The sequence below is a fragment of the Armigeres subalbatus genome, chromosome 1 (assembly GCF_024139115.2).
Source record: "Armigeres subalbatus isolate Guangzhou_Male chromosome 1, GZ_Asu_2, whole genome shotgun sequence".
In the NCBI taxonomy this organism is placed as follows: domain Eukaryota; kingdom Metazoa; phylum Arthropoda; class Insecta; order Diptera; family Culicidae; genus Armigeres; species Armigeres subalbatus.
Window position 1 is genome coordinate 379695 of NC_085139.1, and position 144179 is coordinate 523873.

Genomic DNA, 144179 nt, shown 5'->3' on the forward strand with positions numbered 1-144179 from the left:
ATAGCTCACCCACGCAAACCAACATCATCAACACGTTGGTGAAGGTTTCTGCTACCTATTGATGGTGTTGGTTTGCGTGGGAGAGCTATTGTGTATCCGGAATAAATTTATACCGCTTTTTATAACGAAGTTGGATTTTTCTCCAGATACAGGCAACTTTCCCAACTTCGGAAGTAGTGCGCTGGATTCGCCTAAAGATGCGCTAAACAACGCATCAATTAGTTTGACAAATAAAACTTCGGAAGAAAGTTCGGTTCGGAAGTCCCGACTTCCGAATTCTAACTTGGTGCTACGCCGACAATATCAGGTTCGTCAAATCGACGTTTGAATCTTTATTTACAAAAGGAGATAAGTTGTTTTTACAATTTGGTATTGATTGCAGCTATTTCTCGCTCGATCATGAACCGGCTTTTTTTATAAATGTGTTCAAAAATACACCACATTTTACACAAAATTACACCACATTGTAATACACAATATTCCTACAGATGTTGCAGGTCCTTCAAATTATTCTGCAGTTCAGATCAATTAATCTACCTGGTCAACTACGTTCTGTAGTACTGTTCTTTTTCATAATTATTTGATAATTGTATGGACAAACTAAAACTTTAACTGTTTCCAACAACTTGTCTTCGAAAAATAAAGATTTTTAAATTGGTGGGCGAAAACTGCGATGGGGGCGATTTCTGGGTGTTTTACCTATAGTATAAGTTAGAATTTAGACTGATTATCAAATGATCTAATGATGCGTATCGCTTAGTACAGGCTCTTCTTCTTCTTCTTATTGGCATTACATCCCCACACTGGGACAGAGCCGCCTCGCAGTTTAGTGTTCATTGAGCACTTCCACAGTTATTAACTGCGAGGTTTCTAAGCCAGGTTACCATTTTGCATTCGTATATCATGAGGCTGGGGCCCTCCTTAGCCGTGCGGTAAGACGCGCGGCTACAAAGCAAGACCATGCTGAGGGTGGCTGGGTTCGATTCCCGGTGCCAGTCTAGGCAATTTTCGGATTGGAAATTGTCTCGACTTCCCTGGGCATAAAAGTATCATCGTGCTTGCCTCATGATATACGAATGCAAAAATGGTAACCTGGCTTAGAAACCTCGCAGTTAATAACTGTGGAAGTGCTTAGCGAACACTAAGCTGCGAGGCGGCTCTGTCCCAGTGTGGGGATGTAATGCCAATAAGAAGAGGAAAAATATCATGAGGCTAGCACGATGATCAGGTATCAGAACGTCGGCTCCAGGGGCACGTTCACCTCAATTCGGGAGATTTGTGCCATGATATATGAGGCGATATATCATGAGGCTAGCACGATGATACTTTTATGCCCAGGGAAGTCGAGACAATTTCCAATCCGAAAATTGCCTAGACCGGTACCGGAAATCGAACCCAGCCACCCTCAGCCTGGTCTTGCTTTGTAGCCGCGCGTCTTACCGCACGGCTAAGGAGGGCCCCTTAGCAGGCTCAGTACAGGCTCAGTACAGGCTCAGTACAGGAGTACAGGCTCAGCAGTCATAAATGGGCCAGACAAAGTAATCTAGAGGATTATAGTTAGAAAAGTTTGAAAGTCATTTCGGTTAAAACCTCTGAAAGAGTTTGTTATAAGCTTCCAGCATCCCTTTTGTTCCATGTGATGGCACCTGATCTTATTAGAGCGTCTATTCATTTTCACCACAACGTTTACTTGCTCAAGTACCTTCAAGGAGATTCTGATAGACTAATTGTTTGATTTTGGGGCTTTTCTTATGAACTTAGAGAGAAAAAAACACAGATAATTGTCCCCACCCTATACAAAAGTGCAAAAAATTCTTCCTTTATTATTCATGCGCAAATTTCCAGAGCAGTTGATTCAATTCCATACTGTTTTTATAATATAACACTGTCACAAAATCTTAAAAACTCAACCCCCCACTCCCACCCATAAAACTTGTGACATCATTATTGAACGACCCCTGATTCCACCCAGGTTTTTTACGCGGATGGAGTTCATAATTTCTTGATTAAGCCAAACTTTAACAGCTTTTTAAATACCACCTGAATTTTCTTTGATTCTTTGTGAATTTTCACGTGGGGTCAACTCATTAGGATTGGTTCATTGACGCTATAGGTCTTAAGCAAGTAAAACCAAATCGTGTAAAAAAAACCTGGGCGTTCCAAGAAAAAAATTATCAACAACAGAGGTGAGCCAGCCTAGGGCTGCAAGCCTCTTTAATAAAGAAATAAAAAAAAAAAAAATTATCAACAATTTACATGACCTTTGCCGTTCTTCCGAATAAAGTTTTTGTTTGAATAATGGCCAAAAGGTACGAAAAAAGAAAAATGAACAACAATTTACATGACCTTTACCGTTCTTCCGATGAATGAACTGGAACTGTTTGTTAGAATGGCCTAAAAGTAATAAAAATGTAGATTTTGACGCATAAGATTATGTGGGGGCCCGGGGCCATGATTACCGATTACCGATCGCGATTAAATGTTGACACAATATGTGTATGATTAATGATTAGTAATCGATATGATTAATGATTATGAATAATCAAACTGAATGATTTGCATATAGTGATCTATAATCACGTAATCTTTTTCTACGGTTACCTTATTTGATTAGAATAAATGCGCTGTATGCATATTGATTAAAATTGATGATTAATAAATAAACTCGAAACAATTATGAATATGATTAGTGATTAATGATTAAATGTAAGATTCTATGATAAAGGATTAGTAAATGGTTAAATTATATTTTTTGTATGATTATGATTCATGAATAATGATTAAATAACCCATTATTAATTAATCATAATTAAATGCTGATGCTCTGACAGATGTATATTCTGGGAATACAGCGAATCATTTCTTGTACAAATCCAAATGTGGTGAATCCTTTTCCCTGTTTTCCCGATCAAAAAGGAATTTCTTCTTACTCACCGGATTTGAATTGAATTAAGGGTAAGACTAAGGGTATGCGATAACACACTTTTTCCTAACGAAACGAAATTTAAAATGTCTATGTTGATTCGGAACGAAACGAAACGAAATATAGATTTACTTTCGAGACTTCGAAACGATACGAAATCAAGGTTCATCGATTTCGAAATTTTTCGAAACGAAACGAAATTTAATTTTTTTTCCGTGGAATTTTTATTAAATTGATTTTCCATTATTTACGCAATTCTGATTTCACTTTTTCGAAGTCAAATAACAGTTTTGCGACCAAAAGAGTTGTAATAATAGAAGAAGAGGCAGTCTGTGATAAATCGCCGCATGTGATAAATTGGCGACAAGGCAATACCCCAGCATTTGTGCCGCTTTCAAAGGAATTCATTGTGGAGCGTGTGCTCCAAAATCTGATCAATTTTATATCAGTAAGTATGTAAAAATATAAAAATTGTGGGATTTTTCATATACGGATTCAAATTTCGTTTAAAGCCTTAGTTCACTTAAGAATTATGTAATTATGCTGAAGCATGCTACATATTGTCTTGTCAGCGTGGTTTTATAGTATTGAGCTAAGTCAAATTAGAAAATGAATGCTTAGCTTTTTTTTGTATTTAGTGGGATACTCAATTATGTATCCACATCAGCCAGGCGTATACGCAGATAGACAACTGATATTACTAGACCAACATTTGAAAAGGGCGTAACAGCCAAAACTTATTCCTTCTTATTCGTCCACATATATAACATACTTTTGATCATTAGAAGAATCCTATGCATAAATGCATAAAATGCATAAAGATAAGTATTTCAGATTGAATTTCACAGACCCATAGTCTTATATACAATCAGCTCGATGAATTGAGCTATTGTCTGTGTGTCCTTGGCATATGAGAACAGCTGTTATGGTCAGTATGAGCTGTAAGCTTTCAGCTTTCAGCAATTTTAATGATCTTTCAACCTGTTCAGGATTTTTTTTTGCAATTTCCTTGCAAAGATCTAGATATGCCCACAAATCAGCAATGTTCCTTACATTTTGTGCAAATAGTCAAAGAAGAGCTTAGCTTGATTAACTGTACACATCGTAGTTGCCAATCATGATTGGCCGAAAAACAGCAAATATACACAGCTCACCAATTAAACAATATTCTTGGGAAATGAAATTATTAATTTATTAATTATCAATGAAAAAACTTATTCTTATTGTATACTTGCTACAGAGTTTCCAATTCATGACCAATACCTAACGATGCTCCTTACTGTCAATTTAGGATTAGGAACGGAAAATTAGTTAACACTCATTGTTATAAGAGAGCGAGGAATGCATCTCCGGGAACGCTACAGGAAAGGAATCGTTGGTTAGTTGAGAAGGTAATTTATGTGAAGCCCCTTGGTAAGCGACTAAATATTTATTGTAAACGAAGTTATTTTGAAAACAAGAAGACGAAAACTGTGTTTCAAATCAATCTAACGCAAGATCAATGTACTTCGTTTAATAAGCTTTTACAACACTATCGATTCCGCACTAAATAATGTTGTGCTCTTCGATGCAGACATTAGTTTTGTCACTTCACGTTCTCCAACACTAGCTGGCGTGATCAACATCAACACGATCGATTGCACACTGGTTAAACAAATTTCTGCTACGCGAGGTAGAATTTTTTTAATTTCGTGTTCTCCCGGACAAGCTGCTGTCCCACGATCGATTCCGCATTCATATTGTGCATTTGTAAAAAAATATTATCAAATTTAAATTTGAATCTTGGAAACACTGAAGACGTTTCATAGAAGAAAACTACATACGTATTTGTCGACTAAGAATGGGGTTATGTTGTAAGCTTTAATAGAAAAAAAAAATATAACCTAAAGTTTTGAAAACAACTTTACGATTTTGTTCAGCGGCGCAGCCAAAATTTTTGATAATATAAAATCTGGTTCAAGTTTAAATTTGCTTCGAAATTCCGCGGAATTCCGTTAAATTTCGTTTGAAGCTAGTTTTTTCTAGCGAAATTTTTGCAATTTTACGAAACGAAACGAAATCAAGAAATCAGATTTCGCCTTGCTCAAATTCCGCGAAATTCCGCGGAATTTCGTTTCGAACCACCTCAAACGAAATTTTTCGAAATACCGCATATGCTTAGGTAAGACGGTTCAATATGCCCTCTAAGGCAATACCCATAATAACTTTTTACTTTTCAACGCAACTTATGCAAACTTTGTATTATTTGGTAGTCAAACAAGTCGTAAATGCATTGCCCATGATTAGTAAGTGAGTAGTAAAAATATTACAGAGAACACATGACAAAACTATTTTGAAAAGTCGTGAAAAAATGGATTACAAAAAGTGCCTGGGCAATACGCCCCACCTTAACCAAATACGTTTCATAGCCCTTCATTAGTATTTTATCAATCCCATAATAAAAAGAATCACAAATCCTTATGTGCTTGACATTAAAAAAGCCAACATAAGTCCAGTTAAGCAGGTTTGAATTACATTTAAATAATTTCCATACAGTTTGGAAGCAACTGCTGCAAGCTCGCCGCGTTTGTGTCCAGTTAGTAAGGGCATATCGTCCTGCCGACACGGGGGCGTTTTGCCCAGTGCAACATATTTTCGAAAAGCGTTACATTTTTGAAGATGGAAGCAATTTTATATCATATTAACCACTGAGAAAAGTTATTTTGTTGCCAAACTGTGTGTTCCATTGCAAGTATTACGGGAAGTATGCAAGCATCCTTAATCAGGATATTTTGCCACAGTACTTGTAAACCGTGGAGAACCTTAAGGAGCTGCAGTTTATCGTGTATTCAGCTGCAGTGGCTGCTGTACGGACGTTGGGATAGCGAACGCGCTCGCAAGCTGAGAGTGATCGATGCGCACGCCCCAAAGTACAAAAACAAAAGATATTTTAGTTACCAGATAAAGATTGTCGCTGTCCGGAACATCTTTTGCTGGCGAGGATAGGGGAGCTAAATGTCAAAGAAGGAAAATCCATACGATTTGGCCGCTTGGTACCCAACATGTTCCAGACAGCAGAACAGAACAGGGAACAGAAGCGACAATCTTTATCTAGTAACTAAAATATCTTTTACAGAAACCCAAGTGAATGCGACATCTAGAGACCCGCATCGCCACACTGCGGTCAAAGATTGGTCGTCTAACACAGTACAAGCGGGGGAATCTATCAACGAGGCCAGTTTGGAATGTTGCTGAAATTGTGAAACCCACAGAACTCCGTGATCTCACCGAGACGAACATAATTGAGATCCTCGACACCCATGTTCAGCGGTTGGGTGCTCTTGCTAAACGATTGCGATGTTATGGAGAATGTTCGAAGAGGAAGGAGTAAAACCGAATGTTTTGATAATGGCCGAACATGCTGATAAGGTATGTTTTGTATATTGAGATATTGTTACGACAAAAACTATAAGTTTATTATTTATTCAAGTTTATGTCACAGATCCAATTTTGAGCTAAAGAAGGATTCAATCAATAATACATATACAACTTTGATGTTTCCATGTGTTTTACTTAAATGCACTTGTTTTTTTTTCGCAAAGAAATAAGTAAAAACTGTGAAAACCTCATTTTAGTTGAAGTCGTTTTTACGCGGATTTCGGGATAATTCATTTCTTTATTTAGTTAACATCTAAACAGATAACACTGAACCAACAATTTGACGCCACATACACGGTTCGAGGCCGCAACTCTCCATCCTCGAATGCGCCCCACGCTCGCCAAGTTGTTTTGCACCTGGTCTGCCCACCTTGCTCGCTGTGATCCACGCCGTCTCGAACCTGCCGGGTCGGAAGCGAACACCATCTTTGCAGGGTTGTTGTCCGACATTCTTGCAACATGTCCTGCCTATCGTACTCTTTCGGCTTTAGCTACCTTCTGGATACTGGGTTCGCCGTAGAGCTGGGCGAGCTCGTGGTTCATTCTTCGCTGCCACACACCACCAAAGATGGTCCTAAGCACCCGTCTCTCGAATACTCAGAGTGCTTGCCAGTCCTCCTCGAGCATTGTCTATGTTTCATGTCCGTAGAGGACTTCTTTGGTGCGGTGGTGAATCTTTTTTGACCGCATTTTCTTTTGGAGCCCGTAGTAGGCCCTACTTCCACAGATGATGCGCCTTCGTATTTCAAGACTAACATTGCTATCAGCCGTTAGCAAGGATCCAAGGTAGACGAATTCCTCCACTGCTTCCCAGGCGGGTCCTGTCGCGCTCGGTTCCGCTCACAAGCATATACTTTGTCTTCGATGCATTCACCACCAGTCCAACTTTTGTTGCTTCACGTTTCAGGCGGGTGTACAGCTCTGTCACCTTTGCAAATGTTCGGCCGACAATGTCCATGCCATCCGTGCAACAAATAAATTGACTGGATCTGTTGAAAATCGTACCCCGGCTGTTACACTCGGCTCTCCGCATGACACCATGACCTTGAACGGTGTCAGGCCATTTGGCCGAATGCCGTTTGGCCGAACGCCATTTGGCCGAATGCCGTTTGGCCGAACGGGTCGTTTGGCCGAATGCCGTTTGGCCGAATAGTTAAAAAAAATGACCTCATTTTACGAGTGGTCCTTCTTTACTTCCTTTTTCTTTCTTCTTGCTTCCTGCCTCCTTCTTGCTTGTTCCTTCTTCCTTCCTTTTTCTTACTTCTTTTTTCCACCCTCTATCTTTTTTCTACTTTCTTCCTTCTTTCTTCTTTCTCCCTTCTTCCTTCTTCCTTATTCCTTCATTCTTCTTTCTTCTTCCTTGTTCTTTCTTCTTCCTACTTCCTTCTTTCTTCTATCTTCCTTCTTCCTTAATCCTTCATTATTCTTTATTATTTCTTCTTCTTTCTTTTTTCTTCCTTCTTCTTTCTTCTTCCTTCTTCCTTTTTATTTCTTTCCTCTTCTTTCTTCCTTCTTCCTCTTCCTTCTTTTTTCTATCTTCTTCCTTCTACCTTCTTCCTTCTTCCTTCTTCCTCCTACCTTCTTCCTTCTTCTTTCTTCCTTCTTCCTTCTTCTTCCTTCTTCCTTCTCCCTTCTTCCTTCTCCCTTCTTCATTCTTCCTTCTTCCTTCTTCCTTCTTCTTTCTATCTTCTTCCTTTTTGCTTCGTCTTTCTTCCTTCTTCTTTCTTCCTTTTCCTTCTTCTTTCTTCCTTTTCCTTCTTCTTTCTTCCTTCTTCCCTTTTCCTTCTTCCTTCTTCCTTCTACCTTCTTCTTTCTTCCTTCTTCCTTCTTCCTTCTTCTTCCTTCTTCTTCCTTCTTTCTTTTACCTCCTTCCTTCTTCCTTTTTCCTTCTCCCTTCTTCCTTCTTCCTTGTTCTTTCTTCCTTCTTCCTTCTTCCCTCTTCCCTCTTCCCTATTCCTTCTTCCTTCTTCCTTCTCCCTTCTTCATTCTTCCTTCTTCCTTCTTCCTTCTTCCTTCTTCCTTCTTCCTCCTTCCTTCTTCCTTTTTCCTTTTTCTTTCTACCTTCTTCCTTTTTGCTTCTTCTTTCTTCGTTCTTCTTTCTTCCGTTTCCTTCTTCTTTCTTCCTTTTCCTTCTTCTTTCTTCCTTCTTCCTTCTTCCCTTTTCCTTCTTCCTTCTTCCTTCTCCCTTCTTCTTTCTTCCTTCTTCCTTCTTCTTCCTTCTTTCTTTTACCTCCTTCCTTCTTCCTTATTCCTTCTCCCTTCTTCCTTCTTCTTTCTTCCTTCTTCCTTCTTCTTTCTTCCTTCTTCCTTCTTCCTTCTTCCTTCTTCCCTCTTCCCTCTTCCTTCTTCCTTCTTCCTTCTCCCTTCTTCATTCTTCCTTCTTCCTTCTTCCTTCTTCCTTCTTCCTTCTTCCTTCTTCCTTCTTCCTTCTTCCTTCTTCCTTCTTCCTTCTTCCTTCTTTCTTCTTCTTTCTACCTTCTTCCTTTTTGCTTCTTCTTTCTTCCTTCTTTTTTCTTCCTTTTCCTTCTTCTTTCTTCCTTCTATCTTATTCCCTTTTCCTTCTTCCTTCTACCTTCTTCTTTTTTCCTTCTTCCTTCTTCCTTCTTCTTTCTTTCTTCTTCCTTCTTCCTTCTTCCTTCTTCTTTCTTCCTTCTTCCTTCTTCCTTCTTCCTTCTTTCTTCTCCCTTCTTCCTTCTTCTTATTCTTTATTCCTTCTTTCTTCTTTATTTTCCCTTCTTCCTTCTTCCCTCTTCTCTCGTCCTGCACAATTCTTCCTTCTTTCTTCTTCTTTCTTCCTTCTTCCCCTTTCCTTCTTCCTTTTACCTTCTTCCTTCTTCCTTTTTCCTTCTTCCTTCTTCCTTCTTCCTTCTTCTTTCTTCCTTCTTCCTTCTTCCTTCTTCCTTCTTCCTTCTTCCCTCTTCCTTCTTCCTTCTTCCTTCTTTCTTCTTCTTTCTTCCTTCTTCCTTCTTCCTTCTTCCTTCTCCTTTCTTCCTTCTGGTTATTCCTTATTCCTTCTTCCTTCTTTATTTTCCCTTCTTCCTTCTTCCCTCTTCCCTCTTTCTGCACAATTATTCCTTCTCTCTCCTTCTTTCTTCCTTCTTCCTTCTTCTTTCTTCCTTCTTCCTTCTTCCTTCTTCCTTCTTTCTTCTCCCTTCTTCCTTCTTCTTATTCTTTATTCCTTCTTTCTTCTTTATTTTCCCTTCTTCCTTCTTCCTTCTTCTCTCGTCCTGCACAATTCTTCCTTCTTCCTTCTTCCTTCTTCCTTCTTCCTTCTTCCTTCTTCCTTCTTCCTTCTTCCTTCTTCCTTCTTCCTTCTTCCTTCTTCCTTCTTCCTTCTTCCTTCTTCCTTCTTCCTTCTTCCCTCTTCCTTCTTCCTTCTTCCTTCTTCCTTCTTCTTTATTCCTTCTTCCTTCTTCCTTCTTCCTTCTCCCTTCTTCCTTCTTTTTATTCCTTATTCCTTCTTCCTTCTTTATTTTCCCTTCTTCCTTCTTCCCTCTTCCCTCTTTCTGCACAATTCTTCCTTCTCTCTTCTTCTTTCTTCCTTCTTCCTTCTTCCTTCATAAGGAAACGTATTTCAACTATTCGGCCAAACGGCATTCAGCCAAATGGCGTTCGGCCAAATGACCCTTTCGGCCAAATGGCATTCGGCCAAACGACATTCGGCCAAACGGCATTCGGCCAAATGACCCTAAACCCCTTGAACAAAAGACACGAAAGTCCATCACCTTGTCCCGGCGCGATTCGAACGGAGGGTTGGCCCGAAATCTTCACACAGTTTTGCACACCATCCACCGTTGCTTTAATCAGTCTTTTAAGCTTCCCAGGAAAGCTGTTCTTGTCCATAATTTCGGGATACTTAGAGATAGTATATTGTCTGGAAACAAATATAATTAAAAACTTTCAGCAAGAAATGACTCTCGAACAACATTTGAAAGCTATAAAGGTGACGAGTATAACGATACTATAACGATAATTAGTTTTTGAAATCGAATCGAAAGCCGTAATGCCAAACATGTTCAACTCGATAAAATTTCGAGATGTGCAATGCCAACCCTGAGCATGGCGTATAACGACTATAAAGAGGCATAAGAATCAGTACCTCACTCGTACCTTCTTAAGGTATTGCAGTTGTAAAAGATAGACAGTAACGTTATCAGGCTAATGCAGCACGCTATGGGGATGTGGAGCACAAGTTCCTGCAACTGAAGGGAATTCGCCATATGATGATCACTATGTGTTTCCCAGATCCAGCAGTTGCAAAGATATTTCATGGAAGGTCAGAACCGCCACGAAATCTATCCCACGGTGTGTGAAGCTGACCACGGATTCAGTGCCCTGCATCTGGCGCAGGAGGACTATCAGCTGAATTACGACATCAAAACTGTCGACAAGATGATCGCATCGGGAAAACAGAAGGAGCTGCATGGGATGCACCCCCATTAACTGGAGCTGAAATATATCGACAAAGTGGCATCGAATACGTAGCTTGTGTGGCGTGAAGTTTTCTCGGAAACAGAAGGATTCATGGTAGCCATCCAGGACTGGACGAAGAACTATCGGCACTATATTGCACGAAAACGTGGAGGACTGCTGCAGGAAGTGATATTCAGTAGGAGAGACAATCGAGCATATCGTGTCCGGGTGTTCAGCTTTAGCTGATTCAGCCTATCTCGCTCGCCATAACGAGGTAGCTAAGATTGTGCACCATCACAAGGACAAGTATCTCGGAATCCAAAACAAAATTCACTCGCGTTTTCAAGAGCACACCACTCAATATGAAAAAAATGCACAACTGTCATTTTCATCATTCCACGTATGCTGCGACGTAGCAAAGCTGAAATAATAAACACAAAATTTGTCCGCTGCATCGGTATTGAGTGTTGTGCCCTTGAAAACGTGAGTGTATTTAGTTTTGGATTCTGTGTTGCTTGTGCGTAAAGCACAACCTGGTTAACCAGCTAACCGCCTACTACAAATATGTGCCTAACCCTTCTTCTTCTTATGCCTATTGGCTTACATCCCCCACTGGGACACTGACGCCTCGCCGCTTAGTGTTCATTAAGCACTTCCACAGTTATTAACTGCCAGGTTTCTAAGTCAAGTTACCATTTTTGCATTCGTATATCATGAGACTAACACGATGATACTTTTATACCCAGGGAAGTCGAGACAATTTCTAAACCGAAAATTGCCTAGCCCGGCGCCGGGAGTCAAACCCAGCCTCCCTCAACATGGTCTTGCTTTGTAGCCGCTCGTCTTATTTCACGGTTAAGGAAGGCCTCACGACTAACCCGGTTCTGGAAAATAGTTTCATGTACTGGAATCGCGAGATCATAGTGGATGTACTCATGCCAATCGGCCCGATATTGTGGTCTACGACAAAAGGATGAAGCGGGTAACCCCTCATCGACATTGCTGTACCGCTAGACCATACCCAAGTAACATTCCAAGCTTTATTCCACTTTGAGAGTGGGTTTCGAGATCAAATTATAAGAACTATCAATAAAACCCTCTATTACATGACAATCTTTTGATCACCACTATAAGATTAAGATACAGTTAAGTGGCCCTCAATCGATAACTACTATGAAGCTATTATAAGAGTATTCAGAAACCCAGGGGCCCTCCTTAGCCGTGCGGTACGACGCGCGGCTACAAAGCAAGACCATGCTGAGGGTGGCTGGGTTCGATTCCCGGTGCCGGTCTAGACAATTTTCGGATTGGAAATTATCTCGACTTCCCTGGGCATACAAGTATCATCGTGCTAGCCTCATGATATACGAATGCAAAAAAATGGTAACCTGGCTTAGAAATCTCGCAGTTAATAACTGTGGAAGTGCTTAATGAACACTAAGCTGCGAGGCGGCTCTGTCCCAGTGTGGGGAGGTAATGCCAATAAGAAGAAGAAGAATAAACCCTTTTTAAACCGTCCGCAAAAAAAGAGAATTTGGCTGCAGCAGCTGTTGGTTTTTTAAAAAGAGAAAAAACTTTACAGAAAAAATATGTTGTCATTTTGTTGAGATTGTCAGATTGTTGATAAAAAACATGATGAGGATGACAAAATAATATTTTCAAGTTTGTATTTCACTGTACTTCCATCGAAATGCAGTGTGCCTTCGTTTTTATGGCGAAATCTAGTTAGAAAATCAGATTGAATACTACGCGCCGGAAGAACAATGTAGTTCTTGGCAATACGTTGAAAATAATTATAATAACAATGTCGTCAATCTCTTCTGAATGTGTCGAAACTCCGCCCCAATATATTTGCAATTTAAATCATATGAATAAAAAGGGTGTTTTACTAGATAGATATCAAGACAAAATTTTCAAAACGACTTATCTGCTTTTGTAAACAAAGATATTATCATCTAATCATGGAGTCCAGTGATAATTTTCGGTGACTTCTCCATTCTCAATATGGCCACTATCAATTTCGGTCTGAGAAATGTTGCTCTTGTTAAGCACCGTTATAATCTCTCTGCAATGCAAATATTCTTATTGGGGTAATTCATGTTACCGCATTGCGACCAAAAATTTGGCTTTGATCGGGCTTAAAAAAGGATTTATCACGCTCTTCGTCACAACCGTAAAGCTGCTCATAAGGTCAATAGGCGTTTGACGTTTGAAGCTTTTTCAGCATATTTATGAGAGGTTTATTGATAGCAATAAGAACGCCAATAAAACTTAGAAATTAGCTATGGTATGACCCTCCTTAGCCGTGCGGTAAGACGCGTGGCTACAAAGCAAGACCATGCTGAAGGTGGCTGGGTTCGACTCCCGGTGCCGGTCTATTTTCGGATTGTAAATTGTCTCGACTTCCCTGGGCATGAAAGTATCATCGTGTTAGCCTCATGATATACGAATGCAAAAATTGTAACGTGGCTTAGAAACCTCGCAGTTGATAATCGTGGAAGTGCTTAATGAACACTAAGCTGCGAGGCGGCTCTGTCCCAGTGTGGGGATGTAATGCCAATAAGAAGAAGAAGACGATTGTTCTCATAAATCTTGTATAATAATTAAATAAATCCAAGAGGCATGGGAATTGTTACTTGGGTAATGTCCAAACAATATTCTCCAGCATGGTAACGAAGTACCACGACTTGGCGGAGGAGTTGAAGCAGATGTGGCACTTGGAGCCAGTGGTGCGAATTCTCAGTCTCAGTGACTTTTCTCATCGCACACGCATCCCGCAGTGACAGTTCACTCGCTGGTGCGTGAAAGTGACGGCCCTATATAAATGCATGGGTGAATACTATCACTTGAAAGAAAAAGACAGGATATTTGTGCCCTATAATCATCAGCTTCAGTCCAGTGTTGGCAAATGGAGTTGGCTAAGCTACAGTGACTATAATAACAGTGTCGCCAAGTGTCAGAATTGGAACAGAATCTTCTGTCAGTTCCATACAAATGCGCGTTCCAAACGATCAGGAGACCTGTCAAACGTGGCACATGACGTTACTCTTCTTATAGGACTCTAGGCTAAGCTATTCCTGCTTTGTCTTTCTGACTGAAAGCCATCTTCATAGCATAGGCAAAGAGGAGTAGTGCAAACTTAGGTAATATGCACCCCCGGGGAAAAATGACCCCTTGAAATTTTTGAGTACATTTTCAGCAGGTTTTCCAGAGTATTCACTGCAGCGCATGTAGTTCGGATCTCGAACTACCAATACAGTAGTAAACAGTCTTGAAAATATTCCTGGAACACCGCAAAAAATGTCAAAAGGTCGTTTTGCCCCCGGGGGTGCAAATTACCCCAATTACCCCTAAACAAAAATACAAAAAAGAATTGCACTCAGCAGGCATTGCTGATAAATTGCACCACTGTCTGGAGGACGAGCCAAGGGGCAACTACCTTAAACTTGGCAATAGTATTACTCATTGTTCCGCAATAGTATTTCGTGATATTTCAAGTATCCATGATTTTTCTCAAACAAACATACGGTTGCTAGTTCGGTTGTTAAGGCGTTTGCCAGTTACTTGTTGAAACACAGTGCTCCCCCGTTTGTGAGATACCTGAAATTTTCAAACTGCATTTTACATTCCTTATGCCATCAAACCAAAACAGGAGTCCCAGAGATTGTCTAAACAGTATTAGTAACACAAATAGTTCTACAATGATTTTGTAGAATTTGAAGGAGACAGGAAATTTTCACCTACCCTGGGCTATCTGGTCGAAATACGTAACTGTCAAAGGTACAATAAAGTAGTGAAATCAAATGGAATAGTACAAACTCGTCTTATGCCAAGTGAATGCATTCCACTAAAAGCTTAACATAATTTTCGTTTCAACTGAATTTTTGGAACCATCCAAATGTAGATTAATTATTCACAGTATACTGTTCATTATTGCATCTGTAATAATTGAAAAAGATAATATGGAGGAAATTGATGAAAACTGTACTTCCATTCTTTTAAATTGAATCAGTTGAAATTGAAATCGTTTTTTTTTGTTTTGAATTGAAATACGTGCTAAAATTGAGTGTTAATTAGGGGAACTGTTCCTGCAATTCATCTCATGGCTCCAATATTTATCCCATCATAAACAAAGTAATGGGAAGCAATTTGATTTGTTTCTCATTTTTGTGATTTTTTTTCAGCAGTGAGCAAGCATGTTGATGCAAAGATGCGGCGAAATTGGTGCTGTATTACTTTGTTTCGCGATGAGATGAATATATGTTCAGTGAGATGGAGATCGGAACAGTTCCCTTATTTGTACGACTCATTGCCACTCATTTGTACGACTCACGGTATACTGATCTGACCTTCATCCAGCGAAGCTTAACAAGCTTGCAATAATGAAATCCTAGCTTAGACGCTGTTTAATTTTATTTACTAAAAATCCTCAAGGATGTACAAGTCAAACGATAGGGGACCTTGCTTGAAAATTTTCTATTTTGATAGTAGTTTGTGCAATTAGTTGCAAAAAAAAAAAGATTTTTGCGGCACGAATTGTACGTTTATCCAACGAGGCTTGCTGAGTTGGATTAATACTACGAGTGCTGAAAAAAACGAGTTTTGGAACGGAAAATGGGTATTAATATGATAAAACTGTATCAAAACTGATTTATTTTACATGATCATTCTTACCAATAAATCATGTTGCCACAGAGAACAATCATATTCCATGTTATCGTGCCACATTGCATAGCTTGACAAGCCTTGAAGCGATAAAATGAACTTGCTTATGGAAAATTATGATGTAATGTCCATCAAACTATTTTATTTATAACGAGACGCAGAGAATACACGATTTGAACACCGACCCAAGCTAATTGAGCAAAATTTAGTCATATAACTACTGTTCTGATATTGGTTCTTCATTATAGCACCCAAATGAGTGCAAAAACGGATTTTATGCAACTCATTTGAGTTGTATAATGGTGATTAAAGCACCCATTTTTTTTGGTACGCCAACAAAATGAGTAATTTAATGAACATTATACAACAAAAATGGGTTCTTAAAATCCATTTTAATCCAATCCTCATTTTGATTTTGATTAGCTTGGGATAGTGTTCAAATAGTATATTCTCTGCGTCGTGTAATAAATGAAATAATTTGATGGACATAACATCAGAATTTTCAAAGGCGAGTTCATCTATCGCTTCAATAACATAGAATCTGATTGTTCTCTGCAGCAACATTAATAATTGGCAAGAATAATCATGTGGAGTAAATCAGGCTTCATAATTTTGGTACAGATTTATCATATTAAAGCCCAATTTTCGTCATTGCAAAAAAAGCGTGTGCAACTCTTTGCACAAACTACTTTAAAGTAAACCATCTAAGACGAATTAAGTACTGTCCATTTAATTCCACCAGTTAATTTTCGTTATCTTTGCAGATACGTATTTCGACCACAACTGTGTGGTCGTCTTCAGTGTTTTGTACTTGACTCGACTTGTCGACTTGTCGAGTCAAGTACAAAACACTGAAGACGACCACACAGTTGTGGTCGAAATACGTATCTGCAAAGATAACGAAAATTAACTGGTGGAATTAAATGGACAGTACTTAATTCGTCTTAGACGGTTTAATACATTCCACTAAAAGAGCTTAATATATTTTTCTACTATAAAGTAACTATGCACAGTAGGAAATACTTAATCTGACCACTAAACTAAACTGATTAACGGAAATATTATCTTTGAAATTATGTGACTGTTGCTTTTCTTTTTGAGAATGCAAATGATTTTCATAATGAGAATTATACAACTTATTCGAGAGCTAAAATTGTTGGCTAACATATGAAAAAGTAGACTACTTTCCCACTCAAACAATACCAGGTATTATGATACAGAATAAAAAATATATATTACGATCGCCGATATGGTGATTTATTTTATCAATAAGCATCATTCACTAAAGTTAGTTGATTTCGAAGATTGGATTATCAGAGATTATTATTAAGATTTTTATATTATCATCTACTTTATTTATGTATGTCTGAACATTTGCATTATTTCTACACTGCCGCCAACCGTTAACTGCTGTACGTACATGGATGCCATCTACCTACATATGTGCTCGATTTGCGATTAGCGGCAGTACTGTTCTGCACGCTTCATTGATATTTTTGTAATGCTTTTTCGTATGTCTATGTATATATATAAATTAAAGCATTGAAACTGATATTGATTGTGCAAACATGTATAAGGTCAAACGGCCTTGGCTACATCTCTGAAAAACGATCATTTCATTTGATTTCGTCGATTAGTTTACCAAGCAGTGTTTTACGGTTGATGGAAACAAATGCCCCACACAAACCTCTCTAGAACCGAATTTGTCGCTTGTTAAATATTCAAACAAATTCGGATCTACAGGGTAGATGTAGAACAAAAATCGACGAAATCGTGTTGCATCATCGGACGATTATCGTTTGTTGAGAAACATGTTTTTGCTCCATAATATGATGACTAGTTGTCATTAAAGTTTTTCCCTGTTGAACTGAGTTGATCGGAATAACTAGAACAAAAGAAAAGTACTTTGTACAGAGTTATTAAATTGAAAAGAACTCATACTCTCCTTTTTCCTTATGCAGTAAAACCTCAGTGTTTCGCGCCTGATTCTGCTTCACTCTTTAAACTTCGCTTCTACAGTTTTTCTATGTGTGTGGCTAACCGGGTTTTGCATAAATATTTTAGCCTAGAAAGGAAGAACATTACATTAAATTGTCGCACCTATACCAGTACAGCAGTGTATGTTTGCGTAAGATGCGCATGGTATGGAAACTTGCCAGGATTTCATTGAGATATGAAAACCCGGAGCTGTTGGTGTGGTAGAACACCCTTCATCCTACATTGACAAAAGAATGGCAGCAGGCAGACAAGCAGAATAATAATAGGGGAAAGTTTTACCTAGGACGTCCGCTTTCATATGTCCTATGTATAGGTGCAACCGTATCCTGTCGACAGTCCAAATCACCCTTCATTCCACTTGAACGGTACGCGTTGATGGCAAGGTTGACGTTGATTTGATATTGACGCTTGATTGCAAAAAATGGCCGAGGGATTCGCTGTGGAAAGTAAAAAATCCGTTAGACATGTCAGGAGCTATTGAGAGGAGATAATTATGGCGATTTATATGCACTTCGGTAAATATCTAATTTATTTGGTTGAAATTATATTTTTCGCTCGCAGAATTACTGTAAAATTGTCCAATATATTTATTCAATGGTTTTTTTTAAGCATATCTTCAGAACTTTTGAAAAAATAAAAAATAGTGGTGACTCAAGTAACAAGAACTACCCAAAAAGAACCGCCGATAATAATTTTTATAAGTTTTATGAATATAAGTTTTATGTTTTATGTATTTACGATAATAAGTTTTATGAATATATATATTCTACAATACATTTTGGTTATCAGCCTATTTCAGGAAATTAGTGAGCAAATAAAGTAAATATAGATAATTATCTAACAATCTAATAAGGGAAACGGATACAATGAGATCGAGTAGTTACAAGTAACCCGTATTCTTCTACTGCTACTCATGGGCTAAATAGGATAATGATGATCTTTGCCTTTTTTGTTTGTTTTCCACCGAAAGCTGAGGATTATCCAAGATGAACAACTCCTTGATAATCCGTCTTTTGTTTTGAGATTAAACATTCTAAGTGACTCAGAGAACGGCCTGTTGAGAAAGCGGTGACTCGTGGCAAAACATTTGAGTTGAGATAACTTTTTGTGTTTTTCACACAATAAGTGAACTTCAAAAACAGAAGGGCCGAGGGATCAGTGGCATTCCATTCAATTCAGCTCGATGAATGGGCTGATACATAAATGTGAGATTATTTATGTATGTGTGTACATATGTATAATAAAAGTCAGACAAAATTTTGGGCGTTCAAGTTTAAGACTATGAAGGATTTTGGACTTATAGACGTGATGGAATTGCGGAACTTAAATTGTGTAGTTTAAACTATTTTTGTTATTTGGTTTTAAATTGCAGGAACGTCAGCTGAATGCAGTACGCTGAGTACCCAAATCGTAATGATGATGCCTTTCTCGTGTATTATAAACTGTAATAAGAAAAACACATAACTTCTAAATTGCACTTTAGGGAGATACATTTAATTACTTTGATGGAATTTACATTATTTGCGTTCATTTGAATTGAAAAAAAAACAGATTATTCCACGTAGCAGTGAAGATACTTTCTCGTATATTATTATTCTTCTTCTTCTGCTCATTTGGCATTAGATCCCCACTGGAACATTGCCGCCTCGCTGCTTAGCACACCCACTTTTATTAACTGCGAGTATTCTTAGACCGGACCGGAAATCGAACCCAGCCACCCTCAGCATGGTCCTGCTTGGTAGCCACGCATCATACCGCACGACTAAGGAGGGCCCATTAAGGGAAAGTGCATTATAATAGTGCGGTAAGACGCGCGGCTACAAAGCAAGACCATGCTGAGGGTGGCTGGGTTCGATTCCCGGTGTCGGTCTAGGCAATTTTCGGATTGGAAATTGTCTCGACTTCCCTGGGCATAAAAAGTATCATCGTGTTAGCCTCATGATATACAAATGCAAAATGGTAACCTGGCTTAAAACCTCGCAGTTAATAACTGTGGAAGTGCTTAATGAACACTAAGCTGCGAGGCGGCTCTGTCCCAGTGTGGAGAAGTAATGTCAGAAGAAGAAGAGAAGAAGAAGAAGAAGAAGAAGAAGAAGAAGAAGTATTATAATATGTATCGAAAAATCCCATAAAAATGTCAAAAACTCACTTTAGCGGGTTAAATCCCATCATTTGCATCAATTTACTTGTATTTTCATTTATTTACATGCATTACCGCCGATTTGAAAAAATAAATGAATTCGATTTTAATGTAAGACTTGACAAATTAACTTTAAATCATTCTGGATTGGAACGCCCAATCAGGCCAATTTTCAATAGTAAACAATGGGACCGAATCCTCCGTCGTACGCGACTTTTTGCGAGGTATTGGGACAGTGATTCGCACAAATAGTAGAACAATACAGCTGGTGCCCTGACTGCGGTCGAGACAATTTTATAGTGTGCAGTGTCTGGTGCATAGTTAGCTCAGCTTAGACTGACTGTACATATCAATGGTTGCTACTCCGTGATTGGTCAGAGCTGGTGTAAATTGTACTTCGATCCAAATGAATAGTGGTTGAAATTTACCATCTATTCTCGAAGTGCACGTTTCAGCAGCTCTCGATTATTGATCAACAACGGCGCCGGCGAAGTCCTTACAGTCAGTTTGGAAAGGAAGAGAAAGTTAGTGTGGGGTTATTGTTGTTACTAGAGACCGAGAAGACCTCTAAATCTCGTCAATTTCCGCAAGAAATGAGTTGTCTTAGTTAAGTGGGATAATCTGAAACATAGATCGGGATTCACCATGGAAAAAGGTGTGATCCATGCAACTTTTATTTTACTGTTTAGTACGGACTTTTTTTTATATACAACAGTATTAGCATTTTCTTATTGGATCTTTTACAATAGGTGTGCAATTGTAAATCCATCATGTGGATAAAAAATCAATCGCTCAAAGTGAGTGATTGCTCATTAAATTTTCACTAAAACGCCAATGCCGTCCTTATTTCTTCAACGCGAGGATACGCAACGCTCACAGCGTTATTTTATCATTTATCTAAATTTAGTTCACCTGTTAAGCTGCGCAAGTAAAAAAAGAATTAACCGGATACTTACGTTCGTTCGAAAATGCATAACTTGCATGAAAATGTCCGAACAAGTTAATTCAGAGAAATCTCCAAATAGCGTGACGAATGGTATTCCAGGCAAGTATCCATTTCCGTCACAGGATCAAAACCTAAAGAAAGAAACATTGTTTTCCCAAAAGTCCTTCGTTTTTATAACTTTAGAGAGATTTTTAATTAAGCTCATTACTTACTCCTTCGTAATCGTGTGTGGTCACTAGAGAGTTTACTGTGTAGGTAGTTAAATACTCCTTTTAAATGTAAAATCTACAGCAAACTCTAATGTGACACTAATGAAACCATTGACTAGGTATAAAAACTGATTATCAGAAATCTTCTAACGAATATGCTTACACGGTAGGCATGGCCTCACGTCCTAGGAGATCCAGCTAACTAGTCCTCAATATTCGAAGCATTGTTTCACAGTACGTCGGAATACAGGGCAACCAAAAAGTTTCAACCATTCTTGTATTTTTTTAAAAATATTTTCACCACCATGCACAATATTTTAACGAAAAAAAAGAATAATATTAGGTTTCAATATCCTATGATTCAATCTAATAAAAAAATTACATGACGGATCGGAAAAATAAGTCCAGTCATAAGTCCAGGAGTGAATAGTGCATTAAAAGTGTTTCAGACCCGCGCATTTTTGGGCAAGCATAGGCTGATCGATTATAAGCGAGGGTATTGCCTTTGATAATAATTTGAGGTTATGTGGATGCACAAACATGTTCAGCGTTAGGATTCATTGAAAAATTGATATTGGATTGATAACCGTATTTATTCTGCAGAATGATTTGTATGTTTTGATCCTCCTAAAGATTTTTAATGGCTTCACATAATTTGAACAACTTCTTCAAACAACATGCTTATATAGCATGTCGGGATACCGACAACCGCCGACCGATGCCGGCATTTTCCCCAAACATTTTCCCCAACAAGATTGGGTAAAAGATGAGATCACGTTTGATTCGATAAATGACTTCATATCTCGTCATTGTATTCGACGAAATCACAGCAAATCTTGATTATGTTTCTCAAGTAAACACCAAAATTTATTATCCATGATTCGCTTTGTAAAGGCAACATTTTTTTTTCGTCAATACCACCATCATTGGGGCTCTATGTAGCCTGTTGATGAAATAAATAAATAAAGATCCACATATTTTTAAAAATATCGATATTTATGCGATATTTACAGCTTTAATATCTCAATCAATAGATAAACTGATAAATTTGCTTACAAAAAAGGATTGATGTTAATTAACAATAATAGCTACCAAAAATTACTTGCACCACTAATGGGTAAACTGTTTCTTTAAAAGCGGGAAAAAATAATTTTGGTTCCTAGGGATCGTTCAACAATTACGTCCCTTCTTTTTCGGCATTTTTACCCCCCTTCTCCCTCCTGTCTCAATCTGTCACAAATCACTTACTCTCCTCCCCTCTATATGTACAATTGTAAATTATATAATGATTCTTTTTCTTCGTAAAATATCTTTACAATAAACTTAGTGACAATTATCTTCCTTGATAGCAAATTAAAATATTTTTGAGCTAATCAAATTGTTTATTAAATGTAATTAGGTGCTTTTTCTTGTTGGACGTAACACATAACGAGAACCCCCCTCTCCCCATGTCACAAACTGTAACAAATTCTAGACCCCCTGCCTCCTCAAACCTTGGACGTAATTTTTTAACGACCTCCTATAGTGGTTCTATCCATTAATTTTTCATGCACCACTATTGGTACAAGAGAGTAAATTTTATTAAGAAAAATCAATAATTTCAATAGTTTTTCAAGCGAAACCTTAGGGTAAGATGAATTTAACGCTTTAGAGATGACTTTTCAGTCTTGACAAAATCAAAACACTGTTTTTTAATCTTGTCTGATGCTTCGGTCCGGACTTTCCTCAGGGACTCAATTCTTACAGGTTTATCCTCAACTGTGATTCTGCTGAACCATTGATTGTCACGAGGTCGAGCAACGCCTAAGAATATACCCTTTGTCATCAACAGAGTCTGTTACTGACAAACGCACCTCGCAACAATCCTTTATCAGAACCCAAACACAATATGACAAGAATCATTTGCCTTGCATGCTCTGATACTATCGAGAATACGATGCCAATTTTGTAATCATAGTTAGATTCTCGAATATTTCATAAAAGCAGAAACTATGATAGCATAAAACCGAAATTTACTGTAGAGGTTATGCACAATAACGAGGTGAAGCGTCTTCTTTTTTTGTTGCTGACAACATTTTTCGAATCTTTGTCATTATTATCTCCGACAAAAACAAAGCTTTGTCGTTAGTTCTCTTTTGTCGCTTATTTCGCATGCGTATCCAGGAAAATTTGATTCCCTGTTCAATATCCTTTTTATTCTCAAACTGAGGCTAAATAAAGCTCGTTTTTTGTCCATAAGGCTGATTTGCTCATCTTATAAATGATCACTTAAAAGCTACGCGAGGGGCCATTCTTAGCCTAACGGTACGTTGCGCGGCTATAAAGCAAAGCCTACTGAGGGTGGCTGGATTCGATTCCCGGTGCCAGTCTAGGCAATTTCCGGATTGGAAATTGTCTCGACTTGTCTGGACATAAAAGAATCATCGTGTTAGGCTCATTATATACAAATGGAAAAATGGTTAATTGGCTTAAGAAATCTCGTGATTAACAACAGTGGAAGTGCTGAATGAACACTAAGCAGCAAGGCGACAATGTTTCAGTGGGGGTGCAATGCCAGAATGCTACGAAAATTGCTACGAAGACCATTACCACCTGTAAGAATTGAATTCTATGACACAATTACACAGGACGTAACATTAATTAAGATTTATTTTTCAGTCATCTTCAAAGCACACGAAATTTTTAGTCCAATTACCTCAGTTTTATTGAAAAAGAACTTAATTTTACATTTCTCAAAACCAGTGAGCGATGGGAATGACAACAAAAGCACCCGACCCTCATGCAGTCGAAGGGTTGATGCAGTAATGTCATAGCATTCACGGCAGAATGTAGAGCCTGTTTTACTTCGATCTCTCTTCATTGAAAAAACTGAGATGGCTGAGTGGTAGGGTGAGTGGCGCTCACTCAGCATACCAATGTTCGATTCCCGTCTGTAAGCCTTATAATTTTTGTTTCAATAAAACAGTCGTGTAAAACTAAAAGCGGACGACTTAGCGTTCCTCGTGGGTGTCGGTCTCGGAGGATCTAAAATTACATGGCTTTTTCGAAGTGTGATAGAAAGCACGGGAAATAATAGTTTTGGCTGTTACGTCCTTTACAAATGTTGGTCTAGAAATAATATATAATACATATAGACCGTTCCGATAGTTATAAATACACTAAGAAATAGTCGGCAATTGGAATAGCGCTTGATATTTCATGTCGATTTCTCTTATATATTACATCCTATTCTTTCACGTGATATATTATTTCCTAATTTTTCGCTGAAAAATTAAAAAAATATGTAGGTTCGATTTTTTATCAAAAATTTGTTTTGCACAAAATGAGTTATTTTTGGAACGTGTTTTTGGTAAATTACCTAGAAAAAACGTATAACAGTTAGATCTATATAATATTTAATACAGATACATAAAAATGTCTGACTTGTCGCCCTAGCGACGAGATCTGAATGAAAAATGATTTCAATGACCTGAGAACTCCGAAATACTTTGAAAATTATTTTGAAAATGTAATAATCCTCATGAGTACGGGTATAGCTTTAGAATCAGATGATTGTCAGGTACGGTATATCTTAGGGCTTGATCTGGACATTATACAGACCACACTGCTCTAAAAAGTAAAAAAAAACTGATTGCATGAGTAACTGATTACAATTTCTAAATCCATAATGCTTGAAAAATGAGAGAATAAAACAGATCTAATGGATTAAGAAGAAAAATTTTAAGTAATAGCTGAAAAACATGTTGTGCAAAATCCTCAAACAATGGGAAGTGAAAATTCATAGAACATGACAAATATTCGAAACATTCTTGAATACTCGATGCTGTATGAAAATAAATATAATTCTGGATTTTTTGGCTTCCTCAGTCTTATGTATTCAAAACTCAACTTAATTCACCGAGTGGTGATACTGCCTTTCTCGCATTTAGCCAAGACACCAACCTTATATGGCGCTTATATAGTTCGATGCCATTTTCTTAATAACTTTTAAACGAAATAGTCTATCGTTTTCAAATTCAATAGTGATCAACAAGGCTTTGTCCTCTGCCGAATGCAATTTGTTACGAGGAAATCGGTATAGAATTACTATATGAAAAAGTGGCTAATGTTTTTCGGTTTTTGTGTGCACACACACACACATATACACACGGACAGACAGACATTTGTTCTGCTCGACGAGCTGAGTCGATTGGTATATAACATCATGGGTCTCCGAGACTTCTATAAAAAGTTCGATTTTGGAGAACTTTGTTGTACGAGAAAGGCAAAACGATCTGTTTTGTTTTGGCCGACGTTTCGGCCGTTTATTTTGGCCTTTTTCAAGGGTGAAACTGTCTACCCTTGAAAAAGGCCAAAATAAACGGCCGAAACGTCGGGCAAAACAAAACACATCGTTTTGAATACATAAGACTGAGAAAGCCAAAAAAAAATCCAGAACAAATCTTCCAGTCGATCTCTCTCTACAAATAAATATAATTGTGGGACATATGTGACCATTAAACAGTAGGTCACATGAAAAAAAATTGAATTATTCAATAAACAAAGTGTATTTATTATTATCGGAACGGTCTATACACACTAGAGTGGAGCGCAAACTTCATCCAATCAAATGAGATCAAGGTTTTTTAGTTTTTTTACATGTTTTCTCATAGAGACTTCAATTTATCGTCAAACACGTGGCTCAATACGTAAGCATATAGTCTGAAAGATGCCGAAACGCTTTGACGAAGAAAGTACGTAGCTGGAAGGTCTACAAAAAATGATGTTAACCTTCAAAAATGGATTGTTCAAACCATATGCAAGAAATCAATGTTTCGGCCAGAACTACCGGACAACCTATGGTTGCCAGAGAGCAAAACCCATCTTCCTTCTTGTTGGAATTTTTATTTGTGAAATGATTTCGAATAACTCTCATAAGCTTCAAAGCTCTATAAGATTAATAATTTTGAAATAACACACAGTTAAATTGTTGGTCCATGTAGTTCAGCATTGCTGGCAGAATAACTTTTTTTTGCATATGGATTGAATACCTGATCTTCGAAGCATTATAACTTTTTTCGTGGACGTTCCAGCAACGTACCTTCTTCAGCAAAGTTTTTCGGCATCCTTTGGGTTATACCTCAACGCGATGTGCCGGAGCGAGGATATACCTCAACGGAAAGCGAGGAAGCAACCAATCGGGCCCAAATTCTGCACAGTTGTTTGGGATTCAGAATGGTTCCGAAAACCCATAGATTTGAAAAAATTACCAAAGCGCCCCTCTCTAATACACACTTATAATAGGGATTGAAAAACGTTTATGAAGGTAGTGATCCGTTTTTGTTCTGGAAAAGTATTGAGCGTAGGCATTCGCTCATTACATTCCAACAATATTGGTAAAATTTTCAGATCTAATCGATTTTAAAATTAGTGGCACAAATTGACGCTAGTTTGGCTAGATTTATCAAAAACATGGGACTGTCATGCGTAGATAGGCATATTCTTACTGCAAAAATTTCAGCTTAGTGTTTTATAATTATTTCCACAGACATCAATTGATAGCTTTTCTTCGTCTTCTATTGCATGTGCATGCTGGGAAACCGTTCCATTTTTTTATGTAATAGGGCCTATGTTCATCTAATCAAAAGCAACGTAATAATGATGTACGATTTGTTTCTTATTTTTGTATTTTTGCAGCAGTGGCAACGCATGTTCAGAATCACAGTGACCCACTATGTTCAGGGATCTGAGAAAGTTTTCCATCTCAAGCATCCTTTCCTGAACCGATAATCGAACTGGCCATTAGGGATTGACAGCCCTACACCGTTTTACTGCTGGATAACTAGAGACCCACGAGGTATGTAGTAACCTTCTATTACTACTGATGATTTATTTGCCTGCCGATCGGTGATTAATTAAAAAGGATAAAGAGAAAAGTTGGCAAGGGAGTGTTGGATCAAATGAATTTGAAAAATCAGCAACAGTGAAATGGTCAACAGTTAAAACAACGGATCAACTCTCTCTCGCTAAAATTACATAGGCCAATTAACTTCTGTAATATCGTTGATCAGAACACTATATGAGCTATTTGAAAGATTCTTAATCCAGAGCATTCTGAACAGCAGTTCAAAAATGTTGATACAGTAATTGCCAGCTGTGAATTTAATCATGATTCATGAAGAGTGCGTTGAACTGCGTCAAATAACTCGTTCTATTACCGAAACCTATGGTGCCATTATTCGAATAACAATCCCATGTATATAGGAATCCAAGCAAACACGTTACAAATATGTATAATACGGCAGTATTGGAAATAAGAAAAAAAGGGATCTTCTCAGCCTCCTCTCCTAGATTAAATGAACGAGAAAAACACCTTCTCGGAATAATTTTCCGCATTCACTTTCATGGTTATCAAAACTCGTTTAGCATTTGTCATTAGCTACTTTTTTACTAAAACCAGCTTTAATTATCCAAGGATATGCTAAAAAGAATAAATCACTAAATTTGATTCCCAATGTTTTACGTAATTAAATGGAATTCATTTATTTATATCATTGTACAAGGTGTGAATAACATTGCTTGTTTATATAACGTTCAAAAACACCATCGTTTTACTCCATCAAACATATCGATTCCTTATTGTAAAGTGAAAGTTGTCCGCCCGCCATTTTATATCGGTACAATATTTAAAAAAAATCCTTGCTGTATAGATGACATTAAAAATCAGGATGTTTGCTGCTATATAGCTGGAGTGAAAAATAACACTACACATGCGTAGAACATTATCAAACACATATTTTAATATTGTACGATTTTTTATACAGGAGCAGATTTTTTATATTAACCCCAAATTTAAAAAAGATATTTTACAAAACTTAAGATTTTTTTTACTTTTAAATATTTAATAGATTAGAAATAAATTGCGCTAGATTATTGAATTGTACTTACATAATACCGGGCATATTCGTATCCATTCTCCAAATTATGATACAAATGTATTGTATTTTACTTGTTTCCTTTCAATATTCATAGCACTTTAATCCCAATGTTATCGATAACAAGTGTCCTTCACACAAAAACTTTACCATTTTTTTTTGGTACGAGCCTCACGAACATTTTCGATGTGTACAATGTTAGAAGTCAAGAAATCAACTGAGTTTGTAAAGTGGTAATAAGGCATGTGCATGCCGAAAATCCGGGTTTCTCTCTCTTTGATCGAGGTGACATGTATAAGCTCTAAACTTTCACAAGACTGACAGGAGCTTGATGTGTGAGTGTTTCATCGAACCTGATAAATATAGTAACCTCAATGTTGCAATGCGTGTATGCGTAGATGTTTCCCCTAGCGAATTGAATTCAAAGAGCTTTTCCTCTCAGTTCTCTCTCAAACAAGTCAACCATTGAGCCATAAATGATTGTATGGTCTTTTTCGTTGAAGTCCTCGCTTTTCCATGATTCGCTTTGAATGATTATATTTTTTCAGATCCCGGTCACTATTGCGGAGGCGGAACTACCAAGCATCAAATCCAGAACTAAATAAAACAAAATTATCCCAGCCTCAGTTTTCTTACATCTCATTATTTGAGTAAGGACAGGTAAGCTAATAAATTAATATCGATATCATCATTTGATGTAGATGCGTTCTTACAGCCAACACATTACCTCATGAATGGCAGCAAAAATAAAACTCTAGGACAGCATTTGTTTTTTGACACCGGTGTACATAAGCTACCCGGGAATAGCTTTAACAAAATATGGGCATCATAACATAATAAAATTCAGGTAAATCAAAATATTTAAGTAGTTGTTTACTTTTCAAATAGTAATGCATGGCTCTGAATGGTTTTCATAGATGTTTGCTTTGGGCTGCTGTAGTTGTTCGTTGTTTGATTATCATACAAGTCTGTGGAGAACGTTAATTTGACGGTAAGCGTCAAAAACAGCAACCGATTGTTAATAGTGAAACCTTTCATTTCTCAAATTCATACAATGTCGGTTGAGAAAGATGTGTTTTTCACGAACTGGTGGAGGGAAGATTGACTTGGGTTGCAATCTCGATTTCCATCCCTGGTCAATGTTACTCAGTGGAATTTCAACCTAATGACTTGAAATCTGATAATCTTCCGAAACTAGCCATTCTTAAACGGCGGTCGATTGTAATGCGGCCGAGTAAGTAATAGACATCGGGCTCGGAAATAGAGGAGCTGCTGGATAGATTTTTTCCTCATCAGTTGAATTAAAAATCAAATATGAATCACGTTTTTCATTTTGGCTTGTTTCCTTCTTAAATTAATGATCGGCACAACTGAAAATTTGCCAGAAACTTGCTTTTAGTTACCCCCATGGAATGTTCAATTTTCTATAGGGTAAAATCCGGTATTCCTGGCACAGCCGTTTCCGGCTCAAATGATAAGGACTTGATCCTGCCTACCCTATTGTGCTTTTCGTTAAATCATGATGCACTTGTTGAAATAGAATATTAAGGTTATTTAGAAATGCGATTTCCATAACGAAATAACTCTTGGCGACTGTGGAAATCTAAATTGAAAATCAAGTCGTTTTCGGCTGTTGCAGTCTTGTAAAGCAGCAAAAACAAGTTTACTTCTGCATCCAACGGTTTCGGTGATTTATTTTACCTTTTCAAACTCAAACACGAGTTGGTATAATTCCATTGAGTTCAGCTTCTCTGTAACTCAACAGTTGAGTATTCGAACATCAACATTGAATGAAAAGTGTATGGAACCTGATTCGGCTAATCAGGTCTTATTCAAGTTAAATGTGAGTTATTAAAGATGTCCTTACTGTTGTGGTCGAAATACGCATCCATAATGTAAAACACTAGCTTAAATTTGCTAAGACTGACTATGACAATTATTGCTACTCCGTGATTGGTCAGAACTGGTGTAAATTACACTACGATCCAAGCAGCAGGGTAGGGTAGATAAACTGGAACATAGATCGAGGATTCAATAAGGAAAGCCATATACTGCCGTCATACGCATATTTGTCCCATGTTTGCTGGGATTTCCTATATACATGGGACAGTTATGCGTATAACGACAGTATAGTCCATGCCACATTTTTGAAGAAGAATGCTGTTTTGTTTTGATACAGATGCAGGGGTACACTTTACTAGTATGAAAAAGAGCGCTTCACGAAAAAATTGTCGACTTGAGTAGCCGACCGATTTTTATATTTTTTTCCCACGAATTGATTTATAATTCTCGTAAGAATCTTTTTTAAATCCTTCGTTTATTTGGAAAGATCATTAAGCCAAATCATGTTTTTTTAATACACTTTTTTATGATTAATATACAATAATGTTATTTTTGGGGAACCGGAATACTCGCGGTTTGGACGGGGTAGTAACAACTAAATACTTTTAATCATCTGAAGGTACGACCACGTTTGATGTTATATTAGGTTCGACCACAATTTTTATAGCAGCCTTCGTAATCTACGTAATCTACTGTTTGTACAGCTAATCATAAGGCTGTCCCTTTTATTATCTTTTTTTCAATAGGGACGAGCCTGGGATTGAACCCACGATCCCTGCTTGTAAGGCACACCTTAGACCTTAGACCCGAGCAACACAAGTCAGACTAAAATGGTTGCAGCAACTTGATAGTGACCAAATCTAGTCGCATATCCGTTGCAGTAATCTATGTGGGACATGTGTGCTACTTGGGGACTCTGATGCTATTAAAAGCTGCATGTATCCGCAAGTAGGCTCCGCCAAAACGACCGTGTGCCGCTCAAAGCGCACAAGCCCAAGTCCTGGTGTTAGGTGGGACGCTAAACAGCCCTGACACGACGGCCCTCCGACGAGACAGGAGGTTTGCGCAGTCCCAATAAGCTGCCTTTAAACACAACCATTATGAACGACATAGTAGATAATACGACTCGATATAATCGGCAAAGACCTAGGCGACGAATAAAGGAACACGAGTGAAAGCTTAGAGCTTGGAACTGCACGTCGCTAGGTTTCGCAGGTTGTGACAGGATAATCTATACGATGAATTACATCCCCGCAACTTAGACGTCGTAGCGCTGAACAAAATTTGCTGGACGGGACAGAAAATGTGGAAAAGCAGGCATCGAGCGACTACCTTCTATCAAAGTTGTGGCACCACCGACAAACTGGGAACCGGCTTCATAGTGTTGGACAAGATGCGCCAACACGTGATTGGGTGGCAGCCAATCAACGCAAGGATGTGCAAGCTGAGGATAAAAGGCCGTTTCTTCAACTATAGCATCATCAACGTGCACTGCCCACACGAAGGGAGACACAACGACGAGAAAGAAGCGTTCTATGCACTGCTGGAGCAGACCTACGATGGATGCCATCTGCGAGACGTCAAAATCGTCATCGGCGACATGAACCCTCAGGTAGACAGAGAGGTCATCGGACCGGATAGTTCGCATACCGTATCGAACGACAACGCCCAACGATGCATAAACCTTGCAGCCTCCCGCAGAATGGCTTTCCGAAACAATTTCTTCCCCCGCAAGAATATACATTTTTAATTCTTTTTTTATCGTGATTTTTTATAAGCAAGAATATTCCCAAGGCCACATGGAAATCACCTAATCAAGAAACGGAGAACCAAATCGACCACGTTATTATCGATGGTAAATTCTTCGCAGACATCACGAACGTCTGCACTTACCGCAGTGCGAATATTGAATCCAACCACTACCTCGTTGCAGTATGCCTGTGCTCAAAACTTTCGAAGGTGTACAACATGCATCGGAGTCACTCGCCGCGGCTAAACATTGGTCGGCTACAAGACAGTAGACTGGCCCAAGACTACACGCAGCAGCTGGAAGTGGCACACCCAACGGAAGAGCGGCTGGGCGCAGCTTCTTTTGAAGATGGTCGTAGAGATACTCGATCCGCCATTATTGGAAGCACCGCGACCGCTATACTAGGCACGATGCTCCCGGATCAAAGAAACGACTGGTATGACGGCGAATGTGAGCAGTTAGTTGAAGAGAAGAATGTAGCATGGGCGAGATTGCTGCAACACCGCACGAAGGTGAACGAGGCACGATACAACGGGCGCGGAGCAGACAAAACTCGATCGAGACCGTGAAGAAACGGAGCAACTGTACCACGCTAATAGCGCACGAAAGTTCCATGAGAAGGTAAACCGCACAAGTAAGAGCCACGTGCAACATCCTTATATAAGAAAATAAACGGGAACCTGCTTACGAATCAGTTTGAGGTGGTTCCAAGGTGGCGACAGCACTACGTAGAGCACCTGAATGGCGATGTAGCAGACAACGGTGGTGGTATGGTAATGAATCTGGGAGCACGCGTGCAGGACATACGTCTTCCGACCCCGGATCTGCAGGAAATCCAGGAGGAGATCGGCCGACTGAAAAACAACAAAACATCTGGGGTTGACCAACTACCAGGAGAGCTGTTTTAACACGGTGGTGAGGCACTGACTAGAGCGCTGCACTGGGTAATTACCGAGGTTTGGGAGGATAAGGTTCTACCGCAAGACTGGAAGGCTTAATAAGGAAGGTGTCGTGTGGTACTTATCCTTAACCGATTTACTCGCAACAAGTTGCATTCGACGCAGGATACTCTACCATTGTTCCTATTGAAAATTGGTCAGATCGGACTATGGGCTCCAGAGTAATGGCCAAAATACTATTTTTATAATGTACGAGAAAGGCACCATCACCGCTAGGTGGATTAATCAGGTTTTTTTTCCTTATTTCCACTTGTGAAAACATCAGAATTTCTTCGGGAAATTCATTATTGGTGTTTCAGATGAACTTTTTTCGATTTTCTACTGGAAAATCTTAGGAATATCCATTGGAAATATTTTGGCATATTCCGAATAATTTCTTTTGGAATTAAAAAAAAAATCTGAAAATTCCAAAGAATTTCTTTTAGAAAATGAGAAAAAAAATCCATTGCAAATTTAGAAGAATTACCTTTGAAGATTCATTGAAGTTGTCCAGGATTTTAAAAAAAATCTTTAGAGATTCTGTAAAAAGAGTAAGCTGGTAGAGGTGTGCGCCGGTCCGAAAATCGGCGGCGGTGGCGGCGTTTGTCAAAATTTTGGTCGGCGGTGGCGGTGTTTCCGGTGTCGGCGTGGTGATTTTTTTTATAACGTTCTCGAAAAAAAAATCATTTTTACATTTTTCCAGAAAGTTTTTCCAAAATATTCATCATTGGAAATTATTTTTGAAATTCACAAATGAACTACTTTGCAGCTCTTTGTAATCCCAATCCCAAATTGCTAGAAATTTCAGCGAGAGATACTTTTCAGAATTTTCATGAGAAATTGTTCCAAATTTTGTACAGGAAATTGTTTGGAAAATTCTTGGAATCTTACTGTTGATTTCTCCAGAATACTTACTTGATACTTGATGGGCTACAGCTCTTCGATGAACCTACGCCGAATGGAGTATCCTTCTCCACTGGACTCGATCCTGGGCCAATCGCTGCGGTCCTGCGGTCGCTGCGGCCTCTTCCGGGTTCTCTACTAAATATTATCTTCGCTTGACGTTCTTCCGGCATATGAACAACGTTACCAGCCCACCGTAGTCTGCCGTGTTGAATAAGCTTAATAATATCCAGCCCTTTATACACCTGGTACAATTCGTGATTCAAGCGGCGCCGCCAGATACCGTTCTCCTGTTTACCGCTGAGTATTGTTCGCAGCACTCACGCTCAAAAACTCCGGAAGCTCTTCGATCAGCCTCCTTTAACGTCCATGTTTCATGGCCGTATAAAGCCACCGGAAGAATAAGAGTAGTATACAGCGCGAGTTTTGTTTTCGTTTGCAGACTACGCGACTTAAGCTGGTTACGAAGTCCGTAATAAGCCCTATTTGCAGCTGCAATACGCCTTTTCACCTCGAGGGTAACATCATTATCGCACGTCACTAATGTTCCAAGATACACAAATTCTTCTACCACTTCAAACTTTTCACCATCAAGCACCATTTCGCTACCACCACCACTAATGAACCCACGTTAATTGCCAGCGACCATATACTTCGTTTTGCTGGAATTGATCGTGAGTCCAATCCTCGCTGTCTCCCTCTTAAAAGGCACAAAAGCCTCTTCCACGGCACGGCGATCAATCCCGATAATATCGATATCGTCCGCAAATCCCAGGAGCATATGCGATTTTGTGATAATGGTACCGCTTCTTTGCACACCAGCTCTCCTAATCGCTCGAGCGCTATATTGAACGGTAGATTCGAGAGTGCATCACCCTGCTTTAATCCATCTAAGGTAACAAATGACGTCGATATTTCATCCGCAACCCTTACACTTGATTTCAATCCGTCCAACGTTATACGAATCAGCCGTATCAGTTTCGCCGGAAAACCATGTTCAAGCTTAATTTGCCAAAATTAATTCCGTTTCACTGAATCGTACGCCGCCTTGAAATCAATAAACAGATGATGTGTCTGCAAGTTGTACTCCCGGAATTTATCAAGGATCTGTCTTAGGGTAAACATTTGATCCGTCGTTGATCGGCCCTCACAAAACCTGCTTGGTATTCGCCGATGAAGGACTCTTCAAGCGGTCTCAATCTGTTGAACAGAATACGGGACATAATTTTGTACGCCGAATTAAGGAGGGTTATTCCTCGGTAATTGGCGCACTCCAGTCTGTGCCCTTTCTTAAATAGAAGGCAAATGAGGCCGTCCAACCAGCTAGCAGGCATTTCCTCGTCTTCCCATATTTTCGACATAATATGGTGCAGAACTTCATAAAGCTGCTCACTACCATGTTTGAGAAGTTCAGCCGGGAGCTGGTCCTTCCCCGCAGCCTTATTGTTTTTCAGCTCTTTAACAGCTTTTTCAACCTCGTCTAGTGTAGGCGACTCCACAGCTTGTCCATCGTCGCTAATATTTATTCTGCTCACCGATGCACCGTCACTTCCACTATTTTTTTTTTTTTTTTATTCTTTATTTGAGTTCTATTCAACAAAGTCTCGAAGTGTTGCTTCCACCTGGCAGCCACTTCGGTTTTATCTGTCAGCAAATTCCCTTGTAGATCGTTGCACATGACGGGAGATGGCGCTGTCTTTCTCCGCACGCCATTGACAGACTCATAGAACCTCCGCATATCGTTCTGCTCCATTTTTTCCTGCGCCTCGCTAATCACTTGTTCTTCATATTATTTCTTCTTCCTGCGGTGAGTTCGTTTTTCGGCTGCTCTTGCTTCCTTGTACCGATCTCTATTCGATCGGGTACCCGACACCAACATCCGGCTTCTGGCAACGTTCTTCTCGTCTGTCACTCTCTGACACTCCACATCGAACCAACCCGTCCTGGGTCGCCTCTGTGCAGTGCCTACCACTTCTCGTGCTGTTGTGCTCACCGCTCCATGGATCGACTCCCATAGATCGTTGATGTTGTCGCTAACGTTGGTTGCACTTATCCGTTCGTCGAGCTTCTGGCGGTACTCAGCCGATACTCCTTCCGCCGACAATCGCTGGATATTGTAACGCATCGTTCGCTGTGATCTTTCGTTCGATACTGTTGACAACCGTGATCGAATTTTACTGACAACGAGGTAGTGATCAGAGTCAATGTTCCGACCTCTAAATGTCCGCACATTGATAACATCAGAGAAATGGCGCCCATCCACCAGAACATGGTCTATCTGGTTGCAAGTTTCACCATTTGGGTGTCTCCAGGTGTGCTTTCGGATATTATTTCGTGCAAAGTAGATGCTACTGATGACCATCCCTCTGGCAGCAGCGAAGTTTACTAGCCGTAGGCCGTTGTCGTTGGTAGCGGAGTGAAGGCTCTCCCTTCCGATTATGGGACGGAAAAAGTCCTCTCTACCGACCTGAGCGTTAGCGTCTCCGATAACAATTTTCACGTCATGCTTTGGGCATTCTCCATAGGCTTTTTCAAGGCATTCATAAAACGTGTCCTTCACGTCGTCGGATTTATCGTTTGTCGGTGCATAAACGTTGATTAGGCTGTAATTGAAGAATTTGTCCCGTATCCTCAACACACAGATTCGTTCACTAATGGGTATCCACCGCATCACTCGCTTCATCTGCTTGCCCATCACTACGAAACCAACTCCATGCTCTGCTTTTCCGCCGCCGCTGTGATAGATGTTATACTTGAATGCAGTGTTGGTCGTGGGGTCCATGGCTCGGAATTCACGTTCTCCGGATCTAGGCCATCGGACTTCTTGAATAGCGGCCACGTTCACTCCAACCTTCTGCAGCTCGCGAGCCAGAAGGCTCACTCGTCCAGGTTCATTTAGGGTCCTGGCATTCCAGGTACCGAGTTTCCAATCATAGTTCTTATTTCGTTGCCGGGTCGGTTGCCAAAAATAACGTTCTCTTTTTCTTCTATCTCCATTTTTCGTGGTATTTGAGAGGCTTCAGTAAGCTACCTTATCGGGGTCGCGTTACCTACATCGCGCTGGTGGGGCTGCCACCTTAGGTATAGCTGACGCGATACAGCATTTCGTTGATTAGCCGCTGGGTACCAGGCAGACGCTGTTTGAGCCGCACCTCCTGGTGAACAGACGCTCGAGGCGTACCTTCTCACTCTAGCTGATGTCAGAAGGACAACAGTGCCCAGGCTGCACTACCAGCGAAGTACACAACCCTTAGCTGGCGGTCTTTTGTCATCGGACGACCCGTGGAAGCGTGAGATAGGGACTTGTGGGGACCAGAGCTCTGTTGGGCGCTTCTTCCTTGATGTCAACCCACCATTTTGCAGCCCAGAATACGCGAGAAAATATTTTGCCAAATTTACACTGAACAGTTTTCGGAATATCCACAGGAGACTCTAAGGAGTATTTACGGGAAACTCGCTGGAGGTTTCACCAGAAATTTTCCGCGGGAGATTTTTCAAAATTATTTTTTTGTATTTCAATGGAAATTTTTGGGAGTTTCCATAGAAAATTCATTCTAATTGGCACTGGATTTTTTTTAAATTGCCATAGAAAATTCTTCGGAATTTGCATGAGGAATTTTCCATAGGGTGACTATTACCCGGAAAACCTGGAACGATGCTGGAATTATCAGAGAATTCCTGATACAATCATGGAATTTTCAAACATGAAAAAAATAAACAATTTTATTACTGAACACGTATAGATCGTTGTTCCGATGTATGAACAAAAAACAAGTTTTACCAGCTTCAAAGCAATTCCTGGATAATTCTCAAAGCAATACCTAAAGGAAACTAAGAATTTATTGGGGAAATCAATAAGGTTTTGCTTGTACACTCTTTTGAGAATTCCCTCGGAAATTCTTCAGGAATGATTTTATAAAACATAAAATAATTAAGAATTTCAAGGCAGTTCCTGGAAAAACGTCTGGAGAAATTTCTGGATCAATTTTCAAAGGAATCGTAAAAATTATTAGCGTAATTTTCTAAATTATTCCTGGGGGATAGATTCTGAATAGATTTTCCAAAAGAGTTCTAGAAGAATTTTTAGAGTTCAGTGCGAGATTTCTCTTGTTTCGGACAGCAGAACGATGGCGCGATCGGACGAAATATTGTGTTCTGCATTGCGCGGCCGGTAATAAAAATCAGTTCAGTGCGAGATTTCTCTTGTTTCGGATAGCAGAACGATGGCGCGATCGGACGAAATATTGTGTTCTGCTTTGCGCGGCCGGTAATAAAAATCAGTTCAGTGCGAGATTTCTCTTGTTTCGGACAGCAGAACGATGGCGCGATCGGACGAAGACGAAATATTGTGTTCTGCTTTGCGCGGCCGGTTATAAAAATCAGTTCAGTGCGAGATTTCTCTTGTTTCGGACAGCAGAACGATGGCGCGATTATCAAATTTTAGACGAAATATTAGTGTACATAGTAGTTAGGTTATCAAATTTAAAAAAAACACACCAGCGCCTCCTAAAGGCCGTCATGATATATCATATCTTAAAACATAAATAACAATGTAAACATAAAAATTTAAAATTGAAGTTGGAGGGCCAAACCGGCCGAGCACTGTACATGCAAAAAAAAAAAAAATAATTGTAGAACAGAAAATGATACAATAAAGAAGAATTTTACTACTAACTAGATTTCTCTTGTTTCGGACAGCAGAACGATGGCGCGATCGGACGAAGACGAAATATTGTGTTCTGCTTTGCGCGGCCGGTAATAAAAATCAGTTCAGTGCGAGATTTCTCTTGTTTCGGACAGCAGAACGATGGCGCGATTGGACGAAGACGAAATATTGTGTTCTGCTTTGCGCGGCCGGTTATAAAAATCAGTTCAGTGCGAGATTTATCTTGTTTCGGATAGCAGAACGATGGCGCGATCGGACGAAATATTGTGTTCTGCTTTGCGCGGCCGGTAATAAAAATCAGTTCAGTGCGAGATTTCTCTTGTTTCGGACAGCAGAACGATGGCGCGATCGGACGAAGACGAAATATTGTGTTCTGCTTTGCGCGGCCGGTAATAAAAATCAGTTCAGTGCGAGATTTCTCTTGTTTCGGACAGCAGAACGATGGCGCGATCGGACGAAATATTGTGTTCTGCATTGCACGCCCGGTAGGCCGGTAGTTAGTTTGTACTACTTTTCGCGCCCGATTCATGGCTAGGTAAAATCACTGTGTATAAAGAATGACACGGTCGTATCGCTTATCAGAGTGAATCCAGATCCAACGATGCCTACCAATTAACTGATAATCCTTCCTGTGGTTTTTGTGGAGACGCAGAGGTAAACTCCACCTACTAATATTCCTTCCTTCTTCCTAACTGACTACAAGGACGTGGCCGGCGCCGTTATTGATCATTTGAATTTTAGAGTCACTGAAACTTGCACACTGAGAATGCTTGAACAATCCCAGTCAATCATTCAGTTGATTCTTTGTGCAATTTCACTGATTCTGGTCAATCACGGAGTAGCAACCATAGATATGTGTAGTCAGTCAAAGCTAAGCTAAAGCTAAAGCTAAGCTAAGAGTTCTAGAAGAATTTTTAAAGGAATTTCAAAAGGTATTCTCGAAAGACAAATTTCAAAGAATTTCTAAGACAAAAAAATTCTCCATCGGTCCACTGGGTGTTATATGTCCTGTCCGTTGTCTAGGTGTTTAATACTAAGGACATACCTGTGGTACTTGTACCATGGTACAAATGGACAAGAAAATTATTCCAAGATTATTTTTAATAAAGATAATAATCACCGTACCGATTTCTCATCATTCATTTCAAGATTCTTGTACCGTGGTACTCATACCACCAGTGTGTCATTAGTATAATTGTTCAGTCTGTACGACCTTTGATCGAAGACGGTGCTCCTGTCTTTTTAAAAATTCTGTGGACTTCTTCAAATTTGAATTACTTACTTTACTTATGGATCCTGTACACCTCCGGTGGTGCAAAGGGCCGACTTGAAAGATCTCCTTCCTGAGCGTTGCCCGGCTATCGCATTAACTTCTTTTATTTCTTTATTGAGGCTTCGCCGCCATGAGCCTCTGGGTCTGCCTCTGCTGCGATGTCCCGCTGGGTTCCAGTCTAATTCTTGTTTACAGATTTCGTTTCCGTCCCTACGTAGAGTGTGACCGACCCAGTCCCACTTCCGATCCTGAATTTCTGTTGCTATCGGCCTCTGGTGACAACGACGATGGAGCTCGTTGTTTGAGATCCAGTTGAGAGGCCACCAGGCCCGAATTATATACCGCAGGCATCTGTTAATGAACACCTGCAGCCGTTGAGTGTTCTCCACTGATACACACCATGTTTCGCTAGCGTATAACAGCACAGATTTCACGTTAGAGTTGAAAATTCGTATTTTGGTGCGTTCACTTATCTGCCTGTTTTTCCAGATATTTCTTAAACTCGCAAAGGCAGCCCTTCCTTTCTTGATCCGTGCGCCTATGTCGATCTTGGTACCCGGTTGCCCGGCTACTGTGAAACTGGAAGGAGTCAACGTATTTACATCCAACGATTTGGTTTTGTTGACGTTGATGACTAAACCTGCCGAGGAGGAGCGCTCAGCAAGGTCGTTGAGCTTACTCTGCTATCAGAGCGCCATAGCGCGAGGAGTGCAACGTCATCAGCCAATTCGAAGTCGTTTAGGTGCGCCATGGTTATAGGCTGCTAAAACAGCCCGCGGTTTGGTTCACGGTCAATCGCATCTACTAGAATCTCATCGATTACGATGAGGAACAGTAACGGTGATATACAGGGGTTAGACAAAAAGGTTGAGATAGGTAAAATTATGTCGAAATTCAAATCAGCATAACTTTGCGCAGAAAAATCCGATTTTGATAAAACCAGGACCATCAGAAGCGGACACTCTTCTTGTATACTGTCATTCTGCAAAACCTGCGATTGGTCCTTGGCCACCGGAGATGTTACGGGTTTTCCGAGGGTATGTTCAAGATGCCTTTTTTCCACTGCTTGTCATTTTATGTGATGTATACTTTCATCATGTTTTATGCTTTCTCCAAAGACTAGAACTAATATGCCGACCAATGGTGGCCATAGATCAAGAATCCATCAAAACTACGCAGAGATATGGCCATTTCCGTAAAAACGGTTCCGGGAACATGATAAAATGATAACAGATCGGAATAATGCAAATATGAGTTTCTATCTTCATGGCTTTGCGAGATGATGATTACCACTGCCACCCTTATAGCAGGTTCCAATGGCCTTACAGGAGGGGCCGGTGTTGCCACCATCTGGAACCATGGATATATGGGTGTCAAAATTCATGTTTTCCCAAGACGATGAGTATAGGATTTTTATTAAAGATACATTTTAAGGACTGTAAGACTCTCTGGTCAATTTGTAACAGGTTCCGGGTGTTCAGCGAAAGTGACATTTGTTCAGGGTGTATGGCCAATCTCGTACCATTTTCACTAAAATGGCCATATCTCTGCATATACCTAACGGATTTCCGATTTTCAGTCAGCACTCGCCAGCATATTAGTTCTAGTTTCTGCGGAAAGCATAAAACATGATGGCAGTAAACGTCATATAAAATGACAAGCAGAAAAAAAATGCATTTTTAACATACCCTCGGAAAACCCGGAACATCTCCGGTGGCCAAGGGGCAATCTGAGGTTTCAAATGGGGACAGTATACTAGAAGAGTTTCCGCGTCCGATAGTCCCGGTTTAAACAAAATCGGCTAATTCTACGCAAAGTTATGCTGATTTGAACTTCGACCAAATTTTTTCTATCTCATTTTGACTAACCCCTGTAATAAATCCTTGCCTCACACCAGCTACGACCCGGATAGGGTCGGACAGGACCTCATTGTGCAGCACTCTACACGAAAAGGCCTCGTACTGTGCTTCGATGAGGCCGATGATTTTTCAGGAACCCCCTTGCGTCTCAGGGCGCCCCACATATTCTCGTGATTGAGACGGTCGAAAGGTTTTTCATAGTCAATGAATACCAAGTAAAGGGACTCTTGGAATTCGTTGACCTGCTCCAGAAAGATGCAGAGCGTGACAATATGGTCCACACAGGATCTTCCGGCACGGAATCCGGCTTGCTGCCGCCGGAGAGTCGCATCGATTTTTTCCTGAATCCGGGCTAGGATAATTTTGCACAGAATTTTGAGAACGGTACACAGTAACATAATGCCTCGCCAGTTATCGCATACAGTCAGGTCACCCTTTTTGGGCACCTTCACTAAGATACCTTGCATCCAGTCGACCGGGAAAGTTACGGTGTCCCAGATATTACGAAATAAACGATGCAGTAGTTGAGCGGATGTCATGGGGTCAGCTTTGAGCATCTCGGCTGATATGCGGTCGACCCCTGGGGCTTTATTCGATTTCATGCTTTAGATGGCTGTTTGAATCTCTAGCAGTGATGGAGCTTCGGTATTGACGCGTGTTATACGTCGGATCCTTGGCAGATCATGCCGAGGTGGTGATGGCCTGGCTGGCACTTGAAAAAGTTGTTCGAAGCACTGGCGGAGACAGAGGTGGGGCACCACACGATGCAATCACACTATTGTTATTAAGGCTATTGTTCTTGCGCCAAGTGGTGCCTCACCAAATAACAATAGCTGGCGCCGCCAGTGGTTCGAAGTGATCAAATTTGAATCGGCGTGGAAAAATATAGATCAGCGGCGCACAGTGCTTCGAACGTATGGAGCTACGGGACAAAAATCATAACTCACATTCTACACGTTCTAACTCAATGGTGTCTTTGGGAAGGATGGACGGAGATTAGGATTCGGGAATCATGGAATCATCATAATCAAGGTATTTCAGCTGCTCATTCGGTCATTTGGCATCAGGGACGATGTGGCGTGTCGTCGTTCTCGAGGAATGGTTCGACTGGGAGCATCTTCCGGATGGCCAGAAAATGAAGGATGTCGGACATGGCCGCGGATTTGACCAGAGGATAGTGTTGTTTTCAGCGTCGATAATTTTTGATGGAACTAGAGCCACGACAAGCAGGCTCTCATTTGAGCTCTCAGCTTTCGGCAATTTTTGTGTGTACGCGTAGCTTCCGTAGTTTCCATCAAAAGCCCATTTGCATACAAGTTTTACCGTCCTTGAGCTCTCTACCAAAAGTTGCTGCATAATGCTTAGCGAGGTGCAAGTCATTAGGTCTTGCAAATCAACCTAAGCGGATGTTTCAACGCGTAAAGACTAAGAAGCATATTTGCATGTACCTCGTTTAAAGTACTTCGAAGCAGGTTGTCCTTTCTCTCGGATAAATCCAAGTCAATGTACAACGCCAAGGCTTGTGCCACTGCCATAACCTTATCCTGATTTGCGCTTGAGCTACTTGATATGTTAGCCGCAAATCCTCAGGATCATTATTATTGATGAGGTCCTCAAAACGTTGTTTCTTTGTTATATTTAAACATTCCTGAAATGTTTTTTGAGGTCTTCCCCTCGCGATGTTGAATGAAGACTCGGCAATTCCTTCAATAATTGTATTCGGATAGCGAGGAAGATTTACCAACGAAGACAACCAGTGAGAGTTTTGCTTCTCGAATTTCTCGGATGATCGAAAGCTGTGTGACCATTTTTGATCAATTCTCAAACAAAATAATTTGCAAAACTGCTTTAGTTCTTTTTAAAGTTCCTCGGAGAAATTATCTGGGTTATATAAATCCGACAGAAACTTCAACACATGAGCTTTTCGTTGGGACGGATCAATGGGAGCTATTGTTTGTATATATCTATGTAATTGAGCGCAAGAGTATCACCTAGAAAATCGTTAACAGCTAATTATAGAGCAATTAAGAGCAGCTGGAATCACTTCCATACTATAAGTGAGCTCTGGTGCAATTTTCAGAGATGTATTTTGATGTACTTTTTTTAAAAAGCTGTTTGAAGTTGTTGATTATCTCTTCCTATATAACTTCATGCCCATGACTTGGAAGCTTTACTCATCACAATGATCGAAATATGTCCAACTGAAACACATTAAATTGGATCTTACTTATTTGATTTTACGCTTTCCATATCGATTTTCACAGTAAAAGGTACCTTTCGAAAACTTAGGCAATGCAAAAGATGCTTTTCACTAACAGGTGATAAATGATCTACTTTCAGCGATGGAAGGATTTACAATCACGAATAGTTTTGATCGTCCCAGTGACCTCACAAAGATACTAATGCGCATACAGCATAATTGAAACATATGTTAATATCATGGTCTACTTGATTCGACTAAATACGAGACTCGATTTTTCCATTTTTGTCCAAGGGACAAAGCACTGTGCGGCGCGCCGATGCAAAAATGTCGGCGGCGGCGCCCACCTCTATAAGCTGGAATTTTTCTTTCTAATTTATACTGGAAATTATTCGAAATTTGATGTTTATTGGAATTTTCATCGTAAATATGCATTTCGGATCCTGTCGTTGTCGTTGAAATTCTAAAGATTTTTCCGTGGAGACTCCGAAGAATTTCTTGTCAATACTCCGAAGGGTATCTTAAGCCTAAATTATTGCCTACATTTATTGCTTGGATTAATTTTGAATTCCAAGAGCTTCTGAATTTTCAAGAATAATTATTCTGGAGTTGCAAGGGAAACCCCTTCGGATTTTTTTAAAGATTAAAAAAAAAATCCGAAGGGTTTCCCTTGCAACTCCAGAATAATTATTCTTGAAAATTCAGAAGCTCTTGGAATTCAAAATTAATCCAAGCAATAACTGTAGGCAATAATTTAGGCTTAAGAAGCCTAGTTTTTTTTCTGGCTCTTCGCGTACCTGAAGGAATAAAATAGACCCCATCTCGCGGTCCTTAGCCTCTTACCCAGCAACTCCTATCCCTACCTCCCCGAGGTGCTGGCCGGGATACGAGCAACCTTAGGGAAGATCGGGTAACCAACCCCGGTGGGAACTATGGTCGTTTGTTCTCCATGTCAGGATCGGCTCACAACAGCGTCTGTTCTCCATGTTAGGGGCGGCTGATCATCGTCCAAGTGCCAGCAGGGACTCTAAGTGAAACTGTGTACCATGGTCCACCGGGAATAAGGAAGAATCGTCTTCCGGAAATTTAGGGGGTTTGGTGTCAGGCCCTGCAAGCCAGCCTTTAAAAAAAACATACGCAACGAACAATCAACAAGAGAGTACGGACCGGAACCATCGGCGAAGACCACTGCGACGAAAAGGGACTAGCGATTGGAAACTCGGTTCGTGGAACTGCAAATCTTTCAACTTCATCGGGAGCACACGCATACTCGCGATGTGCTCAAGGACCGTGGATTCGGCATCGTAGCGCTGCAGGAGGTTTGTTGGAAGGGATCAATGGTGCAAACGTTTAGAGGTAATCATACCATCTATCAGAGCTGCGGCAACACACACGAGCTGGGAACAGCTTTCATAGTGATGGGCGATGTGCAAAGGCGCGTGATCGGGTGGTGGCCGAACAATGAAAGAATGTGCAGGGGGCCATCCAGAAACCACGTGGTCATATTTTTTAAGATTTTCAACCCCCCCTCCCCCCATGTGGCTTATCGTGGTCATTTGGCAGATCACCCCCCTCCCCCCTATGACCACGTGGTTTTTTTCAAGTACAAAAATTTAAAAAAAAAACCTTATGTAACTAAAACATATGGTAAATCCGATCAATTTTGAAGATGGACAATTTCAATTGATTCAAAATCAAACTAAACCCAGCATGGAAATTATAAATTTTTGAAGTGTCGATGAAGTCGAAAATTTTGATGATGTTACCATGTTGTAATGTGTATCAGGTATTAGGATATCTAGAACTCGCACACCTTCAATGCATCAGGAGGATACAAAAAAATGTGGACTCGCGAATATCTTATAAAATTTCGAGAAAAATTTATAATGGTTTAGAAATTTTCCAAAATATCCCTACATTTTTAATTTTTTTTTATGTTTTTATTAGTGTTTTCTATAAATAACTGTAAAGTTCATCACTGAATAGCCCTATAGATTCCTTAGAGTATTTGGAACCTTTCATAGCTCTGAAGCTACTGGAAATTCTTAAGATATTAACCTCAGCGAAGCATCTGAACTGAAATCCTACAACGAAAAGTTTATCAGAGAATCACAAAGTTAATATGTAATCTTAAAATAAATAAAACTTCCTACTGTTGTTTCTTTTGAGTAGCATTCCTGTAGAAATTTCTGTATTGTTTTCAGAATCATCAATATTAGAAATAAATAATTATAATTTTTTTTGAACATTTTGATTTCTTTATGGACAATTCTTATTTAATAATTGCAATTTTTGCTTTTACAAGTGCTAATTTATTATTGTTGTGTGTATTATTGTTCTTTATTGGCAATTTCCTATTTTATTATAGAAAATTCCTATTTTTTTCTCTTCTAAAAAGATTTTCAATCCAGAGCTGGCTCTCTCAAAATTTCTAATTCTTCATTGAAATTTTATTTTGATATCGACTCGTGGAAGCCAATGATGCCATAATAAAAATATTTTCTCGGTCACTCTGATGGTTCTTTCGAATAATTTCCCAAGGAACTTCAATTCCACATCTCGAATATGCTTCAGTCAATAGTCCTTCCATAAGCGACTCATTGAGCAATGAATGTATTATAGACCAATTATTATTTTGGAGTTCTGATCATTCGATTTATCCAATTAACCAACTTATGAATGATGTATGATATAATATCCCAGTAGGTCCATTGGGTTGATATGACTTCAATTATTATTTATACAAGCTACTACAGACTTTATAGGTTATACAAAACGTCCTGGAAGTCGTAATGTTTGAACTACTTGATCATTCAAGTCCGTGAAACCAGTGCTTCTAAGGCCCTACAAAAACAGTTTGCAAACAAACCTCATAGTAATTGCGCAACTTGATGTTGACTCAAGATAATTTTGGGTACTCTTGGATCTCATGTTAATGGAAATTAGGATCATATGCTTATTTCATCGGATAGGGTATATACCGAAGATGAGAACATTGCAAATGTCTTGATTGATCTGGTAGATTCGTGGGCTGAACTTGAGAGCATTTTGAAGTACCTCGAGCATCTCGTATTCCTGAATGTTAATCACTGGCTTAACGTTCAGGATGGCCCATCTTATCTGACCATGGTCAGTAAAATTTGAGCTCCCATATTTTTTCTGCAAAGCCAATATCTAGATGAACAATTTTTCTGATGAAAATGGTGGCCTAGCTCTCTTTTGTGATTTTATAGACAATCTAAAACGCTGGGCATATATGACCCATCATTCCTGAAAGGGTTGAGATTTGCTTTGGAATTCAATTTCAATCGTTATTATAACACTATTTTTTAACCTAGATTGTTTTAGGAATTGGAGTGTTTTTTTTCTGGAACACTGCCACTTTTTTTTCATATCGCAGGAATCTCCTTAGTTCTAAGACCCTTTTATGAATTTAAAAAGCATTTTATTTAGAATTTCATGTTGATTTTTTTAATGCAAGCTTCTCTTGCATAACCTTTTCATAACCTTTTTCATAACCTTTTTCATGCGCACTACTAGAATTTTGTGCATTTAGAACATTTAGGTGCATTATTAATTTTTTTGATCATTAATTATTCAATATCATAAAAACTAGGCTTCTTAAGCCTAAATCACAGACAAACAGACATAACACTCGTCAAATTTCCATCGTTATTCAATGAACTGGTCAATTCAAATAGTCATTAGTTGGCCAATCGATCACTCGTGGCGCGCGCATCGTTTTTGCTCGAGTTTGACGTTTGCTCACTACCGCCATCTGGTTCGTGATTTGCCCAACTAACTGAAATCCACAGATGTCGTTAGTGTTTGAACGACGATGAATTTGATGAGTAAATGTTCAATGTGTTATGTCTGTTTGTCTGTGCCTAAATTATTGCCTACATTTATTGCTTGAATTAATTTTAAATTCCAAGATCTTCTTAATTTTCAAGAATAATTATTCTGGAGTTGCAAGGGAAACCCTTCGGAAAATCTTCAGAATTTCCGAAAAGTTCCGAAAAATGTTCGGTAGAAATTCTGAAGAACTAGAAGAATCCGTAGAAGGATCCGAAATGCATATTTACGATGAAAATTCCAATAAACATCAAATTCCGAAGAATTTCCAGCATAAATTGGAAAAAACCAGCTTACTTTTTACAGAATCTCTAAAGATTTTTTTCAAAATCCTGGGCAACTTTAATGAATCTTCAAAGGAAATTCTTTTAAATTTCCAATGGATTTTTTTCGTTTTCCAAAAGAAATTCTTAGAAATTTTCAGCAAAAGAAATTATTCGGAATATGCCAAATATTTCCGATGGAAATTCCTAAGATTTTCCAGTAGAAAATCGAAAAAAGTTCATCTGAATAATGATTTTCCCGAGGAAATTCCTATGTTCTTACGAACAAATTGTACTTTTGTAATACTTGTAAAGGTTGCACTTTTGAAGCATTTTCAGTAGGAATTCCTCAAAAAATTAAAAATTAATTTTAAAGATTTTCTGATGTGAAAATTCCTTAAACTTTCTAAATCATTTCCTGTGCATCTTTGCATGGTAAAGATTTAAAGCAATGTTTAGCTGAACCTACAAAGAAATCAAAATGACATCCCGAAGAAGAATGAATTCTCGATGAAATTTTGAAATGATTTCTGGTTCAAATTCAAAAAACATGAACCTTGAGAATTCTAAAGGTTTATTCTTTGAAAATCCAAAGAATTGTTTGAAGATAATTCATATACTCTTCCGTGGAAATTCTAAATAATGCCTAGAATAAAAAAAATACTTGGAAAATTTAAAAAAATGTGTTAAAATTCACAAAGAGCGTAAAAAAGTATTCCGAAAAATTTTCATTTTAAGAATTCGAAAATTGAAAAAAAAATCAACGGAAATGTCAAAATGTTTCATGTGGCATTGGCTCCATATTCCAACTGGAAGTTGGTCTGCTTTTCAACTTAATATATTCTATTAGCATTTCCTCAGTTATAAATTTAAAGCTTTTATATGCCAGCCATTGCACGATTATATATCTTGTGTAGCAAGTACTATAGATACACTATACATAGGGTGTCGAGAATGTTTTCCACCCGAAAACATCCTAGACAGGAACGAGAATCGAACTCGTCATCTTCGGATTGGCAATCCTCGCAAGGCTAACTGGAGACTGAACATTTTGAGGTGCACTCCTTAAAATGTTCGAAAAACTTCTTTTGTAAATGAAGAAGAATTTCTGGTGAAGATTCGGAAGATCTTGTCGAAGAAATTCATTAGAATGTTTTTCCACCGAAAATTATATGTATTTCCCACGGGACTGTTTTTAATTTTCAGACAGAATTCACATGGAATTTTTTTCGGAGTTTTAAGGAATTTTTTTCGGAATTTACACTGGAGATGTATTGTTTTTTTTTTTTTATTATCAATAGCAAAATTTCCAAGCAAAATTTTACAGAGAGAATTGTTAAATAAAAATTCTGAATGCCAGCACTTTATCAGGATTGTATGAAGTAATGTCAAAGTTTTTACAGCAAATTTCTTTACTTGATTTTTCCTGAATATCCACAAGAAATTCTTTTGAATTTTTCTTCTTGAGATTTTTTCTTGGATTTATTGTAAAAACATGAACATTTTTCAAAATTCCGCTGATGCAAATTCCGCTATTGTTTTTCACCAAAAGTTTTTCGTGTAAAAAAAAACCACGTGGTTCGAGAGCAACACCCCCCCTCCCCTCATGTGGCTTATCGTGGTCATTTTCCAAACCCCCCCTCCCCCCATATATGACCACGTGGTTTCTGGACGGCCCCCAGGTTAAGGATCAAAGGCCGGTTCTTCAACTTCAGCATAATCAACGTCCATAGCCCACACTCCGGAAGCACTGATGATGATGAGGACGCATTCTACGCGCAGCTGGAACGTGAGTACGATAGCTGCCCAAGCCACGACGTCAAAATCATCATAGGAGATTTGAACGCTCAGGTTGGCCAAGAGGAGGAGTTTAGACCGACTATTGGAAAGTTCAGCGCTCACCGGCTGACGAACGAAACGGCCTACGACTAATTAATTTCGCCGCCTCCAAGAATATGGCCATTCGAAGCACCTACTTCCAACACAGCCTCCCGTATCGGTACACCTGGAGATCACCACTGCAGACAGAATCACAAATCGACCACGTTCTGATTGATGGATGGCACTTCTCCGACATTATCGACGTCAGGACATATCGTGGCGCTAACATCGACTCTGACCACTATCTGGTGATGGTTAAACTGCGCCCAAAACTATCCGTCATCAACAATGTTCGGTACCGACGATCGCCGCGGTACGACCTAGAGCGACTGAAGCAACCTGATGTCGCCACTGCATACACGCAGCATCTCGAGGCAGCGTTGCCGGAAGAGGGTGAGCTCGATGGGGCCCCTCTTGAGGACTGCTGGAATACAGTTAAAGCAGCCATTAACGACGCAGCGGAGACCAACGTCGGGTATATGGGACGAAGTCGACGGAACGATTGGTTCGACGAAGAGTGCAGACAGATTCTGGAGGAGAAGAACGCAGCGCGGGCGGTCGCGCTGCAGTAAGGTACCCGGCAGAACGTGGAACGTTATGGACGGAAACGGAGACTGCAGACCCGCCTTTTTCAGGAGAAGAAACGCCGCCTGGAAGAAGCGGAGTGCGAGGAGATGGAACAGCTGTGCCGTTCTCAAGAAACACGCAACTTCTACCAGAAGCTCAACGCATCCCGCAAAGGCTTCGTGCCGCGAGCCGAAGTGTGCCGGGATAAGGATAGGAGCATCTTGACGGACGATCGTGTGGTAATCGAAAGGTGGAAGCAGCACTACGAGGAACATTTGAATGGCGCTGAGAGTACAGGCAGTGAAAGTCAAGGCAGCGGAGGACATGACTACGTCAGTTCAGCGGACGATGGAAGCCAACCAGCCCCCACCTTGAGGGAAGTTAAGAATGCCATTCAACAGCTAAAGACCAATAAAGCAGCTGGTAAGGATGGTATCGGAGCTGAGCTCATCAAGATGGCCCCTGAAAAGCTGGCCACTTGCCTGCACAAACTGATCGTCAGAATCTGGGAAACCGAATAGCTACCGGAGGAGTGGAAGGAAGGGGTTATATGCCCCATCTACAAGAAAGGCGACAAGCTGAAGTGTGAGAACTTTTGAGCGATCACTATGCTTAATGCCGCCTACAAAGTGATATCCCAGATCATGAATGAGTTTGTGGGAAGTTATCAAGCCGGCTTCGTTGAAGGCCGCTCGACAACGGACCAGATCTTTACTGTACGGCAAATCCTTCAAAAATGCCGTGAATACCAGGTCCCAACGCACCATCTTTTCGTTGATTTCAAGGCGGCATACGACAGTATAGACCACGTAGAGCTATGGAAAATTATGGACGAGAACAGCTTCCCTGGGAAGCTTAACAGACTGATCAAAGCAACGGTGGATGGTGTGCAAAACTGTGTGAAGATTTCGGGCGAACACTCCAGTTCGTTCGAATCGCGCCGGGGACTAAGACAAGGTGATGGACTTTCGTGCCTGTTGTTCAACATTGCGCTAGAAGGTGTCGTGCGGGGAGCCGGGTGTAACAGCCGGAACCGAATAAAAGGGCGGCCCATCAAAAAATTTGAAAGTGTTTTTTGAGCCACCCTAGTGTATACCCAATCCGATGCGTTTGCTTAATTTATGGATGTTTTTTTTGATTAAATGAAATTATTATTTAGATGAAATTGTGTGTACTTTGTTTAGGTGTACAACGAGTTCTAATCTTTGTGTTGAACTTAATGTAAAATTAAAAAAAAACACACAAATAAAGACATAATAATAATAATAATAACGAGTTCTAATAAAATTTCATTATTTCGTTTCAGTGCTTTGTTCACTAAGTCCTTTTCAATTAAGTTACTACAACTTATCCTTAATACTTGTGATAATTTTCGATTCCTGTCCCTTTTATCTTAGTTGTGGATCTTTACGCTTTGGAAGTATTCTTATTTCGGCCGGGGATACGAGTTTGACATCAGAACTTGAAGATTCACATGCGTACTCTTGCCCCACCCGTTCCTGCGTACTTTTACCCCACAGTCCCAAAATGTATTTAAGTAATGATTTTGCCTTCTTGGAAAACCAATCGGATGTGTGTTCTGCACCATAATTTATTCTATACGAAATCGAAATGGTATAATGTTCACCTGATTGAACGTATATATGGTAATGAAAATGGCTGAGGGTGGCTGGGTTCGATTCCCGGTGCCGGTCTAGACAATTTCCGGATTGGAAATTGTCTCGACTTCCCTGGGCATAAAAGTATCATCGTGTTAGCCTCATGATATACGAATGCAAAAATGGTAACTTGGCTTAGAAACCTCGCAGTTAATAACTGTTAATAACTGCGAGGCGGCTCTGTCCCAGGTTGGGGATGTAATGCCAATAAGAAGAAGTTAGGAGCAAACGTCAAATGGGAATCAATCATGGTCGACTGTGCTTCTCGCGATTCTGATAATAGTTAAACGAATGACGATAATCACTCGAACAATTTTTACGAAGGGTTACGTCTGTTTGTCTTTGCAATCACCACCAACAAGTTGCAGAAGCCATTACCTACGTATAGATTGTGTTGGTTTGCGTGGGAGTGCTATCAGGTTCGTCAACTCGACGTTTGAATCTTTGTTTACAAAAGCAAATAAGTCGTTTTGAAAATTTGGTATTGAGTTCGTAACAGCGATTGCCGGAGTATACTTGATGCATATTTTTTCCTTTTTTTTTTTTTTTTTTTTATTCTTTATTTAGGTGTTTTTTTAATTCTAGATTAAGTTCAACACCGGATTTTTTCCTTTTGCAAGTTTATCAAGTCTTGTGTATGTACACAGACCTTAATGCTCAAGTTTTTAGTCAACAAACAGCTGCCAAATTATTTGAAGTTACTTTCCTAGTTTAATACTCACGACTGAATTGGCCCTGACGAAAGCGAGAACAAAATGGGGGCCGGCTGATGCTTTTTTATTTCACCCAGCAAGGGATATAGGACGTCAATTTTAAAATGCTTATTAAAGCGTTAAAACACATTTTAGCCTAAAATTGTTCACTTTTTTGGGTTAGAAATTTAATTTTCTTTCATATAGGTAACACGAAAGTTGAATTATTTTGATTAAAAAAACATGTGAAGATAAGGAGCCTAACATGTAGTTTTTCAAAATTCTAATCCTACGTATTAAAAAGTTTTCAACATATTACTTGTAACAACATTTTAAAAGCATTTTAAAATATACTTCCTATATTTCACCATGTTGAAAAACAGTGATTTCACGCACACGTCCGTCGCCGCTAGATGGCAACAGCGCGGCTGCGTCAAAGCGAATAAACAACGTCTTGCTCACTTGTAGTATATTAACGAATCTAGACTTCTTGTGCTTTCATCGAACAAGACTATCCACGTGAACAATAATAGTTTGTTGATTATGAACTAAGTTCATTGTTATTTTATGAAACAAATTTTATGTCGAGCCTGATTGTAATTGAGCAGGGAGGAGACATCTTTAAAATAGCTTGCCAAAGAACTAAAAAGAAGAATTATTTTTTATTCTTAAAGTCAAATTTCTGATGATCTACTCACGGAATATTATGAAAGTGCTGTGATATACATACCTGAATGCCACACAAGCCATGTGATGCTGGCTGTGCTAATTATCATGACCGATTCTTACACTTCTGCTGCCTAGATAGATAGTTGGTGATGTGTTTTCTCGGTAATTCTCATATGTATGCTAAATCAATTAACACGTTTACATTTTTGAACTGAAATCGAGACGATATGGTATTAGGTATATTGGCGATGGTTGTTCGAAGTTTTGATTTTTGACCTCATTAAATTGTCGCATTCAGACCGAACGCTTAGAGACTAAAATAAATAAAACTCATCTGATACTTGATTCGATTCGATTTATTTCTGTTGAAACTTTGTTTGTTTAAAACTAATCAATTGGAGGTGTTTTGCAACTTCGATATTTAAAAAAAAATAAAAGAGTAGAATGATGGACATTCTTCCAATTCTAGAAATATATCAATAACTCATTGTGTTATGATCTGAAAAGGGATTTCACGGTCATAAACAGCAGTGTCTTAAGTAAACGACCTTTATTTTAACCTAAAACGATTTGACTGTCACTGAAGGATTAGACTACGGTTACTTACAGCACTCATCGTGACTTTAGTATTTTCTTTTTTACAGTTTCGTTACAAAATGTGTTTCCAGCGACCACTCATCTGATGAATTGATGTACTATTAATCAATTGGCCATTGTAGTTGGTAAAATAGTATCATCTCGGAATGCATAAAATTTCATGATTTTTTTTCTTGTGGCTATTGATTCTTATCGCAATCGAATAAAACAATATATCAATAATCCTAATTATGCTTTTCAATTACACTCGTGTTACATCTCGAAATATCGTTCACCTGAATATCTATATTTCCAAGAAAACGTTGTGTTTCAGTAGAAACGAGTAGCCTCGTCGTCTTTCGTAGATATAGAATTGTATTGTTATAACATAATCCCTGTGTAATCCGAATTTGTCAATGCATGTTGATTTAATGAACTTAGATAAACGAAAGTAAAGTCTAATCAGAGCCATTTAAAAACAGAATTTATATGAACAACATAAACATAAACATGGTAAAATAGAATTTCGTCTGCAACCTCGTGTTAAGATCAAAGATATAGTATCTCAATATTGCATCTTCGTTGGTGGATTATTTAACTACTTAAAATTATTTCACAATAGCTCTACAGCAGTTTAATAAATTAAAGTTCTTAGCGCTCTATATTTACAGTTCATTCAATGTATCTCAATTACATAACTCAAAACTGAGCAGGATAAAATCAGTGTAGATTATCTCAGATCAATATCATCTTGTTGAAGTAATACATAACTAAAAATATCAATTTTAGATTTACGATTTGTTGCTAGTGTGAAACATCTAATGAAAATGTTATACTATTAAGGAAAAACAACAAAATTATACCTTATAATCGATACAAGTACGATTGATCATAACTTTTCCATAATTTTGCCATAACTGAACTTGTGTGTGCGAGTCTTTGCTATGCTCTGTTTTACCTAGTTGACCAAAGCTTGCATGCAAGTTGTTTCAAACAAGTGGAAAAATCATGGGAAAGTAAACGTAACTCCATCAATAGCCTAATACATGTTAGTACCTATAGAGAACCCTCGCGTGACGCGGGACTTGCTTTTCGAATACTGATTAGAGAAGATTGAATCGATGCTTTCTTCGAATTTATCCCATATTTACAATGTGATAGGAGATAGGTCCTGAAAATACAATAAATTATGAATTGGACTCAAAGATAAAATCGAAGAAAGAATTTTTCATATGATGAATATCTCAACAGCAGCTTGTAACAGTTTCTACCAGGGATATCATCTTGTTCTATACAATTCTACTACAGTAAGAGTTTTAGCCAATCCTCGGAGGTCAAGCTTTACAAGCGAAAAGCTAAGCCGGGGAAAGTCAAAACTCTTGATTATACTTGGTTGAATCAGATGGTGTAGTGTTCCCACCGAACAAAACACTATCTTGATTATTTTGATATCCCTGATATTGTTCCTGATAAAGCTGGTTGAGTCTCTAACCAGTACCCGAAAAGTGCCACGCGTCCTATGCACTAAGGTGCGCAAACTGGGATGGGTGGATATCGAACTGGTATGGATGTCCGTAAGGAGACATGTGGTACGGTACGATGTTCATCGATGCCATCTTGTGCTCCTTTTTCCATTTCATCCGACGGTTCTGGAACCAGATTTTGATCTGCCGTTCGGTTAAGCAGAGTGCGTGAGCAATTTCAATCCTTCTTCGTCGCGTCAAATATCGGTTGAAATGAAATTCTTTCTCCAACTCCAGAGTTTGATAACGCGTGTAGGATGTTCGCTGTCGTTTAGTTTCTCCATTGGCATTAACCGTACCTGCAATTATGAAAATGAACGTTAAAAGCAAATGCTCGGGGAAGGATGAAATCAATTAGATAATTAACTTTTTAATAGGAAACAATTAACATAGTATTAGAGAAAATAAATTATTGAGGATTTCATTCCATATTGAGCAGTTGAGTTTATACAGGCATTAATTGGTTTACCCCAACTGTGCAATGTGAACTGAAAAGAAATCGTTTGCTCTGCGTGGTATTGACCATAGTAGCGCTAATTATTGAGCTTTTAAAATGAAGTATGACTGTTTTCTCACTTCTCCTGTTCGTCACATTGACCTATATTGACCCTATAAAAAAAGGAAATTAAAAGCAGTTCGATTTGTTCCTTATTTTGTAATTTCATCCGGCAGTGAGCACGCATGTTTGCAAAAAGATACGATGGAATTGGTGCTTTATTTCTTTGTTTCGAGATATGACGAATTGATTACAGTGGGATGAAAATGGGAACAAATCTCCTACCATAGTACACAAGAATCGAGATATATTTCCAGTTCCCTTCAGATCACTCAAAACGCGTCATTGAATGTCCAAGTTTGAGAGTTAGTTACAGCTAGTCAGCTAGAGTTACAAGTTACTTTTGCACCATCGATCTTCATTTCTTGCTAACAGATTTGGAAGTGTTATGCTCAGTTTATATTGGGCCCTTCACTTGAAAGTTAATTGAGCGTCTAAACATTTTCATTCAACTACTTGAATGAAAATGAAAGTTGAATACGTTTTGCTGTTGGACGGTCAAGTGAATTCAGTGCAGTTGATCAATTCAACTGTCTGATCTCATTAAACTCAGTCAATCATATAAGAGATCTGTCTGAGAGGTAGCTGAATGTAAGCTAAGCTCTTGAAGAAGTCACTAAGTAAAGTTGCCAATGCACATTGGGGAACAAATTGTTCATAACATTGTTCGCTGTGAGCGGATTGCGATAAATCTTAGAACGCTCTGGAGAATTGAATCGTGAATCCTGAACATCACTGCACGAAGCTGCAAGATGAGATACAGACCTCGTTTTATACCTATGCACCAGTTTGCTAAATTATTAATATAAATAATTATCGACAAAGCATGACTTAGTATAATTAAAATTTATCAGGGAATCGAGTTGTGCGAGCTCTGTCCACCGCTCGATGTTGGAAATTGAGATATTACTGATTTTACTCCACGTTCTCCCATTCTTATTTTTTACTAATAATTTCTGTTTTGAATGGCAAGCAATAGAATAAAAATGACTAGTCTTATCTAGAATATTTCAAGAAATCGAGTAGGTTTCTGTTCACCACACGATTTAAAAAATTGAAATATTGATCATTTTACCCTACGTTCCATTATTTAATAATGAAATTTTTAAAGAATGAAATTTTAAAGAATAATAAAACTATTATAAGAAAAAAAATTCTAATAAAAACAATACAATTCTTATACAAATAATGCAATTGAAATGAGAATAATAAAATTTCAACAGGACTAATAAAATGCTAATAAGAATAATAAAATTCTACAGTGAACTCTTCGTCACTCGATATTGCAGGGACCATCGAACATTGAGTAGTGAGATGTTTGCAGCAACATGTGAGTAGTGGAAAGTGAGAAATGAGAAGTGAGAAGTTAGTTATGAAATTTGCGAAGTGAGGAGTAGGATGTGAGTAGTGAGATAAACAGAAGCAAAAAGTGAGAAGCGAGAGATGATGATTGGGAGTAAGAAGCGAGATGATGAGTAGTGAGAAGTGAGTGGAGAGATATAAGACAGAAAGAAGGAAGACAGAAGAAATAAGAAGAAAGACGGAAAGAGAAAGAATCTCGTTTCTCACTTCTCGTTCCTTGGTTCTCACTTCTCACTTCTTACTACTCCCTTCTCACAACTCACTTCTTACTCCTCATTTCTCACTTCATAACACTAGTAAATACTAGTGTACATCTCGCTTCTCTCCCCTTTTTACCCAATTTTCACTTCTCACTGTTTTTAGCGTTAAACTTAATTTCAAGAATAAAAAACACCTTAGTAAAGTTTAAAAAATTCTCTCTGTTCATTTATCACTTTTTATTATCAGGGTTTGAATCCAAAAGAGAATTACAAAGTCTTTCACTTATCGTCTCTGTATACTTATACGATATCTAGCATACCGCGAGAGATTTTTTTCGCAATCTGTCATGATAGAGTACTGATTCAGGAGGCTATACCCCATGATAAATTTCTTTTAGAAAGCTCCAAATGCGGGGATCACTGGCACTGATGATGCATTTCAACTTGTTCGAGCTGTGCAGTAACCACCACGAAAAGAGCGAAAATCAACACTTCCGTGGGGGGCGAACCTATCCGATTTTGTTATCTCGCACTTGTATACAAGTTTGATAAATTTGTTATCATGGCTTGTTATGATTCGGAACAGTTTTTGCTGTTCGTTATCTATAGGGTTTTGTCTCTTTCTCGCTGCAAAGAAATTAGAAAATAACAAGGCCAGTAAACGTCAAAATTTATGAGGAACGAAAGAGAAAGAGATGTTTCCGTGCAGTGCCCTATTGAGAGCGTTTTCTGCAAACCCTGCTTATTATTCATTTATCACTTCTCACTATTCATTTATCCATAAGTAAGTAAATGTATTACACAATTTCGAGAAAACAACCAAAACAGTTTTGAATATATTGGCACCGAATCTTTCGATTTCTTCGATAAAAATCAATAGTTTCTAGCAAAACTCAATACCTGGGAGGGAGATTCAGACTCAAAAAATATGAATGTCAGTGCAGACCTAACTTTAGTTGTCATGAAACGTCACCGCAGACCTAGCAATTTTTTTCTTTAAATGGGGAGTATTGAAACTGATAATTTGCTTGAAAACGGTAAAGAGCAGATAATTATATTGAAAATTATCAACCAATTTTTGAAATGATCATTGTTTAAGGGAGCATCCATAAATTACGTAACGTTCAAAAGGAGGAGGGGAAGTTGGCCGAAGTGTGATAATCCACACATTTTTTTTATGATTAATACAAAAAGTGTGACATAGGGAGGGGGGTTAAGAAGGCCAATTTTTGCGTTACGTAATTAATGGATCTTCCCTAACAAAAAAAGCTTGCAATCGAACTGTGAAACTTGTTGTGTCGATTCCCACATGGAAGGATGTCTAGAAGCGACCAGGAATCTACCTGAATAAGACGCAAACCACCTTAGCCAAGCTTCAATTTCATCTTCCCTGAACCATCAAGCATGATCGTGCATGTGTGTGTTACCGGTACACTAATACCGCCAAACAATCAAGCGGTTCAACTGTCAAATCCTCGCGCTTTTTTGGTCGCCATATTTTTTTCACCGAGTCGACGCCATCTCTTCCGTTTGCAATTGCAGCGGTAGCGGATAGGAAAGCCATTTAACAAAAAGAAATATTTAATCGACGATTGCGATAACCATCAAAGCTTCAGAAGATACTACAAGTGCCCAGAGAAGACTAACCGATAGTAGAGCCGAATAATGGCGGTAAGTAGATTCTACTTGTTTTGTTAGTCCTGCAATTTGGTCCTGTAGTTATATTTGTCTTATTTACTTCCTTCAAGATATAATCGCTCATACAAATGGATCGCAAAGCGTCTCTTATTCATCGACGCCGCCAAGACCTTGATACGTGAAATGCATTCAACGTTTTTTACCCAAGTCGAGGACCGTCCGGGAAGAATCCTCGCTTAAATGGCGTGGTGGTGGCCGCGGCAGAATAAGAATGTGTATGGAGGAGCATGCAAAAAAAACAAAGACCTGCCTTGGCCGACCTTGGTGGAACTAGATTGCCCGTAGGTTTCCAATGCCCCGATGATTCCGTTCCAACCTATGTCCTGCTCAAGCGCAGTCAAGCTTTAAATTGCTCCCAGTAGGAGCACACTGCCTTGTTTTATTTGGTTACCAAGGTGCTGGGCATTTGGGACTGCTTTTTGTCCAAGGTTTTGTCCGAGCGATTTCAATACTGACTGGATACAATGTGCCGGATATTTTGATTACCTTTAAGAACCTTGCGACGAAGTGAGCAGTCGGCAAGAAAGCAGAAGACATCCATAAGTCAATGAGGGCCGAGGTGATTCTTGATGAGGAAGCCATTAAACTGGAGTGCAATGAAAATTGTTGCAAAGTTTGGAACTCGTTAGCTCGGGTTTGCTTCTCTTCTTGTACTATATAAAAAAATAAAACATTTTTTCATATTTTTTTACGCGCAATAAAATCTACCAGAAGTCACACAATGTAAACAAAATGAATAAGAAGAAGAATGACATTAGGTACCCTTATCTCCACCATGTCTAAGAAAAATCTAGTAGAATTGTGGTACCCATATCTAGGAGCTATCTATGAGCTTTCTAAGAGACCATAACTGTCAAATCCCTTCCGGTTCAAACGGTCTACTCGTCTAAAATTTGAGGTAGACACCGGTTTAAACGGTTGTTGCATTTGAGGCGGATTTGAGGTGTGACAGGTACTAGACATCGAAGAAAAATATCTAGGAGACTCATTTTTTTGTCTCAGAGATATCACGGTAGAAGTCTAGAAGATCTTTCCGAGTGGGTTGTATAGAGAAAAGGAGACATCAGAAAAGGACGTATGACAGTCCACGCAGTCGGTAGACAAGAAATACGTAACAGAAGAGAAAATTGTTTGGTTTGAACAGTAAAAGCAGAAAATACTGAAAAGTAAATATAAAAACAAATGGACTAAATGGTGGTACTATCCCTTGCTTTAAGTTCTAAGGTATCAAGAACATCATTACTTTTTGGAATGGGAGATAAAAAACGAGTAATTTCTTACTTCAACAACCCAAACAAAAAAACAAAATTTATCATGCTTCTATTGTCAAACTTTCGTTGCTCCTTTTCTGCATCCCCATTTAGTTCTTTGTACACATTATTCGAGCTAAACTGCAAATCTCCATTTGCACTACTGTCTTGCAGCGCCCGTCGTTCTATTTTTTTGTAAACAATATTCTGCTTTTCCTTTTGCGTTTCGTTTTCTAGCCCACATGACCAGACAATTTCATTCCCACGACACTATATTCTTGCACTGATTTCCTTTGTCCATCACTCTTTAATATTCATTCGCATATCACTCGATTCACCGTGATTTGACCGTGAAGATCAGAGATTCGACGAAATTGTTCGTCGTCTGAGAATCCGAGATCAGATCCACGATGAAAACAGTTTCGTTTCGAGAACTTGGCTTGATTTCCATATCCTGATTCAAGCGGCAGTATTTAATCCACCGGTATTTTGTGATTCCCTCCGTAGAGAGGCAAAAAATAACTATAGGATCCATAAAGCACGTCACGTATAAACCGGCGATTTTCAACCCACCCTCTTTCTTTGTCATACGTTTTATCTTAAACTAAACCTCAACATTTTCTGTATAATTCGGGTATAAGCTGCTCTGAATACCTAATCTCCCCGCAAGCGTGATGTACTCTGTGGATGTTCCGGACATTTGTGGATATTCCGGACATTTCTCACAGCTCCGCCTGCAATATTTCATGGGACACTTCATATTTAAACAACCCGCACTCGGAACGTTGTCTAAAACTCATGTAAGTCACGCACCGGCTTCAACGAAATCAACGAAAACATCGATGACACGCAAAACAAAAATGGGTAATTTTGCGCGTCGCTTGCTTTGATATGTTTTTCTCGTCAACAATTTGCTTGCGTCATGACGTTTAGTTTTATTTTTATTTCGTGTGTAGTATCTGGATCTCCCTCCCAGCTCAATACTATGGGCACTTTCAGTGCGAAAACTGTAAGCAGTACTCTATAATTGCTCTTCAAAGTGCGTGCACATATGTAGTTTCTTAAAGAACGAAAAATAAATCATACATTCCTGAACAATTTTTTTTTACGAAAATTATTTTGAGCTTTTTAGTGGAATGTCTTCACTTGTCATAAGACGAGATTGGGATTTTTTTTCGTATTTTTGCCAGAATACGTATTTTCGGACGAGGATTCAGATTATATAAAATTTTTATTTTGGCCAATAATGTTACATATGCAGTTTCTCAAACAAACGGTTCAAATAGTTTGCAGTAGCCATCGAGCAATTAAGTACAGTGCGTGTTTTACTCGTCGCGAAAATGATTAAGTATCTATTTGGTGTTCGGTGGCTCATGCGCAAATATTGCGCTTTGGTCCGGTCGAAACAGGCACGATCTTAAATAGTTTGCAGTAGCTATCGAATAAGTAAGGTCAGTGCGTGTTTTGGTCGTCGCGAAAATGAAAAAAATATGTATTTGGTGTCAAATGGCTCATGCGCATGTATTGCGCTTTGCTCCGGTGGAAACAGGCGTGCTCTTAAATAGTTTACAGTAACCATCGAGCAATTGGGGAGTTCTTGAATGAACATGTTTCGTATTGGACGCGGATTCGGGTGTTTAGTTTAATTGTGTACGGCCGGATAGTAAATCGCAGAGAATCCAACTCAGAACTCTCGCGGGATCCGAGAATTTAGTTCTGTGTTGATTACGCGATTGATCGTATTTTAATTAGCAAGCAAAACGATCGCGTGATCCGAAATATTGTGTTTTGATCTGTAAGTAAATCTGAGAGTAAATCAATTATTACGTGATTTTATTTGCATTGCATATAATCCCCTCATTCAGAGGTGAGCCGACCAATGGCTGAAAGCCTCTTAAATAAATACAATGATAATAATAGTAATCCCATCTCTTAGTCACATCACTCACCAAAGTGAATCCAGATAAAATATCCTATGCAACTAACACAATACCACATCCCAAGACAATCGTGGAGATGCAGAGGTGTTCTCGGTCTCTAGTAGCAACGAGAGTCGAACTAACAATCCTTCCTTTCCTATATGACCGTAAGGACGTGGCCGGCGCCGTTATTGACTTAAAATACGTGAGCTTCTGAAACGTGTACAGTACATTGAGAATAGATAGCAAATCCCATGTTCCATTCACATGATTCTCTCTGCAATTTCTCAAGTTCCAGTCAATCACGGAGTAGCAACTACGAATTGTACGGCCATAATGCTCATGCTCACGCTCACGCAACTTCCAAAAAAATATTCTAATAAGAATAATGAAATTTTAATATGAATTATAAAATTCTGATAAGACCAATAAAGTTCTAAGAGAAATATTAAAATACTAGGAGGAATAATAAATTTTTCTAATAGGAATTATAGAACTCCAATAAGATATATAAAATTCTATTATAATTTTTGTATTGAAGAAGTAGGTATAAAATCCTTACAGGAAAGACAGATTTCCAAGGGGAATCACAAAATAGTTGTTTGTGCAACTAGCTTCAAAAAGCACGAGTTGTACGTCATCATTTAATCATACTAGAAACACAGACAAACAGGCGTAACACTGATGAAATTTCCATCGATCATGATTTTTTTTTCTTCATATATTTATTTGGTAGACATTCTGTGTTCTTAGCCGCTACTGTGCCGTGATTTACTGTGGTACTCTGGTGAAGAGAATCCACACAAAATCTGTTTTTAGATATCCAAAATTCGTTATCGTTGTCGTTGCTACCGTGGGGGACCGAAATCCGTACAGCACCGAAATCCGTCCACCTCATGAGATATCAATAAATTAAGGGGGTTAAAGGTTATTAATTTAGAAATAATTTATCTTATCCTGTTCAGATGCTTGACAGTAAGCTTATAGGGCATAGAAATGGAAAGAAGGCTTTGAAATTAAAGCAACAAAAATAAAAAACAAATCGCCACCCACCAAACGCGGAGTTTCTGCCGCCATTTTGTTTTCGGGTAGAGGATAATTGCACCAAAAGTAACTGTGTTTTAATTGCTAATTGCGAATCATTACATAAGATGAGCGGAATACAAATCGAAGGGGTCGCTTCTCAAGGTGCGTTTGTGGTAGTTTAGTCAATCAGTTAAAAAATAGCTGTACGGATTTTAATCCTTTGATTCAAAATCCGTCCACGGTGGACGGAGTTCGATTCAGGAGTAGCTGATTTTATTCATTATTTTATCATGTTTTTCGTAGTTTTTAATGAGTAAATGTGAAACACTTCAAAAGTAGAAGCCTTCATGATCCTGTGTCAATAACAAACGTTTTATTTACATTCGATTCCTATATTCTGATGACTTTTTCATATAGGGACACGGCAGGTATTTCCGTCCATCGTCGTAGGGGATAAAACCAACGAAAGCAACGTACATTTGCTAGAACTCCACTATAGCAGAACGTTTCTCCTGAGCTTACGATTTGGTACGTATGAGTTCTACAAAAAAGCGTCTCTTTTATTGGTTTTCGAGACTATGACGAACAGACGAAAATACCTGCCGTGTCCCTACTATGGTGCTTAAGTGTGCGGATTTCGATGCCCCACGGTAGTCCATGTCATCGTGAGTCTATTGTGTCCATTTGTCCATATGGTAAAATCCAGTGATCATTGCTTTGTTCGGTTGCCATTAGGTAATCGAAGTACGTTGGAGGAATGCCCCGAGAAGAACAGTTTATCAGTCGTCATCAGACATCCGGCGGTAAGGCCCGTTTCCAAAAACGCTTCCGTACGGACTGCGCTTCTGGCGACTAACGAGGGGAGTGGAGGGGCTGGGAATCGAACCCATGATCATTCGCTTATAAGGCGTGTAGCCATACGGGACCCTCACTAGTGACCATGAGTTCAACAGTTGTTTTAAAGTTAACTGTTTGTAACATCCTGAGGCGTCTGCATAGTATGCCTTTTATGATATCTCACACTCGTTAGGTGATGGTAAAGACCCTGTACGATAGATTTTAAAGCAAGTTGTTTTAGCTGATACATATGTTTGCCTAAGGTAAAAAAGTAGAAAATAATATTATTTGATAACTTTCCCTTGAAGCTACAGATGCTCATTACTGATGAAATTTCGTTTAACGATAATTCAATTTCGAATAAATTAGCTCAAAATCTATTCACGGTTGGGTATGAGGAGCTAGTGATATATAGAAGTAGGTTGGGCCGGAAACTAACCCGATGACTAAATATTTTGATCTGCTCTGGATAAAGCAGAATTCATCATCTTCTAACTCACACTCTAATTTGATTATCAAAAGTCGATTAAGAATCGCTTACCCCGATTTATGCCCAATTAATCCTACCAACGGTTTCAAAGGGCTATTGACCGCCGAATTAAGGGTGCGTACTTAGCCAGGGTACTGTTGCCCTTCTGACGGAGTGAGAGCGTGCGTTTCTTACTTTTGGGGTCTGCCTAGGATGTGGTGGGATTTGACTGTGGCTCTGTTGAACTTTTATAAAAAGCTGCAAGTATCCGCAATAGGGCAGTTCAAATTTCAAAAATGTTTGAAAATTCCAACTCCCATATGTCTATTAGCATCATTTTGATAATATAGGAGCCCTGGCAAAATTTCAGGCAATTCGGTGGCCATTTAGGGGTGGCGCGAAGTCCATTTGTGTTTATATAGAAATTTGTATGGGAGAAACTTAAAATTTATTCAAGTCTCCCTACAACTGTCAAATCGTGATGAATTCAAATAAACATCCCCAACCTCCCTTTTTGATATCTATATAAATGAGACCTCCGGATAACACATAAGTTATGAGTGGACTGAACGGTTCTATTGACAGTGTGAATATGGGATAAATGGCTAAAATGGTGTAATTAGCCTCAATGTAGCAGTGGAAATATAAATCAAAATTAATGAGTTATCTACTGGTTGAGCTCAAATAGATTCCAAAAATGGAGGTTGGGGATGTTTATTTGAATTCATCACGATTTAAGAATTGTAGGGGGATTTGAATAAATTTCGAGTTTTTCCCATACAAATTTCCATATAAACATAAATTGACTTCGCGCCACCCCTAAATTGCCACCGAATTGCCTGAAATTTTTCCAGGGCTCCTATATTATCAAAATGATGCTAATAGACATATGGGAGTTGTAATTTTCGAACATTTTTGAAATGTGAACTGCCCTAATCCGCAAGCAAGTCAAGGCGACCGATACTTCTAGTGTTGGGTGGGACTTTAAACAAATTTGACTCGACTGATCGAGCGTCTGGTCACCAAGGAGGTGCAGCTCCAACAGCGTCTGTTCTGACATCTAGCAGCTGAGTATGAAATTCTATTCCCGGAAGCTATACCTATGATAACAGCCCCGTTCCGGTGGATAGGGCACGTTGGGTCAACAACTTACTGTTCCAGAAACATCAATTTGTAAGAGAATCCAACAATGAAAGAATACGGACTGATTTTACGGCAACGACTTTTAGCGCGAAACAACGGAAATAAATAGGAACATGGAACGTTTTAATCCAAGCCCATCAGGGTACATTGGCACAACTTACCTATGAGGCACGCCGCATGAAGCTTCAAATTCTGGGACTGAGTGAAGTCCGTTGACCAAAATTCTGTGTGAATTTGTAATAGAACAAAATTGCCAATTTAGTTTTTAAGCACTTTATTTATCTGAAAACCTGTAAATCTGATGGGAAGTTTGAAAACAACAGAACACAAGACAAAACCTGTTGATCTATTGTAGAATAAATAGATTATTTTCACTTCAAATTGAAAATTTCGCATAGTTATAAACATTGCTCTTTCTTATGTAGGAGATAATTTTCAAAAATTAAAATATATATTTGGTAATCAACTGTACAATACTTCTTAACAACGAAACCAACGATCAACTGCATTTGATTCAGATCCATATGATATATGAGTGTCGAAGTCATTTTTCACTAGACAACAATTTAAAAGTAGGTAAAATGGCTCTATCGAAAATGTTGTTCAGATATGTCCCACTTGCCCCATGAATGTTAAAACTCAAGGGAAAGTGAAAGTGGCAGATTTTGGCTTCCATCAAAACTTTTGAATCGTTTTCAATGTCACACAATTATTTAATTATTCAAAATATTCACTTTCCACATCAATGATGAATTTATAAACTCGAAATCCATTGAATTCAAATAAAAGTAATAGCTTTTCCCGGTAGTTTAAAGTTTAAATAGCATTAGTATGGCGCCGCAAATGGTTTTGTTTACAAATATTTTGTGTCAGGTGAATTCGTTGATAGTTCTGCTTCATCTTTCTAGAACATTGTTACCATTTAAAACGTTCACCGATTAATCGGCAGCCATAGTACCCCACTTACCCCGCATTTTCACTTGCCGCGGGGTACCTTACGAATATTAACTTTTTTTTAAATATATTCCAAGTATTAAAAAATGTTTTCAGAAAAATAAACACTTTTTTATTAGACCAAACGAACACGGCATGACCTACATACTTATCATATAATTCATGTTTCCACGTGCAAACATAATATATGAGCATCGTCCAGTTCCGCTGCATTGTTAAAGGCAGTTGGCTGTCACAGTGTGGCATCCAAAGAAAAGTCTGGGAAGGCACTCACTTGATATCACTCTCACTTGGCCGAACGTGTGGTGTCCAATCGAATAAAAATGATAAATTATGTTTATTCAATTTCCAGCCACAACACCGCAGTTGTGGGCGTCTAGCCTCTGATAGTGCCCAATGGCAATGCGGCTATGATTTCGTTTCTCCGGTTTTCGTTATCTACCTTGTAGGGTTATCCTATATTCCCAAAGGAGCGAATAAACTTGAAGTACTCAATGAAGGGTGTGAGAAAGGAACTTTTGCTAAAATGTAGGAATTGTCAGAAATTGAAATTGCGTGAATTCAAATAGGAAACTGAATGGTTTTAAGATGCAGTACCCTATTGAAGAAGATTGATTTACTTTATATTGATTGTGAATATGTTAAAATTAAGGCCAAGATTTTTTCCATTTCTCTATTTCGATCAATTTTGCTGAAGGTGCCCAGTTCTTCACTCTTAGAGTATTTATTCGTTTTTATCAGGGGTTACAATATATACAGCATAATAATATAAATATATTATATATATGTACACCCGATTCTGTTTTTACACGGATTTTTTTTTACACGGCCGTGTAAAAAAAAATCCATACAATTTTTTTTGCAAAGTTGCTACATTTTCCATGATTCGTCGAGAAATCATAAAACTTTTTTTACACGGATTTTCAAATTTTGAACTGAAAACTTTTTTTTACACGGAACGCATCCCCCGTGTAAAAAAAAATCGTATATAGGGACACGGCAGGTATTTCCGTCCATCGTCATAGGGGCTAAAACCAACGAAAGCAACGTACATTTGCTAAAACTCCACTATAGCAGAACGTTTTTCCTGAGCTTACGATTTGGTACGTATGAGTTTTACAAAAAAGCGTCTCTTTTATTGGTTTTCGAGACTATGACGAACAGACGAAAATACCTGCCGTGTCCCTATATATTATACTGCAGAAATGTGGTAAGTACAAATACAATACAAAGCTCGTTCATTTTAACGGATTCGAGGATGCATCTTCTTCTTCTTCTTCTTCTTCTTCTTATTGGCTTATTGGACAGAGTCGCCTCGCAGCTTAGTGTTCATTAAGCACTTCCACAGTTATTAACTGCGAGGTTTCTAAGCCTAGTTACCATTTTTGCATTCGTATATCATGAGGCTAACACGATGATACTTTTATGCCCAGGGAAGTCGAGACAATTTCCAATCCGAAAATTGCCTAGACCGGCACCGGGAATCGAACCCAACCACCCTCAGCATGGTCTTGCTTTGTAGCCGCGCGTCTTACCGCACGGCTAAGGAGGGCCCTTCGAGGATGCATCGTAGTGGGTAATTTTGTTTACTTTGAACTCTACAAGACATACGATCGAGTAGAGTTAGGGTAACTGTACCATTTTTGGCCATGTTCCTAATTTGGACAATTTCTCGCATAATTCTGAAAATAAAGCAATTTTTGAGGGTTTTATTAGCTGTTACAGGAGATATATCCCTTATGTTTCTTCGCTGTGGAAATTGATCGATGGTTTTTGGAAAATATGCATTTCACAGGCTTGGCCTGTCAAAATAAACTTGAAATGCATACATTTTCCTAAATTGGCATGCATTGTTCACATTTGAGGATTGTACACTTATTACGTAGGCAATTTTTCTGGGGTTTTCATATTATTTAGACTAAATTACCTACACTCATACAGAAGTCACATCGGTTCGGCGCGCTGAGTTGATTGCTTTTCATTTCAAAATATTGATTTTGAAAAAGAGATACAACATTACGGCACATAATAATGCAAAGGCAAAAACCAAAAACCAAAACATAGAGGCATTGTTAAAAAAAAACAACGATACTCCGATGCAAATAAACGCTCTATCGTTATCGAGAACTAATCCAGCTTTTACTAACGCAACGGTGCTGTGCCCGAGCAAAGGCAGATAACTGAAATGATATCAAACTGATAACAGGATTAGTTATCCTTATTATCATCTTGATATTTAGTTATCAATCATGTGATTAACTGATAACTGAATAATAACAAAATGTATTATCAATACAAATTTGGTATTTTCTTCTAAAATTCGCGTCATTCAGATATCGGGCTATAAGCATTCTATTCTTTTAAACATATTGTACAGCGAATAAAAAAATCTACTCATTCGCTTATTTTTCGACGCAAACAAAAATTAGCGCCAGATGGTCTTTAAAGAAAAACATACCTGTAGCAAAAAAGCTACTTTGATAATTTTGAAAATTTGACCGCCACGTGGTGGTTTGTAGCAATGAATACCAGATCTGTAGAAGCCTTGAAAAAATGATCATGAAAGATGTCATTTTGTTGCAAGGCACAATACTTACTTGGGTCATTCCATATGAAGTGACCGAGAAAAAATGCAAACGTGCAATCGACTTTCTTAGAATTGAATGAAATTTTGACCAATTGTTTATGTATAGGCTATACCCCAAAAACCAAAATTTCGTGGTGATTGGACCTCCCCACGATTAATTAGACCATCCCCCTTTTCGGACAAATGTTTGAAACTCATCATATTGTTTTGTACATATCTCTGGAACTGTGAGCACTATAATGAATGTAAGGTAACCATTCGAAAGAAGATTTTCCAAGGAATTTATAAAAAAATAATTTGTTGATGTGCAGTGTTGCCAAATGAGCAATTTTTAAGTTTTCGTGTGAAAAATGCATTTTTTACCCAATGAGTATATTTTTATTCAGGAAATAACCTCACCAACGTGTTCTTTGACCATTTTTACATTGGAAACGCTTAAAACCCCAAGGTACTATGTTCCGATTTTGAGATACAGGATTTTAAAAATGAAAAGTCCTTTTTTCACTGTGAACATTGTAGATTTTTTTATTGATTTCCGAACATACACACATATACGCATTGACACATACATAACACACATTCACAGCTCGATTGGTTGCTTCCCCACTTACAGCATCGCGTTTGAAATTTATATGGAGATTAATATGGAAAAATATATTTTTTGCATTTTTGCTCCTAGCGGCTTTATTTTATCGTTAATTCAATCATCTGACTCAATACTGAGAGATGCTGAAAGAGTTTGCTGAAGAATAAGCATTGCTGGAAATATTAGAACGCTTTGAAGATTGATTATTGAAATCATATGCAAGAAATCAATGTTTCTGCCAGCACTATCTGGTCAACTGTCCTTACTATGTCTGAAACTCGATTATGCATATGTACAACATGTGATAGATTTAGTTCGGAAAAGGTATTGGAGGGTAACCGCCGCTTCTTTGGGCTTTGATCCCACTGTCCTTGTTAGACGGAAAACCCATTTCTCTTTCAGGAATTTTCCATTAAAAATTGATCTGAAGAACTACAATTTGTTCCTCAGCACTAAAAGATTAAAAATTTTGAAATAACACTCAGTTGAATTATTGGTACACGTAGTTTGGCAGTTCTGGTAGAATAAACAATTCTAGTCGTCGTTCCAGCAAGGCTTCTTCTTCGGCAAAGATTTTCGGCATCCTTAGGGTCAACTATTAAAAATTAAAACAATATGTCCCATGGTTTACGAAAATCTGAATTCTCTAGGAGTATAAAATGCAAAAAATATAGCGAAAGTATATTGGCCGTTAAACAGCAAATATTATTCATTTATTTTCAAAATACAGCAAATAAAATCATTATCTCAAAGAAGACCTTTTTTATGATGTTTGTTATTGGTCTACTATTTTCATACTTTGATAATATACACACACAGTTGACAATTTTTGATTACATGGTGAGTTAGAGAGAGCTCATGGCTATCGTCAAATCACATTTACGTGCTGTGAAGTGTGGGTTTGATAAAGTAGTAGTAAGATAAAAACTTTTCGTGGATAATTCTGCTCTAGTGGACTAGTATTGACATTAAAGTCTTCTCCCTTTTATATGGCTACAAAATACGTTTAAAAATTGCATCCAACGTTTTTCGCCATTTTCAACCCTCTTACCTCCCACAAATCACTAACCCTCTCCTTCTGTACGTACAAATACCATTTACATAATGATTTGCCTTTTCATTCATTATTTTTCCACAATAACATAGTGAAAGTCTACTTCCTTATGTGCTAATTTATTTTTACCTTTCTCGTACACTAAGTGTACCGAACTGCTTTATGTTCGCTCCAAAAACAATCTTTTTATAGAAGGCGGGAGACCCATAGTGTTGTATACCAATCGAGTATATAGTGTGAGTAAAAAAGTCTCATCCACTATTTAGGGGTTTGCCCTTAACCGATTTGTTCGCACCATGTTGCATTTTACAGGAAATCCTGGCCCATTGTTTCCTATTAAAATTTAACTAGTTGGGATTATGGGCTCGAAAGTTATGGTCAAAATACTATTTCTATAATGCACGAGAAAGGCACCATTACCGCTAGGTAAATTAATCAGGGTTTTTTAGATAACCATATCGTTTCTTTTGTCGTAATTGCCTCTCGTATGTTTTTCCATTGTTGTTTTAAAGAAAATGTTTGTTTAACGGTGATGAAATTCTTGTTTTATTTCTATGTCCCGTAACAGTAAGGAAACAAGAACTTCATCAATGTTTTCATCATCGTCATAAATTTAGTATTATTCGCTACTGTAATACTGTATTCCCTAATCCAGATTGAAACACGAGTCTTTCGTTTCACTTAATCTAACGTTATTTTGTAAGAATTAAGTAGTATAAAGATTTCGGCTCCGTAATGCTCAACGGCATAAGAGCCGAGAGCTTTCGAAATTAATAAATGTTCTATAAAATTTAAAAAAAATCTTCCCATAGCAGGTGAAATAATATAGTATCTATGTGAGTAATAGTTTAATAGTACGTTCTGCAACAATACAGAAAAGCTATTCCTTCCAAAGTGACTACGTTGCCAAGTACATTATTTTCTATTCATAGGCTCAAGTTACATGTTTTACAATTTATTTGAAGAAAACAATATCTTCGAATTCTTGGCAATTCCATAAAAGGTAAAGGTTCAGTATGCATAACAAAATCTTATGTGATTGATAAGTTCCATATGAATCATATAATATTCAGAACTCCATAACTCGAGAACGGCTCATAGTACCTTGGGGTTTCGAGTGTTTCTTAAACAAAATTTTCTGGAGAACACGATGCTGGTGTTATTTTTTAAATAAAAATATACTCATTGGCAGAAAAATACGATTTTATACTTAAAACGCAAAAACAATAGAGTTGGCAACACTTTTACTCAAAATCGATATTTTTCTCAAAAAGTTTGAAGAATTCTCTTCAAAATGCATAAAAAGAAGTTATTTGTAGCTTAACAATTGTCCGAGATATGAGTTGTTCAAAAATATGGTTTTTACAAATCGTCAAAAACGGGGGGTGCTCCCATTTGCCGAGGGGTTGTCCAATCATCAAATAAATTTGGATTTTTACATATAATCGATAGATAAACAAATCCACGAAATTTGATTAAAATCGGTGAAAGTCGATTACAAGTGGTTCGGTCACTTGGTATGGAATGACCCTTCTGCTAAATGTACCCGGCCTATTCTATGAATTGAATATGAATATGAATAGTGTGACAAGAGCTGTTTTCAAACACTTAACTGAAATTTTCGTCTAAGCAGACTGTGATTTTCCTCGTTACTAACGATATCTACTGATTTGATTATTTCTCTGCCAACAAAGGAATTAACACAAAAGTTGAAATATGTCGGATAATCGAGAAATTTTAACGATCTGGTGTGTTGTGGAGAAAACAATCATGCTCGCACTTTAGTCGATTTAGCAATGTGCTCAACCAAAGACTAATTGTTCAACTATTGACAGTTTAAACCTATTAGGTTTGAACGCAAACGAGCAAGATCACCTCCATGTTGAAAGGACGGTCGACTCATGGAAATATCGAGATGTGAAATAGAAAATCCTTTGGAAGGTGTTGGAATGGACTATCACAGAAGCCCAAAAAATATACCCGCCAGACATTGTAAGCGAAAATGGGCGTTGTGGACTAGGTACCTACCCATATGACATTTTCATACGAATCCTAATTCCGCGTGGCCATGGCCCCGGGCTCCCACATAACCTTATGTACCAAAATCAACCTTTTCCGTACATTTAGGGCCCCCGAAAACTGTCCGGCCATGGATCCACCGTATAGCAACATTTTTTCACGGAATAATTCTTCCTGGGATCAGCAGTGTTTATGTTTATATATGCATATGAAAACATGAAAGATTTTGGTTTAGTTTGAACTTATAAACGAAATCGTTTTATAGCATGGCGCTGCTAACAACCTAATGATTGATAATATAAGAGAGAAAAACTAACCTAAGCCTATATTATTTAATTGGTCTCAACTTAAAACAAAATGTATTCAATAAAAGGACGATGAACCGTATTTATGCTAATTGATTGCCGGTTCGGTGTTTTGAATTAAATCCATTTCGGTTATCATTTTTGTTATGGTGACCTGTAATTCAACCAGAAAGATAACAATTCTAGTTATCAATATAACTGGGTAATTAAGTTTGTTATTAATAAGTTATTCTGCTTTGCACTCTGCAGAGTCCAGCCGACTGTTATTCACATAAATGCTTATGGCATCATGATGTGATTATAAATAGTCTTCGGTAAATGCATGATCGTAGAAAGCGTAGTGCTCTTCTCTCCTGCTCCTCAAGAAAGCGTAAATGGGTGAGTGCCTAGAGACGACGCCGTGCAATCATTCGATTCGAGTTCGAATCCCAGTGAATGCCAACATTTTTTTTAATGCGTAACGAAGTCGGTAAAGAAGATTTAATTATTTTGGTCGATAAAACAGAGATGGCTGATAACTAAATAATAACTAAATTAGTTATTTGAGTATAACAAAATGTGTTATCAATTTGGTATCAGTGATAACCTAATTTGTTTTCAGGTAGTTATTTCAGGAACAAAATTCTGGTATCATTTTTGTTATGTTGGCTGTTAATTCAGCCAAAATGATAACAAGTTCAGTTATCAATATGTTCGATAACCGGATAATAGAATTTGTTATCAATTAGTTATTCATTTTTGCTCGGGTGGGGTGTCCCTTTCCGAATGATTAATGAGTTACGCTCGACTACTTTATTGGAATGTCTTGTAGTAATGCTGCAAAAATTTCCATTTATTTAAAAGCAATTTGATTGCATTGGATTAATTGAGTTTCACACCTCTCTACCATCATCATCTTTATCCGTTGCGGTCATCATAAATATAGTTGTGGGATGGAGAACTTTGTCAGTTTCTCAATTCAACTCGATGTGACAACTGACATCAGCCACGGTTGAAACCAAGGAAAAATTCAGGTGTTACGTGGGAAGACACCAAACCGACATCATCGTTCACGTTTTGCTAATCCCCCTTCGAAAAACGATTTCTACTGCCATGCCGGGCGTAAGCAGCACTTCACGATACTTTCTTTCGTTCTTGAATGAACGAAGGTCAGTATAGGAGACGCAGAACATCTTTAGCATGTTGAAGATGAGATCCGTATTAAGGAAACTGACGCAAATCTTCAGGCTGAACAAGCTAGCAAGATCCCACTCTGTAGTGGATGCGTAAAAGCTTATTCGATTGTACATGTGAAGCTGTCATAATAACCATTGTCTCAGTTGATTGATGAATGTCTGATATAGTACGTTTTTATGCCACTTTATTTTATCCGGTCCTCCTTTCCGTTTGTTTTGGTTCCATTAACTATTCATGGGCCGGTGGTCTGGTTCGTGCTGCTATAGTGTTAAGAACTAGCTCTTTTAAAAGTTTATTGATTTTCGCGATTGCTTAAACTGTCTGGTGACCTAATATTATTATTGTATTCGAACGTGCTAAACGTGTGTGCACAGAAGCATTGTACAGTGAGTTTTGAGCATCTTTCAAACGAATTCAGTGTGTTTTTCATGTTATGTTTATTTTTTAATTTCAATACTAATGTCATGCATGTGGTTGAATCAGAAATAATGTTTTCCTATTTAAAAATATTTTTTATGTATGTCCTTGAGCATTTTTCCAATCTATATGTGTATGTGTATGCGCAAAACAATCTCACTCATTTTTTAGGCACTTATAATTATCCTTTCTTGCAACATGTTGCATTCAACGCAGAATCCTGTCCCATTGTTTCGTATTAAAAATTGGCCTAATCAGACTATGAGTTACGAAGTTATGGCCAAAATTCATTTTTTTACATTAGAAACACGTACAAAATTCTCACTCATTTTTTAAGCACTTATCCTTAACCGATTTGCTCGCAACAAGTTGCATTCGACGCAGAATTCTGTCCCATTCTCCTATTGGCCAGATCGGACTATGGGCTCAGAAGTTATGGCCAAAATTTTTTACTATTTTTATAACATACGAGAAAGGCACCATTTTCGCTAGGTGGATTAATCTGGGTTTTATAAAGAAAACCGCGTAAAAAAGTGTCACTTATTTTTGAGGCACTTATCCTTAACCGTTATGGCCAAAACACTATTTTTTTATTTGCACGACAAAGACACCATCACCACTAGGTGGATTAATAACGGTTTTGTTCAATATCTTGGCTGCGCAGATGCACAACAGCAAATGTTTAGAAATGGACAAAATGATGTGAAATTTGCGAATCCACGTGTCTTGGAGGGATTTAAACCCTCAACCTCCTACTATCTAGATAGTTGCGGATGCTGGGTCATTAGGCCGAATGGTCACTAAGCCGAATGGCCATTAGGCCTAATGAGAACTGGGGAGTGAGAAGTGAGTAGTGCGATGTGAGGATGAAGAATAACGAAAGAAGAAAAAAGCAAAAAGGAGGAAGAAGGAAGAAGGAAAAAGAAAGAAGGAAGAAGTAAGAAGGAAAAAGGAAGAAGGAAGAAGGAAGAAGGAAAAAGGAAGAAGGAAGAAGGAATAAGGAAGAAGGTAGAAGGAAGGAGGAAGGAAGAAGGAAGAAGTGAGAAGGAAAAAGGAAGTAGGAAGAATGAAGAAGGAAGAAGAAAAGGGTAAGAAAGAAGTAAAGAAGTAAGAAAGAAGAAGGAAGAAGGAAAAACAAAGAAAGAACGAAAGAAGAAGAACGGAAGGAAGACGGAAGAAAGAAGAATGGAGATAGAAGAAGGAAGAAGAAAGAAGGAAGAAATAAGAAGGAAGAGAGAAGAGGGAAGAAGGAAGAAGGAAGAAGGAAAAAGGAAGAAAGAAGAAGAAATAAGGAAGTAGGAAAAAGGAAGAAGGAAAAGGGAGAAGGAAGAAGGACGAAGGAAGAAAAAAGAAGGAAGAAGGAATAAGGAAGAAGGAAAAAGGAAGAAGGAAGAAGGAAGGAAATAGAAAGAAGGTAGAAGGAAGAAGGAAATAGAAATAATGAAGAAGGAAGAAGGAAGAAGGATCAAGGAAGGAGGAAGAAGAAAGAAGAAAGAAAAATGAAGGAAGTAAAGAAGTAAGAAGTATGAAGTAAGAAGGAAGAAGGAAGAAGAAAGAGGGAAGAAGGAAGAAGAAATAATGAAGAAGGAAGAACGAGGTAAGAAGGAAGAAGGAAATAGGAAGAATGAAGAATGAAGAAGGAAGAAGGAAGAAGAAATAAGGAAGAAGGAAGAAGGAAGTAAAGAAGTAAGAAGGAAGGAAGAAGGAAGAAAGCAGAAGGAAGAAGGAAGAATAAAGAGGAAAGAAGTAAAAAGGAAGAAGAAAGTAAAGAAGTAAGAAGGAAAATGCAACAAGGGAGAAGGAAGAAGGGGTAAGGTGAAGAAAGAACTTCTAATTTTCACTTTTTGCTTCTTTTTGCTAATTCGGCCTAATGGCCATTCGGCCAAATGACTGTTCGGTCTAATGACCATTCGGCCAATGGCCTGACACCATAGGTGCGATAACCTCTCCACAACAAGATCACTTAAAGGTCGCGTTTGTTGAAAAGCCATCAGAATCCAAGTACCAACCTTCACCTCCTCGTACGCCCTCGGTGGAGATGGCTTTTCCGCAAACGCGACCTTTTCTTGGTGTGTAGGGTTTTTCACGACCATCTAGAGAGTAGAAGGTTAAGTGATCAAGTCCCTTCAAGACGCATGGATTTCTTCTCGCTAATTTGATGTCAATTTGTCTATTTCGAAACATGTGGTGTGTATATGCGCAGCCAAGATATTTAACGAAAAAAAAACTAGCCTACCAATTTAGTGTTCTATTTAAATTCCAATAGTTATCAATTGAGAGCCTTCGATGCCATCTTATGCATGTATTCAAAGCAACACACAAATGCCACAGAGGTTGTTCTTCTTATTGGCATTACATCCCCACACTAGGACAGAGCCGCCTCGCAGCATAGTGTTCATTAAGCACTTCCACAGTTATTAACTGCGAGGTTTCTAAGCCAGGGTACCATTTTTGCATTCGTATATCATGAGGCTAACACGATGATACTTTTATGCCCAGGGAAGCCGAGATAGTTTCCAATCCAAAAATTGCCTACACCGGCACCGGGAATCGAACCCAGCCACCCTCAGCATAGTCTTGCCGCACATCTTACCGCACGGCTAAGGAAGGCCCCCCTTTGAGGTTACTGTTACTTATATACATTTGTTTAGTCTTTGGTATTTTAGTCATAAATCGCTGCTGAGTATTTAACTATTGAAGAAAATGTGTTATTTAGACGAAGTTTTGACACCTTCCCTGTGAAAGACACAATCCCCTTGTCCAAATTATTAGACATAACACACTTGTTTCAATTATTATAGATTAAGTAGTCATTTATTACTTATAAACAATTGAATTTAAATCACATTTGAGCTGCAGCAACCAAATCGGTTTTCTCGTAACGCTTGGTAGATACCTTTTCGTGGTATATTATGGAGTAGGATCTACCAAACAATGCTCTAGCTCTGTTTATTCATGATAATACTTATAAGTGACAATCAAAAGAGTATGAAACGACTATAATTTGCTTTTAGATGAACCTCCTATTCCAACTTTTTAGATGTAGTCAATGGAGTGAATTATAAAAATGCAACTCAATCTAACTTAGGCTGGTTTCGAACCTGACGACATGACACTACAAGATTTTTTCTTAATTTATATAGTATTTTTTTTTTTATTTTTAATATTAACAATGATTCTCCAAGCTTTAGAGCACTCATCAATTAGGAAAGAAGCCGATTTGGTAGATCTACTAAACACTCTGTGAGATGAGATTTCTAAATGCCAAACGCAATGAAATTAAATCTCTGTACAAAAACGAATTCGAACCTTATAAAGTAAAGCAAAAATATGTTTGACCTTTAGGTTGAAATCTCACTTTTTCCTGAATTCTGTGACTGTTGGGTTTTATATGAATTTGAATAAGGTTTTATTGTGGGAATAATTAAAACTTTTTGTTTTATGGTGGTCATAAACAATGCTAACGAACAAAGGTTTTATATCACTCTTGAGATATCCATAAAACTCATATAAACCATGTTTTAAAACTTATCCGTTTGAAAACTTTTACGTTTTATTAATAGTTTTATTATTTACTTTCAAATGCGTCATAAAACCAATTTGGATCACTGCTATAAAACTACTCAACGTGACTCGATCTATTCGCCATGTTGAATTTGAAAAGAAGTGTTGCTGTTTAACTTTGTGCGTCAATCTTGCAGTAAGTTAGCATATTTTTACCAACGTAATGTCAGTGACATGTGTTTCTGGTAAACTTAAGATGCTTCTCATTTCCCGAATTTAAAATCGGAGAATACATCAATTTTAGGCGAAAAGAAGTTCGTCGGGTCTGCTAGTACCTGAATAAAAAACGACTGCATTATTTCTGCTCAATAGCAATGTAGTAAAAAGACTCGTGCTATACATGATTATACTACAAAAGTTCAATGTAATGGACGCAGCAGCTCACCCGAACAAAAAAAAAACACAAATAGGTTCAAATTATGGTGCTAACAAATTTGTATACTGTGTGCCAAGCATGATGATACGTGTTTCCTTTATTTAAGTGTTTTGCCTTTCTCGTATACAAAGTATACGGAAAAGCTATAGGTTCGCTTTGAAACCAAAATTTTGATAGAAGGCTCGGAGACCCATAGTGTGAAAATCGCAGCAAGCCATGCGCGTGGATGGTTGGTTTTGAATTTGCTGTCACGTTTTTGTTCGTTCGCGCAAGAAACAGATTCGGCTGATGTTTATATTTTGCATGTACTAGCGTGTTTTGAAGTTTAGAATTTACATTTAATAAAGTGTATTTCTTAATTGAGTGCGCGAAGTCGTTTGTGTATACGGGGATGTGTGAAGTTAATTGTTCGTGGAAGTGATTGGATCAATTTGGTGAGATTGTTTCAATATGTTTTTATATGGTTCCAAAATTAAATGCGCGCTGGATTAAAAAATCCGGAAGTTTGTTTATGGATCCATTTATCCAATTGATAATGGTAGCATAAACAGGCGGGGCTTATTGCTAGTGAAAGTGACCTCGGACTGGACGTGAGTTACCAGGCAGTCTGAATTGGGTCACTGGAGCTGCAGTAGAGCTAGCACCTTCTAACTCCCGGGCTAAAGCTGACTTCATTAAAGACAGCTTTCTTCCATAATACCACTGTCGGACAGTGGGGGTTAGATTGAAGATACATACATACATACATACAAGGCTCGGAGACCCATAGTGTTATACACCTATCGACTCAGCTCAACGAATTGAGGTGATGTTTGTATGTATGTATGTATGTATGTATGTGTGGATACAAAAATGTGAGACATACTTTTGGATTCTTAGCATCATCCGATTTGCCTGCAATAAATTGCATTAGAAGCTGAATCCAGACCCATTGCTTGCATGATTATATCGTGCTCTTATCAATACAGCAAATATAGCAAATTGCATTTGGCCTCAAAGATGATTTCAGATGTGCATTCGAACGACACATATTATTTGCACTTTTTCCCAACTTTTCAAGTTGGACCAAGCGATTTATTTTGAGCCACAATTTTACAATAAAATCCTCACTATTCCGGTGTGGAAGTTAGTACGAATCAATTTGTATTAACATTTTAGTGAAGAAGCATTATTTTAATAATAAAAGAGTTTACTACATTAGTCTATATGCACTATGCAGACTGTACGTCGCACCACTTTATCGCGGTTTTCTGCATAACATTCTGTATTAAATTCTTAAAGATCTGAATGGGTATCATAGTTCTTCATCATAAGTTGTGCCGTCCAACTGCAAATCACTGTTTTTGAATGTTTCTGCATACATTTTTGCATATAAACTTCCAACGAGTTTAGCACCGCCCAAACGTTGACCGATTTGGCTGGAATTTCGTCCAGAGTATCAGGGCGTCAAATAGAACCGAATAAAAGGGCGGCCCATCAAAAAATTGAAAAAAGTTTTTCTGATACTAATTTGAGCCACCCTACTGTGCACTGACCCAAAAAGTGAAAATTTTGATATTTTGACGGCCCAAATTGAAAAGAAAATTATCAGAGTCGTTTATACTAATCAAAATCTAGTTATTCTAGTCATTTCCACACACCAATTCCTTAAATTTAAACTCAGTGCACAGGTAGATTGAGGTTAGGGAAACGCCACTGACTCACGCTCTGCACATCAGTAATTATACGTTAAATTTATATAAACAAGCTGATGAAGGTTGATATTATGATATCTGACCATCAGACATTGTTAGCTAAATCTTCTGAATCATACGCTTATAAACGTAACCAGAGTTAAAAGGGGATTATAGTAGTATATGCTGCAATCAAAATGAATGTTCTAGGTTAACATGTTGTGAATAAATATCATAGAAGGTCTTCGTTATGAAAATTATGAAGGAAAAAATTTACTTAAAAAGCCATAATTCAAACTTGAAAATATATTCAAAACTAAAAAATTTCTGCCAATTTCACCATATTCTCAACGAAAGAATAATTGTTTCGAAAATTTTCAATGATTTTTTCACTGTTTTAGTTTTAAAATAACTGAACATCTGTAAACTTATTATCTGTACAGTTCTGCTGCTGTATCTGTGATGTTTTAAACAAGATTGCGATTCATTCAGAGTGTGCATTTTGCAACCTTTCCAACAGATGCATTTACAGCCACTTTCCCATAAAACGTCTACAGCTTCCACAAGGCACAAATATTTGAATTGACAAAAACACGGCCGTCAGTGAGAATATTAAGCTACAAGCCGATCAAGTTCACGATATTCACACAGCTCACCATCGTCTTGAGGGTGCTTCACTTGTAGTAGAGGATCAGACGGTTGAGAAACATGTTCTCATCCAGTGATGTAAACTCACAGTCGTAGTCGCACCACAGAAGCACCGTCCAACTGCACAGCTGTGGGTACTAATCGTCGTTTAGATACTCTCCGTTTGTTAGCTTGTCGACTGTCACCGTTTTGTCACTTGTCGTCGTCACCATCGTCCACGTAGCATTTGATCGTGGAAGATCTTAAAGAGCGCAAAAATATTTTCCTAAAGCCGATGTCAAAACAAAATACATCGACAAGTTCAACACAAAACCCAAACAATTATGTCACTTTTAGCGACTGCTCCAATTTTCGTTTTCTATATATGAAACAGAGTGTTATTGGTTTAGTCATGCAGTGGCCAATATAGAATTTTCATTGATTTCTATGTAATTCTCATTTAGGGGAACGGTTCGGCACTTCATATCATAGCTCCCATTTCCATCCCATCAAAAACAAAGCAATGAAAAAGTATTTGATTTGTTATTTATTTTTGTGATTTTTGTCAGCAGTTGGCAAAAAGAAGCGACAAGATCGGTGCTGTATTTCTCTGTTTTGCGATGAGATGAATATATGTTCAGTGAGATGGAAAACGGAACATTTCCCCTATATCTTATAGGTTCTCATAGTAATCATTTCCATTTAATTTCGGACTATGACTGTTAACTAGATTAGTAGTGTAAGATGCCTGACACCGCGGAATGTTTAATTTCACAGTTAGAGTTATCGATCGCAAAAGCTTTCAGGTTCATTGAGGTAGGTATATACTAAAAGTACTACATACTCTAAAATTATGTCAAATGATCATTAATTTTAAACATAGAAACCCTTCGTTTTTTTAAAAGCATAGTGATGCTAGAACTCTAGAGGAACTCTACTTCCAATATTGACTATGTGTCAACAGGCATATACAAAATCAGACAGCGAAAAGCATGCAATCCACTACCACCCAATTCTTAAATGCACTTTAGGCATGCAAAATGTTGTGGGCTGCCGCAAAAATAAAAACGTGTTTATGATGATACGGAAGTATGGGCTCGAATATAGCGTGCTGGATTTAAATGCTACGGGTATAGAGTTAACACAATATTTTATGACGTGTAAAAACGTTTACAAAACATATTTTATAAGCCTCTTCTCCGATCTTCATTCAAGTTTTCTTTTTGATTTCAGCACCCCTTCTTCCGCAGCATTGGATTTCTTCGCGCTGCTTCTTCACGTCGCGACTGACTGTGGCTAGCCTTCTTCAGTTGGTAAAGATTTATTGCTGTAGTAGATTGAAAAGATTGTTGTTTATGCTTCTCCACTAGTTAGTTGCGTGAAGCTTAAAAGTAGCTCAACCTTCAATGCATTCGTTTGTATGTTTGTAATTTGTTTTGAATCAATAATTTGGTATCGAATATGTTCAAGTTTCAAAAAGAAAGTTAGATGATTAAAACCTATTTTGATAGAATATTTTTTTAAAAGTAAATCAGAATTGCGCTATAAATTTCCTAGGCACGTAATGGAACTGACTATATTTAGAAAAAAATCCATTGAAATGGATGATAAGAAATAAAAATATCTGATCGATTTATGTTTAAGCTTTAAGGGTTTCTGTTCATCGACTCCCAAAAGAACCGGCACCTTGTAGACATGTTCATAACCTGTTTTGCTGATGTTATTTTTCTCGCTTTTGCTTTTAATTCCACCCAGGTCATGTGGTTCTGTCTAATAACAGCCAGCCGGAGAGAAGACTACCAAAGGCAATGGCGTGCAATTTTAAATTAATTTTAAATTTGCCATTTTCTTTTGGTTCGTAATATTCCCGTTCCATCGCCACCGCACCATCGCGCATTCACATTGCATGCTGAGGCCGCTCTGTTCTGTAAAACCTACGTTAACCTAAACGATTTCTGCGTGTTTCTTGTTGCATGATAATTTCTTGACTTTAGCAGTGGTCAAAAATCTTTACGATTTCTGAGGAAAAAAAGTGATGAACAATTGCTTATTCATGGCAAATGGGTGGGATGAGTGTTGTTTTGTTTTACTGATTCCAACATGCACAACAAAGTTCGTGAATCCCTTCGTGACCTGCGATTTTTTTTTCAGCGCTTGAGTGTGTATATATCACAAGGTGTTATTCTCTGTATCTGTATCCAGCAGAAATGCAAATCAAGGATAGCGAAAAATCTATAAATTGTATATTGGAGTATCAAACCTTGGTTCGCATTAGTTCAAAGGTGTATCAGAGTTTGATTCGTTTCGAATCAATCAAAATTACTTTTTCTCCTGAAATAGAAAGTTAAAAAAAATTAAATTGTTATTGCCCGTTGAATAAATTTTTAGACTCTGGCGCAACTTCATTTTGCTTCGAATTTTTATCGTGCACGTGCACACCAGTACATTCAAACTATCTTCTGTATTATATTTTGCAAGAGCTGAATAAGTATTACAGATCTTCATTGTAAATGACGCAATCTAGCCTTTAATTACTGTCTTTCAATGTTTCTCCATACATTTTTCCATATAAACTTCCAATAAGTTTAGCACTGTCCAAACGATGACCGATTTGGCTGAAATTTATAGAATTCAATAGAACGGAATACGATGGCTCATCAAAAAATTGAAATAAGTTTTTTTCATACTAATTTACATACTAATCCTTATAACTGTATGAAATTGTACACAAGCTTTTTTTTCGGAATCAACAATCAAATTCAAATTAACACTTGATTTTGATTACCGCATCTCGGGTGGCGTAATTTGCCCGGTCGACTCCAAGTTTAGACTCGTCAATGAGCCTTATTACTTATTTTTTATGTGTTCTTTATTATTGAGATTAGAGTAAGATTTTACCAACACTGGAAAGATTACTTCCAGTCTTTATTAAATGGAGGACATGAAGGGGCATCAGTGAGCAGAATAAACTTATAAGGGTTGATGGTCAAGCGATGATTGAAGTCGCCTACACTAGGCGATGTAAGAAAGCCATTAAAAGTTGTATGCGGAGAAGAACCAACTCCGTATTAAACACCTTGAACGCCTGAGAAGAAGACAGCCAGCACATTTTTTAATTACCTACTAGCTGACCCGTCTAACTTATTCTCGCCCAAAATGAATAAGTTCGCCAAAACATTTTGTCTTCTTCACATGACAAATTTGGTTTCGTTCCACAGGGGGTAGGGGACTCAAACCAACACAGAAATATTACTTGCCTTCAAAAAACCGTCACATGCCAAATTTGGTTCTTTTTTCGATTAGTTTTCGAGTTATGCAGAAATTTCTTATATGAGATAACAACCCTTCCCGGCCCAGAAAACTTCAGCATACAAACAACGGATTGATCGCGTTGGGTTCCGATCTAACGCTTGTTTGCAGATTTTGTTTCCACACCTGCGTAACATGCGCCCTAAGCGCTAATGGAGCTCGTTGTTTAAGATCCAAATAATCGAGCACACCCTGCTCGAATTATTGTACAGCAGCACACATTTTCGTTAGAATTCATACCGTCGTCTGATGAAATTTGGTAGCCAAGATATTGAAAGTTTTCAACGTTCTCTATAGGTTGCCTATCTGTTGGGATCGCCGTGTTCAGAACCAATGATTTGGTTATGTTGACGTAGATGACTTAACCTGACGATGATCAGCTTTTGGAAGGTCGTTGGGCTTACTCTGCATATCAGAGCACCGGCTTGATGTGCAACGTCGTCATTCAATTCGAAGTCGTTCAAGTTAGAGGCTGCCATAGCAAACCCTCGGTTTGGTTCACAGTCAACCGCACCTATCAGCAGAGTCTTGTCGAAGAACAGAGTACATTCTGGTCTCATATCAGCCACGACTAAGATGGGATCGGGCAAGATCCCATTGTGCAGTACTCTGCACGAGAAAGACTCGTACTGTACCTCGATGAGACCGATTATTATGGTTGTTCGCTTTTTGGTCACTGAACACCAAATAAAAAGATGTTTGGAATTTGTTGATCTGCTTCAAAACGATACGGAGCGTCGTCCGATACGGATTGATATTCTTTTGTCAGATTGATTTTACCCGGATCCGGATTAAGATAACTTTGTATAGAACTTTGAGTACCAACCATTGGCGTAAATAAGGGGGGGGGGGGGGGCGGTGGGTGCCTGCCCCCTTCAAGACCTAATTGTGCCCCCCCCCCCCAGAAAATTTTGAAAAGTAATTCCAACTTAGTCAGTTTTTATTTCATTTACATATTTCCTACATATTTCTTAATTTTGATTATGAATTCTATAAACATATTTTTGTTACGTTATCACATCTATGGAGCCCTCCTTAGCGGTGCGCTAAGACGCGCGGCTACAAAGCAAGACCATGCTGAGGGTGGCTGAGTTCGATTCCCGGTGCCGGTCTAGACAATTTTCGGATTGGAAATTGTCTCGACTTCCCTGGGCATAAAAGTATCATCGTGTTAGCCTCATGATATACGAATGCAAAAATGGTAACCTGGCTTAGAAACCTCGCAGTTAATAACTGTGGAAAAGCTTAATGAACACTAAGCTGCGAGGAGGCTCTGTCCCAGTGTGGGGATGTTATGCCAATAAGAAGAAGAAGATCACATCTATGACCATTTGTTCAGCAAAGCATCGAAATATTTAAGTTAGTCCCCCGGGAAAATTTTCTCGATTTTTAAGCTAAAATCAATGCTAATTCAGTTGCTAGCTTAAAATAATAAATTTGTTCTACATTTGTTTGACTAGTATCCTGGTCGCAGAAACATAAAAACATAATTGTATTAGGATATAAATATTTCTGTTCTATTAAACTTCCATCCGCTTAAAAAAAAACTGAAGTAACTACATCAAAATGAGCACATGTACACAAATCCGGTCAATGAAATTTCGAACGACCATTCTTTCGAAAATCTTCGAGTTAATCGCAAGGTATGCCGCAAAACAGTTGATCAAATTCCTATGGAGCTTTTGGCTCTCGCTATATAATTCTGGCACAGAAAGATATAAAATTATAAAACTTAAGAATCTTTATTACAATGACAGAAAAATCAACAACGCATTCCATTGAAAGTATTAGGACAAAACTTAGGCAACCTTCGCACTTACAACAGAGATTGCATTAAAGAAATATTTGACTCGTGAAATTATGACTCGTTCAAAAAGATTGCTTTCTTTTCTGAACAAGGAAAAAAAATATAATTCTGTTCTCAGACGCGAAAAACTATTCAGCATCGATGCTGACGCCAATGGTCGCACGGACCGGTTCATTTCACCGAAGAAAATTGCGGATATTATCGAAAAAGTGAAGTTTAAATTCCAAACTAGTCCGGCTGGTGTCATGATGTTTGGCTTAGTGGCGTCCAACGGTTTGAAAATGTTGCCTGATTTCATTGATGTTGGGGTTAAATTATTATTATTATTTAATCAGACTAAGGCCGAAGTGGCCTGTGCGGTATATAAGAGTCTTCTCCATTCGGCTCGGTCCATGGCTACACGTCGCCAACCACGCAGTCTACGGAGGGTCCGCAAGTCATCTTCCACCTGATCGATCCACCTTGCCCGCTGCGCACCTCGCCTTCTTGTGCCCGTCGGATCGTTGTCGAGAACCATTTTCACCGGGTTACTGTCCGACATTCTGGCTACGTGCCCGGCCCATCGCAGTCGTCCGATTTTCGCGGTGTGAACGATGGATGGTTCTCCCAACAGCTGATGCAATTCGTGGTTCATTCGCCTCCTCCACGTACCGTCCGCCATCTGCACCCCACCATAGATGGTACGCAGCACTTTCCTTTCGAAAACTCCAAGTGCGCGTTGGTCCTCCACGAGCATCGTCCAGGTCTCGTGTCCGTAGAGGACTACCGGTCTAATTAGCGTTTTGTAGATTGTCAGTTTGGTACGGCGGCGAACTCTATTCGATCGGAGCGTCTTGCGGAGTCCAAAGTACGTACGATTTCCAGCCACTATGCGTCTCCGAATTTCTATGCTGGTGTCATTTTCGGCAGTCACCAGTGAGCCCAAGTACACAAATTCTTCTACCACCTCGATTTCGTCACCACCGATGCAAACTCGCGGTGGGTGGCTCACATTGTCTTCTCTTGAACCTCTTCCTATCATGTACTTCGTCTTCGACGTGTTGATGACTAGTCCGATCCGCTTAGCTTCCCTCTTCAGTCTGATGTAGGCTTCCTCCATCTTCTCAAAGTTACGTGCCATAATATCTATGTCGTCGGCGAAACCAAATAGCTGGACGGACTTATTGAAAATTGTACCACTCGTGTTAATCCCTGCTCTTCGTATTACCCTTCCAAAGCGATGTTGAATAGCAAACACGAAAGACCATCACCTTGCCGTAACCCTCTGCGGGTTTCGAAGGACTCGAGAATGCCCCAGAAACTCGAACTACGCACATCACCCGATCCATCGTCGCTTTGATCAACCGTGTCAGTTTATCCGGAAAACCGTGTTCGTGCATTAGCTGCCATAGCTGGTCCCGATCGATTGTATCATATGCGGCTTTGAAGTCGATGAATAGATGATGTGTGGGCACGTTGTATTCGCGGCATTTCTGCAGTACTTGGCGAATGGCGAACACCTGGTCCGTGGTGGAGCGTTCGCTCATAAAACCCGCCTGGTACTGCCCCACGAACTCCCTTGCAGTTGGTGCTAGTCGACGGCATAAAATTTGGGAGAGTACCTTGTAGGCGGCGTTCAGCAATGTGATTGCGCGGTAGTTGCTACAATCCAGCTTATCGCCCTTTTTGTAGATGGGACACACGACACCTTCCATCCACTCCTGCGGCAAAACTTCCTCCTCCCAAATCTTGTTAATGACCCAGTGCAGCGCTCTAGCCAGTGCCTCACCACCGTGTTAAATAGCTCTCCTGGTAGTTGGTCAACCCCAGGGGCTTTGTTGTTCTTCAGCCGGCCAATCTCCTCCTGGATTTCCTGGAGATCCGGAGCCGGTAGAATTATGTCCTGCACGCGTTCTCCCTGGTCCATCACCATACCGCCATCTTCGTCTGCCACATCGCCATTCAGGTGTTCTTCGTAGTGCTGCCGCCACCTTTGGATCACCTCACGCTCGTTCGTAAGAAGGTTCCCGTTTATGTCCTTACACATATCAGGCTGTGGCACGTGGCCCTTACGTGAACGGTTTAACTTCTCATAGAACTTTCGTGTGTTATTAGCGCGGTACAGTTGCTCCGTTTCTTCACGGTCTCGATCTTCCTGCTGGCGCTTTTTCCTCCGGAAAATCGAGTTTTGTCTGTTCCGCGCCTGTTTATATCGTGCCTCGTTCGCCCTCGTGCGGTGTTGCAGCAATCTCGCCCATGCTGCATTCTTCTCTTCCACTAACTGCTCACATTCGCCGTCATACCAGTCGTTTCTCTGATCCGGGGGCACCGTGCCAAGTGCAGCGGTTGCGGTGCTACCAATGGCGGATCGAATATCTCTCCAGCCATCTTCAAGAGACGCTGCGCCTAGCTGCTCTCCGTTGGGAGTGCCACTTCCAGCTGCTGCGCGTATTCTTGGGCTAGTCTACCGTCTTGTAGCCGCCCAATGTTAAGCCGCGGCGTCCGACTTCGACGCGTGTTGTACACCGTCGAGAGTTTTGAGCGCAGGCATACTGCAACGAGGTGATGTCGGAGAAGAATTTACCGTCGATTAGAACGTGGTCGATTTGGTTTTCCGTTTCTTGGTTAGGTGATCTCCATGTGGCCTTGTGGATATTTTTGCGGGGAAAGAAGGTGCTTCGGACTACCATTCCGCGGGATGCTGCAAAGTTTATGCATCGTTGGCCGTTGTCATTCGATACGGTGTGCAGACTATCCGGTCCGATGACCGGTCTATACATTTCCTCCCTTCCTACCTGTGCGTTCATGTCACCGATGACGATTTTGACGTCCCGCAGTGGGCATCCATCATATGTCTGCTCCAGCTGTGCGTAGAACGCTTCTTTCTCGTCGTCGGGTCTCCCTTCGTGTGGGCAGTGCACGTTGATGATGCTATAGTTGAAGAAACGGCCTTTAATCCTCAGCTTGCACATCCTCGCGTTGATTGGCTGCCACCCAATCACGCGTTGGCGCATCTTACCCAGCACTATGAAGCCGGTTCCCAGCTCGTTGGTGGTGCCACATCTTTGGTAGAAGGTAGCCGCTCGATGCCCGCTTTTCCACACTTTCTGTCCTGTCCAGCAAATCTCCTGCAGCGCCACGACGTCGAAGTTGCGGGGATGTAATTCATCGTAGATCATCCTGTCGCAACCTGCGAAACCTAGCGACTTGCAATTCCATGTTCCAAGCTTCCAATCGTGATCCTGTATTCGTCGCCTAGGTCTTTGCCGATTATATCGAGTCGCATTATCTCTTATATTGTTCGTAATGATTGGTTTTCTAGGCGGCTTATTGGGCCAGCGCAAACCTCCTGTCTCGTCGGAGGGCCGTCGTGTCAGGGCTGTTTAGCGTCCCACCTAACACCAGGACTTGGGCTTGTGCGCTTTGAGCGGCACACGGTCGCTTTGGTGGGGCCTACTTGCGGATACATGCAGCTTTTTATAGAGGTTTAACAGGGCCCACTGTCAAACCCCACCACATCCTAGGCAAGCCCCACAACTCGCAGATGGCCTGGGGAGGGATCGTCAAGCCCTTGGACATAGTCCCTGCTGCCCGTAATGTTGGGGTTAAAATCAATACCGAATTGTTTATCGGTATTTTAAAGGACCATGGCTCAAACATGGCAGTGAGCAGCTTTATGAAGTTCTGCACCATATTATGTCGAAAATATGGGTAGACGAGGAAATGCCTGCTAGCTGGTTGGACGGCCTCATTTGCCCTCTCTTTAAGAAAGGGCACAGACTGGAGTGCGCCAATTACCGAGGAATAACCCTCCTTAATTCGGCGTACAAAATTATGTCCCGTATTCTGTTCAACAGATTGAGATCGCTTGAAGAGTCCTTCGTCGACGAATACCAAGCAGGTTTTCGTGAGGGCCGATCGACAACGGATCAAATGTTTACCCTGAGACAAATCCTTGATAAATTCCGGGAGTACAACTTGCAGACACATCATCTGTTTATTGATTTCAAGGCGGCGTACGATTCAGTGAAACGGAATGAATTATGACAAATTATGCTTGAACATGGTTTTCCAGCGAAACTGATACGGCTGATTCGTATAACGTTGGACGGATCGAATTCAAGTGTAAGGGTTACGGATGAAATATCGACGTCATTTATTACCTTAGATGGATTAAAGCAGGGTGATGCACTCTCGAATCTACTGTTCAATATAGCGCTCGAGGGAGCGATTAGGAGAGCTGGCGTGCAAAGAAGCGGTACCATTATCACAAGATCGCATATGCTCCTGGGTTTTGCTTACGATATCGATATTATCGGAATTGATCGCTGTGCCGTGGAAGAGGCTTTTGTGCATTTTAAGAGGGAGACAGCGAGGATTGGACTCACGATCAATACCAGCAAAACGAAGTACATGGTCGCTGGCAATCAACGTGGGTTCATTAGTGGTGGTGGTAGTGAAATGGTGTTGGATATTATTAAGCTTATACAACACGGCAGACTACGGTGGGCTGGTCACGTTGTTCGTATGCCGGAAGAACGTCAAGTGAAGATAATATTTAGTAGAGAACCCGGAAGAGGCCGCAGGCTTCGTGGAAGGCCGCGTACACGATGGCTTTTTGCAGTTGAAGAGGACCTGAGGGCGCTCAATATTCAGGGCAACTGGAAGCGATTGGCCCAGGATCGAGTCCAGTGGAGAAGGATACTCCATTCGGCGTAGGTTCATCGAAGAGCTGTAGCCCATCAAGTATCAAGTACATGGCCTAGTGATTTAGCTATTCTTCAACTGATGGTAATTAGTTGCCATTTATGATGTCCTGTTTCTATATTTTTGTTGATTTACGTAAACCTTGGGAGGTCGGTGGTCTAGCACCGCAATCAACTTATGAACAAGACGTCATGGGTTTGAGACTTGTCCCTTTATGCATTGTATTTCAATATTTTCTCTATCTATATTTCATAGTATATAATCTCACATTTCATAGTATACCAAACGTTATTTTAAAATCATCCGTGGCACCTATGACAGGTTTTCTGCATACTGTAAAGTAATAAAGAGTCCCAAATCATTATCTGTGTTATTTGAAGGAAGTGAAGCTACCACAAGCATCACGTGTAACATCTTCCAGAAATTAGTTTCGTTGAAGGCATTGGCAGACATCACATCACACAAAATGTGCATGACGATCTCAAAAATCTTTTAATTATAATCAGTGTTTTAGTAACATTTTAATGCAACACTTGTTTGACATTCAAAAATAACCACACAATTTTGCTTATATGTTGCATACATGGTACTTCAATCACAGACAAACAGACGTAACAGCTAGAACAATTGCCTTAAAAGTCCATCCCTCAGTTATATCTCCATCATCTCATATGCAAGTTGTATGACATAAAGTTTAGTATGACAATGTCAATGGAAGATAGAGATAGAATAAGAGATGTAAAATATAAAGCTATACGATGCGCGCGTCTCTTGATGTAAAACTCACAATAAGACGATCAAGAGAATATTTATGTTTGGCATCACAACGCTTAACGGTTTGGCAACTTTTCGGCAACTGGTGCAATCGAAGTTTTGAATGGTATAATTAATGGAACAAAATTATTTTTGTGTGTTAAAAATTAATGAGCAAACATGTTAATTCACCTGTAATGAAGTGATACCTGCATTTCCTACTTTTTCTTGTATCTATTTCTTACTTACCAACTGTCACCCTTCATTCCCACATATACAACACATTTGAGTGAGGTTACTGTGTTTCATGAAGGGGGAATAAATGCTCAATAAAGCCCAATGGGGCCTTGAGATTTCGAAAGAAAAATACCTCAATGGAAACATAGATAAAAGGTTAAGGATCAGCGGTTAAGCAGTACTACCGGTTGATATTGAAGGGATGTTGTGGCACGATGATTTATTTATCACCTTCTCTAATATGGTTTGAGCAGTATACCTGCTAGATAAATTATTGTCAAGTGAAAACTTTCCACAAATAAATATCAATTATCGCTATATACTTGAATGTATTGCCAACTTGTAATTTGAATATAACAATATTTTGGAAAAAAAAAGGGTCCAACTGCTTGCATAAGCTAACCGCCCAGCTTATGATATTATACAAACATGCTTGAACATATACCGTCCTTCAATTATTACCTATCATGCTTCTTCTGTGCGGTACGTACTCGCGGCTATTATTTAGGTTCGTACGTTTAAGTGCTGTTTTCGATAATTTGGAAAATTGTGCTGTATAGCTACTCTTCCCAGCCTCTGTAATGGCGTAAAATTGCATTGCCAAGGAATATGCGAGAAGGCCGAAACGCGTTAAGCATACGCTTCATCATTAAATTCCAGTCTGTCCAATGATAACAACAGCGGTTGCCGATCGTTGTGTCGAGCTGTTTATAAACGTGTATATGTAGAATGAGCATGCTTCGAGTGCAATTAAAATTGGCTACAAATTGCAGGCTTGATATAATGGCTACTATACAATAAAGAAATACAAGGATTTCGTATTCATGATAACATTCAGCACTTAATTTTGTCTGTAAACTATGAAGTATACTTCAAGAATTTCGACAAAATAAAAAAGAAATGATTTCGGGTGTTTAAATCAACTAGCAATACTAAAGTTCATTGAACCGAATAAAAGCAGATCAATGGCATGCTCGCAAGCTCCGTTCCACAGCTTGATTATATGCAATACATAAATTCATCGCCTGATGCCGATGATAAAATTCTCAAACATATTCATGCGACGTCATTAATATTAATAATGATAACATGATGTATTCCTCTTTTCATCGCATGCACAAGTGCACAAGTTGCATCCAGCGCAACCTACTTTGCGCAACAGCATCTATAGAATCGCTCTGGAAAGCGGAATCTGTTTTGCACAACAATTGCGATTCAAATTCGCATCGATTCGCATATTGAGGGAACGCAATTTTCGATGACATATATGTAGATAGAATCATAATGTTTTCATCTTGTTCGTTTTATGAACGAATGAAATCAAGCAAGTGGATGAAGGTTTGCTTCATATTTTAAACTCGTTTGAAAGGTGTCAATATGCTCACGACTATATGACTATGAAGACAAGGTGTCGGAAGAGAACTTTGAACCATTTTGGCAACATTAACTATATTTTATTGGAAATAATTTACCGTTACGTTTTACAATTTCAATAAACTTAAAAGTTTGCATCATCGATACAAACGAATTGAACAATGGGACCTACTTAACTATCAGTGCTGTTTTGTTTTCTTGTGTGCTTCTTTTTATTTCACACTAGCAGACCCGACGAACTTCGTTTCGCCTAAAATTGATTTTTTTTCTCTGATTAATTCTCGATTTATGCAGAATTTGATGTTTCATTTGTATGGGAGCGCCACTGTGCAAAGGGGGGAGGGGTCTCGAACCATCTTAAGAACCTTCCCCGGCCCCAAAAACCTCGGCATAAAATTTTTCACGCCAATCGGTTCAGTAGTTTCAGAGTCTATAAGGTTGAGACAGACAGAAATTCATTTTTATGTATATAGATTTGTCGTAAGCATAATTTGATATTATATTACCTACTCTTCTTAGGGGCAAGCCAGAGTAAACGCGACGCGACTCACGTAAAAGAATAACAATCATTATCAACAGGCTGTTAAATTGGCTTGCCCCTTACACTCATCTAAGCGTGACGTAATTCAAATAACGCTTAGATGTTTGCAAGAAAGGCATCATATCTAAATGTCAGGTGGATTATTCAGATTCTTTTTTCATCGAAAATATCATATCCAATATACCATTTCAGTTCAAAATGTTCATGAAAGCATTTTCAGTATGGCATATTTCATTCGTTCTCCTAGCCTATAGAACTGAGTTAACCAACAAATATACTCACACCAATGAATTCTCTAGTTGTCGTCAACGTAGAGATGCTTGACTGGGATAAACAGGTGGATTTCTTCTGACACATTGTAGTCTACTGACACGGTAGGCAAGAATCTTCATGCGGAACAAAATACTTAATGGTAAGGGTTTATTTGCATATTTTCTCCTGGCATTTGGCTGTGACTTAGGGGTTGTCCATATACCACGTAAATAGGTTGAGAGGTAGGGATTATATTAATGTCTATGGTACATGAGGGTTTTTAAACATTTATATGAGCAATCGTGCACTCTGGGTCAGGAAGTATCTAAAGCTTACCGAAGCCTATTTGTGTGGTATATGGACAGCTCCTTATGGGATAGGGAACTCTTTCACTTTTTTTTTTTCAAACCATGATAATTAACAAATCATATTTTTCCAGACGTTAAAGTATCTAAATTTTCAGCAACAGAACAAAAGTGTTTTCACCGCTCCACCGATTCCATCGAGTTGTTTACTCAAATTCATATTTCTGTTTGTTTTTTCATCAATTTTCACTTCCAAACCCGAACCTTTCAAAGCGTTGGACATAATGCGGTAATTCCTCTTCCTAGCACCTTATGCAGCATGAAACATGCTCTAGTTTCCGTTGATCGCCAAGAGCGCAAAACGAAAGGCATGTGCTACTGACAGAAGGTGTGAGGTGATTAGATGATTAATTTATTGTTTGTTATGCACGCGCTTGATTGAAATATATCTTGTTTGAAGAATTAAGAACGTTTATCTCTTCACCTAAACAGATTTTCCGCAGACGGCTGACGGGGTTCGCTGGAAGATTTTCGAAATCCGTTCACGGGCTTCATCTTGTAAGCGTTTGGAATCATACCGAAGATTTTGTGCGCGCTAAAAATAATAACCATGTGAGAGCAAACGATCCCCAACAGCGAAAGTGATACAAAGGACCGGAAAAGACGCTTAAAAGCGTTTAGCTTAGTATGATGAGATTTGACTGTACGAGCAATTATGATGTTACTTACTTTGCCCGATATGCACCCGTTTCATCCATGGATAGATTTGAGGTGGCCCTCCACTTTTCTTGCCACCACTTCCGCCACCTTGCGAGCTCCCTCCTTCGGTACCACTGTCGTCGTCACTCGCATCGGACTCATCACCTTCAGGACTTCCCAATGGTAAATTCACTTGGTTCACAGGGTTGCGATTACTAATGTTACTACTATTGTTGTTTGTGTTACTGCTTCCGACAGAAGTAGTAGCGCTGGTAGATTTCATTGTTCGTGACACGTTTTCAACTACTGAGCTGGGTGACAACTTTGGTGAAATGTCCGGCCGATTTCCGCTTCCTCCTCCTCCACCCGCACTGTTGTTGGAGCTCGCTGTACTTAGATCTTGCGGACTCGTAGTACTATTATTATTGCTACTATTACCTACGTTTGTACCTGCACTTGTGCCATCACTGGCATATTTACAACTCTGAGAACTCAGGCTTGACTGCTGTTGTTGCTGTTGCTGATTCAATAGAAACTTTTGCGGCTGCAGTTGTGTGTAGTCAACCATTTCGTTCGATTGATGTGCACTTGCAGTACTAGCTGCGTTTACGTTCCCAGGGCCTGTCGCAAGTGAGTTGTACGACTGAGGATTCGAGTAATGGGCTTGGTGCGGTGTGCCAGGGTACAAATTGGGGGTATATGCCGAAGGTGGAAAATATCCATCGCTTTGGCCACTACTGCTGCTTGCTGGAGCATTGTTGGGATTTGGAGCATTGTTCGGATAGCATGAAGCAAGTGAGTTTACGAATTGATAGGAAGACATCACAAAATTATTGGCATCCATGTTCTAAAACCGTCAATGTTCAAGACCATTCACCTGAAATATAGAAAACATAATTCAGTAAAATTAGTGACATTGTTAAAAAACATGTCATTATTTAAATGAATTTAATTTGACATACACTTTTCTTACACAAATATATATTTTTGAAAAGAAACGACACGGAAACATTTCTTGATTTTATAATAACACATTTTTTTAATAATAACACTTATAACAAGGGATGGTTACGCTATTTTCCTTTTTATTTATTGTGAAATGGCTTACACTTTATGCATGCGACATCGGTAAGTGTTCGTTACTCTTTATTTAGACTCTAACCTATATTTATACTAAAAGACATCATAAATAATAGGGGAACGATTCGGCACTTCATTCCATAGCTCCTATTTCCATCCCATCAAAAATAAAGCAATGAAAAGGAAAGTGGTTTGTTTCTTATTCTTGTGATTTATTTCACCAGTGAGCACGCGTGTTATCATAAAGCAGCGACGAGATTGGTGCTGTATTTCTTTGTTTTGCTATGAGATTAATATATGTTCAGTGAGATGGAGAATGGAACAGTTACCCTAGGTAGAGAAAAACACTTGTGATCGATAATAATCTTCCAAATCTTCTCGTACTTTGTACCGTTAAATGCGCAAAAACGATCCATGAAACCATCCGTAAAAAACACTTGATTGTTCCATAAGCCACTACCATAAATCCATAACTTCAGTAACAAGATCCATGATTTTGATCACATGATCCAGAATTTTGGCGATATGATCCATAATTTTGTTGGTATGATACAAAATGTTGAAAAGAAGGCCAATGGAACTTTATCACAAAATTTTTAAAGTCTACCAACCATTCGACCAAATTTATGAATCATATCACCAAAATTATGGATCATGTTGCTGATTATGGATCATCATCACGTTAAAAATTGGGAAAATTTGAAATTTTATGAATCATTTATCATACGTTCATGGTAAAATAGTTGGAATGTTATTTTTTTTCTTGGCCATGTCTATTGATTGCAGACCTTTAGCGTAGTTATGGATCTCAAAATTATTCTTTTTGGGAGTTCCCGAACTATTCAATGGATTTCTGGTAGCGTTCTACGGAACAATCAGGTGTTATTTGCGTTATTTATATGTAAAAGTATGTTTCGTCCTTCCACAATAGGCAAACAATTGAAACAAACCCAAACTTTTTGCACCTGTCATAATACAATTAACTACAATTCTATTAAATTCCACTACTCAACAGACAAGTGCGGACATTCCACTAAACAAACTCTAGAAATAATTTACTATGCATCTTTTACTCGCTCCTTATAATTTAGGGCAGTTCAATACTTTTCCTTCTCGTGTTAATGAGCTAGAAGCACTTTTTCGAATAAATAATTGCAGAGTGTGCTTCCACTCAATGTGCATATGTGTGGACGTCGATATAAGGAATTCAAATCGGCCGATAGTAGGAACAAGGCAGAGTAAAACATAATGCTGATAATATCCCTTTTCATTTTAGGGGGTTCGCATGCGAGTAAGCAAAAGAAAACAACGGTCGAAGAATGGGGAAACATGCAATTTTGAGCCAATGAACAATTTAACCCTTTGGCGCTGTACGGAGCAACGAACGACTTTAGGACGCCTCTTGAGTTCAATCTTCGAAAGCAACACGACCAAAATGAAAATATTCACCAGTTAGCTGGTTTTTGTATTTTTTGTTGTTATCTGACAAGGACCTTGGAGGCACAATAAACGAAGATACGAAAAACAGTGTAGGAAGCAACAATGCACTGATGCAGTGGTTTCCATTTTTTTCGAAGTCTACCGAAACTACTGATATTTTCATGTTAGTCTCACATGGGTTTTCCACATATTGAGACGAGAATGGTGGATCAAGTTCACAATTACGTTTTCCATGCACCATTTGGAATCATTCTGATCACGTTTTTTGTCTTTCTCGTACGCTAAGTGTGCGTAATGGCTAATAGGATCGCTCCGAAAAAAATAATTTTTGATAGGACGTTCGAAGATCCATAGTATTATATGGGTACAAATCGGCTCAGTATGACGAATTGAAGTGATGCCTGTCCGTATGTATGTGTGTGCGTGTGTGCAAAATACACAATTATGTTTCGGCTATTGAAAATTGGTCAGAACGGCTGGTGCGTTCCGGAGATATTTTAAACGCACTGTTTTTACTCAAAAAATATTTTTAAAAAACTGAATGAGCTATATGAAACATTACGCTAGGGTTAAAAAAAATAGTTTGTTTTATCATTAACGCTCAGATGCATTGTGGTCCAGGATACAGTTTAACGCGGAAAGATGCATTTTACGCCAAAATTTTATATTTTAGAAAAAATGTTGCTCTACAAAATTGTTCGACATAGTAAGGCCATCATTATAGTGCTATCAAAAAATAGGGTGGCCCACCATAATAAAAAAAATTCTCGAAGTTCATATCAATTTGTCCATTTCGAAACATGTGCTGTGCATATGCACAGCCAAGATATTCAACAAACAAATTCGATATTCAATTAAATTTGATTGAATTTTACAAGCAAGCGCAGTTTAAATTCATTTAGATTAAAAAAAAACACTAAAAAACACGAAAAACACTAAAATTGATTGAATTTTGCGCTTATTTGTATGCTCTAAATATGTGCATTAAAATACATTTAAAATCACAATATATTTTTGTCTATAACAACAACGAGGTATTATTAATAAATTTGTCTGGATATCAGCACACACAGCTAAAAATATGTTGTGATTATAAATGGGTCATTCCATATTAAGTGACCAAGAAAAAAAAATGCAAACTTGCAATCGACTTTCGACAGTTCTTTCGACAAATTTTAACTAATTGATTGGTGATTGGTGATTGAACCCCCTCACGATTAATACGACCATCCCCCTTTTCGGACAAATGTATGAAACCCATCATATTGTTTTGTGATTATCTCTGGAACCGTGAGGTCTATAATGAATCTAAGGGAACCATTCAAAAGAAGATTTTTCAAGAAATTTATAAAAAAAAAATATTTTTTTGATGTGCAGTGTTGCTAAATGAAAAAATAACCTTACCAACGTATTCTTTGACCATTTTTACGTTGGAAACGCTTAAAACTTCGAGGTACTATGTTCCGTCCTTTTTTTACTGTGAACATTGAAGATTTTTACTAATTTCCGAACATACACACATATACGCATTGACACATACACACATACACAGCTCGATTGATTGCTTCCCCACTTTCTGCATCGCGTTTGAAATTTATATGGAGATTAGTATGAAGAATGTATTTTTTTTTTCGTTAATTCGGCTTTATTTTATCGTTAATTCAATCAACTGACTAAATACATTGGCATATAGTCTGAGAGATGCCGAAAGAGTTTGCTGATATAGATTTGCAAAAGATATAGAAAAAGTTTATTGGACGATAAATAGCAAAAGTTATCCATTTATTTTCAAAATACAGAAAAAAATCATTATCTCAAAGAAAACCATTTTTATGTTTGTTTTTGGTTTACTATTTTCATGTTTTAATAATATACACACAGTTGACAATTTTCGATTGCTTGGTGAGTGAGAGAGAGCTCATAGCTGTCGTCAAATCACATTTGCGTGCTGTGAAGTTTGGGTTTGATTCCCGTGGTAGTATGTATATGTGTGTGGAAAATGTTTGTTTACCGTTGATGAAGTTCTTGTTTCATTTCTATGTCCCGTTACAGAAATTAAACAAGAACTTCAGTAATGTTTTCATCATCGTCATAAATTTACTATTCTCCTTTTCCTTCCTTTCCTACTGTGATACTGTATTCCCTAATCCAGATTGAAACACGAGTCTTTCGGTTCACTTAATCTAACGTTTTTTGTAAGAATAAAAAAGCATAAAAAAACATTTCGGCTCCGTAACGCTCAACGGCATATGAACCGAGAGCTTTCGAAATTAAATTATGATTTACAATATTTAAAAAACCTTTCCATAGCAGGTGAATTCATATAGTACCTATGTGAGTAATAGTTTATTAGTACGGTTTACAACAATACAGAATAGCTATTCCTTCCAAAGTGACTACGTTGCCAAGTACATTATTTTCTATTCAAAGGCTCAAGTTACTTGTTTTATACTGCAGTTTGCCTTAAAAGATGGATTATCGATGCACTTCGATAATCACACTTTTTTATTGCGTGTGCACCACAGTGGCCGACTTCTTTTTTTCGAATCCTACTGAATAATATTATTTTCTGAAGGAAACAATCATGAAAACTGCACAACTGGCAACCTTGGCCCTCATTTAGAAGGAGAAAATGCAAGAAGATGCATAATGCGAAAATGTCAGAAGAAATTTTTTAAAACAAAAGCACGTGGTTCTCACACCTTTTGCTTTCGTCTGACATTTATCGATGTCAAAATCCATTGTGTTCGACACCGTCACACTTTTGATCACAGTTTGGAACCGTCACACTTTCAAACTGTGTTGTTCGATTTAGTGTGAACAGCGCAATAATTTATTTAAAAAAATATATATATTTGAATTCTGGGCAATTTCATAAAAACACTCTAGCAAAAAGGGTAAAGGTTATGTATGTATAATAAAATCTTATGTGATTGGTAAGTTCCATATGAATCATATAACATTCAGAACTCCATAACTCAAGAACGGCTCATAGTACCTTGGGGTTTCGAGTGTTACTTATTCAAAATTCTCTGGAGAACACGATGCTGGTGTTATTTTCCAAATAAAAATATACTTATTGGCAGAAAAATACAATTTTATACTAAACACGCAAAAACAATAGAGTTGGCAACACTTCTACTAAAAATCTATATTTTTCTCAGTAAGTTTGAAGAATTCTTTTTAAAATGCATAAAAAGAAGTTATTTGAATCGGTGCCATCGAAAGTGCTACATGTTACATTGAGTATTTTTCAGGAGACGCATTTTCCCAAAAACATCGATTAATAAATTTATATTTGCAATCTTTTGCAACTAAACTGTACCAATATGTTATGACTGATGTGCCTAAAGATAGTAGTGAAAGATAAGCGAAGTTTAGGACAAATTTCAAGCTTATTGGAGCAAATTGCACATGTACCACTATTAATGGGAACAAAAGGAAACAGAAACCGAAAAACGTTGACAGTAAAAGTGGTTTTTTGAAATCAATTTTGAAATCATTCTAAACGGCAGTAAACTATCTTGAAATTCAAAAAAGGATTAAAGTACGTTTATAATTTATATATGAAACAGTCATGTTGTCGAATTTTCTTTTAAACATTAATAATAATTTAAATAAGCTGATTTTAGTGGTTGGAACTGTACATTAGGGCAGTTCAAATTTCAAAAATGTTCGAAAATTCCAACTCCCATATGTTTATTATCATCACCAAGTGGATCGGTCACTTGGTATAGAATGACCCAAATGTATTTTCATGCACATGTTTGGAGCATGCAAATAGATGCAATATTCAATCGATCTTACTGTTCTTTTGAATCAAAATAAATTCAAACTGTGCTTGCTTGTAAAATTCAGTTCAATTTAATTGAATATCGAATGTTAATTCGATTGTTCGGATCAGCTGTAATTTTACACGTCGTTGAACTTTCAAAACTATTTGTTGTGCATTGTCAAATTTATGGAAATGAGAAAGCTGATCATTTGGCTAGATAGATGCTACTCGTGGAATCATTTACAATAGACGTATTTCCTCTTCCGAATATTATTCCAAATTGAAAAGCCATTCAATTTATGCTTGGCAAATTGATTGGTGTGAAAATCTATTTGATAGTAGACATTTTATTTGTGATTGTGGAGAATTATTGTATTTTTAATTGTGTCATACAGGATATCACTCAAAAGGACTTTCCCTCTCTCTAAATTAATGGTTTAAAATACATTGAAATGAAAGAATAAATTGGTCATTATTTATTTATTTATTTATTTACTAGCAGACCCGACCAACTTCGTTTCGCCTAAAATTGATTTATGCTTTGCTTAGTTTTCGAGTTATGCAGTAATTTTTGTTTCATTTGTATGAGAACCCCCCTTTCCAAAGGAAGGAGGGGTCTCGAACCATCTTAAGAACCTTCCCCGGCCCCTAAAACCTCTGCATACACATTTTTACGCCGATCGGTTCAGTACTTCGAAGTCTATAAGGTTCAGACAGACATAAATTCATTTTTATGTATATAGAAGAAGAAGAAGATGTATTTTTGATTAGAAGACATTTCACTAAAAAGCTCTAAATAATTAACAATACTTAAAAACTTGTAAGGCATATTTGAAAACAAAAAGTGGATCAAATAAGTTCTAAATATAAACTCCACATTTTTATGTTGGATTGTCTACACACACACACAAGCTGGTGCGGAATTCCAAAAATATCGTTTATTTACATGACCGCTTTTTCATTTAGAAGAAACATGTTCCTTCGGTAAGATACCCGATGAGCAATGCATAACAAAATTAAAACTCAATTCTAACAATGGTTGTTATTAAAAACAACGTATGTTATAATCAGATGATTTGATAAAATTTTATCTCCGGCCAGTTATTCATATCAAAATTATAACAACATTAGTTATGTATATTTACACAAAATAACTGCCTACATCTTTTGTAGACCGATATTAGAAAAAAAAACTCAAAAGTGCAGCCCAATCGGGTTGTACGCAAAAGTGACGTTGAACTACGTAGCTGTATGTAATATACAGGTTTTCGACTTTTCTGTTCGGTGAGACAAGCGTTTTTCAAGCCCAAAGTGAATCTATTTTCGATGTTTATCCTGTGCCCCTGAGATTGGGAGAGCATTACGAACTCTGTTTATATATATAATTTTTAGACAAACATTTGAAAAGTATGATAAAAATAAAATTTTCAAATACTCGAGGATGAACAACACGCTCAAGCGATCACATATCCTAATTATCAATTGATAAATTCGCTAAAGAATAAGAATCGATCGATAATTGTATCTCGACTCGAAGCATTGGTAAATGCTAGTTTTGAACTTATTTTCCTACATAACATAAAAATACAATGTCAAACGTCCGATTGTACTTCATCTTATATATAAAAATGAAATGGTCTGTGTTCGTATCCGCATAACTCGAAAACGGCTTGATGGATTTTTTTCATTTCTTCAGCAGAAACATTCGTTATCGTTTCCGACGGGTTTATATGATATTTCCTTATGCGAAAATCATGGGCAAGATGGAGTAAATCGTGAAAAACTAAAATTAAGATACGTATAGTAATTTCCCATGGGCAGTTCACAGCGCGCATTTTCGCCTACTATGCAGGACAACGTCTGCCGGGTCGACTAGTTTTTAACATAAATTGGTATTGCGTATTAGTTAGGTTTACATTAATATGATAACTTTATGTTTTGTTAAAATGTTAAAATTTGAAAAATTATCGCCGATGACAACTCGCCTACTTTTCACACCTAAAAAGTTATCAAATGATAATGAATCACATACAGTCGCTGGTTTCCTACCCGTCGCTGTCAACACCAGGCGCTAACGTACATGTGAAAATAGCCAGCATGAGTTAACCACCCGAAGTTTGTATGGTGAAAGACATCTAACGCGGGTTTTCTAAACAAAAGGAACTTTACACGAAAAACTATTTGGTACCATGGTAGTTATGTAGGAAGTTATCCGCTACTACGCCTACCAAATTTTTTTTCGATTGAGGTGCCTATTTTCGAGATATTAAACATTAGATGCCTTTCGCCATACTGATTTCCAAAAGTTAACTCCTAGTGTGCCGCTGTAAGCACGCTCAAAGCAGGCGATTCATTTCAATAATTATCGCATGAGAATGATTCAGCCAAACCCTGGCTGATAGTGTACCGCTGTAACCATCACCGATGCAAACTGGAACAGAAACTAAGCACCCGCCACTAAGTCAGTCTCGGTGGCTCATTACAGAAAAGCCAACGTGAAAGCAGGGCTGTCAGCGGCATTCGGTGGTCATCCTATAGAGGATGTCGAAGTAAACGCGACAAAGAAGTTTTACAGTTTATTGATAATTATTATTATTGGTCCACGTGAGTTGCTGTCAGACACCTAGGAATCAGCAAAAACTAGCCGAAAAAAGATTCCCAGAACGCATCCACGCAGCGAAGAATATTCCCTTTAAATTACATTTGTCGTCTATGCCGGCTTGAGGTCTGCAGTTAGCCTTGCGAATAAAGGCGCAGAATCTGGAGATGGCGAGATCGATTCTCGATCCGATCTAGGATGTTTTCGGGTGGGAAACTTTCTCCATACCCTGGGCATAGTGAATCCATTGTATTTGCCACACAAGATACAAACTAATACAATGCCGGGCAGAGCAAGCTTTTAAATAGTAACTAAAGAAATGCTAATAGATAGTTGAAAAGCAGGTCAAGTTCCAGTTGGAATGTAGTTCTATGGAAAAAGAAGCATCGCAACTCACGAGATTCATTGATTCAAAGTTTTCAATAGTAAATATTATCAAACATAAATATTGTAACACACTGGAGTCGGTTTTTTCGCAGAGTATTTAGGGTATTATCAACTGTTGAACTGGGGTGGCCCAGCTGCTAGACAGTGGGGTCCCTACTCCATCACAGATTGGGAGATGCTGCTAAATCTGGGTAGTAATGCCGGTGGGATAGTTCCTTCTCTTCTATATAGAGCGGAATAATTTGTTCAGTGTACTATATTTGGTTTTACGTAGTTTACGTCGAGCTCGTGTCTTGTATACAACCCCAAATTTTTTTTCTGAAATAAATAACTCCCCTTGTTATAATTTTGTTATGCATTGTTGATCGGGTAGGAGGATCATACCAAAGTTTCAAATTTGGGACTACCATGAAAATAAATCAAGAAAAAAGAGCCAATAACTAGCCGGCTGGGGTATCTAGTCAGCCTCGCGAGTAAAGGGGTATGATTGCCAATCCGGAGATGGTGAGTCCGGTCTAGGATGCTTTCCAGTCCGGTCTAGGATGGTGGGTACACCCAATATTTTTTTTACACGGTTGGTATTTCTCAAATTCTCGGTTAACCTGAACTTTCACAGCTTTTGAAATACCACCTGAATTTTATTTGATTTTTTGTGATTTTTTTCGTGGGGTGAACTCATAGTTTTACAGACGCTAAAGGTCATAATCGACTAAAACCCAATTGCGCAAAAAAAAAAGAACCGAATGTATACGGCTCAAACCTTAGCCTATTATGCTGTGGTTGAGCACATGTATCGATTTAAATATTCATATTTTGAAGATCTAACCGAAATTATGCCTCCAAACGACTTTCTTACTTTTGGTTATTACGCTAAGTAGTCAAAAACAACAATATTGTTCACAATCTATTATTTAATCCATCAAAAGTTTCGTGCGAAGTGGACTTTATGTTCGGCCAATTTTCCTAATCTCGGCTCTGGTGTTGGATGCTTTTTCAGCCCATGAAATATTGATGCATTAGGGTGAAAGATCCGATAGTCGTGGGTGTTCCTATAGTTGCGGTAGTGTTGTTTTTATAAAATCTACGAACTGAACGCAGCAACCCATGTAGTCCATCAATTTGTTGACATGTCAGTAGACGAAATAAAAGAAAACAGGTTTGGATTTTCCTCAAAATAGGTAAGTATCATTAAATACCTTATCTTTTTCTCGGCTTTGCACCAATTGTTGCGGTAGTGTTCCCATAGTTGCGAGTCCCATATGAAAACAATGGGATTCGCAACTATAAGAACACGAATTAAAAAAATACGTAACTATTGGAACACTGCACCAATAACTGGAGGTAGTATTTTAGGTGGCAATAATGGATTCTGCTGCAATTACAACACTTTTTGGATGAAATATGTTTAACAACCTTTTTATATACTCTTGAGGTAAGTGCAATTAAGTATAGACTTGGTGGAAAGCAAGAAATAGTGGTGGAACGTGCTTAGCTCCTCCACCATTGGGTCTTTTACCCTATTCACTGTAAATCGTTTGAAAAAGCCTTAAGGTAGCCAATTATAATGTGCTGCTTCAAGTGAAAATCGTCAGCCATATTTTGGCAAACGAGTGTTCTAATATTGTTTATAAAAGTCTTGGTTGTGTCACTATACTGATGAAAATAGTGAATTTAACATGAATGCTAAAATAGTGTAATTGTTATCTGTTCATCTAATGTGCGAAAATAGGTAAGTCCATTTCAAAAACTACATTATTGGGCAAAAGAAAAATCTCTTGCACTGCCTGCCTACTTAAGTGGTTGCTAACAAACCGAGTCAAAGCAAATTTTCACGCAGGTTTATTGAGTTTATCAGTTGAAGAAGTATATGAATCTTGCGTAAGCATTGGTAAATATCTCTCTACAAAACAATGTATTATTGTTGAATTATTGATTAATTTAAGTGATGAGCCAACGTTGCATCCAGGCCTAACATTATCTCCAAGCCAGCCATTATGCCAGCCACTATGCCAATTTACGTTTATTTGATGCACATATTAGAAGCATGAAAATAAACGTAAAGTTAAACGAACGTACTGTATTTTTAAAACTAATTTAATTTAAAATCACACGATCATGTAAAACTCATGCAAATTTAATTGAAATTTTAATTAAATGGATATAAATTTACATGATTTTTGGATTTATATTAAATAATTTTTATTTTTACATTAGTTATCGTATTAAAAGCCGTTTATTTTTAATTTTTTTCTGTACACAGTATAAAAATATATATTTGATGTAACAAAAAGGCTCCGTTTGATTCGACTCATTTTTATATATTTTTCTAAAATTAGAGATTGTTATTGATATGAAGCTTGTATTCAATATTTCGTACTAGAAAATGTTGGATGTAAAATAACAGGCTATTAAACATGAAAATATGGATTAAAATATTTCCATAACGTGCAACTTATAGAATTTTAAACACTGCACACAGTATAAAAATGTTACAGCATATATGATGTAACAAAAAGGCTCCGTTCGATTCGACTCATTTTTCCATCACTTTTTAATATTACAGGTCGTCGTTACTATGGAGCTTTTATTCAATATTGTGTACAAGAGAAAGTTGGATGTAAAATAAAAGGCTAATGAACACAAAAATATGCGTTCAAATATTTCCATAGCGTGTAATTTTCAGAATTTTTAACTGTGCAGAACAACTATAAATTAAAAAAAGAAGTTGTCCATGAAAGATTTTTGGACTAACAATCTAAAATAATTTAAAATTTCATTCTAAGTAAAACTGGGTAGACATGAACTAGACGACATAACAATTAAGTAAAATTGAAATCCTTTCTCTCTCGGCATTCGCTGAGTTGGCAATATAGGAAATTTTAACAATATTCGCAATGTTTTCTGGAATTTTAGTGTAAGACCGCATTGGTCCGTTCGATTGCACTGCCCATGATCGCATATTTGTAACACTCGCATTTTTGTTCATTTTGTAAGAAGTCTGTGAATCGTTCAGAAAGCTCAATTTACTGCATCTAATCCCACAACAGTCAAATAGGCTTTACTGCCTTGCTTATCTGTGGTACGCTGGAAATAATTTTGTGGGGAGGATTAACAAACGATTTTCAAAATCAGTAAAAATGCAAATGTTACATTTATGCGATCATGGGCAGTGCAATGCTTAAACCTAGTGGTTCGGTCGGCTAAAGTTTAATAGAATTTCAGATCTTCCAAAGCTGAAGACCGGTGGTGGAATTAGACTGCGATTCAGGTGCTCAAAGGATAATTTATCACTTGAAATACATTCGATAGCATAATTTATTTCTGAAATGATGATTACACATCATGAAAAACTTCAAGTCCGTACTGGACGAGGAAACTATTGAATGAAGCGGAGCGGGCAGCGAAAAATTGGAGAGGCAGAGATCCATCCCAGTTGACCATGTGGTGCTTGGTCATTGGGTATGGGACTAACAACCCTGGGGGTATCAGAGAAGCGCATTCGTCTCCGGAGATTCCGTAGTTTGACCTGGGACCTTCGTACTTGGGGTACCAAAAGATTACATGTTACAAGTGAGTGGATTGCTTATATTGTTATTATATTATTCAAGTTGTGAGATTTCAATACATACAACGATTATATTATGGAATGATTCGAATTCTTAAACTGTATGAAGCGACAATGAATTGCCCGCTTTGAGCGTGCTTACAGCGGCACATTAGGAGTTAACTTTCTGAAATTACTATGACGACAAGCATCTAAGGTTCAATTTCTCAAAATTAAGCACCTTCATCAAAAAAATATTTGGTAGGCGTAGTAGCGGACTTCTTCCTACATAACCGGTACCAAATAGTTTTTCATGAAATGTTCCTAACTTTGAGAAAACCCGCGTTAGATGTTTTTCGCCATACAAATTTTTGGCGGTCAACTCCAATTTGATAAAAAGATATATTGGGTCAACTCATGCTGGCTATTTGCGCATATATGATAGCGCCTGGATGCTGGCTGCGGCGGGTAGAAAACCAGTCACTGCCAATAATTCATTGGTTAAAAAGTCAAAAAGTCAAAACCATCAGACTGTCAGAAAAAAGTTCTGGTTAGGGATCATCTAGATCTGTGTATAAAACCTTCATAGCATAAATTCAGGATATGAATGTCAGAGCCAGGTCTTTTGTGGGGCTCCAATAACACACTGTTTTTCATATCCCTGCCAATTTGTGTCGAATTTGACTGGACGAGAAATTTTAATACAATACAAAACGCATAGTGTTTCCCAATGTGCTGCCCAACTCGAAAAAAATGCAGCACGGTTTCACGAAATTCATGTATTTGAAAATTCACATCCTACGTTTATGACGTAGAACTAGATGCTCCCCTGCCAAAATCCAGTAAGATTTTTACAACCCATATGTGAAAATGTACTTTCAACGGAAGAGCAGCTAGGCGCAGCTTATCTTGAAGATGGTTGAAGAGATATTCGATCCGCCATTGGTAGGACTGCAACCGCTGCACTTGGCACGGTGTCCCAGGATAAAAAAAAACGGCTGGTATGAGGGCGAAGAATGCAGCATGGGTGAGGTTGCTGCAACACCGCACAAGAGCGAACGAGGCACGATATAAACGGGCGCGGAACAGATATAAGTCGATTTCCCAGAGGAAAAAGCTCCAGTAGCAAGATCGAGACCGTGAAGAGACAGAGCAACTGTACCACGCTAATAACACACGAAAGTTCTATGAGAAGTTGAACTGTTCGCGTAAGGGCCAGGTGCCACAGCCTGATATGTGTAACGACATAAACGGGAACTTTATTACGAACGTCGTGAGATGATCCAAAGGTGGTGGCAGCAGCACTTTGAAGAACACCTGAATGGCGATGTGACAGACAACGGTGGCGGTATGGTAATGAACCTGGGAGCACGCGTGCAGGACATACGTCTTCCGACTACGGATTTCCAGGAAATCCTGGAGGAGATCGGTCGCCTGGAAAACAACAAATCCCCTTGGGTTGACCAACTACCCAGAGAGCTGTTTACATACGGTGGTGAGGCACTGGCTAGAGTGCTGCACTGAATCATTACTAAGATTTGGGAGGAGGATGTTTTTTTCCCTAATAAAGAATAAAAAAAAGGAGGATGCTTTGCGGCAGGAGTGGATGGGAGGTGTCGTGTGTCCTATCTACAAAAAGGGCGATAAGCTGGATTGTAGAAACTACCGCGCAATCACATTGCTGAATGCCGCCTACAATGTATATTCTCAAATTGGTACAACTTTCAATAAGTCATAGACAGAGATGACATATGGCACGTAACTTTGAGAAGATGGAGGAAGCCTACATAAAACTGAAGAGGGAAGCTAAGCGGTTCGGACTAGTCATCAACACGTCGAAGACGAAGTAGATAGGAAGAGGTTCAAGAGAAGACAATGTGAGACACGCACCGCGAGTTTGCATCGATGGTGACCAAATCGAGGTAGTAGTAGAATTCGTGTACTTGGGCTCACTGATGACTGCCGAAAATGATACCAGCAGAGAAATTCGGAGACGCATAGTGGCTGAAAATCGTACGTACTTTGGACTCCGCAAGACGCTCCGATCGAATAGAGGTCGTCGCCGTACCAAACTCTACGGACACGAGACCTGGACGATACTCGTGGAGGACCAACGCACACTTGGAGTTTTCTAAAGAAAGTGCTGCGTACCATCTACGGTGGGGTGCAGATGGCGGACGGTACGTGGAGGAGGTGAATGAACCACGAGTTGAATGAGCTGCTGAGAAAACCATTCATCGTTCACACCGCGAAAATCGGACGACTGTGGTGGGCCGGGCACGTAGCCAGAATGTCGGACAGTAACCCGGTGAAAATGGTTCTCGAAAACGATCCGATCGGCACAAGAAGGCGAGGTGCGCAGCAGGCAAGGTGGATCGATCAGGTTGAAGATGACTTGCGGATCCTCCGTAGACTGCGTGGTTGGACACGTGTTGCCATGGGCCGAGCCGAATGGAGAAGACTTATGTACTGCACAGCTCACTTCGGCCTTAGTCTGAATCAAGGCTGTTATCGATCATTTAGTAATTTGCGTTTGATCATTTAGTAGTTTGTGAATAACTCATTACAGAATCTGAATTTCAAAATGTGTCGTATGGTGGACTTCTAGTGCGAAGGTTTCACTACAACTCTGCCTAATGGATTGTTGTTAGAATTCCACTAATAACGGAGTTATTGCGCTAGTTGCAGTAGCTTAAACTAAATGATTGGAGTTTTGTTATTTATTTAGTCTAAGTTACTGATACTATAGCTATAACTCGGCTCCCGAGCAAAGCTTGAGAGCAAATCGATAACTTGTTTTGATGTTTTTCTTTTTTTTTTTTTTGCTTTGTTAATGTGTTTTTTTTAATTCTAGGATTAAGTTCAACACAGTTTTGATTGTTGTGGAATCGCCGAATATGATTACTTAATTTGATATTTTTTTGGTCGTTTTAATGGTCAAAATAACAAAATGTATAGCAGAAAAATCTTATTGTGACATGAAATCGAAAACTATTCCTGCTATCGATGAGAGCAAATCGAAAACTTATTTTGATATTGGTTTCGATAACAAAATAAGTACTCAGTTAGATGTCAGATTATACAATTCAGAAATCTACAGCAAAATGAGATCAAAATATGTAATCAATCATGATGATTTATATTTGAAAACAAATTATGATTTCAATTTGCTGTCAAAATCAAAATATGTTTTCTACATGCTCTCATTATGTTTTCAGACTTTGCTCGGGTTACTAGTAGATTTCAAACAACGAACTATTTGGCAGAGTTGTAGAAAAACTTTCGCAGTAGGGGTCCACCATTCAACACATTTTGAAATTCAGCTTCTGGAATGAGTTATTCACAAACTACTAAATGATCGAACGCAAAATACTAAATGATCGATAACATCCTTGGTCTGAATAAACAAATAAAAAAATGTGAAAAGTTACATACAATGAAAATGGTACATACAAAAATGTTCACCAAAATTTTTTTTAGCAATAAGTGGAAAAAAAAACAATCAATACCTTATTATATAATTGGCATGATTCATTTATTCATTGTCCGATTCCGAAAAGAAAGGTAGATATCTCTATTTTGACTCTTTCCATTGAGTTTTGCCCAACAGCTTACTCCATATGTTTGGTCACTTTCCAGTGAAAACAGACATACAGTGACCGGCATAATAAAAAGCCCACTAGCCGTTTTTCATACAAAATGGTCAACTTTGGAGATCTAGATCTCGATTGCGTGTGAACCAATTTTGCTGAAAATTTGACCAGATCTCAGATATAACTTGAATTTTACCACACCTGAGTTTCGACCATAGGGTAAAAAATTATTGATTATTTTGATTATTAATTATTGATTATTTTAAGATTCTTACAAAATCCAGTCTCCATGATAGCCCAAAGTTTTCCAATCTGCTAAAGTTTTGGTGAATTCGGAAGATTCATGTGTTTTGGAACTAGAAGCATATTATTGGCCTCGTGCCACTGCAACATTTTCCTAAGATTGTGATATGAGTAAAGGTCAGCTCAAAATGGACAAGAAACCCTATGATTTTTCAGAAATGGCAAGAGTGGCTTTCGAAGATACCTTTGCTTATGTATTCCACAATGTATAGTTCCATCAGTAGCGATAGAAGCGCATTTTTTTTTTGGCAACGACTTCGAGTTGAAATCAACAACAAAACATTCCGGCCCTGGTATTTTCTCAAAGTCGGTATTAACGGGCTACAATGGGATGCATTCATATTGTCGGTATGATTGTACAAATAATACACATTAAACTAGTTTTGCTCAAATTTTCATAATTTTTACTCAATCAAAAATAAAGATAAAAACAAAATCTGTTACATCCTTTTAATTATATAACCGAAAAATCCTTAGCGAATTTCCCGAGATAGGCTTGGAACTGTTTCTATGAAAATAAAAAAAAATAATAAAAAAATATTGGACCCCATTCTTGTATGCTTCTAAATCTGGCCAATGAGAGTTCAAACGAAAATTCTTTTGTAAATCTTTGCAAAAAACAATTAAATATTATTCAAGTATGCCGCAAAACAGTTGATCAAATCCATATAAAGGTCTAAGTAGAATGTGTTCATAAGTCGTTTTCGCTGTTCAACAAAACTCGGCCTCTAGTAGCTTAACAGATGTGCCTGTTCCAGTATTACTGTTGAGATCGAAGAACATAGATCTGAATATATATGTTCAGTTGAATGTTCAATGACAAGCTTATAAAATATTAAAAAATCACTCTTATTAAAAAAAAAATAGTCGGAAGTTTTAAACTCTGACGAAAACTTACAAGAATTTTTCACAAAATGTTGAACACCGAAATGGACTCGATCGACAGTGGTGGTATATTCTCTTCTTACTGGATGTTGCAACTGATTCACTAGTAGTACGCATTATGGAGTACGTCTTAGGCATAGATGCACACTACTCGAAGGGAGAAGGTTTGATTTTCGCCAGGGCGTTCTTCGAATTTACACTAGAAGTACAGCATGAAGTTTATTCACAAAATCTCATTAAAAACCCTGATTTTCATGCGTCCTTCATTTCAAATTTCAATAACACTATTACAAGACAAAAATAACTCACAGAATCTCAAAAGTTAGTGCAAAAATGAGCATATTTTTAACATTTGTTTGGTATGCTCAGTCATGCATGACACTTTGCGGAGCCGCAACTCCCAAGTATGAAAATATTAGGATTACAATACCCATCGAACTCTCTCAGTAATAGAGATTACATTATTTTTTTTATTATGTACTCCACAATATCAACAAGTCATATTCGTGAGGGATTTTCCTGGGCTTTGCAACTCCCCGTCTCACCATGTAAGATGATTTTAATTCAAATTATGCTTTTAATTTATATGGAGCCTGAGAAAATAATAGACTCCTCCTTTCCCCGTTAGACTTTACATAATTAAATGCGGTCCTCGCCACCTTTACAGTGTTCTATGAAATTGGAATGTCATACACTTATCATGAAATTAGGAAGAAAGTATGGTTTTTTTTTATTTAAACGTTTTCGACAAACATAAAAAAGAAATTTAAAAACTGTATTTAAGCTGATCTAAAAAATCTTGTGCATAAATCGTAAAAATACAATGAAATACACTCAAACCAGATACGATTAAAGGACATCGCGATTAAGAATCCTCAGTCAACACCACGCAATTCTCTATAATTAGCACAACATATATGAAAATGAGACACGTGTTGGTTCAATCACACCATTACTAGGAATCAATTTAATTTTCCGCATAATGAGTGATATGACCCACAAGACAAATGAACAGCAAAGGCATAAAGAACTCTTGACAGCACATATGTGCAGTGCTCTACATCGCCATAAAAAATGTTCACCACCAGCTGGCCATGACACCTCCCCCCCCCTACACTGGGACTCTAGTTACGCCTATGGATGGGCTACGATGCAGTGGTGTCAGGATACACCAATAATCAAATTGCATTAATATGGAATATATTCAAAACTAGATTAAGGAGGGAACATCAGGCAACTTATTTGTAATAAGAGTTGATGGGTCTGCTTCTGTTTGTTTCTACGATTCATTAAACGACAATATCTATTTGATACAAATAAAAAAACAGGGCCGAATTGAATAATTGTTTGTGGTAACTACTTGTGGACTTGATCGATTCGAATGCAACATGTTTCATTCGATAGGGTAACCTTCCAAGTTTGACATAGTATTTTTTGTTTTTACACTATCAGTGTTCTTTAAGAAAAAGTACTGATAATATATACTTATGCACAATACCTACTAAACAGTTGAGTTACACTAGTTGTAAGTTGTAGTTGTTTGATTGTACTTTTGGGACTGATTTTCCAATTCACTGTGTAGTCTGTTCGGTATAGGAATGTACTTACCTTAGCGTTGTGACAATATCAATAGTTTTTAATATAGCAGAAGATAGCGGTATAACAACAAGCACCAAACGTGATACGATGGGCACAAAAAGTTGAATATATTTCCCAATCGAGAAGATTATTGTCAGATGTTGTTATTGAACCTGCCGCCTTGCATTAGTGATTCCATCTACAGGATCAAGTTTCTTTGATGAATTGATATTATTCGAACTTACTATACAGATTGCTTCCTATATAGGAAATATTATCCGGTATGAATATTTTTCAAAAGATTAGAATCACGAGAACATTTAATTGTCCCAATTATATAGATCACAAGTTGTATTAGATGCAACACTCACTCTAAAATAATGAATTCGTTTCTCGGAGATTGATTCCACCAGTGGTCTCTATCCGTTGCACAATTCAACACTTCGTATCCTTCTATTTTCAGCGAAGTTTATTCTGATGTACGCTCTCGTCCTGGTTCATTCACATCACATAAGCTTCTGCGTCGGTATTACATACTCCATAATCTGGCGTGTAGCAGTTTAATTCGATTATTCACTGCACTGAATTACGACCTTCTCGTATCAATTGTATTTCACTTAGTATGACACATTTTAGTACGATTGTCTTCACTATTTCGCCATTGGTATTTCTCCTTGCAATGATGGGAAATATTGAAGATTTATCACATTGAATTAGTTTCAAATCACGGTACCAATGAAAATAATCGAATCCGAAATCACCAAAATCACTTGTTCTCTCGAAGTCGATTCGCGGAAAAAATATACGTGTTTTAAGCGCCAATGTTTGAGTATGACTAACTACTTTACGGAATTCGCTATTTGATTCGATAGCATGTGGACGAAAAATATCACTACTCTCAACGACTATCGAGTGTCGTTTGTGTGCGCACCAAGCATGCCTTCCACTGTTGGGTGATGTCGAATTTTGTACACACAATCATATGCTCGCCTATCGAACAAGGTGCTCGTGCATACAAGCAAAGTCGAATCGTTCGTCGATTTTAGCAGAAAGCCACAAATATCAACGATTGCATGGTAAACATTCGGGAAAGACTTGAAACCTGTGCACGTGATAACCACAGAAAACCGCTGTGGTATGTCTATCTTTTTCTCCCAAGTTTACTTTCCAAATGATTGGTTACCATTAAACCGAGTGGCTCTCCATAAATTCATTGAAGGGTCTAAGGCTTTCCCAAATCTTCTTTTCGTCGATTATAGTTCCTTGTACATTTCATTCATGATAAATTTACCAAAGTGTTGGTGACTGCGTATGCTCTCAATGATGGAAAAAGAGACAATGCCAAAAAGAGAAAACATATAAACGTAGGAACACGCCCCTTCGGCTTTGAATGTATGAGCGAAAAAGAGATGTCAGTACAACGCGCTTCATCGATTCTGCCACCGGTACCGGCATGTGTTCGTAGCATGTCTTGTTTACAACCTGTAACCGAAGCATAAATTTTCTTATGGATAGCATTGATGACATAAATTGTTTCAAAGACTGTAATCTACATCATAATATGATTAGTCGTGTGCTATCCTGGATGATTGCTGATGGTGAAACTTCGTGGAGCTGTGAGAATCGATGAAAGCGCTTACCGCAAGAGTAATAAAATTCAATGAGGTGTTTACGCCTTTGATTGTTCAAGTCATGTATCTGGCGAAATAAAAGTCGGAAGTGATATGGAACTACAGTTGTTTTATCGCATAAAACAGTGTGTTTTGAAATATTTTGTAGTTTGAAATAAAAAGGTTGCTGTTCAATGGCTAATGCTCTACTTCCGGTGTAGGTTTTCAATATAATTGCAATGGTATTTTTTTCAAATGATTTATCATAGTCGGTGATCAAGACATAGAAAAGATCCAGTAGAAGTTGTTTAGCTGAAATCAAAGGATTTTTGCTATCGAATACTACTTAACTAATATATATATACATATAGATTCCTAAATAATGCCGAACTTCTTGTTGCAAAATGGTTTTAACTTTAACTGAACATATCATTCTTAAGAGTTGTTTTGTCAACAAAATGATAATGCGTTGCGTAACGATTGATTGTATATTATATGCAGTAAATGGCTTAATATATACTGCCGCTAACCGCAAGTCGAGCACATCTGTATATGGGCCTCCATATACAGATGTGCTCGACTTGTGGTTAGCGGCAGTATAGTCTTCATTTGCATAATTCATGCAAATCTTTACCAAAATTCTCTCACACTTAAAATGTAGTAATTTTATTCACATGCCGATAGGTATACAATGAGTAAAATTATTATTTATTTGCTGTCTATGGTCGCATATCAGATGGATTTTCTATTCATATAGGACAAATATGCGATTGTGGATAGTATACTTACTTTGATTTTGGATGATTAAATTGCCACTTCATCATTGATAACATGATTATGTTGAAAATTAATTCTGGAAAGTGGAACTCAGAAGAGCAAACTGACAATTTTCTTATTTTATCTTATCTTATTTTACATACAATAAAAAATTGATATAATGAATGAATAAAGATAAAAAAAAACAAGCAAACTAATTTGGCATATTCCAATATTCGGATATGTATACACATACTAGCTGTATGTGCTCATCCTTGTTTGGTAATAAAGAATAGATTTTTCAATTCAAATATCCAATGTAGCATGTGATTGCTCTCATAAATGGACCTAGAATTAAAAAAAACACATAAATAAAGAAAAAAATGTATACATAAATGCATCTCGATGTGTACTTTAATTCAATAGTGAATAACTGGGCATCATAGACTTAATCTTCTATATAATAAAAATGAAATGGTCTGTGTTCGTATCCGCATAACTCGAAAACGGCTGGATGAATTTTCTTCATATCTTCAGCAGATATGTTCGTTATCGTTTCCGACGGGTTTATATGATATTTCCTCATGCGAAAATCACGAATAAGGTAGAGTAAATCGTGAAAAACTAGAATTTAGATTTGTATGCAAACCTCCCATAGGCAGTTCACAACGCGCATTTTCGCCTACTATGCAGGACAACGTCTGCCGGGTCGACTAGTAAAAAATAAAAATTAAAATAAAATAAATGTATTGCTGGCTACAGCTGTATTGGTTCTGGCCTTGAATCCTGCTATACCCATAATTTGAGACAGGTTTGCGATTTGGGCCTAACTTATTTTGTTAACAAACGATGTTTAATGGATTCTGTAGAATGCAAGCGTTTTTCTTCAAAACTAATCTAATTCTCTTATATGATAAAGGAAAGCTTATTTTTTCGAATACATAACGTGGTTCTCTCAAGAAATGTTTGCTTTAGCAGGAATTCGCTTTCCAAAGTTTGTTTACAAAATAAGTCACGTGCAAATCGCAAATCGGTCCCGAATTGCGAATTAGCAAACAAAGTGTCTTTTTATGGGGTGTTTAAAGATCTGAAAAAGTTTTTATTCTAATGAAAATAAGTACCTTTAGTTATCGTTCACTTGCCTTAAGACTTTCAAAGAATTACCCGCTCAAGTAAATATCCTCCCTTACTCGAGGGTACTTTGAATATAGAGTAAGGATATCTATATATGAATATGTCATCCCGTTCTAGCAAATCACATTATTGGCTCTTTTGTATCAATAATAATTTAATTCAAAATGAAAACTGATATTTTGAATGAATATCAATAGATGATCGCTTATTTTATCTCTAGTCACCCTTCTTCTCGTGATGTCCATTGGAACAAGTTTAGACACTGGTTTAGTATTTATAAAACACTTCAACTGCTACCAGCTATGAGATTTCTAGACCAAGGTTACCATTTACATATTCATATAACGGTAACACGATGCAACTCTTAGCCCTTTATCAAATAAAAAAAATCTAACAATTTTTGCATAAAATCTTGGCATATTGTTAAGAAAATTATTTTGAGCTTTTTAGTGGAATGTCACTGAAGACGGCCTTACTGTTGAGGTCGAAATACGTATCTGTCAAGATACAATTAAGTGGTGGAATTCAATGGGATTGTACAAACTCATCTTATGACAAGTCTTGGCATATACCATTCTGCAACGTTTTAATACAAGAAATGTAAGTTTCTTATACATATACTGTATTGAAATAATACAAATTTGTAAGATTTCAATTAAATTACTGTCTCAAAATCTTCTTAATTAGTATATGCCAAAATTCGATACATATTTTGCAAGGTTTTTATGCAGAACTGTATCAAAATCTGCCATCCGCTATATCCGAAAATATTCTTCTCAGACAGGATGTCAAACCCGATAACCTTCATTCGGGCTGGATTTGGAGTTACACGTGTTATCGATAGGCTAAAGATTGCTTCATCAACAATTATGCTAACATATCTTTTTTTTTAATAAAATCATAGAGGATATGTAATCCTATCAGTTCTATAAATAGTGCGCATATTTATTCGACTTTTGTCTTTGTGTATTCAAATATTAAAAATTAAACATTTTTGAATAAACGAAACATTAATTTTTTTTCTTCAAAAGTTGATATTTCCAAAATAAAATAAAAATACAAAGCAACTGTGCTTGTCTCTTTTTGCCACCCAAAAATGATATTGATATCAACAAACCACCGATAGGCATCGATAGACATGCGCAATGTGCGCTTCATAACAAGTGGGCGTTGTTATTTGATGTACGAAATAATTTAAATTTATGTTTGTTCTAACATTCAAAAATACTAAATTGCTTCAACTCTTTTGATTCTTTAGCACGACATTTCGTGACCTTGTGCAGCAACTTAAAGATCTTAAACCTGGTTTAAAGGGGTACGAAATAAAATAAGAGGAAACTGGAAAAGGATTCAATTATAGCTATTATTAACCTATATACCTACCTGTCTTCAGTCACCTCCTGAGGCGAATTTAAGCTAGTGCCCATAAAAGAACCGAAGAGTTGTAAAACATAATTTGCAAAATGTAGTGCGCTGACCATTTGCATTGCTGTTTTCCTTGGATGATTACCTTTGTATCATCTTTACCACCGAAAACCAAATTATGCATCGTTGAAGAATTTCGTTTAATGATTTCGAATCAGAATGTGAGCTTTGTTACAATCATCACAACTGCAGTAGTTATTTATGTGACGTGTTGCAGAAGAATTATTCCTTATTGCAAATTTAAGATAAAACAATGAAGCTTAATGTCTTTCTTGTAAAACGGAGATGAACGGAACCCCAAAAACAAACACTTTAAAGAAACCTCGGAGACCCATAGTGTTATATATCAATCCACTCATGAACATTATGACATTCAAATCATTTTGCATCTACAAAGCTACTAATTCAACATTTTCTATTCGATGAAAAGCTTTCTGTTAAAATGATTACAATCGATTGGTTCAATTAAAGTACCGCACGTCCGCACATTCATAAGACTGCACGTTCTAATGAAGAAACAATACCGATAAGGGTTGGTATCTACTTTGGTAAGGCTATAAGGTGAATTTGGTAACGGAGCCCAGTTCTTCACTCATGATTGCCACTATTGCTGGGGTAAAATTAGTGAACAACGATCCAAATCAACAGGATTTGGTATTAACGGTACTGACTACTGATTGACCAAATCCTTATTATTAGTTAGAGACAAAATGGAAATAGAGTTTTTGTTATCACTAAAGACCTCGAATACTTTTGCTTCTTGCAAATTAGGCGGGGACGATGCCTTTCTCGTGCATTATACAATATAAAATGTATTGAAAAAATCACATTAGAAAGGTCAAAAAAGCACTTTAGGGGAATAGATCGCATGTTTCATTTTTTATGTTTTCGCATTAATTAATATGCATTGCCACCACTTTTGAAAATATTTTTGTTCATCGATTTTTTTTAATAATTCCGAAATGCAATGTCCGTTCGCGCCAATTTTCAATAGCAAACCATGGGACCGCATTCCCCGTCCAATGCAACTTGTTGCGAATAAATCGGGTAATGCTAAGTTCAAAAAAGTGTGTCTACAAAATTTTTACACATACACGCATACAGACATCACCTCGGTTTGTCGAGCTGAGTCGATCGGTATATAACACTATGGGTCTCCGGGCCTTCTATCAAAAGTTCATTTTTGGGGTAATCGTATAGCCTTTCGGTACAACTTTGTTGTACGAGAAAGGCAAAAAATAGAATGTGAGTTAGTATGGTGCACAGCCGCCTTGGTGCTTTTCTTAGTTTAGTGGTAAGATGCGTGGCTACAAGAAACTTGCTGAAGATGGCTGAGTTCGATTTCTGGACGGAATTGTAAGTTTTGCCTTCCTCGTATACAAAGTAAACGTAAAGATTATAGGGTATCTGTTCCATTATTAAAAACATGCTCCTATATCGATAACATTCGCAAAAGGGAAGATCCATTAATTACGTAACGCAAATAATGGCTATTTTCAACTCCCCCCCTATGTCACACAATTTTTGTATGAAGCATTCACAAATCGGCACAAACATTTCAAAAAGGCGTAACTGCTTTTGTCAACAAAAGCTTCTCACGTAGCTGGTGGGTTAATATGAGCCCACCCTCGCAATCCAATACCACTGATGGAAGCATCAAATCCTCTTCTTTTATTTAATGGTGCTGGATTGCGTGGGTGAGCACAAATTAGTTCACCAGAGACGTGAGAAGCTCTTATTTACAAAAGCAGATTCGCCCTTTTGAAATGTTGGTGCCGAAATTTTCTACGGATTGTCACACCCTCCCCCTTCTAAGCGTTACGTAATTTATGGATACTCCCAAACAGGCAATCTGGGCTCAATTTTTTTCGTGTTTTATTGTTATCCGACTCACTGCTGAAAAAAAAACACAAAATGAGGAATAAAACAATTCTTTGTTTTCGAATGATATTGATTTGGGTACATGGTATGAATTCAAGGAGCAGTTCCCCTATGATCACTCCATAACCATTATGTGTGTATGTATGTATTTGTGTATATGTGTATGTGTACACCCAACCGGCGGTTGTTAGATTTTCTAACAATTCTGTATAAGAATCTACCAAAACCTGTATAAGAACTGGGCATATGCGAAATTGTTAGATTCTTATACAAAAAATGTAAGAAAAGCTTACAAAATTGTTAGATTCTTATACAATATTTGTATAAAAATCTAGCAATTTCGCATATGCCCAGTTCTTATACAGGTTTTGGTAGATTCTTATACAGAATTGTTGGAAAATCTAACAACCGCCGGTTGGGTGTACAATTTTGTAGACACTCTTTTTGGAACTGTCCCACTGTATGCTATTAAAAATTAAAAGCTATTAAAAAAGAATGCTGTCTCACTGTTTGCTATTAAAAATTAACCAGATCGAACTATGGCCTCAGATGTTTTGGCCACAATACTATTTATTATGCCCAAAACATACTAAAAAACTCTCATTGTTTAGCACGAGAAAGGCACTAACACCGCTAGGTGGATTAATCGGTGTTTTTCGTTAAGAAAGTTGCTTTTCCAAACTTGAATTTTCAATACTTTGGGTGTATGCTTGATGAAATTCTTTTCATATTCTCGAAGTTTATGTCTCATGATTTCTCGGTAAAAATCTGCGTAAGTGAGCAACATCTTCTCGTTAGACTGAGTGAGAATTACTATCCCTGAGTTCTACGAATAATTTGATTGGATCTGATGTTCCGTAATGGTAACCTTTTGGTTAAGAAGACTAGGCCAAAAAGGATTTACTTCAAGCAAAAAATGTTTCTTCGGAAAGTGTAGGGAATGCTATGTATTAATTGTTCTTAACAGGTACAGCAGAACTTCACAAGAACGCCAATATTCGTGGCAATAGCAGATTTTGAAATTTGAAATTTATAAAGAAATGAAGGAAAAAAATTAGGAATTGAAACGTGCTCACCAGTTGAGCTTACCTAAAATCAAAATAGCTTTGAACAGGATGCGTCATGGATATCCAAGAAGACAATATAAATTATACATAGGCATTTTGCACTGCTCATCAAAACTGTGAACGTAATACCCATCTTTGTGTGATTTGACAGCAGTACAGGTTCTTATCTTGCCGGTTGCCAGGAAGAAGTTACCGGTTGTTCTATATTAATCTAATCGGCATTTGATTCCCACCAATCCACCAAGCAGTAGTCTTCACTTCATTCCTCTAGGAAGTGGAAGAACATCCAAGTCTTCAATATGGTGGACACCTTTTGATTCACCTCAACACCCCTTAGATCGCTACGGTAGTGGTAACGTTCTGCTTTTAAACGGAACTGGCGAAATTCGTCCACGTGATTCCTTCGGATACGGATAAAGTTGCGCAAAGAGGATCTTCTTACACTGATTCTGAATGATGCTCTTGTTATTCTGTTGGCAAATTTAATTTTTGTTCAACCCTTCAAGTGACTTCACGGGAGTGCTCACTTCTGAAGCTTTTAAATTTGATAACCAAGTCATTCTCAGAGAGCAAACACGTTGCTACTTTATTGGGGGGTGTATTGAGGTGTTTTCAAGCTGCTTCTAGACCAAATCCAATACATTTCAATTCTTGCGTTTTAATTCGCCATAATAATCATTAGGCGATAACAATACTTCCACCTTACCAACAAGCATTTGTTTACTTTGCTCGATAGGTAGACGGTTTAACAGTTCAATAGGTAGATTTGGCTTTACTCTTTGCGCAACTCTATATAATAGACTCTGGTTGCAAAGCGCAAAACACGGTTAGTCAAGTGATTGACTTTGAATCCGATGTTTGGCAGTCGCCTCTAATCATGTGCGAACAATCGTCTGATTGTTCGGAACCACCTGCTCAATTTGTAACATCCGGATGGCACTTTTACACAATTCTTGATATTTTTACTTATTTCACAAATCTTTGAGAAAAAAAAATTGAGAGCTGCGAATAAAACATTTCGATCTTCACCATTCGTGTTAGTGACATACTAATGCAGAAATGATAACACCTGGACACCTTGTAGTTTATAATTGTGGAAGTTGCCCAGTGGTGGACGTTCTTGGTGTAGGGCATCATCAGGGTGGCCGATTATATTTTGATAAATCGGTAGCTTGACTGTAGAAAAATCGGTAGCTATCGGTAGGTCTGAAAGTTAATCATAATATGACATAATATGAATGTTGTCCCATTGTTTACTAATGAAAATTGGCCAGACCGAACTATGGGATTAGTAGTTATGCCCAAAAAACACTCACTCATATTTTTGAGTATTTTTTTTGCACGAGAAAGGCACTAACACCGCTTGGTAGATTAGTCAGGGTTTTTCCTGTTTCAAAATGAATATCGCCGAACAATCTGAATGATTGCTGATAAAACTCTTTATTTCCAAAGCTAGCCACATATCATGCTCAGCTTCATACTCTTGTACTATAAAGACGACAGGAGACCTCTATAAAAGGTGATCTGAAATGTTTAGACTGAAATAGCCCTTTTCTGTTGATGAAAGCCGTCAGATATTTTATCCATAGTCCTGAATACTTGATAAAATAAATAATTTATAAAGTTTTGTTGTTCACGAAAGGAGTGCTAGGAATCACCGTACAAATAATCAGAAAAATCTCTAGATTTCAAGAATAGTTGCATCATCACATTTGAATTTGGTTGTTATATACCTCATATGATTTCACGCTGCAAAGAAAAATCTTGCAAACTAATAGGAAACAGCAGACAATAAACTTTTTTAGTTCCAAATAATTCATGAAAGTTAGTAGAAGTTTTCGTAGAAAAATACCCATGATATTGCTGCAAATTATTGAACAAAATTATCATAATATTCCATGTGGATGATCCTCAAATTACATTTATCAAAGATTCAGTAATATCACAAGTGGCAGGAATGATGATTATTGAACACTCTGATACTGTCTTTAATCTATTTGTGTGGATTGGACTATGAATTTGATGCAAAATGTCATCATAATAGAAAATACCAAATTAATATATATGTTATGCACTGAAGATTCAATCAATTTATAATTAAACTATTCTGATACTAGATTGCCTAAGAATTAGCTGAAATTATTCAAATCGTTTATAAAAAATATTACTAGGTTTAACGTACTTTTGTTTGGCTGGTTGATAATTGACCTGCCACACTTCTCGGTAGGAATTTTGAAAAATCTTTATTTTTAGATCTGTGGTCTGTGGTCTGTGATCTTAGGTCTGTGAATCGGTAGGTGAGTTGAAAATCGGTAGGATTACCGTGAAATCGGTAGATCTGGCTACCCCAATGTCGACCGGGGTAATGGACGAAGCAGTTATGAAAATAGATACCATACCTTAGGAAACTAGGTTGGATAGAATCAGCGTTGAATTCTTACTTCTTATTTATTGGTACATTTATGTCTGCTACCTATGCTGAGAACCTTATGCTAGCGCATGTTGACATTTGCTGCAGAATTGGGAGTTTCCTCAGCTATCATTGGAAATTGGAGGAAAACTCTAAACAATTCGCGTCGCTAGTTTTCATGGTTTTGCAGTGAGGCTTAGTGGGACAACAAACCAGCACCGAAAGTATTGGATTGGGTTGAAAGAAATTAGTGGGAACCCTAAGCCGAAAAAGAGGAGCACCGGTCTTGAGAACTTGTGAATGGTACATTTCAAGAAGGTGTCTTCATTACTTCCTCACCGGTCATGTTTAGATCCAGGTGATCAACTACTTGCACCAGATCTGTCCCCAGCTCCATCATTTTTCAATCTTTATTAAGGTGTTTTTTTAAATTTTAAATTAAGTTCTACAATTCCCATAGATTCCCCGGATTCCCATAGACGGGGAGACTCATAAGATGACATCGACATCGCGGACATTTCCTACCCCAAGATATGACAAAAAATATCAAGTACCACGTCTCTTTCTAAGCAAAAACCGCACAAAACGACAAAAATCTGAAGAACGGATTTACTTCTGCTCGTCGTAACTCGATGAATCCAGCTGGTAAGATCATCGTACTTTCGTCAACGGAAAGTCCTATTTTCCATGAACTTCTTTTAGACGGTGAGAGGTCGAGAGAGGAGGTGGAGTGGAGATATTTGGTGAGGAGATTTCCTATCAAACTTTATAAACTGGGTTAAAGTGAAATTGTTTCACAATATTTTGATGGAGTAATAAGGGAGAGAGGTAACTCTTGCAGGTACTCTGCAATACTGTGTTTCCAAAAGCAGAATAGTGGAGAGTAGACCTGAGAAAACGTTGCGTTGGCTGCAATTGCCGAATATTGTATGCAGTAGACATGTACACTCAGTTCACGATATCCGATAATGCATCAGAAGAAATATTTTAAGCTCTTTTTAGTGGAATGTATTCAACCGTCTAAGACGAGTTAAGTATTCTCCATTTAATTCCACCAATTACTTCGATATCTTTGCAGATACGTAAGTCGAATCAAGTACGAGACACTGAAGACGACCACACAGTTGTGGTCCAAATACGTATATGCAAAGATATCGAAATAATTGGTGGAAATAAATGGAGAATACTTAACTCGTCTTAGACGGTTCGATAATGCATGTTGCCTCCACACTAATGATCACTTGAAAGCAAATCTAATTTTTGGAAGTAAAAATTTTCCAGTACACGAGCACTCGCGACCTCCCCAGGTGCCGACCTCTCAGTGAGTTGAAGAATACACCTGTTCAACCAAAACGCACGATAGAAACGCGGAAAACGTGGTTAGAAAGAGGGAACTTATTGCAGTAGGTTTATATTCAATCCGTGAAGTAAATGTCTAAAGGTTCACTATTGGTAAAGGGTTCAATATTGGTCATTTTACTCTATAATACATGTTTTGTATCAAAAGCCTGTATTTTATTAGCCCAAAGGGAAAATATTCGAATATCACAAACGCTCGAAAAAAGCATTCGTCCGAATAATCCAAACCTTATTATTATTTAAAATAAGGTCCTACACTTATAAACTATTAGATGCACAGTGATAAATTGTTTGGCACACTCAGTAAATAAATTATTAGGTGGAGATCGCAACACTTTTCAAAGGGTACATGAATAATTTTCTTTCACATTTTGAGTGGAATGGTCTTGAATTGAGGCTCTAAACCTTACCTTATAGTTATAATGTTAGAATCGACGATAACGATATCCAAACAACTGTTCTCCATATTCAGATAATTTTTTTTATCTCGGAAAACAATATGATAAGACAATTATTTTGAGCTTTCAGTGGAATGTTTTTACTTGTCATAAGACGAGTTCGTACAATCCCTTTAATTCCATCACTTGAGAGTACCTTTGACAGATACATATTTCGACCTCAACAGTAAGGCCGTTTACAGTGTCTCGTACTTGACTCGACTTTCGTTGGAATATACTCCTTGACCGAAGAGTCCGCTCTAGGGTGGTCGGTATTGGCCATTTTTGATTAATACCGGTATTCGGTATTTGGTGGAGTCAATACCGGTAATACCGGTAGAATACCGGTTTTTGTGAAAATTTTAGGTATTGAAAGAAAAACTTTTTAATTGGGCTTTTGGATGAAAACCAATACCGTGCGGGACCGAAATCCGTACAGCACCGAAATCCGTCCACCTCATGAGATATCAATAAATTAAAGGAGGTTAAAGGTAATTAATGTACGAATAATTAATCTTATCCAGTTCAGATACTTGACAGTAAGCTTTTAGGACATAGAATTGGAAAGAAGGCTTTGGAATTAAAACCACAAAAATCAAAAACAAATCTCCACCCACCAAACGCGGAGTTTGTGCCGCCATTTTGTTTTCGGGTAGAGCATCAAAAGTAACTGTGTTTTAATTGCTAATTGCAAATCTTTACATAAGATAAGCGGAATACAAATCGAAGGGATCGCTTCTCAAGGTGCATTTCTAACTATTTACAGTGGTAGTTCAGTCAATCAGGCTGTTTCAATTTAAATATTTAGTTAAGAAATAGCTGTACGGATTTTGATCCTTTGATTCGAAATCCGTCCACGGTGGACGGATTTCGAGTCAGGCTTAGTTGATTTAATTCATTATTTTATCAAGTTTTTCGTAGTTTTTAATGAGTAAATGCGAAACACTTCAAAAGTAGAAGGCTCCATGCGCCTGTGTCAATGACTGACGTTTTATTTACATTCAATTCCTATTTTCCAATAACTTTTTCATATACTAAGGTGCTTAAGTGTACGGATTTCGATGCCCCACGGTATTTGTTGACAAACTTCAGATGTTAAAATTATTGCTTGTTGAGCTGGCCAAAGAAAATAGTAGACATTACATACTGAGGGACTCATCTCCCAACCCGCTTTGGATTTTGTTGGCAACTACTAAGAATACTCTCTCTGGTACAACCGAAGTTAGACGAATGGTTCCAAGACAGTTAAAAATCAGTGTCAAATACTTGCCCTTAATCCCATCAGATTCATATAGTAGGAGAATTCTTTACGGATTGCATGCATGGATCCTGGCGTCAACGTATTTTCCACCAGTAATGCAAGTGTTTTGCTCTGCTACAGTCTCTTTACAAGTTGTTCTTTAACCAATAATCCAGAAAAATTATCCATAGAGACATCTTCTACGTACCGATCGTCAGGTATGGTCGTTGTTTCAGTTTCAACGATCGCATCAGGAATGATTAGACGCTTCAAGACCCCGTCCGGTTGTTTAATCAAAGTAGCTCTGGATGCCTCGGAGAAAAATCTAAAAGATCGGCGTATTTGGATCGTCTCTCTTGGATTTATTCCTTAAAAGCATTGAATAAGTGGCGGAAATTTCTGTGGTTTGATTTAATAATTGTTCCAACATAAATTGGAGCGCCACGTCGGCTTCATATAGAGTGCAGAACTCACTGAGGAGTAGTTTCACAGCAGCTTGAAGGTTCGAGGGCTTGAATTATTTCACCAACCACCAAACAATCATCACTGAAGTTGAGTTGTATTAAAGCTTCAACTCATGGATGCGTTTGAGCACATGCTATTTATGCCTTGGCATCAGCCACTAATTCAAATTCTTTTCCGAATTAAGAACGGACATATTTTTGCAGAAAATCGTTTTTCACAGGTCTCCGGAAAAGAACTATTATGCGCGCATTTAATTGTTGTATTTTTGAACGATGAATCTTTACTGCTTGTAATCGAATATTTGTCCCATCTATGCTGGATTTCTTATTTATATGGGACAGATATGCTATAACAGGCAGTTGAGCTGATACATGTAGGTGAAAATTATTCGAGATTTTTCATACTTACTTGAAACTTGATGGGCTACAGCTTTTCGATGAACCTACGCCGAATGGAGTATCCTTCTCCACTGGACTCGATCCTGGGCCAATCGCTTCCAGTCGCCCTGAACATTGAGCGCCCTCAGGTCCTCTTCAACTGCAAAAAGCCATCGTGTACGCGGCCTTCCACGAAGCCTGCGGCCTCTTCCGGGTTCTCTACTAAATATTATCTTTGCTTGACGTTCTTCCGGTATACGAACAACATGTCCAGCCCCCCGTAGTCTGCCGTGTTGTATAAGCTTAATAATATCCAGCCCTTTAAACACCTGGTACAATTCGTGATTCATGCGGCGCCGCCAGATACCATTCTCCTGTTTACCGCTGAGTATTATCCGCATCATCTTACGCTCAAACACTCCGAAAACTCTCCGATCAGCCTCATTTAACGTCCATGTTTCATGGCCGTATAAAGCCACCGGAAGAATCAGAGTAGTATACAGCGCGAGTTTTGTTTTCGTTTGCAGACTACGGGACTTAAGCTGGTTACGAAGTCCGTAATAAGCCCTATTTGCAGCTGCAATACGCCTTTTCACCTCGCGGGTAACATCATTATCGCACGTCACTAATGTTCCAAGCTACACAAATTCTTCTACCACTTCAAATTTTTCACCATCCAGCACCATTTCGCTACCACCATCACTAATAAACCCACGTTGATTGCCAGCGACCATGTACTTCGTTTTGCTGGTATTGATCGTGAGTCCAATCCTCGCTGTCTCCCTCTTACAAGGCACAAAAGCCTCTTCCACGGCACGGCGATCAATTCCGATAATATCGATATCGTCCGCAAATCCCAGGAGCATATGCGATTTTGTGATAATGATACCGCTTGTTTGCACACCAGCTCTCCTAATCGCTCCCTCGAGCGCTATATTGAACAGTAGGTTCGAGAGTGCATCACCCTGCTTTAATCCATCTAAGGTAACAAATGACGTCGATATTCCATCCGCAACCCTTACACTTGATTTCGATCCGTCCAACGTTATACGAATCAGCCGTATCAGTTTAGCCGGAAAACCATGTTCAAGCATAATTTGCCATAATTCATTCCGTTTCACTGAATCGTACGCCGCCTTGAAATCAATAAACAGATGATGTGTCTGCAAGTTGTAATCCCGGAATTTATCAAGGATTTCTCTCAGGGTAAACATTTGATCCGTCGTTGATCGGCCCTCACGAAAACCTGCTTGGTATTCGCCGACGAAGGACTCTTCAAGCGGTCTCAATCTGTTGAACAGAATACGGGACATAATTTTGTACGCCGAATTAAGGAGGGTCATTCCTCGGTAATTGGCGCACTCCAGTCTGTGTGTTTCTTAAAGAGAGGGCAAATGAGGCCGTCCAACCAGCTAGCAGGCATTTCCTCGTCTTCCCATATTTTCGACATAATATGGTGCAGAACTTCATAAAGCTGCTCACTGCCATGTTTGAGAAGTTCAGCCGGGAGCTGGTCCTTCCCCGCACCCTTATTGTTTTTTAGCTCTTTGACAGCTTTTTTAACCTCATCTAGTCTAGATGACTCCACAGCTTGTCCATCGTCGCTAATATTTACTCTGTTCACCGATGCACCGTCACTTCCTCCATTCAACAAAGTCTCGAAGTGTTGCTTCCACCTGGCAGCCACTTCAGTTTTATCTGTCAGGAAATTCCCTTGTTGGTCGTTGCACATGACGGGAGATGGCGCTGTCTTTCTCCGCACGCCGTTGACAGACTCATAAAACCTCCGCATATCGTTCTGCTCCATTTTTTCCTGCGCCTCACTAATAACTTGTATTTCGTACTCTTTTTTCTTCGAGATTTTTCATACTGACAGCAAAATTTTGAAATACCGAAAATACCGGTATTTTCCGTGTCTAATACCGGTATTTTCGATACCCAAAATTGGTTGGTAATACCGGTATTACCGGTTAGACCACCCTAGTCCGCTCCGAGGCGTAGAAGTTTGGTTAATTTAGGATTCTGGGGCAATCGGTCTCTTTGGTTGAAAGTTCTGCTGACGAATACCAGCTGAGCGATAGCTCACCTTAGTGTCTAGAATGAGCAGCTAGCAGTTCCTTCTTAGGAACTTCTTGTTTAAACAGCTCTCAATCGAGTGATCAAGGATGTTTTCGACCATTACGTAGTTTGTTGACGGCGCACTATAGATTCGGTGGCTCATGCGCATGTATTGCGCTTTGCTTCGGTCGAAACAAGCGTGATCTTCCATAGTTTGCTGTAGCTATCGTGCTAATAAGTACAGAGTGCTGCGCATCCGTTCGGTTGTCCAAAACGCGATTCTCCTCAGTTTTCATATGCCACCGGGCGCGCATGGTTTAACTTTTTACTTGTCGCGAGACAGCGTATTAGTTTTATTTTCCATCCCATAGATCGCATCACTTATCAAAGTGAATCCAGATAAAGTATCCAATACAACTAACACAATACCACATCCCGAGATAATCGTGGAGATGCAGATGTGTTCTTGGTCTCTAGTAGCAACGGGAGTCTTAATAACAATCCTTCCCTTCCTATATGATCGTAAGGACGTGACCGGCGCCGTTATTGACTTCAAATATTTGAGCTCCCGAAACGTGTACATTGAGAATGGGTAGCTAATCCCAAGCCCCATTTATTGTGTTCTCTGTAAAATTTCGCATGTTCTAGTCAATCACGGAGCAGCAACTACGAATTGTGCGGTCATAATGCTCATGCTCAACTCTGTCTGATAGTTTGTTGTTTGACTTCCACTTATAACTTCCACAGCGAATTATCATGAAGATTTTGAAATTGTAAGAATAAGAATAAGGGGCCCTCCTTAGCCGTGCGGTAAGACGCGGTAAGACGCGGTAAGACGCGCGGCTACAAAGCAAGACCATGCTGAGGGTGGCTGGGTTCGATTCCCGGTGCCGGTCTAGACATTTTTCGGATTGGAAATTGTCCCGACTTCCCTGGGCATAAAAATATCGTCGTGCTGATATACGAATGCAAAAATGGTAACCTGGCTTAGAAATCTCACAGTTAATAACAGTGGAAGTGCTTAATGAACACTAAGCTGCGAGGCGGCTCTGTCCCAGTGTGGGGACCGCCTGATGGTTTCGTGACGACTAAGCAGTGTCAACCCAGAGCGCACGGTTTGTGTGCAATTCAACATTTCAAGCATAATTTTTCATAACGACGTATGTAACAAAAGTAAACAAAACGGGGTTTTTAATACAACGTGACAATCACACGCGGCTTTATATAATACGCATCGATTTTACTGATTTCAGATCTTAAAATTCTTTAATTCAATCGTTTTGCGAATCGACGTATGTAAAAATTTCTATTTTTGAAGTCTCACTATTACATACGTCGCTTTAAAATATGGGAACTAAGAGCGACCTATGTAACAAAAAAAGCAAAACAAAACTGCAGTTGCGTCAATCGTGCACTATGGAAAACCGACGTACGTGTAGCATACCGGTGTATGTATAATTTTATCGTTTTTCACAGTGAATTTGAATGAACTGAGCTTTGCTGTGAAGCACGCTTATTACGTGTCATGTAATGATGCATGCCAGCGGAAAAAAGTATTGAAAAAAGATTTAGTTTTAAAACAGTTTTAGAAAAAGTTTTGCCAACTTTCTGCAAAGGATTTCTCGAATCCTCATAAATGTTACATACGTCGTTATGAAAAATTATGCTTGATTTGTGAATATACGCCATTTCACATTACATGTTTCTAGTTTTTATGTAGTATTTTATTTTATATAACTGCAATAGAAAATATTATCTGCTTATTGTTTTGGTTTTTTTTCATTGCTTTTCGGTTTGGCTTAAATTAATTAATTAAATTTATCAATCGATGCCTGAGGTGCATAATTCCAGCCGAGTAGCCGCATAATTAGATCTCAAATGACGAGCTATATCCTCGGTGTCGGCGGAAGTCACACCTTACGTAGGAGCGGAAACGAAATCTGCCAACAAGCGTTACATTGGAACCAACCAGGATATTGTAGTCTGGGCCTCCAGAGGTTCATGGGACGTGGCGGCGTAACCTAAAAAATAAAATAATAGAAGTCGAACAAAAATAGACCTGGCAGCAGGTTAAGGCGATGGGCAATGGCTCAGAATGGGGTTTTTTCAAGTTATATTTGCACCACTCTGTTGCCCTTTGCATCTGGCTGTAGTACCTACGTATTTGATCGAAAACGCAAAGGAAAGTGTTCTGGCTTTTTGAGAGAAAGGCAGTATTACTTTTTATAAGCATTCATTTGAGTTTTTAGATTCTCATTGTGCTCATAAATGGTCACTAAAGTTCCTACCGCTACCTGTAACGTGTCCGATTAGACCCGATATGAAGCCATAGCGCTATTCCAATTGAGACATTTCGTCTCATCCAAGATTTTTTTATGTACAGGTTCAAGATTTGTTTATGTAGGGTAGAATACGGCTTTGGCAGGGTGCGACAGTTGTTGGCACCCTCAACAATATTTGCGTTTTCCAGCAAACATACACTATTTATGAACATAATTTTGATTCAATCACACAATTTCAAGTCTAAGCTTTCATTTAAATAAGTTGTTTGTGTAGAAGTAACAAGATTTGATGTGTTAATCACCGAAACAAATTTGCACCTACGAAATCCTTGCCATTATTGCATTGCCAAAGAAAGCAGCGCATGAAAAGCAAACTGTTACTTACTTTTTTGGATCGCCTGTTTCTCCTTTTTATTGCGTATGACACGACAAATTAGGTACGTAAACTACTTTTTACACTTTATCACCACTTGATTATCACCACAAAGAGCAAATTTATGCAATATTTGCTCTATGTTTCACTAAATAAAATCGAGACTGTTCGTTTTCTTTGGCAGCAGCACACTTCGGAATAGAGCGGGAGAATGTGTTTGTGAGCATATCAAACACACGCTAAAAAGATACCTTGTACAATTCTTTGTGATTTGATTTTAGGAAAAATACGAACAAAAAATCCGGCAATGGCATTTATTTAAAAAATAAAAGTGTTAACATACAAATGCTTCTATTCAGATTTTTACGCAGACCATGAATTATATCAAAAGTGATAGCAACACCGTAGTATTTTTACCCTTGACAGAACCGTTTTCCTTTCGCAACTTCAATACTTTCCAAGCTCATCAAAAAAATCATAACCATCTTCGTTCCTACATAGCGCATTTCAACCATAAATAATTGCCTACTTTTAGGGTATTATCTAGGGTATATAATAATATTATTCAACTGTGAAACGTAGTGTAAGAATGAGGTGGCTCCAGCGGCTGGATAGGACAGTGCTGCCCATTATTCAACATATGAAGACTCACGAGGTGGAATATATTGTTAATATACTATACTATTAGAACCGACGAGCTTCGTTTCACCTAAAACTGATTAATTATATATTTATTACATTATTTAAAAGACGGTTAAGTATTCGAAATTCGCAAATTTGGATTCCAATTTTTAGACTAATTTTCGATTAAAGCAGAAATTTGTACTTCATTTGTATGGGAGTCCCCCTTCCAGAAGAGTAGGGGTCTAATACCATCATAAGAATCTTCATCGTTTCCAAAAACCTCTACATACAAATGTTCATGTCGTTTCCTAGTCTATAAGGGCAGACAGACAAAAATTCATTCTTATGTGTATAGATTTGGTTTTACGTAGTTATGTCGAGCGGTCGTGTCTTGTACACAATCACCATGATTTTTTTTATGAAACAAACATATCATCGCAAAGAGCAAGTTGTTTATTTGAAACTGGTTGATAGACTTTTGGCATTACAAAACTCTAAGACTCTAAGCCATTACAAAAGACAAAAAATGTAAATCTTGGCAGCGAACAAAAAGCATATAAGTTCCCTTCTCTAAAATGGCCAACATTATTTAAATAGGTTGAAAATGGTAAAAGTTATGAAACGGTCAATATCTGGGTACACGGGTGCCCTATCTGCCATTCACGTCTGTTTTTTGTTGGCCGCATAAGGGTTAAATTTGTTTTACAATGTGTTTAAATGCTTTTGCCTATCTGTCTACATGACATAAAATTGATGCCAAGGCTAAAAATTCATGTTTTGCTTTAAACCAGTTTTGATAAAGTTTGAGTTTGTTCCAAAATTGAGTGAAGCGAGATGAGCGTGCGGCCGATTAATATGAATGAATTTTACTACTAGAGAATATAAACAACCAGCATTTGGCACCAATACATTACCAGTTTTCTGGATTCCAATTTTTAGACTAATTTTCGATTAAAGCAGAAATTTGTACTTCATTTGTATGGGAGTCCCCCTTCCAGAAGAGTAGGGGTCTAATACCATCATAAGAATCTTCATCGTTTCCAAAAACCTTTACATACAAATGTTCATGTCGTTTCCTAGTCTATAAGGGCAGACAGACAAAAATTCATTCTTATGTGTATAGATTTGGTTTTACGTAGTTATGTCGAGCGGTCGTGTCTTGTACACAATCACCATGATTTTTTTTATGAAACAAACATATCATCGCAAAGAGCAAGTTGTTTATTTGAAACTGGTTGATAGACTTTTGGCATTACAAAACTCTAAGACTCTAAGGCATTACAAAAGACAAAAAATGTAAATCTTGGCAGCGAACAAAAAGCATATAAGTTCCCTTCTCTGAAATGGCCAACATTATTTAAATAGGTTGAAAATGGTAAAAGTTATGAAACGGTCAATATCTGGGTACACGGGTGCCCTATCTGCCATTCACGTCTGTTTTTTGTTGGCCGCATAAGGGTTAAATTTGTTTTACAATGTGTTTAAATGCTTTTGCCTATCTGTCTACATGACATAAAATTGATGCCAAGGCTAAAAATTCATGTTTTGCTTTAAACCAGTTTTGATAAAGTTTGAGTTTGTTCCAAAATTGAGTGAAGCGAGATGAGCGTGCGGCCGATTAATATGAATGAATTTTACTACTAGAGGATATAAACAACCAGCATTTGGCACCAATACATTACCAGTTTTCTACTTCCATGTCTAGTTGCTAAAGGGAGCAAACTCATTGCTGATAATAGAAATTGCTATGCCAACAGAAGAAACGGTAACCTGTTACTTTATATTAAATTTACTGAGTTTGTGGTAAAAGCTGTTATATTTAGTTAACACCAACCATCAAAGAAAGAGCATACAAATGTATACCAGTTAAACTGGACCTGTGTTTTAGTGTAATTATTCATTATTTTTATCATTCAATTTGGCGAATGTCTTAGACTGCCAAGAATAGGTATTTTCCCCTACATAAAAAATCTTGTACAGGTTATCCGACTTGTCAATATCCCCAACTCAGCCATCTTGGATTTTTGTATGGAATTTATTGTTTACGTTTTGCACTGAAAATGTATGTTTCCCACCCGCGCTGGTCGGATAACCTGTACATAAAAAAAATCTTGGTCTCATCTATGAATCCAAGCTCCTTAATGAAAACATGAAACGGTTTGTATTGAAATGACTTGAGTATTGAGATTTCCAATTGGATTCAAAGCATAGCTCCACGTAATTGCATCATCAAAGGAAACTTGTATAAAGGATATTTTTCTCAGATCCTTGCTGCAGCATACATGTTATTGACTATTCTAGTGACCCATAGATGGCCGATGCAGCATAACAAAATGCATGCATATCTTATAGTAATCTATCTTGTTTTGCTACAACAGTGACTGCTTAAAAGCTATATGAGTGCGGCAGTTGTTTTCTTTGTTGATTTGTATTGATTTTCTAAAACTTGTTCCCGCTGAATTTCGCTTTCGTTTGATCATTAATCTCCAGGAAAGAAATTGCAGAATGCCAAATTATTTTCTTCCATTGGACTAGAAACGTGGCAAAATATCGTATATGACTGTGCCGGCATTCCAACAACTCGGTCCAATTCCAATGTAGCTGCTGTCATGTTTCGGTTTAGACTGATTGTTTTTATTGAAATATTTTTGCGTGCCAGCAAGTTGGCTCAGACTGTATGGCTTTTTAGCTCCCATTCTACTGGATGTTTACATAGGAAAATTACGAGTGCGATACGGCGTTGACGAGAAAATTCATTAATCAACTTGTCAGCTTGGTAACCTTTTTCAATCGAGGTAAATTCAGTCACTCCTAGTCTTCAATGTTGCTAGGGAAATTTTAAAGTGCATGTTCGATTTTCTTCAATTTCAAACAGGTTTTGAGGGACACATGTCAGCTTTGTCGTCACGCATCATCAGGGTTATCAGCATGTTGGTTCTCGTATCGGATATAAATCACATTATTTTACCTTGATGGCAGGACCAATGAAATACGAAATGCAAATATTGAAATATTTTTTAGACATAACGCATGAATGCTTATGAATTTCATCGGTGATACCGTTTAGTAATTTATATATGCCGCCAAAGTAGAATGCTTAAACCGGTGCGATCTGTACAGACGGAGGTATTCTGGAAGGCTCGAAAGACTACACTAATAAATAACAATAATTTGTTGAAATTCATAATTTATTTCTTTATTTTCATCGTGCGTTCGTTCTGGTGACTTTCCAAATTTATAGTCAAATGATAGAGCAACGACAGGTAAAGCAGTGTATCTAATCGTTGGAGGCGCTCAGGAAATTGTTGTGTTTTTCTTTATTTGCCGTTGATGCCGTTCCTTACATAGCTGAACTTAAAGAGCTCCAGAAAACGCCGATCCGAATGGTGTCCAGTTTTCATTCGTTCATACTGCATAAAGGGTCAACCACAAATTACTTCATTTTTTCATATCAATGCTTTCTACCCTTTCTTCCAAAGTAAAATGTTTGATTAATTTGAAATTTATTGTTGGGTGCTTAAGGGAAAACCTTCCCCTCAACAATTCCATCACATCACTTGTAGATGGCCCATGATATATTTCTCGCTTAACTTTTCAAAAGGACCTAAGTAACATTTTTTTCATGAATTAATTTGAATAGCGCAATCAACAGAATAACATGAAGGCTTTTGATTGCAGTACTCAAATTAATTCATGAAAAAAATGTTACTTAGGTCCTTTTGAAAAGTTAAGCGAGATTTCAGCATGAATGAGCAATACATAATCGGTGTCCACTGTTTTTATGGTTGTAGGTAGCTCAAAACTACAGCCATACAAAGCAGCGTGCTTGTGAGTTGGGGCGGAAAGACGTTGTGCCTAATTTATTAGGTTAAAATTATTTAATATATAATTTATCGTGTTGAAGAGCGCGTCACACGACATACGGGCATAGAGGTGGGTTCAAGAAAGCAAATGTGTGATGCCTACCTGAATGACTAATTTATATGGGAAACGTTTCCAAATTTGGGTAAATTTATACCTTTTTAAGCTCTGCTTTGACGATTTGTGGCTGATTTTGTGATTTATGAACAAGAGCAAGCTTTTATCGCAGCGTATCCTTTTGACCGAAAAAGCCGCTGTGCACATTGGGCTCTCATTGGTCAACGTTTCTTCGGCGAACTAAACAGTGCGTGATTTTTATTTTGTCCAGCAGTCGTGGCTACTGGACTGCACTCAAACGCAGAGATACTGAGATATTCAAAGGAAAAATGAGGAAATTCAAATCAGAAAAATGATTAAAAAGCCGACCCGTTGTTCCTGCGCCTTTGTGGAGAACGCAAAAGGAGATAAATCTTACGACATGGTTGAAATTAATTAGAATTCATCTTCTCTGTTGTTTTAGTTGTGCTGATTCCATTTCAGTGAAACGAAATTCTTTTTTGCAGCTCAGAGCTTCACGACGCGACGTATCAAACGTATATATTTCAGCTCGTGTGTCAAGGAGCAATGCCGGCTTGTTTCGCCCGCCCGCCGTAGTGTGTTGAAAATTCAAACAAAGTCAGAGCTGACTTTTTGATGAAAAAGTAGCTGATAACGATCACATTTAGTTTAAAGTATACGGTCATTAAATTTTTTCAATTTTCAACCACTGGTGTTGAATATGATTATTTTCCTCTGCTAGGCGGCGTTTTTTGTAGGTGGAAAAAAGAACTCCGCTAACTGGACAGTAGAAGAATGAATAGCGATGAACTTTTGGATCAAGTTACTGCGCTACCATCCTTTTGCATTTGTTCAAATCAGTTGGCATAATCATCGCATTGCTTGGCTTTTATTATCATTGTAGAAAATGTAAGTTAGTACAGAATAAACGATATATAGTGCGGTATAACTAATCTATATATTTATTTGCCAAATAGTTTAAGAGATTTTTTTATTCAAGTTGAGTAAATATATTTTCAGGAAAATATTGTTTGCAATGAATGATTTGTTTATCGGCTTTATCGGTCAGTCCTACTGAAAGTATGGAGGAGTAGATAATCAGAAGATAATTAAAAATCAACAGATCGAAAGCCATTCGCGAACAAGTATGAAGCGACAGAGTGTGAAAGCGAGGCATAGAGACCATCTATTGAACAGCACAACAATCGAAGCGTGAATCTTCTTGCCTCACGTCCAGGGGCCTGTAGCATAATCGAAATTTTACTAATAATATTAGTAGGGTAGCTTGTAACTTGTATTTTTCTGTTGCATAATGCTACAAGTATCAATTTACAAGTCTAATATTACAAGTAAAGCGCACTAATAATATTAGCAGAATTTACGAGTAACTGTTGCATAAAGAAAATACAAGTACAAATGAATATGAATATAATACAAGTACAAATGAATATGAATATAAGAACAAGTATGAATGGTGCTGTAATTTAATTCACAAGTAGCTTTTACTTTATTATTTCAGCTGTGCAAAGTAAATATACATCGTTTTATTGTTTTTAACGACAGAGAAAAAACTATTATTGAAAGTGTTTTAAATTACCATACAGTGAAATACTATGCACTACGAATAAATTTCTCGTTCCAATACAAAACTGAGAATTATGAAATTTTTCAAATAACTCTGGAGCAAGCAGAAATACTTTAAGTGCTGACATCAAGTATTCAAATGGTGGGGCGCTAACTACTCAAAAGTGGGTTGTTTTCGCTTAAAACCGTACTTTGGCCCAATAACCCAATTTTGTGTAAAATGACTCTTCTAACACTATGTAGTTTACCGTAATCCACGTAAAAACATATTACCCGAAGCAGAGTTAGTTACTAAACTTAGTTTACCTAAAGTAAGTTGACTTTATTCAACTCGAACTTGTCAATTCAATGTTACTAATAATACAAGTACTAATATTATTAGTTGGCGAATCACTTTTATACAACATAAATTACAAGTACTTGTAATTTTTAGACTTGTAACTTGTGACTTGTAGTTAATATTATTAGTCTGATTATGCTACAGGGCTCTGGTTGTGAATGGCTATGTTAGTATAAAAGTACTTTTTTAATATCTATTGTTTTATATCAAAAATTGATTCTCTAATTCCTATTATCTAACCAACTAAATATTCGCAAATGATATATTTATTTCTCTAATTATTATTAAATTTGAATTAAAATGGTCATTATAATATTATTATAATGGTATTATAATCAAAGTTTGTGATTGGAATTATTTATAAGTTTCTTAGTTCATCCGTAACTTTCACTCCTAACCAATGCAAGAGAATATCTTCCGAATCACTTTAATTCACTCACATTGATTGTATTTATGTGGAATCCACTAAATGTGAAATCCATTAAATAATCATTTGGTAAAATTTCAATAACAATTGCCCGCAGTGTTATTTCGATGTCATGGTATTAATTAACTTTTTTCAGAAGTTACGGTGAACCTGAAACGACGTTGAACGTTGAAACGAGTTCAACCTATGTGTTTCGACTTTTAATTCGGGTTCAAGTCAAGAAAATCGCACAATAAAAACTCCTTATTGAATCCTGCCATTGGAGTTTTTATTCATTTCTTATATCTATTCTTTTTATAGGGCTTTATAATCACTCCAAAACCAAACATTTGATAGAAGGCTTGGAGACCCATAGTGTTATATACCATCGACAAATTGTGTGTATGTGTACAAAATTTTGTAGACACACTTTTTGGAACTAAGCATTGGCCGAATTGCTTGCAACAAGTTCCATTCAACTGATAATCCTGCTCCATTGTTTGCTATAGAAAATTAGCCAGATTTGACTATGGGATCAAAAGTTATGGCCAAACTACTATTTTCTATGCACAAATCACACTAAAAAGCACTCACTAATATTTTTTAGTATTTTTTTTGCACGAGAAAGGCATCAACACCGCTAGGTGGATTAATCAGGGTTTTCTGTTATGTTTTTATTTCTTTGTTTATTATGCAGGGGTTGGACAGAATGATCGGGACAGGCAAAATTTGATCGAAATTCAAATGACCATAACTCTGTGAAAAATCAACCGATTTCTTTGGTTTCTACAGTGTTCGGCGGGAAAATTAATCAATATTAATATAATTAATTTTCGATAACTTCGATAAATTAATAATAACTGTATGAGATAAGTTTAAAATATTATTTTGGCAAAAATGGTTAGAATTTAATTTTCCATAACTTTGTAGAACAGTACGACCCCCTATTTTTTTAAGATTAAAAAATACATTTTACAAAATTTGTCACAAAAGGGCCACCCTAATGACATCTTACACCAAAAATTTATATTTTCTTAGCATTAGGCATTTCGCACAAATTCGTAGGTGGTACAAGCCAAGACTATTGTATGAGAGTAGCATCACTTTCATCCGTTACCACAGATATTGATTTGGAACTAATCACAAATTCTTAGATGGAAGCAATGTACTCTCCAATAGTCGAGATCTGTCCTGGCCACGTCCTTGCGAATGCTGAGGAAGGGAAATGATGGTTTGTTGGACACCTACTTAAGAAAGATGCAGAGAACTCTACGACCTCTCATAGGTGTTACGGGAGGTTTTGAGAATGTATGGAAGGTTATAACAGTAGGAATCATTTTGGTATAACGTGAATCACAGAAAGAACTAAGATAGAAATACAAAGTAGGAAAGGGACGAGCCTGGAATTGAACCCACAACCTCCTGCTTATAAGGCAGAAGCGGTAGCCACTAGACCACCGAGCTCGTCCACCAAAAATTTATATTTTCTTGTAGATAATTTCGTATGAAGACGTAAAAACTCTAGCACTGATGGTTTTCGAGTTATCGAATTATGTCGTGAAATTTGACGAATCCGAGCATTGTGCCATAGTTTATGTAAAAATATAAAAAAAAGCCAACATTTCACCCAAGCAAAAAATACAAGCGCTCAAAAAATAGCAAATAATCCGGATTATCTCCGTATCCAGCGGTCTGAACATGAATTTGAAACAATTTCCCAAAACTTGAATTATTTTCCAGTCGAACACAGATTTATGGTCATTTGAATTTCGATAAAATTTTGCCTGTTCCGATCATTCTGTCCAACCCCTGTATCTCTTACCTTTTCCTTATACTTACTTCCTTCTTTTTTTGCCTTTCTCGTATACTAAGAGCCTTTCGTAAAAAAATCGGAGACCCATAGTGTTATATAGTTTATGAGGTTTCATCACCGCGAGAAACTTATTGATTGATTTTCATTGGCTTTTATCGGTGAGATCGAACTACCTAAGCTCAAAGTGGAAGGGAGCATAATGCGATAACTTTTAATTCTGTGCTTCATCGTGCTTTACAAACATGCTCCCTTCCACTTTGAGCTTAGGTAGTTCGATCTCACCGATAAAAGCCAATGAAAATCAATCAATAGTGTTATATACCAATCGTCTCAGCAGAATGGAGGTGATGTCTGCTATGTGTGATGTGTATATGTGTATGTGTACAAAATTGTGTAGAATTTTGTACTTTTGGACTAAGCATTGCTCGCAACAAGTTGCATTCGTCGTGGGATCCTGTCCAATTGTTTGCTATTGAAAATTGGCCAGATTGATCAATGGGATCGAAAGTTATGATCACAATATTATTGTTTATGCGCAAAACACGCTAAAAAACACTCACCCATATTTTTAGTGTTTTTTCTATACGAGAAAGGCACCAACACTGCTAGGTGAATTAATCAGGATTTTTTTAAATTTTCGTACACTGTTTAGATCACCATAAAATCAGATTTTGGGTAGAAGGCCCGAAGACTCGAGGGAATGTCTGTTTGTGTGTGTATGTGTATACAAATATGAAACTCGCGTTATCCGATAAATTTACAAAAAGTTGCATTTGATGAAAAATGTGATCTATTTTGTTGCTGTTGAAAATTGATAGATAGTAGATATATCCCGTAGATATTTGCAGTCAATCGTTCGTGGCCTTCCATAAGGTCACCGATCTTTTTCCGGTTGTCTGTTGAATATTGTTTTTGCTATTCTTTCTTCCAACATTCGCACTATGTGGCCAGCTCACTGAAGTATGCCGTATTTTATACGCTTCACAATATTTTCTTCTTTGTACACTTGATACAGCTCGTGATTCATGCATTTGCGCCACACACCATTTTTTAGTGTCCCTCCGAGTATTGTACGCAGGACTTGAAGCTCTAAAACTCCGAAAGCTCTCCAGTCTGCTATAAAGCCACCGGAAGAATCTGAGTAGTATACTGCGCGAGTTTGGTTTTCGTTTGCAGACTACGAGACTTAAGCTGGTTACGAAGTCCGTAATAAGCCCTATTTGCAGCTGCAATACCTCGAGGTTAACCTCGCGGGTAACATCATTATCGCACGTCACTAATGTTCCAAGATACACAAATTCTTCTACCACTTCAAATTTTTCACCATCCAATGCTATATGACAACAGAAGGACGCAGAACCTTTCTTGCAATCGACTATCCATGGTAATGATGGAACGATCTTGCTATTTCCTTCAACACATCACTCAGTGTTGTAAGCACAAGCCAAGATTTGGATAATTGACGGAACATTCTCAACTACTCCACAACAATTTGCTAAAGTGTTCACAATTCACGGAACTGTAGGCAAAGGTCAACACCGTCGGTTCGTTCCCTTGGTATTAAGACTAAAACACGGGAGCGTATGATACAGCCTTTTGTTCATTGATGGAACGAAATTTATCAGTATATGTACGTTAGGTCCAGAGTATATACTATTGGATTTTAAGATGGCTGAGGAACGTGTCTTCCCAAATTCAAGTTTTAAGGATGTATCTTTCGTCGCAACCAAAGTTTTTTTTTAGGAAACACAAGGGATTGGGATTACAATCGGCATACGGGAAGGATTACAGACTTCAACTTGCCTATAAAAAGTTTGTTACCTTAGCACTTTTATCATGTTAAGTTATAACAAAGGCACTCAAGGAGGCTCTAAAATCTTGCCCAAAGAAACGTATTTGCTTTTATGTAAGCATGTATTATGTGAATGGGGTGTACCTGTTATACATAAATGACCCAGAGAACAGTCCATGACATAAAGAAGGCAGAATTATGCCAAACGATCATTATGCCTAACGTACATTATCCCTAACGCCCGTAATGCGTGACGTCCATTATGCCTAACGTAGCGGACTCATGTAAATGGTCGCCAATCAACGCACAAAAAGACCACTAGATACCCACTTTTCTTCCCTTCACTATGGTCGGTGTACGAAAATACCCTTAACAATTTTTCTTCTCGATTTTTTCCTCGAATTTCAAATAACATTTTAGGGTGGCACAATAAGTGGAATACGCTTTTCAAACTAGGAAGTTCTCCGTTTTTCAGCGTTCCAAAACAGTTACAACTAGAAAAAAAATGCGACCACTTCAGGCTTAGAAGACATCTAAAATAGCAGAAAAGAATGAAAAAATAGACAAACTGGTACGTTCATATATTCCAGGTGATTGGCATATTTTTTCTTTTAATATGATTAGGGAAAATAACATGTTGGTATAGAATCCGGGCGAACGGTTCATTCGGGCGAATGGTCTTTTCGGGCGTTCGGTCTTTTCGGGCGAATGGAATTCGGGCGACTGTTACATTCGGGCGAATGGAATTCGGGCGAGTGTCATTCGGGCGGATTCTATCACAAACGCCCGAATGACACTCGCCCGAATTCCATTTGCCCGAATGACAAACGCCCGAATGTAACAGTCGCCCGAATTCCATTCGCCCGAAAAGACCAAACGCCCGAAAAGACCATTCGCCCGAATGGACCACTCGCCCGAATGGACCGTTCGCCCGAATGGACCATTCGCCCGAATAGGTCATATATACCTCCAGATTCTATACCAACATGTTATTTTTTCCAATCATATTAAAAGAAAAAATATGCCAATAACCTGGAATATATGAGCGTTCCAGTTTGTCTAGTTTTTCATTCTTTTCTGCTTTTTTAGATATCCTCTTAGCCTGCAGTGGTCGTAGGGTATCAGTGGTCGCATTTCTTTCTT

General features: G+C 38.1%; 1 protein-coding gene and 2 long non-coding RNA genes across 9 annotated transcripts; 1 reads left to right on the plus strand and 2 right to left on the minus strand.

Annotated features, from left to right (window-relative positions):
- Positions 1-16738: 16738 nt before the first annotated feature.
- Positions 16739-27826, minus strand: LOC134219523 (uncharacterized). The gene is made up of 3 exons (XR_009981600.1): positions 27639-27826; positions 17696-17853; positions 16739-17483 (listed from the first exon to the last, which is right to left on the minus strand). It is a non-coding gene; the product is annotated as an uncharacterized LOC134219523 (long non-coding RNA).
- On the plus strand, positions 26415-97114 carry LOC134219500 (uncharacterized). Of its 7 annotated transcripts, none has more exons than XR_009981596.1 (4): positions 26415-26547; positions 28174-28285; positions 28341-28472; positions 81772-82125. It is a non-coding gene; the product is annotated as an uncharacterized LOC134219500 (long non-coding RNA). The 7 variants fall into 7 exon arrangements; XR_009981594.1 differs by lacking the exon at positions 26415-26547 and adding an exon at positions 28083-28107; XR_009981592.1 differs by lacking the exon at positions 26415-26547 and adding an exon at positions 96858-97114 and having other exon boundaries at positions 28137-28285; positions 81772-81851.
- On the minus strand, positions 52980-114580 carry LOC134219450 (homeotic protein Sex combs reduced). The gene is made up of 4 exons (XM_062698184.1): positions 114057-114580; positions 94532-95378; positions 54716-55039; positions 52980-54388 (listed from the first exon to the last, which is right to left on the minus strand). Exons 2-3 carry the CDS (start codon positions 95343-95345, stop codon positions 54735-54737), a joined length of 1119 nt encoding a protein of 372 aa, XP_062554168.1. The 5' UTR covers positions 95346-95378; positions 114057-114580; the 3' UTR covers positions 52980-54388; positions 54716-54734.
- Between the last annotated feature and the right edge of the window lie 29599 nt (positions 114581-144179).

Coding starts and splice junctions, on each gene's coding strand:
- LOC134219450 (XM_062698184.1), bottom strand. CDS start 95,345: ATGGATGCCAATAATTTTGTGATGTCTTCCTATCAATTCGTAAACTCA. Junction 55,040..94,531: donor ACGGGTGCATATCGGGCAAA/GTAAGTAACATC, acceptor TCATAATTGCAG/GTACGGTTAATGCCAATGGA.